Source organism: Mercenaria mercenaria, chromosome 5 (assembly GCF_021730395.1).
Source record: "Mercenaria mercenaria strain notata chromosome 5, MADL_Memer_1, whole genome shotgun sequence".
Classification (NCBI taxonomy): domain Eukaryota; kingdom Metazoa; phylum Mollusca; class Bivalvia; order Venerida; family Veneridae; genus Mercenaria; species Mercenaria mercenaria.
Genome location: NC_069365.1, coordinates 80386699 through 80530877, shown reverse-complemented (window position 1 = coordinate 80530877; position 144179 = coordinate 80386699). Strand labels below are relative to the sequence as shown.

General features: G+C 35.1%; 7 protein-coding genes and 2 long non-coding RNA genes across 13 annotated transcripts; 5 read left to right on the top strand and 4 right to left on the bottom strand.

Moving 5' to 3' along the window:
* The first annotated feature begins 1380 nt into the window (after positions 1 to 1380).
* LOC123559164 (proline-rich transmembrane protein 1-like) lies at positions 1381 to 17982 on the top strand. Its single transcript, XM_053544110.1, has 4 exons — positions 1381 to 1499; positions 11612 to 11781; positions 12816 to 12947; positions 17173 to 17982. Exons 1-4 carry the CDS (start codon positions 1484 to 1486, stop codon positions 17323 to 17325), a joined length of 471 nt encoding a protein of 156 aa, XP_053400085.1. The 5' UTR covers positions 1381 to 1483; the 3' UTR covers positions 17326 to 17982.
* Positions 17983 to 25298: 7316 nt separating this feature from the next.
* Positions 25299 to 41944, top strand: LOC123557750 (proline-rich transmembrane protein 1-like). Its single transcript, XM_045349415.2, has 4 exons — positions 25299 to 25552; positions 28450 to 28604; positions 30056 to 30187; positions 39203 to 41944. Exons 1-4 carry the CDS (start codon positions 25537 to 25539, stop codon positions 39353 to 39355), a joined length of 456 nt encoding a protein of 151 aa, XP_045205350.1. The 5' UTR covers positions 25299 to 25536; the 3' UTR covers positions 39356 to 41944.
* A 7165-nt stretch (positions 41945 to 49109) lies between these two features.
* On the bottom strand, positions 49110 to 50039 carry LOC123554071 (uncharacterized). Its single transcript, XM_053544717.1, has one exon. The coding sequence runs from the start codon at positions 50037 to 50039 to the stop codon at positions 49110 to 49112; it is 930 nt and encodes a 309-aa protein (XP_053400692.1).
* A 298-nt stretch (positions 50040 to 50337) lies between these two features.
* LOC128545950 (uncharacterized) lies at positions 50338 to 53967 on the bottom strand. The gene is made up of 2 exons (XM_053544109.1): positions 53504 to 53967; positions 50338 to 53072 (listed from the first exon to the last, which is right to left on the bottom strand). Exons 1-2 carry the CDS (start codon positions 53790 to 53792, stop codon positions 50344 to 50346), a joined length of 3018 nt encoding a protein of 1005 aa, XP_053400084.1. The 5' UTR covers positions 53793 to 53967; the 3' UTR covers positions 50338 to 50343.
* Positions 53968 to 55674: 1707 nt separating this feature from the next.
* On the top strand, positions 55675 to 68577 carry LOC123557749 (proline-rich transmembrane protein 1-like). The gene is made up of 4 exons (XM_045349414.2): positions 55675 to 55829; positions 60538 to 60713; positions 62343 to 62474; positions 67265 to 68577. The coding sequence occupies exons 1-4, from the start codon at positions 55814 to 55816 to the stop codon at positions 67427 to 67429; spliced, it is 489 nt and encodes a 162-aa protein (XP_045205349.1). The 5' UTR covers positions 55675 to 55813; the 3' UTR covers positions 67430 to 68577.
* LOC128557178 (uncharacterized) lies at positions 56193 to 59036 on the top strand. The gene is made up of 2 exons (XR_008371093.1): positions 56193 to 57808; positions 57842 to 59036. It is a non-coding gene; the product is annotated as an uncharacterized LOC128557178 (long non-coding RNA).
* Positions 68578 to 84247: 15670 nt separating the features above from the next.
* On the bottom strand, positions 84248 to 132983 carry LOC123557748 (trafficking regulator of GLUT4 1-like). 4 transcript variants are annotated; one of them, XM_045349413.2, is made up of 4 exons: positions 103368 to 103474; positions 88652 to 88830; positions 87142 to 87273; positions 84248 to 86220 (listed from the first exon to the last, which is right to left on the bottom strand). In XM_045349413.2, the coding sequence occupies exons 1-4, from the start codon at positions 103381 to 103383 to the stop codon at positions 86062 to 86064; spliced, it is 486 nt and encodes a 161-aa protein (XP_045205348.2). In that variant the 5' UTR covers positions 103384 to 103474; the 3' UTR covers positions 84248 to 86061. The 4 variants fall into 4 exon arrangements, with proteins under 4 accessions (XP_045205348.2, XP_045205346.2, XP_053400083.1 ...); XM_045349411.2 differs by lacking the exon at positions 103368 to 103474 and adding an exon at positions 89449 to 89725; XM_053544108.1 differs by lacking the exons at positions 87142 to 87273; positions 88652 to 88830; positions 103368 to 103474 and adding exons at positions 122960 to 123091; positions 128513 to 128835; positions 132832 to 132983 and having other exon boundaries at positions 85716 to 86220.
* LOC128557177 (uncharacterized) lies at positions 94005 to 100003 on the bottom strand. 2 transcript variants are annotated; one of them, XR_008371092.1, is made up of 2 exons: positions 99791 to 100003; positions 94005 to 94645 (listed from the first exon to the last, which is right to left on the bottom strand). It is a non-coding gene; the product is annotated as an uncharacterized LOC128557177 (long non-coding RNA). The 2 variants fall into 2 exon arrangements; XR_008371091.1 differs by having other exon boundaries at positions 99832 to 100003.
* Positions 132984 to 138072: 5089 nt separating the features above from the next.
* On the top strand, positions 138073 to 141300 carry LOC123557747 (uncharacterized). The gene is made up of 4 exons (XM_045349410.2): positions 138073 to 138167; positions 138766 to 138905; positions 139314 to 139448; positions 139689 to 141300. Exons 1-4 carry the CDS (start codon positions 138152 to 138154, stop codon positions 139818 to 139820), a joined length of 423 nt encoding a protein of 140 aa, XP_045205345.2. The 5' UTR covers positions 138073 to 138151; the 3' UTR covers positions 139821 to 141300.
* The last annotated feature ends 2879 nt before the right edge of the window (positions 141301 to 144179 follow it).

The following is a 144179-nucleotide window of genomic DNA, read 5'->3' as shown; positions in this document are numbered from 1 at the left end:
TGGACATCGGCTCACAAACCACCGCAGACTGCGGATATTTTAGAAAAGTATGGATCCGTGGGCGAATGGCTGAGGTTACTGATATCAACTTCCTTGCCCCTCAACGCCATAGCGCTGCTAGAATCATTACAGAAATACAGTATTTTTACCGAAAACCAGTTAAAAGTAAGACACTACTTAAGGAATCCTAGCAATATGATTGCTGACATGATTGCACACCCACTGCAGGGTCACAAAAACAATAATAGACCAGTGAATGAGACCATAACTAACATGATAGGAAAAATAGTAGGATTTTACCAGTGATTCTTAACAGCTGACACTGACTTAGGAATATTTATATGAGCCACAGCATGAGAAGACCAACATAGTGGCTTTGAGACCAGCATGGATCCGGACCAGCCTATGCACCCGCTGTTCGCTAACGGTTTCTCTAGTTGCAATAGGCTTTGAAAGCGAACAGTATGGATCCTGACCAGACTACACGGATGCGTAGGCCGGTCTGGATCCATGCTGGTCGCAAAGCCACTATGTTGGTTTTCTCATGGCGCGGCTCATATACATGTAAAATTTAGATCAATAGTTTGCGCATCTAGTTATCTGGTGCCATTTAGAAAACTACTGTTATTCCATGCGACTCGTTTATCAGACATTTGATTAATTGGCATTTTTAATATCTTAGCTTATGTTAATTTGTTTAAATGTTGAAAACATAAAACAAATATATCTACAAGAACACAATAAAGTTTGACTTTCTTTTGCAAGCCCCATGTAATTAGGGGAGGTTATCGTTGCATGTAATATATGATTCACCCGGATCAGGAATTGACAAAGATAAATCAGGATAAAACGCTATTGTTCCTATAGCACGTCACATGTTTTATTTTCTTTCACCGAGAAATGGAACTTTCATGATTCTGAGCAAGTTCACTGGGTATCTCGATAAGTAATTCCCCGACTCTTGTATATGATAATGGTTTATTTTCATCTCTGGAAACAAAACGTTTACTTTTGCTATATAACTGAGCTGCTCTGAATATATAGTAAGTATATTCCGGTCTCAGCTAAATATCAACTCATTAAAGTCACCAGACTGCGACATTATCTCTCCGTGCTAAAGCTGCTCATTCTGTTCGTTCCAATCTGCGATGATATTGAATGAACATACCAAACGTCAGTTTAGTTGAACGTAACAGTATTTTCAAAGGTAAATCCATTCCAACTCAGAATGAAAAGTTTCCTTACCTTATTATCAATGATATTGTTATCAAGCATTAGTCAGTAGACAGTATTTATATATATATTCAATAATGCAAGGCTCTCAGAAGGATAAGATATTGTTTATCTGCTATGACGGTCCCTTTTCATTGCGAAATAAACAGTTTTACAGTCTCGTTACAGGATATAAACTGTTGGACATACTTTTAGATTTTATTGCTTGGTGTCGGATATATTCTCTTTTTTATTCTTTTTTAAAATAAAAATGGGAGACGGATCAGGTTTGTTTACTATGTATACACTCATTTGAATTAAAGAATGTTATCAAACATGTAAATTGATTTGACATTTCAACAACGGGTATTCAATAAAATATAAATATAAATAGTATTTAACCAGATATAGAAATATGGTATAAATATTTATAGAAATTCCAAACAGTGTCAGTTTTTGTTAAATATAACGAAACAATAAAATATGAACATGTTATTGATTTCTTAAATTATTTCGGTGCATGCAACATATTTTTCACTAAATATATTTAAACGAAATAACTGAGTTAAATAATATCATGCTGCTAAAGACTGTAATTAGATTTGTGTACTTTTAACTTATCATAATGAAACATCTACGCTTTAAAAAAAATATTCATGTGTGATTTATTCGAATGCCGATAAACATATTGAATTTTCATGTATTCTTTAACATTTCAGTTGGGAAAATGAGTCTTGCGAAAGAAAATATTGAATTATCTAATTTTTAGAAAAAGATCAAAGATCAAATTTAACGTTATAGACAAGAATATATTTTGTTCCTCAGAATCGTTTTTTAAAAAGCTATAACATGTGGGGTTAAGGTTTTGACGTGTACACTCACTTAAGATAAAATTTTGGTTGTAATGATAATAATTTCATAGATCAAGCAAACGTATAGACACAGCCCGTATTGTACCGGCTGACATTATCAGATAACCTAAAAATTTAAGAAAAGATGGGAGTCGCCTGTATAAATATTGAATAGTGTTGGCACAATTCTTTATAAAAGATAGTAGATAAAATAGATATTATTACAGAAACAAGCTTTAATGTAAAGACATAGGAAAACGAAACGGGTTCTCTAATTTCATTACGTTACACATTTTAGTCAAATAGAAAAGCATTCCCATATGTATGACATATTTTTCCAAATATATAAAAAATCAAAGCGCTGAAAGCACGGAAAGGTTGAAACCTTTCAATATGTTGTTGACAACTCATAATCTGAAGAAATACATGGTAATAAGTGTGTGTGTAGCCTTCAATGTCACAGCAGTTTGTATTAAAGGCATGAAGGTAGTTATTCACCAGATATGTAGTACATATCAATATAAAGTGCAATTTTTCCACCTAGTATAGGCCATTTTCATGCGAAATATAAGCTTTATTGATGTTTGGTTGTAAAGAGGTATGTCTGCTGATGGTTTTAAGTTACGTTATATGCTTTGAAAAGTGAGTCGAAGCTTTTTGGTGAAAGTAGGTATATCCTTATGTCTAAAAATATCTCCCCAATATCGATCTGGATTATAAATCAATGAAAACAATAGAGGGTAGGTCAAGGTCTGTGCACCCTGAACAATGAGGACAACTGAGGGACAATGGCACAGATGACGGGCTCGCTTAGGTATGACTTAATCAGTAGCAGACGATGTTTTAAATCATGTTTATTTTATAATTTCATTCAACAGTAACTACAAAAATCATAGTGTACATAAATACAATACGCTCCCGGCGCTCCCAAACTGAGCATATCATATCAAACAAAAGGGTCATTATGGTCCTACTGCTCACCAGGGTATCAGACGCTATTCTCCAAGTGATCAGATCTCCAACAGTTCAACTCCAATATTATTTATGTTTGCTATGTGTCAAGTTTTTTTTTCTACAATTGTAAATTGAAGCATTTTTTCCAAGAATTCCTAAATTTTGGTGATAAATCTGTAACTAGAAAGGATTATCAATCGAAAACTAGAAGGATTTGAAAATAATGTCGTAGAATCAGACGACTACAGGCAATGCACTTCGTACTGTACCAGAATGCACTTACTACATCCAGAAAAGTTCAACTCCAAGAATTCAACACCTCTAATGTTCAACTCCAAGTAATCAGATCTCAGAAAGTTGAACTCCAAAATTATTAATTTGCTCACCTCCAGTATTATCAATGTTTGCAAGGTTTCAATATTTGTTTTTCAACAATTGCAAAATTGTGAGGCTTAATCGGTAAATTAAATGCGGATTATCAACTGTTCTACATGTAGTAAGGTTGGCATATAAGTGGGAAATATTCATATTTCCCAGGACTGTTCTAAAAGGGCTCAGTATTCAAAAACTACATACCGTCTTTGTTCTTTGGATTTTAATAAAAGTAAATTATAACGTTTCGCAAAGTTACGAACAAAAAAAAAGAGCTGCCTCAAGCAAATATTGTTCTCAGCAAATGATATATATCCTTGACGCAATTAATACTACTAAAGATTTGAATTTTACATACTCACCAGTCTATTGTACATATCTGAGTGAATGTTTTCTTGACAAATCGTTATGTATTAAGTATATAAGGCTACTTATTAAGGATAGCCCTTGTGTCGACTTTAACAAAACAAAAACACATCTTTCAGACAAAAGGAATAATGTTTTGACAAATAAGGATCATGGGTCCCTTCTCTTATTCTTAACTAGAAGGTATAATTTTAAAAGTATTTCTATCTAGCTAGGTTGAAAGTATCGAGTAGAATAGAAAAAAAAGCTAAACAAATTATTTTTCAAAATACCAGATGATATCACATATACACCAACCTTCACAATTCTTGGAGCACGGGTTGCATAATTCTACACATTTCTGCGAAATCAGCTTCTAGTTTAGCCGACTCTGGAATTCGAAATGCAATGTATTGATGTTACGACTTAACCCCACTTCTTTAATTCATGGGTTGTTGCCTTTAAACTCTGCCACCTTGATAAAACAGTTTCTACATGTGACAGACCCTGCTAGAAGACAGTGGGGTCCATCAAGCTAGAAACTACTATTAGGTCCTGCTGTTTCGAATTCCACACAGTTTTCAGATAAACAAAGAACTGTGCGCATGAAAACCTTGTTACTGTAGAGCTAAGACAATTAAGGAGCATGGATCACTTCTCTGTTTTTTGGGTTTTTTTTTTTTTTTAGAAGATACATTGTACTTATATAGCTGCAAGTCACTAAGCAAAGCGCTGACGGGGCACACGAATGTAGGGTTGCATTGAGAAAAATGCCCCCCTTGTGATATTCTACGCTATTTTGTTTATATGAAATCAAACAGTTTAACAAGTTAAAGCATAGCAAAAGTTCCTTCTAGGGCATATCTATATAAATATAAAATGACCATCTTGTAAAATTTTGGTTGAAATGTCTGTTTTATACTGCCAAAAAATTTCAAGTAAGTATTTACGCTAGTTATTTAACATAAATTGTTAAATCCAACAACAAATTAAATCTGTTACCACTTTCAGTAGAGTAAATGCGGCAATAAGACATTGACTTGACCCGGTTAATCATTTACGATTCGATGCGTGAATTTGTTGCGCATAATTAGAGGGTCGCAATGGGGTTTGTTTTCATATATTAACTATGCATTTCAAGGTAACGATAATATTTAGTTGTTTACATTTAAATTTGTTGATATATGTCTATCTGGTCGACTGAATGTATGTTGTGTTCCTCAAGAATGGAGGAAATAACATCCTCGGGTTAAGTAATATGTAATCCACGGAACGCGTTCAGTCAGACAGTCGCCTCTATTAGACCTGCTAACGTAAACGTAATTACGAAACGGAATACTGAATCCTTAAAATTTTAGGCTAATTTGTGGTCTATGGGAGACAATTTCATCCAATAGTAATGCAATAGTATCTCCCTTAGACCATTATTTGCAAATAACAATTACGGATTCAGTAATCCGTTTCTGATTTACGTTTACGTTAGAAAGGTCTAGTAGGAAAGAATAGTCTAACGTCAGAGGTTATTTCTAAGGTCACGGAGTTTTATTGGCCAGCTTGTGATGACAACAGTTTTCGGTATCAGTAGCTCAGTCAAGTGTGACTTATTCAACTATAATATTCCTTCTCAAGAGAAGGAATAATTATTCAGGGACATATGTTAGTAGGCCACCCCATCGAGAAACTTCACATCATGAAAACGCCCCCATTTGACATTCTTCATAGCTAATTACTCGTTACTGATTGATCCTAATTTGTTTAACAATCTATTTTTAAAGACTCTATCGTTTTCACGCTGCTATTAAAGTTTCGGCCTTATAGCTTTTATTAAAATGATAAATTTCGAGTAAATGTCTACATCATGGCGTTCTTTCAATTCAACAACAATTGAAATACAAATCTGGAACTTCTGTAACGTTGTTAAACGTCACCGTCCCTCTTAATATCGAAATTTTACGAATCACAGGGAATGTCAGTATTTATCTTGTAAATATTAGAATAGCTCTGTTTAATTTTACATATTGAATGGTAATTATTCGAAACAAATATGTAACATAAATGTATGCAGATGCACGACGAATGCATCTAGATTCAAAATCATCCCATGATTTACACAAAAGTTGGATAAGATATACGTCAGTGTACTGCTACACAAGGGTAATGTAGCAATATATACTACAATTATATTTACAAAAAAAAGATAAATTTAAACAAATACTTTGACTCAATTTTAAATCAATAGTCAAAAAATATTTAAAAAATATTAAATAAAGGCAATAAATAATACGAGATCTATCATTATAAAATCTCTAAAAAAAAGAGAAAAGTTTAAGAATAAAGAGGAGAATTCAGAAAACATTTTTTATATATTAAGTATTAATATATTTTTAGACGGGGACAGGTGGGGAGAATCGCATGTCTATACAAGTACAAAATAATTCAGATTTTATGCTGTCTTATTACTGACGAGTGCAATATGTAATCTTAAAGGTAAATAAGAGAAATCTTTTTAAAACGTTTCGAACTATTTTTATCGGCATTTATTGCATGTACTTCGGTCACATCAGGGTTTTTTTAATGTTTAAGGAATACACCTTCATTTTTCAAATTAGCCATGATGGGTCAACAGACATAAATACATATTTTCCCATGATAAAATGACGCATTCTGTAACCTTATTGTATTTACATGTGTATGAAATATCAACAGAATGTAGAACAAGGTTCAGGGAACAGATTATATCTATAACAAATATCTGTCGATTAGCCTGAAAAAAAAAAAACAAACGATATTTTATACGCTCTCACAAGGCATACTAACGTACACAGAAAAAAATACGGAATCCTGTTAGCTTATTTGAAACTCTCTCCTTAAATATTTACGTTAGCATGTTAAATCACGGTAACTTATAAAGTGATTGATAATATAAATTGCTTGCAGTTTATTCATCTACATTTGTTTTATTTTTGTTATATAAACCTCACTTGAAAGCCACTTCTACATTTTCTGCTCAATGTTTTTATACTTTTACGGGGAAAAACGGTATAGTTTGGATTTTGAGGTCAGGACTCAGACATTTTATTGTCAACTAGAATATCAGGCGCAGATAGCTTGTTGTCAGCTGAAATACCGGGCGAGGATAATTGTGTTTTAAAGTACATTTTGTGTTCATGACAACATTGTTTCATGTCAAAGAGTACGAATGTAAAATATCTGCAATAAAATAAATATCGTAATACCCAATTTTCGAAAGAATATGGTTTCACAATAAAAAATGTCTTCTCGAAAACAGTTTCAAAGAGTTTTCTTTTCCTAGAGAACTGTATAAATATACTCATGGTCAACCAATGTTTCGCCTTACGTGTACTGATCTAAGTTATTAACTTAATACTAAAGCAATAAAATAATAAAAAGATATTTCGCTATCGGTTAAATTATTCTGGAACAGCAAGCTACTTGTTGCGCGATATCGCAAGATTGTACGAACTAATTAATGTAATGTGACTGATTTTGTGGTAACTAAAAAGAAAACAAGACATTAAAATCCGGCAAATGTCTCCTTTTAAACTACATAAATTCATTATTTGCATGAACAGTGATAACATATGTATTGAATTTTATTATATACTCGTTTCTATTCCCGTTAAGTTACACTGGTACCGGAAACGTCAACATTTGTCCATACACTGACGCCTGAATTTCAAATCGGGTGCGTGACGTAATTCAGTGTGTGTTGTTGCACTATTTTTTCCTATTTAGCTCAGTATTGTCAGTCCTATGCAGGCTATTGAACATATTCATGTCATTTTAATTACATAATAATTATACGTGTAGATGCGTATGTAATAAAAAGGTTATTATCTTTGCATCGGGAAATATGCTCTCATTCTTCAGCGGAAGAATATTGCGCTCCTAAATTCGCGCAATATTTCCGCTGAAGAACTCGTGCATATTTCCCGATACAAAGCTAATAACCTATAAATATACTGTATCAAAATAAACTTTTGTGTTTTCTAGTTTTCTGACCCAAAGTTTAACTGAATAATTTAATCATGTTTTATCAACCAGACTGTATGAAAAATAAGTCTTCTTTCGTTTTTTTAATATACAATTGTCATGGTTACTGAAATAGCAACGTAAATCCCTGATGTCATATTTTCTTCATTTTATCGTATTCACGTGCAGACCAGCTCAAGCAGAAAATCCATTTCTGTTTTTCCTCGAAGGGGGAATATTGAAAAGCCAGAAATTATAAGCCGGAACTCCGAGTTAGTAGATTTTTTACGGCTACTCCTGAATTACTGTGTTTATTCTTTTGTGTTAATATGAATTTCTTCTATTGATATGTATGCAAATTTCATGTACTATTTTCTTGTTTTATTTTTGTAACAATAGATCTAGATAAATTCCAGGAGAAGAATCTCAGTCGGACAATTACAAATGAAAAACACTTGCTGTAGTCCAAAATGACCACAACGGAAAAGTGGCACCCAAAAAATAGAATCATGTTTAGTGTCACCTTCACAGCGCAACAGTTACAGAAACTATATAACTTTGAGAATTAAAACAGGTCAACTGACCTGTCAACTGTTAAAGATTCTGCAATATTTATACTTCAAAGATCATTTTCTTCCCGTCATTTTTAATAATGGCTAGATTCTTTACACAGTTAGTAACATTAACAGTAAGGCATCATTCAACCGTTACGTGGCACAACAGGCTGATCCATTTCCAGCTTCGGACTTTACGACGGAAACTTTATCATTGCCATCGGCGCGGTTACTGGTAATTCAATTTCAGTTTTTGTAATATCCGGCTCCAGAGCACCGCTGATATATCATTCGAAATCAAGCAGATCGGAGCTAACTTCCATGTATTTCTCGTTTTTATTCATAATGAGTATTGCAGTATTCGCTACTGAAAATGACCCGGTTCCTAGTGATTACATCACCTGTTCTACATGTATAACGAATTTGAATAAAGCTACCAAAAAAATGACCAGGTTCCTAGTGATTACATCAGCTGTTCTACATGTATAACGAATTTGAATAAAGCTACCAAAAAAAATGACCCGGTTCCTAGTGATTACATCACCTGTTCTACATGTATAACGAATTTGAATAAAGCTACCAAAAAAATGACCCGGTTCCTAGTGATTACATCACCTGTTCTACATGTATAACGAATTTGAATAAAGCTACCAAGAAAATGACCCGGTTCCTAGTGATTACATCACCTGTTCTACATGTATAACGAATTTGAATAAAGCTACCAACGCCTTGGAAGATGGGTGAACCGGACGTTTTAACTAGACACTTAGACTCTACCAGGTAATCAGGTACACAACGCGTACGTCCATAGGCAGAGCTTAAATTTCAATTATTTGTAAACAAAAAAATAATTTCAAACACTAAATGCATAAACATGGGATTAAAATACGTTTCCCATAAAATTGGATAAGCGTGTTGATTTATGTTCATTTGTCAAATCATTTCATTTTATTTACATTGCCGGATTTAATGTATCTATACAAGTGAACAGAAAAAATGACAATTTATTTATGCAGATGTTGATATGTTCGTGCATTAAAGCTACTTTTTCACATAAAGAGTAAACATTTTGTAAAACCTGTTTGTACAAAAACAAAGGCTACTGTTCCTTATTGTTCAGAAGCAGGATTTGCCGTTTTACGCGTAAATTTGTCTTTGAAAAATACTCCAATAGATTTATACATAAAATGTTAACATTTTAAAAAAAAATGAAAGATAATGTTTTTATAATACAATAAACATGTCACTTAAACCATCAGTGGGGCGGGAAATAAGGTACCTTCTGCCCAAATAGTGGAAATGATGATACAAGAATGAAACTTGCAAAACTTCTTCACGGGAGCCTAAAAATGAAAGTGGGCCCAAAAATATATCCCCTCATTCAAGATAGCCACCACATTTCAATATGGCCAAATAAACTAACTCCAAAATTATATATTCAATTGGATAAATTAATCCAGTTGTACTTGAAATTTATAAATTGATCCAGTTGTACTTCAAGTTATAAATAAGTCAAACAGGTTCATTAAAGTATAAAACAACATCAACATGGCTACCATTTTCAAAATGACCAGAATGAAGAATTAAGCTTTATCAGCAGTAATTAACAACAACGGTTGCCTTTCACATAATTAATATAATCAAGTTAACACTGTACCTGTGTCTAAATGTGACTGGTTTGACAACACCTGATAACGAGATTTTAGTATTGTACATTTTAACAGAATAGACTGTTCTTTAAATAAGCAATACTAATCAATAATTCACCTTTTTCAAAATGACCGCATAAAGAAAGATTACATACACAAGGTGCAGCTTTCCAAATAAGCATTGCTGCACTTCAAATTTAGTGGCTTCAGAAAGACGTACTGACAGTATACGATGCTGGAATTAATTCAGCACACGAATTATTTAATGCTTGCATCAGAAAGATTATCATATGAGCCGTGTCATGAGAAAACCAACATAGTGATTTGCGACCAGCAAGGATCCAGACCAGCCTGCGCATCCGCGCAGTCTGGTCAGATTCCATGCTGTTCGCTAACGGTTTCTTTAATTGCTATAGGCTTTTTAAGCGAACAGCATGGATCCTGACCAGACTGCGCGGATGCGCAGGCTGGTCTGGATCCATGCTGGTCGCAAACCCACTATGTTGGTTTTCTCATGGCGCGACTCATATTATGTCTTTATTGTGTATTGTTAACTCTTAGGCAGTATAAATGCTTGGAAAATTCATGTCTATATGTTAAACTTATGTTACACTTATTAAGGAATAAGTTTTATTCATGTAGATTTTGCTGGTTTTGCTTTTAGTTTTCTAAATCTGTAACGCGTATATTTGTTCATTTTAATACGTGTGTTTTTTTGGCAGATGAAACTTTCATGTTTTCTTAACATTTAGATACACTGTACGCAACAGTCCATTATTTGAGATAAAAGACTCTTCCCATTTCAGACTGTTTCAACGTCATATTGAAGGGAAATTGCTGTTCAAAATAATATTTACTTTTGACATGATAAACACTTTCATTTTTACCTGACTTGACTTCTTCTGCAATAATGTACGAAGTATGAATCGCTAAATAATATTGATTAAGACATACAAAATTTAGATATATTTTTGTCAGACCCTTCACGGAAATCTTAGATATGATATTTCTTCTTTTTACAATATTTAGACAAGGCGGAAAAGTTAAAATCTTTAAGTATCAAGAACACATACTATCTATAGCTGCGAAGCAACCCATGCACGTGACAGCCTCGACAAAGACAATGACCATATCCTTTGTTGTACATTTAGCACGTAGACAAATATTTTGAAATAACATAATTAGAAAGTTGTTTGACTTCATGAGATGTGTGAGTTGACAGGATAAGAATTTCAGCCTTGTTGATTAAGGCAAGGCAGTAGTAACTATTGATGTGACTGCTTAACTTTTTCTCTTATAGTGTTACATGTTAACTGCAAATATATCAACTTTTGATTCTTTTCATACGTATCTTACATGTCATTTGAAAGCAAACCTGTTATAAATGAATAACTGTCGCAAACTGATAATTGTATCAGATGACACGTAAGATATGAATACTTACCCGTAGCTATATCTCACCCGAACAAATACTGCGAATATTATTAATATTTCAGTAGTAAGCCCACTTCAAAAACAGTCATGGAAATCTTTGTTTTTAGAATATATTTTGACCCACTTTACTATTGAAGTTTTCAAGATCCGATTAACATGATGAAACATTTCTGAAAGTTTTATCAGCACTGTATTTACCTAATTTCCGCCCCACAAACTGCACGTACATCTTGTGATTTCTCTGTAGGTTACGACCAACACGTGGATCTATACACTGACAAAAATGCCAGTTACTGGATACCCTCTCTCTATCAACCAGGACAACAGCAAACTGGTTATACACCACAACATCCGGCTTATCCACCAGAACAACCAGGTAATGTCCAACAACCCTACAACAATACCAAAACCACCTTGGTAAGTACATTGTGTAATACTTTGTACATTTTTTCTTCGTAAAAGTGGTAAACGATTTATGCAGTAAAATAGATTTACAAAGTACAAAAAAAAACTTATGATAATTTAGAACAAATATGTACGATGATGCAAAAGGTAAATTATCTGCTGAATAAAATAAAGTTGATAGTAAAAAGTGTATGACCTTCGAACGGAACATTCTAAACATTTCTTATTCTTCATTATTGTACAACACTAGTTCTTTTCAAATGACTGATAAGACAAATATTGATCTACAAAAGGCTCATTATAATTTTAGCAGATTTAGCGTTGGTTCAGTGCGAGATATTGTTATTGACAGATGGTCCTGTGTCAGTCGTCCAATAGTTTCACTTCAAAAATTATTTTCAACCTAATCTTAATGAAAACTGGTCCGACTATAATCGTTATTAGCTCAATTAAACAGTTGAAGCTGAGTTATCAGGGCTCAAAACTTAGGTCACTAGGACAAATCATATATAAAACTTCAGAGGCAGCAGTTTTAGCCTTGTTTGCATGAAGCATGATCGAAATGTTTCTATTTTTGGTGTAAAAATCTTGGTATTTAGTTAAATCATAGAAAAAGCTAGCAAACTCTAGAGGTCAAATCTTCCATTCCATCTCCGTTCCATTTCTGTAAGAATGTGTGCCGTTATACATTGTATGTCCCACAGGTTCCTTATTAAACATGATTGTCGATGAAAGCTCCACCCTAGAATGGATGGAACAACTTATTTTCAGTCGAGCACAAATCTCAGCTCCTAATCTAGGAAGATATTGCTGGAAACACCACTAGTTTAAAAATCATAGTTACCTTTCATGAAGCAGAGGTGTGGGGTGCGTTTACATTCATGTTAAACAGTCAAGGTCAGGGCAACCATATTTAGGGCCATCATGGCCCTTTTGTTTTGATTAGACAGTTATAATTCATGGCATTCAAGCAAACTGAATGAATCAAAATTCTAAAATGCAACGATATGTATAAATGAGTTTTGTTTCATGCATAATACTTCTAGGTGGTTAATCAACCTCAGACCGGGAAAGTGATCATTCAGCCACGACCCCCAAATCGCATGGTGGATTCCATACTTGCATGCCTTTGCTGCTTCTTGCCAACAGGCATTTTTGCGATCTACTATGCAAAACAGGTAAGTACATAACGTTTTCATTAGCTAGGAGGGATGATATTAAAAAGTGCTCAGAAAAGTAGGCAATATTATACATGGTATTTCAATCAGGTCGAATTTATCGACAAATTTCCGACTTAATGTACATGTATGTAATACTATGAAATCATTAATATTCATGGAAGAATAATTCTCGATGGATTTCGTGGTTGAGTGAGTCCACGAAATTTAATTCCAAGCTAATTTCCCATTCACTTTATGTTCAAAATGTTATATCCACGAATTAGAATCCCCACGAAAAAGCCGTCTTGGCCAAAACCACATTTCGTGGCCACGTAATGAAAGAAGTTCACAATGTATCCACGAACGATTTTATCAGCCCTTAAGCAAAACCGCAAGAAGTTTATTGTCAGTAAGCGCATTCTTGTGCACTATTGATAAATATGGAACATGTTTTTACCATTAATAAATTACGTGCTTTATACAAGTACTGAGTTGTCAAACAGTTCTAAATATTTCTTTCCTCTCTCGTCTTGTCTAGTATAAAAAGATATGTATTTACAGGAATTCATACTGCTTAGTAATGACATGATGTAAACATTAACTAAAACAAGACAATGCTTTCAAAAAATCGTTAAGATACTAAACTATTACGTATTGTATTTGCCCAGTTAATTACTTGGCACTCATGGTTAATAACAAGGTGATGTGTCGTGTGGAAAAGCCAGACCAATATCTCTAAGGTCAAGCTAAAATTTAAGGTAAGGGTAAAAAGTATTTATTTTTTGCCCAGTCCTTTTACCATAATAAGACGAGATTCCCTGTGCAAAACAAAAGTCAAGCCCCTAGCTCTAACGTGAAGTTTACATTTGACGTCTAGAATTTTTGCATTGTTCATGTCAGGCCTGCAGCTTTTATGAATTGATGGATATTCATTTTCCTTTGCTCTAACATATAAGGCGACGTGACGAGTGCAAGATTCTATCCGAGGTCAAAGATCTTACGACATGTTTTCTGTCCGGTTAGTAACTGTTACACATGGGTAGATATTCAAATAAAGTAGCACAAACGTAACATTCACTATGACAAAACAACACCAATATGTTTAGAGTTATCACCATTTTCACTTAGAATTTCAGGTTCAAAGTGTGATGCACTTTTGTTCTATCTTAGTCATTACTAAATAGTTGTTTCATTACATTTTACCCGCGAGAGATGTCACACGGTGCATCAATTTTGCAGAAATGTTCAATGAATTATGACCCTTTTTATTACTTAATATGTTTAATATATAATGAATCGACATGCCACGTGTAAGAATAAAGAACGTAGGTCAAGGTCACTCCTAGAGGTCAAAGGTTTTACGTCCTTCTTGTTCGTTATGTCATTTACCTTTTCTTCTTACATTAATGGATAATCAAATAACTTGGCAAAAGCTTCACTATAATAAGGCGGTACGACATGCACCCCTAGTCAAAGTTCAAGACCACACTAACGGGTCAATATTTCATATCTTTGTTTTTTTCCAATATAAAACTTTTATATATGGATATATGTTCTATAGACTGAGCACAAAATCAGTAATGAATAACGCATCTTATGGAAATTCACATCTGTTAGAGGATATCATTTTGCTTTTCATCCCATTGCCCCTAAACTAGTAATTAAGTATAGATTTACTTATAAAAAAGCGCAGAATGATCCAGGAAGGTTAATGCAAATTTAGTCAAGGTAACATTTCTTAGCTCTGATGGCCACAGGATATGTTATGATTTACCATACTTTGACAACGAATGTAGTGTATAGTTACACTATAAAGCCTGTACTGGTTCTTCCCAGGACAGACGGCTTCGAGTGTATCGGTGCTATACACCGAGCACGTTAAAGAACCAGACTGCCTATTCGCAAAGAGCTAGGCTAAGTTAGCCGGACATGCCTGTATCTCTCTCTGTGTTCTCTCTGTCTGTTCTGAGGGATTTATCTCACTCTGTCCCTCTGGTCAGATCGCTCTGTGTCTGTACTAGTAGAGGATGGATTTCGCGCCCTGTGTGGCTGCGTTTGCTATATGTAAAGCGCCTTTGAACGTGTTTAACATGAAAAGGGCGCTATATAAATCTGGTATAATAATAATAATAATAACAATATAGTAAACCTTATGCTCTAATTCGTTACTCTCAAACGAGCATAAATCATTTATATAAATTGATCATACACTTTAATACAACATAACACAAGATTGAATTAGCTAGCGGGATCGTTAGCAAACGTTAATTAACCCAACCAACACGTAAATGTAGTGTCAGAATCCATACCGTCAAAATAATACACATGTTTTTGTTCATCAAATTATTAATTGAATTTTTATGAAAACATAATATTGTATATGTAATTTTAGTATATAAAAAGACACATATCAAACAGGGAATGCCACGCACCAAAAACGCAGCCTCCACAAAACTAAACCCACAGCACGTAGACGTGCACACCACTCACAAACACACACACACATACACAGGACAAAACGAACAAACAAAGGAACACAGTGGGGCAACGCCTTGGAACGGTCAGTGGCAAAAACACCACTAGGGAGCTTAAACCGGTATATGGTGCGCACCCAACCTCACCCTTACCCCTACCATGTTCCAAAGATACGGGACAGTGTAAATAAAAGTAATCCCCGCCAGTAAATATTTCTGAGAAAAAAAAATCAGGTGTGCTTCGAGCGGGATACCCAACCCTACTCGCAGTGGGAGTGGGGTGTGAGGAGGGTGGGGGGATGCGTATTTAATGAAAGGGCTCTAGGCGCAAGGCCAGCGGCTCTTTCCGGACTACCTGCCATATACACCCGATTTTATAGCAAAATACAAAGTTTCGTTGATTTCGACGGAAAAAACATGAGCAACAACATAACAAGATTTTTCCCTGGAATAAAAATCGATTTTTTCATTACATATGAAACCATCTTTAGAAGCAAAAACTTTATACATGTATATGTGAAAACCAAACTTATTTTACATGATGAAAACAGAATCCATAATATGTTTCGCAATTGCTACAGTTCCTTTAATGCACGTGTCAAACTGAGAATGTTTTGATTTTATAGCAAATGAACGAAAATATTGAAATACTTTCGAAAATTTCACAACTGGACGGCTTGACTAACAAACGTTGAAAGACAGTTTTTACTACTAGCGGAAAACTCGTGAATTTTTGCCGCCAAATCAAAATTCCCGATTATTCCCTTATAAGGTGATTTCAAGTTACGGTGTACGAGTATGCTCCCGATAATAAATACATATATACATTCATACGATTTTCAGTTTACAGTTCGATTACTATGTCTAACGTGTTTACACGTTTTCAACCCAAAATTTCTCTACTTACAAAATGTCCTTTCTACATTTTGATTATGTTTTGTTTTAGCTTCACATACAAGACACAATACAATATGAAACCCTGAGTTAAGGTTACAAAACGGAATATTTAATGTTTACAAACATGTTGCTTACGAAAACGAGCTGTACTTGAGTCAGTCTGTTGGCTTAAAGGGGCTTGCATCCAAATGTTCATTTCAATAGAAAGGACAGGTAGCATCGTCCATAACATATAAGCAATTCAAGATCAGTATAAGTTAATTGATATGAATATAAAATTAAGCTAATTGCCTTCCATTTGCACCTTATGTCTATTTTACACCCAAAGATCATTGACCTCATCTTCTTTTGTCTTCTCGATGACTGCTTCAAGCATTTCTTATGTTCTAAACCTAAACTGATATAAATTTTGAAAGGCCCGATAGTCTAGTGGAAACATGCTTGACTGTCCAGCCTGAGGTCCGGGGTTTGAATTCCGGTCCAGACACTGGAATTTTCTCCAGTTTCTCCCACAAAACTAAGAGGTCAGTAATGGTTCTTACCAGGAAACACGGTTTTCGCATGTATCGATGCTAAACACCGTGCACTATAACGCGCAACAATGTCAGCTTTCTGTTTGAGCTTTATATCGCATGAACTTTGTCTGTACACATATATTTTACATCTATAGACAAAAATGCATTTAGGACCATGCGAATCAATTTGTTTTAACTTAAGTACTTTCTTACATTCTAAAAAAGCATTGTCATTGCTCTTTAATAAAACATATTTCAATAAACATTCTAACCTAAATCATTTATGAAACGAACTGTTACTGTCTCCAGATGAACATGTGATCAATTTATAAGTATGAAATATGTTTTATCTCTCAGGCTAACCGTCTTGTGAGTGCAGGTGATTACGAGGGAGCGAGATGGATGTCAGACAACGCCCGGAAGTTTATAATTATAAGTGTGTTCCTTGGATTTATTTTGGTCATATTTTGTACTTTTTATGCACGACAGCACTATAGCATGTACAACTAGACAGAAAATCGGGATATATCGTCATTGACCATTGCCGGAATGATGCTAACTTTTAATAGAAACGTTTTCATATGAAGGATGCATAAACACTGTTTGTACGTGTATATAGCATTACACATTTTGTAATACTGATACTGCTGTTTACCATACTAGTGTTATATAGATTATTGCTGTATATAATTGGGAAGTACAATTATTTCTTTTTACTTCAATCGACAATTGACATCTATTTAATTTACGATCAAACACGAACAGAAATGTTCCTATAACGGCCGCCAGTTTTAATTTGCCGCGCCAATATGTGGCAAAAACATCAAGTACTTCTGTACATGCTATCTTGAAATTCTTTCACGACAGTAAAGTACGTTAAGTCCTCATGCACGACATACTTTTCAATTTGATTGTATGCCACTAACAAAGCATCAGTCAACATTTAAAACTTAACTTTCCCATGGGAAATGCCATTTTCCCATAAGAATGCGGTCTTTTCCATAGGAAAATGACTTTCCCATGGGAAAGAAATGTAAATTTTCCCATGGGAAATAAATATATTTTTAAAATGTTAAATCATTATCTTTTTGACTTATTCCACACCCGGGACACCATATTATGTCTTTGTAAAAGGTTAGTTATCATTTTGAAAAAAGTTAGATTTTCCCATGGACGTCCATATTTTGCATGGAAGTTTCCATGAAACATTTATATTGCACAGCTGTCGAACGAACAGCGTTGATATTTACCTTAATATAAAGCGTACGCCACTACAGTGTTTAAGCAATGAAGTAATGATGCTGATTTTTTTTAGAAATATCAATGCTTTCTATTTTTGTTATACAACTTCTATTGGGGTACTTATGATTTTATTTTCTGTTTTAAATTGAACCATATTTGTAAATATTTGTACTGAAAGAGGGTCTCATGGTAGTATCAGCAAAATGAGTCACCCCTTATAAATAAAGAATTTACTCACTTACTAACTTGCTAGTTTACCAAACTCTGATAACACTGTAAACACTGATATAAAATATTTTTACAAAGTGTTACTTAGTTGCTTTATTTATTGTGTTTGGTAACTTCTTGCATACTAATGTTTGTTTTGCAAATGTTTTTGGCAGTAAAGAAAACGTCACTGTCTTAAAAGCCCTTGCTTTTTTTACATCTGGTTAGGTGTTTTAGCATGTGTTTATATAATTATAAGAAAAGACCTTTCGGAGAAATCAATGAAATAAGATTAAGACAGTCAAACATAGAAAATATGTAGATCTACTGCGTTAGACACGCAGAAAATTACGTCTGAAAACCAGTTCGAAATATTTTACATTAAAGCGCAACTTTCTATGTTGTACATATTGAGACATGTCCCCTTAATCTAAGATACAATAGTACAACCTTTACGCATTCCAGAATAGAACGATTCTGTTTGTTTCATCATTTCCTTCCTTTTTATGTTTAGCTACTAGTATCTTTCTATTTCGTCCATGCATAATAAGGTCAAGAAAATGTAGCCCTTTATCATAATGAAATAAATCCGACTAAAAACTAGTAAGTTGACTGTGTTGTTTGTGAACTCCATACTATTATTTGTCATCATTTGATGTTTATGTTAAGCGATAGTACAACGTTGTGAACCTTGACAACAGTGGATTAACAATTACAACATTCTTAAATAAGCGGGAATAAAATGTTGTTCTTACATTACCCTGAAATCCCGAAAATAAGCCGCGGCTTATTTTAATTTTTCGTAAGGATTTGGTGGCTTATTATCGAGACCGGCTTATTTTTGAGTCCGGCGAACTTTTGAGTATATATATTTAGTAACGGTTTAAAAACCGGCGTATTTTCGAGTACCGAAATACTGAAGATAAGGATGTCATATTTTTGCTTTTTAGTAAAAACATCGACGTCGGTAAATACATATACTTCTGACATAACTATCTGGTTTTTTTACAATTTGTTAAAATTTCGTATTGAAAATAATTCGATGCTAACAGATAATTACCCATTAAAAACTTTTGTCTGGCCTAACAAACATTGTACACCTATGTTTTAATCACCCAACAAGTATGATAACTTAATACACAATACGTGATAAACACTGCACTGTGTTATAAAGACTTGTCATTTTAATTCATAGAACTGACGTGACAAAAAAGTGTTTGAGACAGGAATTTTATTTCTTTTAAAGTTTCAATGTGTCCAGGGTTTTAAAAATCAGCACAACTTGCACTGTTTTAAGTTTTTTATTCCAAAGTATGTTTTATTGCTATTACATTTGGAAATAAATCTGCTGTGTATACATTGGTAACTTTTGCTGTCTTTTATGGTGTCCTGACAAAGTCATTGATACTATTACTGATACGGCTTATTTTTCAGTGCGGCTAATTTACGAGCCCTTTTAGCCTGTAGTGAAAAGGTGGCTTATTTTCGAGACCGGCTTATTATCGAAACCGGCTTATTTTCGGGATTTCAGGGTATTTTTCTACAAGGAGGCCTTGACTTCACCGAGAACCATTGATCGAGTATTTGACATAAATAATTTTATATAAATGATGCATCTTTACCGCGACTATTTTTCAAATAGCAGAGCACGATTTTGTTGCTATTCTTTTCAAAAATAGTTCTCATGTAAACGTCACACATGTCTTTGGCAGCATAAGATAGCTGTACAAGACAAGTGACTTAACTCTATAAAATATATATTGTCAAAACTATGCCCCTTTTTAGCTCGGCTATTCAGTCATTCTTCCCATGCCATTGGTGTTACAGCTTTGTTAAGTTTTGCATGCAAACTTATATGTCGTTTACCATTAAATACTTAAAGTTTCAATACAATAAATACAATTTATTTTGTAACTTCTCATTGCTTGATACACATTTTACGTTTTACTTAAATCAAATTATGTGTAAGCTATTATTATTTGCACCGACAGTGAAAAGAAGCCTTTAGCTGAAAAGCCAAATCTTAAATATTTGCAGTACATAACGATTTTAAAAGTCGAAAAATTTCTTGAATGAAATGTATGCAGCACTAAAGAGATTCAGCAAGTCTTGTAACATAACTGTCTGTGTAAACGAGGAGAAAAATGTGCATGTTCTATATATGTGGCAAAGAGTTTCAAACAAATGTAGGTAATATTTTATCTGCCTGATCAGTGCTTTTTAATGTTTTGGAAAGTGGTCTAGTTACTTTATCTTTCTCTTTTGACAACTGTTTTTGAGATGGCTAAAAATGACCCACCACTCAACGCCCTAGTGTTGGTAGAATCTTACATTGCATTACAGAAATGCAGTAATTTCGTGCCGGCACACATACACCTAGGAACTTGAAAGTAAGGGTTTTGCTGTGCTTCTTAACAGCTGATACTGAGTAAGGAATATATGATATACATGATTAAAACTGTGATTAGCACCTAGTTTCCTCGTGTATTTCCATGTCTTTGATCAGAATCAGAAATTTGATAACTTGGTTTTTTTGTGAATTTGTTCAAACATTTTTATTTTTGTATACTTTAAAAAAATGTTAAAAACATACAGAAATATATCTAAAAATGAATTGAATTACTTTTGCAAGTCCCAAGTGATTCATGCTGTGTTAGAACGTTTGTTGCATGCAAGTCATGGTTTACCCTGATCCAGAATGAACAAAGATAACCATTAATGAAACGCTGTCGTTGCTACATGGATGTTTCCATTTATGATTCAGCCAAACATAAATAATTCAATAACTACTACCTGGTCAACTTGACACAATATAAGAATGGCAGTACTTAGGCAGTACAACTTGTCCCAAGATTTTTCAGTTTCAATTTCCATATCATGAGACCAACAACGTTTCCCCTTACATATTGCTTATTGCCTAGCTGAGACCCAAGTACAAATGTACCAAAGTCAAGTAATCTAGAAAATCATGAAACTCATCCATCCCACGTTCGGGAATGGCAGTATTGAAACTGCAACTGTTCCAAATTAACGCAGTCTGTTCAAGCTTTTGTACAGGTATCCAAATGGATTTATTATCATTTATAATAAAGCCAGCATGTAAAGTAATTTTAACAAAATCTGCAACTTTTAAAGCAAGGGTGTAATTTTATTTGATCCCCAAACATATTAACATTTTTGATGTCACTGAAACGCTAATATCAATGTTTCTGTGAAAGTGTAAAGTGCGAAACTCAACCAAAAAGGTATTACAGTGTAGCAGTAATATTTCCCCTTGAAACTTCTGAAGGGCTTAAAATATATCTAGACGATAATAGCCTTTCAGAAGGAAGGTCGAACCGAAAAGATTAAGAACCCTTTTCAAATAGTCGATATCTATTTTCGAGTCTTCAAATGTTATTGTTTCCAAATCAACCTGTTAACCTTACGAAACTCAAAATAAGTTTTATCTATCGCAACTCTCAATCGGTTGAAAACCTGGGGCGTGAAAGGTGTTTCAGCAATATAATTGCATTTTAACATTTCTGTATTGGATTCCTCAACAAAATCAATATTTTATAATGCAGATTTGTTATCAATAGAAATAGAACGTTCTGTTCTGCTCTAAAACGGAGTTCAATAATCACATTTGAGAACATCAATAATTTCGGGATTTGCGCTTTTTTTCTCTTATACTACTGACCTTGTCTTGAGTCGAAAGAGAATTCTCATTTGAAATTGGACTCTGAATTGTTTGACATGGGCGGCAGACGACACGTGTCGAGGTAGCGATCCTTCCTAAAGTGCCTCTTTCGTCCACATGCATAGCAGGTAGCATTGCAACGAGCTTGTTTTGGCAAACGAAATGCATTTCTTCCACGAAAGGGCTGATCTCCTTTGAAGGCAGGTATTGAAACAGTAGCTAAACGCTGATGACCTTGTAAACATTTTTTTAGAATACAAATGCCGGACGTTGCGTGAGAAAAGAATTACGTTTGCAATAAAATATTGAATATTGCTAGTTTCGAGGTTTTTTATAGCACGTGTCTCGGATTGTTTAACTCTTTTCTCTTCCTCGCTGACGGAGTTTCATATACTTTTACTGTGGTCTGATCCCGCAGGGAACTGTCTGTATTTCCGATTGACTTATTTCTATGAAGAGATCATTATCTGGCTCTTCTACACGACCATCTTCAAGGCATGCTACCATATTTAAATCTTCTTCTACTTCCTGATTAAATTAAGATTGAACATTATGTGTCAACGTCTTTTATTGAGGCCTTTTAGGTTTCTCCTTACCACTCGCTTAAGAAAATTCTGTTTTTACGTGTTTTGTTTGTTCTGAGTAATGTAAAATATTCAGAATTCATTGCATCACTCAAATAAATCGCCAGTCCATACTTTGTGTTACTTAGTTTTTGTGACACTTAGTTTTGCTAGACTAAAATTTGAAGAAGAAAAAAGATGAAAATTTATTTCTGAAGTCATGTACTAACAAAAACTTGGGCCCTAGTGCAATAGTTTAGACTATTGACCAGCAGGCCAATATTAGTTACTTTGGTATGAGCAAATGACTTAAACGCAACATTAACAAACCCCGTCGACGACAACGATGATGACAACGATTAAATGTAGACAACAATAAAACTAAACACTGTGAGTACTTCATGCAATGAGCCCTTATATAACCGTGTTTAGCTGATTTGGAACGCCATCTGCCATTCCTTTTCCAGAGACGGTCTTTGGGTCCTGAATTTGCACTAAACGTATCTCCATATAAACGAAATGAACTTTTAATGATCCTGAGCAAGTTCACTGGGTATCTCGATAAATAATTCTCTGATAAAGGCTTATTATGATATTTAATGATATGTTATTTTCCGGCCTCAGCTAAATATCAACTCAATAAAGTCACCAGATATGTGATATTATCTCTCCGTGCCAAAAACTACCTTCTGTTTGTTTCATTATCTTTTCAGTCATAATAGAACGGTAACTGTGTCTTTTCAGTCATAATAGAACAGTAACTGTGTTGAAATTGAATGAACATTACAAACTTAATTTTAAAGCTTCACTTATTCTGAGAAAACCGACAAAAGAAAAGGCATAAAGTGTAATGAAAGCTGCCAACGTATACTTTTCAAAAGTTAATTTCTTTACAAATGTAGATAAACTTTCGGCAGTTACAGGTTCCTTTATAATTAGGGGTTTGGAAATTTTCTTTGAGCAACCTGCTTAACAAAATTTGAGCCATTTGTCAGACCAAGGATTAAAAGAGCACCGTTAAATAAGTGTGCCAAATTCATCGCATTGAATATTTTATTCGGCTTTTCAAGAACAAGCTACAAAGTTACTGAAATAGTTCTTATACTGACGTGCGGTGTTTTCTTACTTGCTTGATAAAACGGCTTCTTTCACGTTTGAAAGCATCTGAGAGAGCAGATTCAGACTACAATACCCCATCGGGGGGGGGGGGGGGGGGGGGGGGGGGGGCTGTTGAGATACCTCTGAGAGAAGAAACTGGACGAGAATGTCTATGTCGGGAACGTTCTTCGTCGAAAGACATGTTAACAGAGCACACAAATCTACCGGAAGCCAAATACCATGCCTCGAGTGAAGTTTTCACTACGGAAATGCAATTAAACGAGATAATCGTTAAATTGGAAAACTAAGACTAGCTTAAAATCAGTTTTATATGGCCGATATTGTATAGAGACGAAATTTTAGACACATAAGTAACGATGAAAACCGTGAATGATTTCATAGAGCAATAATATCTTATGTTACAAGAACATCACAATAAAGTAGAATGTGTGTGTTATGGTTGTCTATATATTAAATACAGTCAAACCTGTCTATAAAGACCACCCTTAGGAGAGCGAAAATGTGGTCTTTATTGGAAGGCGGTCTTAATTCACATGTTAAAATACACTGTAAATGTTAAAATGGGAAATAAAACATGTGCTCTTTAGCGTCAGGTGGTCTCTGTTCAGAGGTGGTCTTTAACACAGGTTTGGCTGTATATCACAATAGCCCACAAAAATAAATACCAACACTGGGCACCGGTTGAATGGCTTCAAAGCTCAAGAACCACTCGGGGTGTTGAATTCTTCATGTGAGGAAACCATCCAGCTGGCATACGGTAGGTCGGAGGCTCTATCCAAGTGCTCGTAATAATATAATGCACGGAGGGGCACGTGGGGTCTTCCTCCACCATCAAGCTAATTACCTATTATATATCCTGTTGTTAAACGTCCACCTGAACAATTTTAGGTCATATGGCGACTTTCCAGCTTTAATGGTGAAGGAAGACCCCAGGTGCCCCTCCGTGCACAATTTCATCACGAGCGGGCACCTGGGTAGAACCACCGACCTTCCGTAAGCCAGCTGGATGGCTTCCTCACGTGAAGAATTCTACGCCCCAAATGAGGTTTCGAACCCACATCGATGAGGGGCAAATGGTTTGAAGTCAACGACTCTAACCACTCGGCCACGGAGGCCCCCTCCTCCACCATCAAAGCTGGAAAGTCACCATATGACCTATACAGTCAAACCTGTCTGTAAAGACCACCATTGGGAGAGCGAAAATGTGGTCTTTATTGGGAGGTGATCTTAATTCACAGGTTAAAATACACTGTAAATGATAGAATGGGAAATAAAACATGTGGTCTTTAGAGTCAGGTGGTCTCTGTTCAGAGGTGGTCTTTAACACAGGTTTTACTGTAACTGTGTGGGTGCCACGTTAAATCAAACAAGCAAACAACAATGCAATTTTTAAATGACTCAGATTGTTCGTGAACGTCAAATTCATAGTCTTTCAAGTCCGGTATTTGAAGAATATACAATTAATGCATACCACCATATGTACTTTCATAAGGGTTACTGGCAAATAGACCTTTCTAACGTAAACGTAAATCAGAAACGGATTACTGAATCCGTAAATGTTATTTGCAAATAATGGTCTAAGGGAGATACTATTGCATTACTATTGGATGAAATTGTCTACAAGTAGACCACAAATTAGCCTAAAATTTTAAGGATCCAGTATTCCGTTTCGTAATTAGGTTACGTTAGAAAGGTCTAGTAAGCGCTAACAGTATAAAATAATAGTATCATACTGTTTTCTATAGAAAGCAAGGGACATTTTTGAATAATTATCGTGTTAACGTCAAGTTTTCAAGTCAGATAGATATCTAATCGAATTACATCCTCGCTTCGCTTAGGTAAATATCAAATAGTAAAAATACACGTACCGAAATTGTGTATTCGGAATTAACATAGCTGTGAAATAAAATGGCGGAAAGAGCAGGTAAATACAGTTGCTTCTTTTTTTTAATCTTCGTTAATATGAATTATTAAGTGTCATTCTGGTGGAGTGATTCGTATTTTCAACATAAAAGTCAAACTTTATTGAATTATTTTCTCAGATTTAACTCAAATAGTTTCGCGTTGTTTACAATAATCTATTATATCTTACGCCTATTTGAGGAATATTAATAAATATGCTCTGTCTTGAGTATTACTGAATTGCTTAATTGCTGTATTATTCTTTTGTGTTAATATGAATTTCATTTATTGATATTTACGCAGATTTCCTTGTACCATTTTCTCTTGTTTTATTTTTGTACCATTTATCAAGTAATACAGCAGCAAATTATGTTTTTAAATTTTATCATTGTATATTATCAAAATAGTTTAATAATGAAGAAGTATTTAGAAATCTTAACCTTTCACAGGGATATAATTCTGAAAATTAACATAGTTTTTTAATGACCCATAAGGCAAAAATATAATAAAATCCACATCGTTTGTATTTCACAGTTTTATGACATTTCTTAAGGCGGTAATCAATGGGTTGGGAAAAAAACCTTCAGATTGAATAAGCATGTACATTAATATCTATTTGTTAAACATTTTATTTTGTTTACAATACCGAGTAGCTTTACGGATATATTGGGTTTTTTGGGGGTTTTTTTCTGATCGTTTACTGATTAGCAAAACAGGACAATTAATTTGTTTATAAGGAAGTTGATATTCTCATGCATTAAAGCTACTTTTTCATGGATTATTCAAAATATCAATATTATATTTCCATAACTGTAGAGAAGTAACAAACACAAAACAAAGAAAATGTTTGTAAAACATTGGAGCCATACTATTAAGGAAAATATTTTGTATGATATAGCAGCCACCCTGCTATAGATAAATGAATCACTTTTGCTTTAACCTTTAGCATGCTAGATAAATTGTCGTCTGCTGGAAATGTCGCCTGCTAAAATTGTAAAGTTCATTCAGTTTGCTCCAAAATTGGAAGAAATATTGTCAGAGTAGCAAACAGCTTGGAACCTGATCAGACGCCGATTTAATCGGCGTCTGATCTGGTTCCAAGCTGTTTGCAAAGGCTGTTAAATTCGCCTGCAGCAGGCTAAGGGTTAAAGCTCTGCTCTAAATGCAGTTTGTAATTGTTTGTATATGATAAAATGGAAACAAAATCAGCAAATTATTTAAATCGGTCATTTAAAAAACAGCCTCGATTTATGTAAAAAATGATATTTTTATCTCTAAGATATTATTTTTTATTATTTTTTCTTATTATAGTTTAATTATTATCAGTCACTTCTAATATAAATAAATGAAGATTTATGAGCAGCGATGGATAAATGGGTATATGTGTTTCATTTTAAACGTTTTTAAAAGTTAATATTCATTTCTTTATACAACAACAACAACAACATTTTATTAGCAAACATCGACAAGAACTTGCCTTTGGCTAATGAACAGAAAAAAGAAAATACTGATACAATAGATATGTAATCATACATGACATGTTATGAATATGTTAGTAGTATGATTATCTATATAATAGCATGTACATATGGCGGCAGCATGAACAGAAAAAGGTAATATTACCTAAACAGTTACAAGTACATATTTACACCTCTGCATTTCTGATACTATATGCTTCTTTAAGGTTTTTACAAATATTCAAAATAGTTTTCCTTTTATTTGAACTCATCAGACAGTTAAATAAATTGACATTTGGCCACGAAATGCGTGGCAAAAATTTGGTACGGATATTAGAATATTTTTGAAAAGTCATTAAAAAGTGATATTCCGACTCAACAACATTGTAATTGCAATTTCGACACACTCTATTTATTCTATCGGTTCCTACGTACCTCCCAGTTTCTATAGCTAGAGAATGAGCTGATAATCTGAAACAAGTGAAGTTTTCTCAAATAATCATTATCAATAAAATCAAGATACTTTTCATATTTAAATTTTATTTATTTTGCCAGATCGGATCTCACGAGGCGCGCAAGCGCCGAGTGTGATCCGACCTTGCAAAATCCACGAGAGCCGAGTTTATAACTTTATCTTAAGAGTTTCTCTGTTTTGGGGGAGAATAAAAATTTGGTACATCTACATAATCTGCCAAGATTAATGTCTTCTATAAAATCTAATGCTTCTCTCGTACGACTGTTTAAATCGTCGCGCAAATACACTTCTCCTAACGCACTGTACCGTAAAATATCATCACTCAAATTATCGAAAAAGTCGTATTCAAATTTATAAAATTTAATTATATGTTAAACGTTTTTAAATTCAGTACGAGACTTACTTCTGCACCACCATTATGTCAATGAATACTTGTAGCCGAGTTGCTTCCATTCATTCAATCTTAATATAGACCTATTGCAGGTTGAATTTAACGATATAAAAATCAATAATTGAAATCTGATACCTCTGCCATACATATAAAATGGATTTTAAATGTAGAGAAGTTATATATGTTTATGTATAATTTGTCTTCATGAGCTATGTAAAAGGTCTTTGAACGTGTTTATTTTGAAAATAGGCAATATTGTATAATGGTATATTATATATTATATACATTTTGAAGAATCTGTTATTCTATAAATACTTTGACTTGTTTTAATTAACAAATTCATTTATCTAATTAATTTTGTCCAAGAGTTTGGTTTACTTTACTTCGTCTGTATGTCAAATGGTCTCTTTATATCAGGCGGCCACAATGAAAATGGTGGCCATCTTGAATAAAAAGAGGTGTTTTTGGACCCACTTTACATTTGCAGTTTTCAAGGTCCGATGAGGCTTTTCTGCAAGTTTCTTACTTGTATCACCACTTTATTTACGTAATATCAGCCCCACTAATTACACGTATATTTTGTGATTCCTCTGTAGGTTACGACCAACCCGGTGATTTCTACACAGACAAAAATACCAGTTACGGGGAAGATGCACCCCCGCCCTATCAACCAGGGCCAAAACAAACTGGTTATCCATCACAACAACCGGGTAATGTCGAACAACCCTACATCAGTGCCAGCACCACCCTGGTAAGTACATTATATGATATTTTTGGTAAACGATTAAAATAGTGAATAAAATTTACAAAGTGAAAAAATATTTTTATGATAATTTCGAATATAATTATATGTCCGCTGACGTAAAAGGCTGCAGAATAGGATAAATTTTGATAGTAAAAATGTACATGGGCTTCGAAATGGACCGTTCTAAACCTTCCTTTTTCTTCATTATTGTACAACACTACTTCTTTTCAAATGACAAATATAAATGAGCCACGCCATGAGAAAACCAGCATAGTGGCTTTTTTGCCAGCATGGATCCAGACCAGCCTGCGCATCCACGCAGTCTGGTCGGGATCCATGCTGTTCACTGACCTTTTCTCTAATTATAATAGGCTTTGAAAGCGAACAGTATGGATCCTGGCCAGACTGCGCGGATAAGCAGGCTGGTCCGGATCCATGCTGGTCGCAAAGCCACTATGTTCGTTTTCTCATGGCGCGGCTCAAATTTCAAAATCGCTAATTATAATTTTAATAACGCATTTTAAGCCTTTAGGGTTCAGAGTGAGTCATTTGTATTGATAGATGGTCCGACGTCAGTCGTCCATTTAGTAATTACACGTTTAAAGTAGATGCCAATCAAATCTTTATGGAAACTGGTCAGCATGTTTATCGTTATTAATATAGTATTTGTTCAAATCACAGAAAAAGCTAAGAAACTCTAGGGGGCTACATTTCCCGTTCTATCTTCATGAAACTTTGTCAAAACGTGTGTCGTTATATAATCTAGACCTAGTTTTAATCTGGGTTATCGTGCGGATCAAAAATTCGGTTTCTTGGTGTACATATCACAGAAAAGCGTTATAAACAATATGTTTACTTGAGATTCAGGAAGGATTGTTGATATGATTGTCTCTATATAATATTATGCAATCAGGTCAAATTCAATACTGGGTCATCTAAGATCTCAAACAAGGTCGCATGGTTTAATCATTCAAAAACCTTATTATTATCACTTAAGAGGTTACATTTCCAACGAGTTGTGCATGTTAAATGTTTGTCTTTATGAAGTTAGTGGCAGTCCATTCGAGACTGAGTCAACTTGACATAAAACAATGTCACTAAAGGAAAAGGTTGCTTATTAATAATGGTTGTTGATTAAAGCCCACTCCTTTAATAGATGGAACAACTTATTTGCAGCCGAACAAATGTCCCAGTTTCTAGTCTAGACAGATATTGCTGGAAACAGAACTAATTAAAGTAAATCATAGTTAACTTTGATGAAGCAGTAGGGCATTATATTAGATGTTTAACAGTCAAGGTATGGACAGCCATATTAAGGGCCATCACGCCCCTTTTGTTTTTATATAGACAGTTATGTTTCATGCCATTTAAGCAAATTGAAGAAAAAAGCAAATTTCTAAAATGCAGCGATATGTAAAAATGATTTTTTGTTTTGTTTTATGTTTATATATTTCTAGCTTGTTAATCAACCGCAGGCCGAGACAGTGATCATTAAGCCACGCCCCCCAGATCGCATGGTGGACTCCATACTTGTATTCCTCTGCTGCTTCTGGCCCACAGGCATTTACGCTATCTATTATGCAAACAAGGTATGTATATAACATTTTCATTGGCTAGGATGGACTGTTTTATACATGGTATTTCAATCAGGTCAAACTTATATACAAAATTCAGACTGAATGCTTGCAATACTGTGAAATTATTACTTTTCATGGAGAACGAATTCTCGTAGATTTCGTGGTTGAGTGCACCCAACGAAATTAAATCCCAACGAATAAGCTAACTTCCCATTTATGTTCAAAATTTAATATTGGCCGCAAAACCCCAACCATTTCGTGCCCACGAAATAAAAGGATTTCACAATGTATCCGCAAACGTTTTTATTATCTCTTAACCTTTACCCTGCCAAGTTTCTAAAATGGACTGGTCCATCATTCAATTTGTGCAATACCACTTATTATTCAGTTGTCTGAAAATCTACTGACTGAAAAGCGAACAGTGCAGTCCATGATCAGACTACACGGATGTGCAGGCTAATCTTGGTCTGCACTGGTCACAAAGGCAGAGCAGGCTCAAGGTTAAGCAAAACAGCAAAAAAGTTTATTGTCAGTTAGCGCATTGTTGCGCACTTGTTATAAATACGAAACAGGTCTTTATCATTAACTAATTACGTCCTTTATGTAATACTGAATTATCAAACAATACTAAATATTTCTTCCCACTGTAGCCTTGTCTGGTGTAAAATATATTAATTCATACTGCTTAATGATAACATGATGTAAACAATAACCAAAAAATGGAAAATGAGGTCCCAAATATAGTTTAGAGATTCTAAACAACTACGTACTTTATTTGACCAGTTAATTACTTTGCATGCATGGTTAATATCTTAACAAAAAGCCTGTCTGAACTGTCGTGTGGAAGAGCCAGATTAGTATCTCTAAGTTCAAGCTCAAATTTAAGGTAAAAGTATTAAAAATGTATTTATTGATTGTCCCGTCTTTTCACCATAAGAAGACTAGTTTCCTAAGGAAAGCAAAAGTCAAGCCCCTTGCTCTAACCTGAAGTTCACATTTGATGTCTACAATTTTTGTATTGTTCTTGTCCGTCCTGTATCTTTTATGCTTTGGTGAATATTCAAAATCCTTTGCTCAAAAATGTAGATCCGAGCACCCTAAAACATAGCAATTGAGCCATTTGTCGAAAAGTGGGCCAACAACAAAAAGGAATCGTAACGGAAAATTATAGCAGAGAACCCCCCCCCCCCCCCCCCCCCAAAAAAAAAAAAAAAAGCAAACGAACAAACAAACAAGCAGGGAAAACCAACACAGTGGGTCTCCGCCCGTGGACGACCGGCGGCCAAAATTATCAAAATTAAGGTAATTATGGTGGCCACCTAACCTCACCCACAGTTATAGGAGAATGGGTGTAAATACAATGGGGGTGGGGAGGAAAGAAACAAAAACAACCAACACCACTATATATGTAACATGAACTATGAAACGGACAAAAACAAGTTGAAAATGCCAACCTAGCACTTACCCTACTTGACTGAGGTTTGAAAAGACAGTAAAAATGAAATAAGTCCCCACTGAGAAGGCTCTAACATTAGTAACAAATACAAGATTAAATAAAGTAAAACATATAAATAGGAACAATCTATGTATACTCAAAAAGCCTGTCTGAAGTGAGAGCACAAAGAACCTAACTTTTAACGGTACGGCAATCAAAGCTGCAAAGTTGTTAGAGGTAATTTTATTTGTCAAATTATGGCGTATGGCTAATTTCCATATATGAGCCGCGCCGTGAGAAAACAAACATAGTGGCTTTGAGACCAGCATGGATCCTGACCAGCTGTGCATCTGGTAAGGATCCATGCAGTTCGCTACCGGTTTCTCTAATTGCAATAGGCTTTGAAAGCGAGCAGTATGGATCCTGACCAGATCGTGCGGATGCACAGGCTGGTCTGGATCAATGCTGGTCGCAAAGCCACAATGTTGGTTTTCTCATGGCGCGGCTCAAATGGCTCAATTGAAACCTTTGAAAATTTTCTCTGGAACAGCTGAGCTGATTTTAAAATAATTTGCTGACAGTTGTTCCATTGTTGAAACTATTTTTATGCTTTAGAAAGGGAAGTTAAGTGAACGCTCTAGTGACATCATTGTCGTCTTGTTTACATACGGATAGATATTCAAATACTGGTAAAGTATCCTTATCATGAATCGGCGAACCACGTGTAAGCCTAAGTCAATGTTTTATATGTATAGCTTTGTACTTTTCCAGTTTCCAATTTTTATATATGTACACTCAACAAAATTCCTAATCGGTCACTTTTATATTGTATTACTATTTTATTAATAAAGCATGTATTCACACGAAATTCCACATACCGACATTTGAATAGGTACTGCAGCAATTATTAATTTACTTTTGGCGACTCGCGGTCAAAGTAACCGCATTAGGCGTTTTGACTAGAATTGCATATTTTGCACGTGCAAGGCATGTGCACCAACATCCACGTGTTCGTTTCCACTTTTGGTATTACTGACGAAAGTCCCACTAGAAAAACACATATAATGGTGAAATTGACACAAGAGCAACGCGATCGACCTGTCGAAATGTTGCCAAACGGGACACATTTACGACACGTGTGTAATTATTTTTGCAATTTCATAAGAATTTTGATATAATTTGTTTGTAGCTGTTAGTTTGAAGGTTATTTCCATTTTTAACCTTATATCTGTTTACAAGAACCTTCAATCGTTGGTTATCAACCATCCGCGCTCTTTTAGTAAAATTTAACCCAAGTACAATTCAATGAAGTGGTCGATTTTGAATTTTGTTGTAAAATCCCGACAGCCCGTGCGCGTTGTTTTTGTGTCAATTTCACGATAATTTGTGTTTTCCTAGTAGGACTTTCGTCAGTAACGCTAAAAGTATTCATTAACACGTGCATATTGGTACACTTGCCCTGCACGTGCACAATATGCTATATTTTTCAAAACCCCTGAAGCGGTTACGTTGGCCGTGAGTCGGCCAAAAATAAATCAATAATTAGCTGCAGTACCTATGTGAAATGTCTTGTAAATACATGCATTATTAACAAAATAGTAATACAATATAAACTGACCGATTAGGAATTTTGTTGAGTGTATTTATATTCTATTGACTGGACACAGAAATGGCAACGAATAACGTACGTTCTGTTAAAACTTAAAAGATAGTATTTTCCTTTTCATTTCATTGCATTTTAACCATTAACATGTATAGTAGTCGCAACTTGACCGCGATGGTTGACCTTAGGCCGATTATTCATATCGGTTATTTCATTGTAGAAATCAAGGGTGCTTAGGGTAGCCGTGTATATTTATATGGAATTAGTTTGTATATAGTGCAGTATCAAAGTATATATACCTACGTTTGATCAGATAAAACTTTCCAATACACTAATTTATATTTACACAAATTTATATTTCCTTTTTCTCGTGCAGCTCGTGTTTTACGTACACTCCTTTTTAACAATAGGTTGTGTTTCATTATGTATTATAATGCAAAGTTCAACCATCGGGGTCAAGTTGCGTCCACTATACCTACATGAAATTCATTTCAAAGAGCTTTCATTGTAAACAAAAATGAGAAACGACACAATGACCCAGGAAGTTTAGTGCAAAATTTAGTCATGGTGTAAACTTTATTGAACTTTCCTTCGCTCTGTTGGTCACGTGATATGTTATAATTTACCTTTACTTCAACACATTGTATTAAAGTACAATTTATTTGACCTGTCAAAACATGGACCCGGCTTTCATTAAATTTTGTTCGAGCCTATAAAAGATTAACATGAAAGCCGGGAACATGTTTTGACAGGTCAATTAAATTGTATTTAGTAAACTATGTTAAGGGGACGCATATTGCTACATTCACAGTTCATACAGAAATGCGGAAGGGGTGCATATTCAAGAAATCGATGGTGGGAAAATAAAATACATATTCCTAAACTGATATAATACTGATGGACACCTGTAATATTCAGTATTTTGTGGATAAGGATGTGGTACTATGAATGTAATAGGAAAACAGAGGTCTTTGTGAAAGTACATTCAACACAAAATATTAAGATTTTTTATAAGGAAAAAACAGGTTTTTTACAATAACAGTGTTCCAAATAATGTTGAAGGGATGAGATTTTCTTTCTAATACACCAGGTTTGCTTAAACATGTAAAAATTTAACGCCACGTCATTTCAGCTCGGGATGGACGCCATATTTCTCATTGATAAAAATGTAAACAAATAAAATCAGATTGGTATTAGCATTGCAAGGGCATAACATGACATTCTACACAATGAATACCTTAGAACAGATATCTAAGATGCTACACAGGTCAGGCGGGTTAAATGCATAATGGCGATCACTTGAAATTCATCTTGAAAAGGTGGTTAATTTTAGTTTATTTACATGGTTTTTAATTTTCCCACGACTTCTCGGCGATTCACTGCAAATGTATTACTGCGCCGGACGAAAGGTAACTTTAATAAACAACGGGAGACAACTTAGGTGTCAGCACGTGTACGATTTTTAAAAAAAACATGTCGATGATTATAATTTCTTATCAAATAATGAATCCTATTCAGATATTCGTCTTTAATATTAGAAAATTATTAATTTCTGTGGACATTTGTCAAAAAATATTACTTACATTGGACTACTTTGCGCATCAAACTGGTTTCCGCTTCAGTTGTGAGGCACTTCCGTTATACTTTTTGACAACAATAACAAAACACAAAATGAATCAATAAAGTCACTTATAAACCGACTGCTATTTAAATCAGTGTAAGTAAAGTTGTTGTTACAACATTATACATGTTCGTTACGTTATGAGATAAAGTTTATCTTGAACTGCATAATCCATTAATTACGTTTAGATGATATTGCATTTACAACTTATTTGACCCCATTTTTTACGTGAATGACAGCATTCTCGTGCAACTCGTGCAAACAGAGTTATGAAAAGTATGGTGGAGAATTCAAGGATAAATTATAAATGACATTAAAGTGAGGATAATTGTATATTCGTCCAGTTTTGATCATTGACATGCCTGCTGTGTATTAGTAACTTTTGTGAACAAGATTATAATGTTACTTTTGCACATATACACATTGATTGGACCTCACAGCCAAATTTCATACCTTATTTTAGGGATTTTTAAGACAATACATTTTCAAAAGTTTGTTGAATGTGTTTTGATATTTAAGTGCATTGTAGTTCATGAATACCAAGTTAAAAATTAATAATGGCAACATTTCTAGGCCCTTATTGTAAGCCACTAGACTTCTGTAACGATAAATGTTTAATGTATTAAGGGGAATATACTCTTTTAGTTTTGGAATGTGGCATTCCTTGACCACCGTATCTTTTCTTATGCACTACTTTGTAAACAAACTAAATAATGTGTTTTAGCTTACATATGCCAAATGAAAAGCAAGACAGTGACCATATTTCACATTCTTTCTTTAAATTAGAATCTGTAGGACATTGATAAATGTTTGGACAAGGTGAAGCACTATTATTTTCGCACCAGTAAGTCTTAATTGTTGACTTTGAATGTACACAATAAGTCTTATGTAATTCAACAGTAACTTTCTGGTTTCAGTTTTTTCATTTTTATTTTAGTGAGCAATCCTTTGTGTACTTATAACAGTTGAAACAGTATCCATTTCATGTACCAAAACCTTGTACTTTTTTGCAGGTAAATTTTATCATACCCCACCCACTTTTTTCTAATTTCAAAGTATGCGTCCCCTTAATTCATACAATTTTCAGAATACTTCAGTCAATATGTATAATATTATGTTATAATTTGAATACAGAAGTTTTAAGATATTAATTTCAATTTTGAGCGAGCGTTGGCAAAGCGAGAAAATATTAATATAATACCTTAAAACGGCTGTATTAAACTTATAACCGTCTAACAGTCCGCCAGAATCTATCAAATCGTAACATTTAACAATTAAATTTAATACATACAGTTGATGTGACAACTGCATGTGAAATAGAATGGCCAGATTTGAATGAAATGGAGTAATTCCATTGGCAGAGCAACAAAGTTATGCTAATATGAGCCGCGCCATGAGAAAACCAACATAATGGCTTTGCGACCAGCATTGATCCAGACCAGCCTGCGCATACGCGCAGTCTGGTCAGGATCCATGCTGTTCGCTACCGGTTTCTCTAATTGCAATAGGCTTTGAAAGCGAACAGCATGGATCCTGACCAGATTGCGCGGATCAATGCTGGTCGCAAAGCCACTATGTTGGTTTTCTCATGGCGTGGCTTATAAGTCTATTTCACATCCAATGACAATAAAGTTTCCTTTTAAAAAGGAAAGGCTCGACTGGTTTTGGCATAGTCTACATAACTGGACAAGTGGGGGTAGGGGTCATTACATAAGATTCTATGCAAAACATGATTGCGATTTTCTACTGCTGTTCCCATGGGAACACCAGTCTTAACTTTAGAGGCAAGGGTATTGAACAATTCTTGGCGTTTTGGGTTTTGAACTACTGGTGTCCAACCTCCATATAAAACTTTAAGACACTAGCGCAAAGCGTTCTATTAATTCGGAGGAAACCAATTTCCTTTACTAGGCCCCTGTGACTTTGACCCAGTGACCGCAAAAATAATAGGGGTTCTCTACTCAATGAGACCAATTATCCTATGAAGTTTGAAGACTATTGGTTAAATGGTTCTATAGTCTATTCCTTACAAAAGGGTGCACGTACGAAAAACAGCCCAGATTTGCCGTGGCATTCACCAGTAATTACAATACAACACAGAAATATAAACACTGATGTACAAATTACGGTGGTATTGTGAAAAAAAAATTGGTTTAATATACTTTGCAGAGCTACTTCCATATTGTTAACTTGTTTTGATAACACCCCTACGACAATAATCGAAACAACCATAATAGTCCTGTCAAAAATTGGCGGCAAAATATCTTTTGAGACACCTTTTGGCAGGTTTCATTCTTTCAGGGGTTTGGGGGGGGGGGGGGGGGTGAGGGTGTTCTCTAACAAATTTCACAACTGCCCGTTAAATCTTTTTAACACTTACTAGAATGGATAAATGTAAACTCAATCATGAATAATGTAAACGTCAAAATTGAGAAGTTGTCAGTTTATCGTACAGACTTTCGTTTTATTGAGTCGGCTAAAGGCTGAAAGCCTTTTGACGAGTCCTTGCTGTTCAGCGATTCTCTAAATGGACCGAATAACACGTGAAGGGATGTAGTTCCATTAGATTTCTCAAACTTCAAACAGTTCACTGCATGAATGAAGTTAAGTTGTGTCAATTCCCTTTGCTATGACCAATATACGATGTAATCTGTCATATTTATGACTTGTAATTGTGCAATACTCGAATGTAACTCATTAAGCATAAATGTGCATTTTAAGAATTGCGCAGGCTTACAAAGCTTGGGTAACATCCAGCGAAAGACAAAAAATAGTTCCACAAGGCTCAAGATAAGATGCGTATTAGCGTAAATTACGTATAGAAATAATGCAAATACGCATGTCTAATAATTTCTAAGCGTATAAAAACGTATATAAAATTACAGAAACGCATGACAATGCTTTTTTAAAAACAAAATCTGAATCGTCTGGATGCGTTAGGTAACATAGCCGATCAGCCTTAATTCTCCCACATTGAACGTAAACACGCATCGTATGATTTCTATAAACTTTGCGTGGGTTGAATTTTGCAGTCAGTAAACGGATAAATTATCGAAAGAAGAAGCTCTTACTGGTTTTGTTTAGTTACTACTGATAATAAAAATGATTTTAATTCTTATTTTTCGAGAAATAAACAAATCGGCGAAACATTAAATTGTATTTTCTTGTAGTTTTTGAAATCGAAAGTAGATCGTCTATGTTTGGCTGCTTTCACGAAACGAAACAACTTTTTTATGAAAAGATTTAAATAAGAGGTAATTTAACCGTAAACTTCAATGTCAGATACTGCCAATTGCTGCTAAATGTCTTCGTATCATCACAATTTGTAAAATATATTGTTGAAAACTGGAGAAAAGTGTAATCGTATCCGGATATAATATTTTGGGTAAATATCGAGCTGTGTTATGAAATTTTAAGAAAAAAAACTAAAAACAAACTGAAACTGGTAGACTATACTGTCAGTACATCAATCATTAGCCGACTCAGGCCCTTCAGGCCTTTGATAGTTATATTCATATTGCTGTACACCCCCATTTTAATAATAGACAAACAAAAGAGCAACTGCAATCGGAAAACTTCCAATATTTCCGCACTGCGCAGCTTACGTCACAGGTCACTTGTTCCTGCAACCAATCACTGAATTCGTAACATATTGATCTCGGTTTGCGGCAGCTTCCCGGCTTTTCGTATCATACTAATACACACTTGAGTACCAAACAAAACAAAAACAATAAAATAGGCTTGGAGCCGTAGCCCCAAGCCAAAAATGCATAGACCTAATCTGGCTTCGACTTTTCGTTCACAGTTATTAGCCTTTCTTATGTTCTAAAACTATTAAAGTGATATAAATCTTGAAAGGCCATATGGTCTAGTGGAAACATGCTTGACTGTCCAGCCAGAGGTCCGGGGTATGAATTCCGGTCCAGACACTGGAATTTTCTTTAGATTCTCTCCTAAAACTAAGAGGTCAGTAATGGTTCTTACCAGGAAACACGGTTTTCGCGTGTATCGGTACTATACTCCTTGCACATTAATGTGCAAAAAGTTAAGTAATGTCAGCCTTCTATTTTAGTTTTCTACCGCGTTAGTATGACAGTATGAACTTTGTCTATATATTCTGCATATAAGGAAAAAAATGTATTTAGAACATTGCGTATCACATTGTTCACAAGTAAATATCTTTCTTACATTCTATAAAAATAACTGACATTAGAAAAAGTGTTCAGTTAAGAATTATATATAAATTACGTTATAAATATAACCTATATTATTTTTGACTGAATTTTCTTTTTATTTTGTACGAACTGTACGTGTCTCAAGATTAAGGTATTGTCAATTTATAAGTTTTAAATATGTTTTATCTCTCAGGCTAACCGTCTTGCGAGAGCAGGTGATTACGAGGGAGCGAGATGGATGTCGGACACCGCCCGGAAGTTTATAATTTTAAGTATGTTCGTCGGATTTACATTGATCATTTTTGGTACTTTTTATGCACGACAGCACTATATCAAGAACAACTAGACAGAGATTCAGGCTATATCGTCATGGACCATTCACAGAATGATGCTAGCTTTGACTTTTTCATATGAAGGATGCATAAACATTGTATGTGTGTGCATATAGCATTACGTGTGTAAATACTGATACTTCTGTCCTAGGGTTATATAGGTAAAAGGGACATTATCAATCAAACAAAGTTGAGATGAGAAATATTGCCATATTGAACATGCCAACCGGTATAAAAACGACTTGTAGTTTTAGTTCATGTATAAAGTTATTGAAAAAAGTGTTCTTCAATATTTGTAACTTTACATTTTATTTTGTTGTTATGAACTAACCTACATCATCTAGAAGAATTGACATGGTATCTTATTTACCTCAGGTGACTCTTTTAATGAGACTGACAAAATGCTTTCAGGACATACACTTAAGGCAATTTTTAAAATGAATAAATATCTTTACAAGTTTACAGATATAGGGCCAAAACATATAAATAGATTGGCTGTTGAGACTGGTAGATGGAGCCGTCCAAATAATATACCTTATGAAAACAGAATTTGTACTAACTGTCACATATTAGAGGATGAGTATCATTTTGTCATTGAATGTCAGGAGTTTGTAGATTTAAGAAATCAGCATATCAGGAAGTATTTCTGGCACCATCCAAGTTATTTTAATTTTTTGCAATTATTTATTAATGAAAATAGTAAAGATACTCGTAATGTATGCTACATTATAGGGTCTAACTGAATTATCAATCACTTAACACTAATGTAATATATGTTTACAAAGTGTTACTAAGATGTTTTATTTTTTTGTGTTTTTGTTAACTTATTGCTTACTAATGTTTATCTTATAAGCCCTTGCTTTTTACATGTGATTAGGTGTGTCAATGTTCAGTATGATTATGAGATAAAATAATTTGGGGAGTTAAATGAAATCGGTATGTTAAAAGACCTGCTCCAGTCCACTGGCGCCAGATCAGAAAGAAATGCCTCTGTACATGTTATACCCTACCCCTAGATATTCTATAAGAACCATGGTCGTGAACGGGAAAATATACTAACCCATTTCAATCGCGTATTTCATATCTAAAACACGCAGTTCAGTAAATGTGTACTATTGATATTAAACAAGTGGTAATTTATCTTCCGTTGTGTACCGGTCACATTTCTTCAATAGTTCTTATCTTAGAAAAACAACGTGTAGTTTACAGTTTTTTCACAGGTACACAAAAAACTTGCTTGAACTTCCCTGGTGAAGTTCCGTTCTAGATTATAGACACACTCTGATTGGCTGATGTGAAAATGTATGTCAGTCGTCATTTTACTACACGTGTACGCTAAAATGTTTATATGTAGCATAAATGTGCAAAATGAATTAAATAAACAGAATTGATGTATAACTTTGTATGATTTCAAATTCAAAACCATATACAACATGAATTTCATTCATCATTTCGAGTCTTTTCGTAAAACTGTGAATATATTGCATTCTGTTTTTGTTTGTTTACATTTCGCTTAACATGTGCATACTGTCGTGACCTCTAGACCGGATGTTCATTAGGGAAGTTCACGCAAGTTTTTTCTGTAACGTTGACTAAAGCATAAACTATACGGAGCATCTCTGCAACATGGAATATTGAGACAAGGTGACTGGTGCACGATTGAAGATAAATTATCGCTTGTTTAATATCAGTAGTACACATTTACTGACCTGCGTGTTTTAGGTATGAAATACGCGATTGAAATGGGTTAGTATATTTTCCCGTTCATGACCATGGTTCTTATAGAATACCTAGGGGTAGGGTGTAACACGTACGGAGGCATTTTCTTTCTGATCTGGTGCCAGTGCTCCAGTCCTACCTTTCAACCTTAAATTGTCACTGAAAAAGCATGAAAATCCTGATTATGAACAGAGTCTATTTTATATAAAATTCTATATAAAATACCTGTGGTTTTGCGTGCTAAAGTGTTGCGCGTGGCCATTAACTGTTACCTATTATAATCATGAGTTGCATATACAAGAGTTACAATAGAATTTGAATAGCCGCGGAGCAAGGCTTTAAGACAGTCAAACTTAAAAATATGTAGATCTACTGCGTTAGTCACGCAGAACCAGTGCAAATAAGCTTTTTACATTTTAGACGCTACTTTCTGTGTGGTGTGTAGAAACATGTCCCTTGAATACAATTGTATTATAGTGCAACCTAAACGCATTCAAAAATGGAACGATTTTATTTTTTCACCATGTCTTTCCTTTTTATGTTTTGCAACTATATACTTGCATTTTATTTGGCCTGGCGGGGCATGGTTTCGCGACGGTCTACTACATTTTAGTGCAGGGTATGTACTATGTAGTACATGTAACCAATGTAGCGTTGAATTTTAATCGTTGGTTACCGAAGATTACGGAGTGAAGCAATTATATTTCTCTACCTATTTTGCTCGTTTTTTGAGATTACCATTATTTGCATATGTCAGAGATTAACTCCGCCCCGCCAGGTCAAATAAAACGGACTATAGTATCTTTCCATTTTTCCATGCATAATTAGGTCAAGAAAATATAGGCCTATATCAAAATATATGAAATAAATGAGATTGTAAATTATCCAGTTTTTTGTGAACATATTTGTCATCATCTGATATTTATATTAAACCCTACTACAACCTTGTGAACTTTAACATTGACTACAGCGGATTAACAATTACAACAAACTTAAACAAGAGCCATGTTACACATGGCTAATCCCCCCACCGGGCATATTATAATTGAAGGCTAAAGTTCCTGGCAAGTTAGTGTCTGAAAGTATTAATTTTGGGGAAAGCTTTGAAGAACCGTTTATTTGTGGTCCGCATCAGGGGTTTTAAGATGTGGAAGAAAGAATAAGTCAGTAGTGAGGTGGTTTACTGCTAAATTATATTAATTTTCATGAACAGTATAGCTATGATGTTTTTCTATATGGCTACTGTAAAAAGAAGGAATGGAAAGCTAACAGGGAACAAGAGTGCCAGAATATCACAATATATGCCCATCAAATTTCTTTACTCTAGCAGCTGTATTTGCAAATGGAATGTTAATTTTATGGTTGTTTAGTAATCATTGTAAGTCTTTTGTTTTTTAAAGTCCACAAAAAAACTCCTTACCAGGTAGAGATACCTTATATATAATAAAATACACCTAAATTGGAGAGTAACATCTATGTTGTACCACAGAAAAGTGGTCTTGTTTTTTCCCTAGGGTCAATTATAAAAATGTTACAATATAAGTTATTTATAGTAACAACTAAGGGAAGTTAATCTTTAAAAAAAAAAAAAAAAAAAAAAAATTGCAAGTCCACACAAAAATCTTTATCAGGTAGAGATTGGTCAAAATACACCTCAAAATTGGATTTAGCATGCTTGTTGTACTACAGAAAAGTGGACTCGATTTTTCCCTACGACTAGTAATGAAAAAGTTACAATAAAAGCTATTTAAAGTAACAACAAAGGGAAGTAATTCTAAAGAAGGGAACTGCACATGACACTTCGTCTCATGATGGTGTATAATTGTGCCAAGTTACATCAAAATCCCTCCATGCATGAAGAAGAAATGCTTCGGACAAAGTCATTCTTGTATCTGACCTTTGGCCTCTAAGTGTGACCTTGACCTTAGGCCTAGTGACCTGGATCTTGCGCATGACACTCTGTCTCGTGGTGATGAACATTTGTGCCAAGTTATATCAAAATCCCTCTATGCATGAAGAAGAAATGCTCCGGACAAGGTTTTTATTCTTGTATCCTTTGACCTCTAAGTGTGACCTTGACCTTAGACCTAGGGACCTGGTTCTTGCGCATGACACTCCGCCTCGTGGTGATAAACATTTGTGCCAAGATATATTAAAATCCCTCCATGCATGAAGAAGATATGCTCCGGACAATTTTTTTAAAGAAAATATGATAAAGGGGAATAACTCAAAAAATAGGCAAGGTAGAGTTATTGCTCATGCACATTGCACTTTCTCCCAATGTGTTCTATCAGTGTATGAAGTTTGAAGAAAATCCCTCCAGTACTTTTGGAGTTATGCTCCGGACAAAATGTTTTAAGAAAATATGATAAAGGGGAATAACTAAAAAAATAGGCAAGGTAGAGTTATTGTTCTTGCACACTGCACTTCCTCCCAATGTGTTCTATCAGTGTATGAAGATTGAAGAAAATCCCTCCAGTACTTTTGGAGTTATGCTCCAGACATTTTTTTTTAAAGAAAATATGATAAAGGGGAATAACTCAAAAAAGAGGCAAGGTAGAGTTATTGTTCTTGCACACTGCACTTCCTCCCAATGTGTTCTATCAGTGTATGAAGTTTGAAGAAAATCCCTCCAGTACTTTTGGAGTTATGCTCCGGACAAAGATCGTTGCGGACGCACGGACGGAAGGACGGATGCACACACGGACGGAGAGCATTTCTAATATCCCCTTCGCCTTTGGCGGGGGGGGGGGGGGGGGTAATAAGCGGGAATATGACGTTGTTCTTAGTTTATTGTTCTACAATAATGCTTAGACTTCACCTAGAGCCATTGAACGAGTATCTATCATCCATAATCTATATAAATGATACATTTTACCTAGACTATTTTTTTTTTCAAATAGTAGAGATTTAGTTTTCATTCTTTTCAAAAATAGTTCGCATGTAAGCGTCACAAATGTCTTTGGCAGCATTATAAGTTGGTTGTACAAGACCAGTTACATCACTCTATTATATATATTGTCAGAACTATGCCCCTTTTCAGCTCGGCTAGTCATCCTTTCTAGGCCATTGACGTTACAGCTTTGTTAATGTTTTGCATGCAAAGTTATAATTGAGCTGCGCCTTGAGAAAACCAACATTGTAGCTTTGCGACCAGCATGGATCCAGACCAGCCTGGGCATCCGCGCAGTCTGGTCAGGATCCATGCTGTTTGTCAGAATAATTTGTATGTTTGATATATTGATAACGTAACGCATTAAGCGCAGATAGTGCTTGATTCCCTTTCCATGCTATCATTGCTATAATTATTGTTGAATTGCGGTTGATAATAGAATTTGGGTCATTTTTTGCTGAATTGGGTTCATTATATGGATGGCTGGGTCCCAGCTTCGCACATTATGTTATATACAAAAGTTAAAGGGAACTAGATATTTGATAGGACAAGCGTTATGTTTAAATTTGAACCAATCAGAAACAAGTTCTAAAAATAGCACGTCTGCTGGGGTATAAATAGGTAGATGTATGACAGAGAGCTCATTCCGGTATCCAGCGGTAGAAGAAGACACATCGAGGATTCAACTAATAATTTATCCCAGTACCTTGATAAGGAGACTATTGCAGTTACCCTGTCAGGGCGGATAAATTATTAAAAAGAATACGTTTGAAGTTCATAGACTAAAGAAGAGCTGCAGAATTTCAACAAGGTTTCGAGCTATAGAGCCCGCGCATAGGAGTTTTACCTTTAAGGTAGTTGAATGCTATAGACTATAGCAAATATAGTCTGCGCATCGGAAAGCTGAGACAGAGACCCAGAGTTTGGTAATCTACTGAGAACAGGAGAGTTCCAGCTTATAGACGGTTCAACGTTATTGGCGAAGTACAGCCAAGGCATCGGGGATATACCTATATGGAAGTTGAATGCTACATATGATAGCATATAGGCACTGAGCATTCCAGGAGTCAGGGCATTCATATAGAGTTGTAACTTCAATTAAGAGGACAGAGGCCGAGCATTTATGCGATAGGACTCGTATGTTGTTGATTCAAAGACATTGTCTGACGGGAACTTCAACAAAAAGACCAGTCAAGTATAGAGTCTCCAGCCTATAGGAGTTTGAGCTATTTAAGATTGTAAGTTTGAAACATTTAGTGATTTGCCTGATCCCTGAAATTATCAAGCTCATAATAGTCCTGAAATTATCAAGCTCATAATAGTAATCATTTACAAATCATTGGTACACGAATCATTTAGGCAAGATAGCCAGAGGAAAATCTTATATACGAGATATTTGGTCTCACCAGCTATACGTTTTAACAAAGGACATTCTATTTCGTTTGTCAGCTAGTCTAAGACATAGTCACCTTAGGGATAGGACCCATTTCATTGTTCAAGATACTAAAGGCGTAGGCACTTCCCTGGGTCTTATAACCAGTATCCTGACACTGTTCGCTTTCATAGCCTATTGCAATTAGAGAAAGCTTTAGCGAACAGCATGGATCCTGGTCTGGATCCATGCTGGTTGCAAAGCCACTACGTTGGTTTTCTCATGGTACGGCTCATATGTCGTTTACCATTGAATACTTTCAAGTTTCAATCCAATACATACACTTTAGTAATTTCTCATTGCTGGATATACATTTTACGTTTTATATCAAATTTTGTGTAAGCTAAGTTATTTGCACGGACAGTAAAAAGGTCCCTTTAGCTAAAAAGCCAAATCTTCTATCTATCTATCTATCTATCTATCTATCTATCTATCTCAATGGCAGAGTTTTAAACAAACAGTTGTTGGGGAAAAGGGCCTATTTACTTTTTCTTTCACTTTTGACTACTAATTTTATGATGACTTTAGTTCATTGGTCAATTCAGAGTTGTTCCCCTTGTATCTCCTAGGGCAGGTACCATCTCTAAATGGTGCCTCCACGGTTGAGCAGACCCTAATTAACTTGAGAGAGAAAGCAGCAGGAGTTTAGCTGAATGCTATTCAACAGCCGACATTGAGTTAACTTCAGATGAAATATCTAATATACATGTATATGTAAACTTAAGGTCTACCTAGTCATCTGCTGATCTCGAGAAACAGAAGTGTGTTTCGTTTGGCAGAAATTCGACTAATAGACATTTTTAATAGCTTGATTTATGTTTAATTTGTTTCAGGTGTTTTGAATATTAAAACATAAAACGTATCTCTAAAGTTTGAATTTCATTGCAAGTCCTTGTGATTTCCATTGTAAGGGGGGTTATCTTTGCATGTAAACTGATTGTTTAATGTCTTAATTAATGGTGTAAATACGCCAAATCAGTATGATTTAACATTTAAACATATATTTAACCTAAATTTCAAGTAATCTATGAAAAAGAAGCGTTTGTGTTTACAAAGAGCACCGTATATTTGGTTTAAAGGGGCTGGGCGCAATATTTTTGCTAGAAAAAAATCATTAAAATTGAAATTTTGGTCATATTATGAACATTATAACATGAGTTGTTTTTTCTACTATCCCAAAAACTGCCGAATAAAAACAATGTCTGAGACGGGAATAGAGCCCTGGTTGCCTCTGCAATAGAATTTAGGTTACTATTTTGACCAGTACACCACGGAAGTTATTCCGTAACAAACGCTTTTCAGGTCTGAATGAATAAAATAGTAAAAACAACTCATTCTGATGTGTTTCCACAATATATAATATGTCGATCAGTAACTAAGTAAGTTTCTTGTCTAAATAATATGACGTTTCGGGACAGCGTGATAAGCCTAATGAGTAAAGCTACTACGTTTCAGTCTTCCAAAGACATATGAGCCGCGCCAAGAGAAAACTAACAGTGCGTTTGCGACCAGCATGGATACAGACCAGCTGCGCAGGATCCATGCTGTTCGCTTTCAAAGCCGATTGCAATTAGAGAAACTGTTAGCGAACAGCATGGATCCTGACCAGACTGCGCGGATGCACGGGCTGGTCTGCGCAGTCTGGTCAGGATCCATGCTGTTCGTTTTCAAAGCCTATTGCAATTAGAGAAACTAGGCTGGTCTGGTTCCATGCTGGTCGCAAACGCACTATGCTAGTTTTCACATGGCGCGGCTCATTATAGACCTTCGGTCTCGGTCACAAACCCGGGCAGATGTTGATACAGAAACAAACGTGTATTATCCCCATATTAAGTCCACGCATACGTCTTTGGTGCGGATAATTTGACTGACTCACAAAATGAACGTGCAAATATACATGAAAAACACAGACCGATGCCTGTCGTTTCCTGCACAAGGAATACATGTAGTATTTAATTCTATAGCATGGTCGTGCATCACAGACAGAGGCCGATCGGTCGGTCATATCAGCGGCATTGTAAAAGAAGTACAACTACAGCTTTTTTCTGTTTTGTCGCAATTGTTTCGCTCTTTTCAGTGAACAAAATTTGTAAAAAGATCCTTTGGAAGCAAAGAATGCAACCAAGAAGAATAATAGCAGACTCGGTTTGACTGAGTCCGTTCATGAAACATTTTTTCTTGGTGCTTTACTTCATTTCGTTATATGAGCCGCGCCATGAGAAAAACAACATAGTGCATTTGCGACCAGCATGGATCCAGACCAGCCTGCGCATCCGGTCTGGTCAGGATCCATGCTGTTCGCTAACGGTTTCGCTAATTGCAATATGCTTTGAAAATGAACAGCATGGATCCGCAGATGCGCAGGCTGGTCTGGATCCAAGCTGGTCCCAAACGCACTATGTTGGTTTTCTCATGGTGCGGCTCATTTATAATAAAACTGTCATTAGTTTAATCTACAAATAATTAGACGCAAGGGAAGTTCTTGATATCGGTAAAACCTAAAGTCCGACCCATTTGCTATTTTCATACGTCGTTTGTATCAGATATGTGTCTATTGTTTATATAATGAAGATGTGCAGTAAAATATGATTAAACTAAAACAACATTCAATAACTTATAGTAAAATCTGAATTTGCCCATTTATTGAAGTTAAAAGAAAACTGAATCAAATCTGCACGTTCCCTTTCCAATTTTTCGAGTAAAGCCCCCATTTCTCCGTCTGTTGGAGAATTTAGAGTCCCTTCTCAGCTTCCTTACAATAACTATTATAACAAAAGACTAAACACTTTTGTGCATGGTGCGAGAATGATTTATTCAGGTCAAGAGTCAGATTCTACAATAACAAATAATTTCAACAATATAATTGCCATTTAATGTCCTCTTGATACAACATAACTATCTTGTTCTTCAAAATAAAACATTTTGTAAGGGAACATTAGAATTTTTACCGTGCCTCTTTCATGTTTGTAAGAATACTGTTTTAAAAGAAAGTCGGGAAACTGCGAGCCGGCTGCCCAACCCCTAACTCCTATTTATATATCTTTTTAACCCTCATCTTTCAATTATCTATTTAAATTTGGAGGGGGAGGGGGGAGGTAGTGATATCCAAATGCTGCAAACAGAAAGGTGTCTCCACCCCCCGACTTTCTTGGTTCATAATTTTCTTTTGTCTGGATTAAAATGAAAAAACATTTTTGCTAAATGTCAAAACAAATATTCAGTTAAGTACACAGATTAACTACAAACTGCTGAATTGCGTGAATGAAATACTTTCATATGCATAGGCTGCATCTATTACATTTTATGCCCACTTATATGCACTATGCCTCTACATGAAGTTCATTTCCTACAAATATAAATATAGTACACGCTTAACAACAATAATATAACAACTTCGATTTTTTGAAAAGTTGAAGGTGACTCCAGAAAAATCTCGCTAGAACTGAATACCCCCCTTATTACTTCTATTTATATAGCATAAAGCCACGCCTTTGGCTATACCAAAACTTGTTCTACATGTTTTGTAATGCAGCTATGACAGGACAACAGTTATCCACTATACGGTGTAACGCGGATAACTGTAAAGTCCCTTCTCAGCTTCCTTACAATAACTATTATAACAAAAGACTAAACACTTTTGTGCATGGTGCGAGAATGATTTATAGACAATACAAAGTATAGAGAATCTTTTCAAAAAATCCAGATAAATCACGTTTCTACTCAATTATAGATTTAAAGATTTTGTAATAAACAGCCTCTTTTCTAAAGAATCGTCAACATAGCCATCTTTGGCTTGGTCCGTTTTCCAACGACCGTGACGCTTTAAACATCTGTCATTCACCCCGGGTGTGTTTGCGGCTGCTGTTGCTCCACTAGCCCTTAAAGTATGTGTTCCTAACTTAAGATCAGGAGCGACAACTCTAAGCTTCTTGACTATACATTCTTTTGCTCGTGTATAACTCAATTTCTTGTTTTTCTTTATAAGTGATGCTTTGCCTTTTGATCTAAAGGCGGGTTTAAACAAAAAATCCTCTGTATTATTTTCTAAACCCGAGATAAGCATGTACCTTTTTAAAAGTGAATACGGACAAGCTACTGATGAACCTTTTGAAATTAAGACTTCCTTTCCTTGTCTATATATATCCGTTTTACTTTTTCTTATTTTTAAGACTAAGTGATCTGTTTTGAATTCTATATCATTGCAGTGTAAATTACTGATTTCATTAAACCTTAAAAACCCTGAATAACCTAACATTATCATACCAAGATCTCTTACATCTACAACATCTGAACTTTCAGCAAAAATTTTACATAAAGTTTGTAACATTTCGCTGCTAACTATATCCTTCTTGTTAACTGGCTTTGAAGCAATTCGTTTTGCAGTGTCATGTAAAGTTTTCACTAGTTTACTTTCTGTAGGGTCATTACAGTCATTTAAATTGTGCGCCCACTTTATACCATATAATGCTGCTGTAACTACATTGTCTGATTTTCCCGTGTCAAGTAGGTGAGTCAGATACATCGCTACACATATAGATTCGGCTGGCATGGAAATAAAGTCGTTTTCCTGACAATAACGCTGGAACTGATTGTATGAGTTTTTATATTTTGTAACTGTACTGTCCGCTCTAGATTGCAGTAAATATCTTGACATCTTGTTAAGAGTAGAATCGTGAGCGTCTGAAGAAATCCCAGCATCCTCGCACTTCCGCTTAAGAACGTTCTTTAAGCCAACACCTGTTGAAAATAATACTGTATGAATGATTACAGTCTATATCTTTTACATGTAAACTAGATGTTATTTGGTTACTTCACATAAATTTACTTTTTCCTTATACATCAATATTTAAGGCAATCATATCAAATGCTAATGGAGAACGTGAAAACAATCCGTGGTTTTCATTCCCCATTTTTACAACATGTGACCTGCTCAGGTTTATATATTGTTTAATAAAACATTAAAAATTTCCTCTGTTGTCTATCAATAATGGCCAATATGGCGCACTTGTCCATTTTGGTAGTATATATGTGCATTTAGCTTTCTCTTCGAGAGTTTTTACTAAACATTTCATAACCAATCTTGGTGGCGGAACTATCCAGTTTATGTCATGTGACCAGTTCTGCGATAAAGCATCAACTGCTTCTGTGCCTGGTACCCACCATCTCGAATTGAATCTCTTGCATTTATTATTCAGGTTAGAAGCAAACCTATCTATGGTGTATCTTCCCCATTTTAGGTCAAAAGTGTGGAAAATATCATCACATATTTCCCAACCATCACTATCTGTACACCGACTTAAAAAATCAGCTCTAGTATTGCTTTCTCGGGGAATCCATTCTTGATTTACTTTTATATTTTCTCTTTGACAAATATTATTGAAATCAATTGAAATTGATTGAATGTTTGCTTTTCTACTACCATTTAACAAAACTGATTTTACATTTTTGTTGTCTGAATATACCGTAACATGTGAATTTTTCAAGGTACTTGCAAATGTTCTCATTGATCTATATACAGCTTCAGACTCTCTCCACGTAGAACTTTTATTTTGTTCTTCAAGCGACCAATCTCCTATTATCTCCCTACATGGAAATTTTAAACATTTTTTGTTAATCGAATCTACCTTCTTTACTGTGTGTGCTTCCGGACAACTATTTTTCTTTACTATGTCCGCTTCCGGGAACATGCGTATTATTTTTCTATCCACTTCCGGTGGAACACAGACTTTCTCTTCCGGGAAAGCTAATATTTCCTTGATTGTAACATTTTCACTGTTACACTTACCTTCTAATTCCACTTCATGGAAACTATTTTTCCTTACTGAGTCCACTTCCGGGGACATACGTATCATTTCTCTCTCCACTTCCGGTGGGACACATACTTTCTCTTCCGGGAAAGCTAATGTTTTCTTGATTGTAACATTTACACTGTTACACTTACCTTCCGATTCCGCTTCCGGGAAACATGTATTGTCATTAACAAAACAGGCATATGAACTAAGGTTATCTTGTTCTAGAAAACTTCCGTACCCCGTGGCACTCGCATCCACGTATAATACGAAATCACTCTTAGGGAAATACTTTAAATCTTTCCCTTTTTCATTAAGTGATCGTGCTTTCTCTTTCCAATACAGCAGTTCTCCTACTGCTTGTTCTGATACCCTTACCGGTGCATTCCAGCTAGCTCTTGCGTTTATACACTTAAACAACTCTCTTGTATATAATCTCACTTTATTACCGATTACACTTTGCATAGAGATTATTTGGCCTGCTACTGAAGCTAAAAATCTGACAGGTACTATTCCGCATTTATCCAATCGTATTTGCAAAACAAGTGATTTTATCTTTATTTCTAAAATCCTTATTCGTTCTTCCGTTATGAATAACAAATTTTTATTCATATCAATTACATGACCTAGCCATACGACATTCCGTGTCGGTTGCCATTGACATTTTTCGTCTGCGAAAAGAAAACCAAATGACTTTATTGTGTTTTGAACACATCTGCTTGACCTAACTGCGGTCTCATAATCTCTATTTCCACCTATACCGTCATCTAAAAACATTACAACTCGGTGACCTTTTTCACGTAATACTGTTACAACTACTTTCAAAAGCTTCGTAAATATATGGCCTGCTGTTCGAATTCCAAATGGCAAGGAATTGAATACATAAAATGTGTTTTCGAATGAAAATCCTAAATATGTTCTATGTTCTTCAAAAATATCAATATGATGGTATGCACCTTTTAGATCATATGTAAATAAGAAAGAACTATTTTCAAAAATGTCTTTAGCCACATTAACATCTTCAAACTTGACTTTAAACAAGTGCAAATGCGGATTAATATGTCTGCAATCTAGAACCAACCTTGGTTTTCCAGATTTACCATATGCTACAGTTAGAGGATTTACTACATGTGGAAGATTTTCTGTTTTTGATATGACACCTTTCTGTAATAAACTCTTAATTTCTGTACGAACAAATTCTGGATTCTCTCTAGCCGATTTATTATTCTTTAACACGACGCTGTTAGGTATTTCTTTAAAAGGTAGTCTGTAACCTTCTTTTACAATATTTTTGATAAAAAGACTGCTAGTTGCGCTTTCCCATTCGGTAAAACATTCTTTCAGCCTACCTACTGGTGATTTTACCTGTTTTTGATCTCTTTCATTTCCGGAATTCTGAAAGTCTTCTGACTTATTATCAAACTTATTTTTCGAAAGATTCTCACCTTTTGTTTCTTGCTCTAAACCTTTGGTGACACCTGAAAAGTTTTCCGAACTTTGCTTACAAATCTTATTGCAAAAATAAGTACTTATCTTATTGTTAGTATTGGTCATTGGGCATTCTTGTGATCCCTTCCAATGACCTGGTTTTCCGCAAGCAAAACATAACCCTGGCAAACGTCTTGAATTTTGCTGACTTTGGTTTTGCTGTCGTGGGCTTTGATCAATTCTGCTAGGCTCGATCCTACGATAAGGTGCTGTCCTAAACTGGGATCGTCTCTTAACCTTTTCCGCTCTAGCTTTACGGTTGGCCCGTGCCTCTGCTTTGTATATACGCTTTTCGTCGTCCGAATCACTGGCTAGAGGGTTTGACTCATATTCATTTACGAGTTTCCATCCTAGCTCGGACGAATCGGCCAATCTTATCAGCTTTTGTCTGTGTGTTATCATGGTCTTCGCTACAAAATAAAACATTTTATGAACTTTTATCATTTTGTCCAATTTTTGTTTATTGTCTAATAAAAACCACCATGATGTTTAGGTTAGAAATTAATCCAGATGTTGCTTTATTTATTTATTTATTTTATAGATGAGAAAAAAAAATATATATATATATATAAGTTTTATTTTCCCTCTCCGGGCTCGAACTCTAGAACTCTAGTTTACTAAGCCAATACACTTACCACTACGGTACGTTGCTCTCTGATTTATAAGATATGTATATCTATACATATTCGATAAATTTCTGCAAATTTCAGTGCAAATGCACCAAATTGTCCTTGATAGTATTTAATATTCTCGACATCGTGCTAACACAAATTTCATGTACAAGATAAAAGAAGCAAAACTTTCAAATGTAAACGTTCTACTATATGAATAAAACAATTACCTTCCGCGATTTTTGAGCGTGCCTCTTGCAAATTGTTGGATTCAGATGCTTCATCTAACTTTAATGAAATACTTTCATTAATTTTAAATTGTTCCTCATTGCTTTTTCTCTTAAATTTTTGTCCAACTGACGACTTCACAATACCAGATATTTTATTTAACTGAGAACTGTTAGAATTTTCACTTATCTTATTGAACATGGATTCCATCTCCGACAACATATCTGTTTTATGCATCGTAAATGCCTGCTGAACTTTATCCTGTATCATATTCTCCATTCTTTCGTCCATGTTGAAAAGTTGAAGGTGACTCCAGAAAAATCTCGCTAGAACTGAATACCCCCCTTATTACTTCTATTTATATAGCATAAAGCCACGCCTTTGGCTATACCAAAACTTGTTCTACATGTTTTGTAATGCAGCTATGACAGGACAACAGTTATCCACTATACGGTGTAACGCGGATAACTGTAAAGACCTTGTAAGCCTTCCTATACACAAGGGAAACAATCTGTTTATACAGTGAAATTTTGAGTGAACACCATTTGTCAATCCATATTATATTATTGCAATAGAAATAGTACCTGTTATAGTCATGCATCTAACATTCCTGAAATTGTTTTCTGTGATATTTTCATATTTCTGGATATTTGTCCCATACTTTGTCACATGTATATTGGCAGCAGAGATCATTCTCTTTCCAGCAACAGCTTTCTTAACATATTTTACCTTGTGATATTCGGTGGGTTTCAACATTGTTTAAAGTCTTTGAAGTCATGAAGCAGGGTTTTTTTCATGCCTAGAGGTAAAAGGTGCATGATTTGCACGCAATACAGTGAATACTAGGTACATAGTCACTTACGCCTACAATAAAGTTTTAGTGGAGTTGTCTCAATTGTTTTCCAAATATGTTACCCAGGATCACTTTTTCCAGCACAAATATCTCTTCTTTTTTTCAGAAAAATATACTTCAATTATTTATTCAGACAGTGAACTGTACTTTGATGCTGTTAACTACACATATATCTAAAATATGTAGTGCCTATACTTGAAATTAACTCCTTAGGGAAAAAAATAGAAAATTTAATGGTGACAGATTAAGATTTAGGTATTCGGCTGTCGGTTGTACGAAGGTTGCGGTACCTCTAAATTCCCCGTACCTACAACAACGATAGATTCTCTCCTTTTTTTTTTTGTCTTGCGTATCGTATTTGCCAAACAAAACATTAAAAACATTATTTTTTTCTAATAGTAGCGTAACAATTCACATAATACTGATAAAAAGAGAGTCACCCTGTGTGGATTTTTAAGGACCGATAAAATCAGCGGAAATGCAAGAAAATACCTCAACTTTCCCCTACCTCCCCCTACCGGCTCCGCACCCTCTTCCTGAATTACACAAGAATCTGCTAACATGCCTACTTTAAATAATATAGATAGATAGATAGATAGATAGATAGTTTATTAAAACAAAAGATTACAAACCCATGAGTTAACATATAGCATATTATCACATAACATTTGAATAGTAATGTCAATGGCGATGTAAAAGAATAAGTGATTTTACATAATATTACACACATAAACTCAGATGTAAATCTATGCAATTTGACATATTTTTTTAACAATTATTTTGATAAGAATTAATTAGCATTTAATCCATTTAATTAATCAATTAACATGTAACTTACTGAACATATCAACTACATACTAAACTCGTTTAATATTAAATGGGAAACTACATAAACATGTTATTATCTGGATAAAATGTCAGAGGAGAATAGTTTTACGAAGTTCAAAAGGTGGACAGTTTTTTCAAGGTCGAAATGTTTTCAGTCGATAACAGTTCTTTTAATTTTGGTATGTTTTTTTTTTCCAGTAATATTTATGCATTTATGTTCTAAGGTCTTTAAATAATTTACATTCTAATAAAAAGTGAAATTCGTCCTCTTGTATATTACATATAACACATTTCCTTTCATATTTTGGAATTTTGTTCGGCTTGTGCCATTTGCCTGTTTCTATCAATAACTTATGCGCTGTCAATCTAAGTCCTAAATTGCATTTAATATGTAAACATTATCTAAATAAGACTTAAAACCGAAGGTTGAAAACAGTTTATAATATAAATCTACGGGCGATTTGCTTTAAATCTCATGCTGTGTAATCGTACAAAATGTAGTCACTTTTTCGCATTAGTCATCGAATGCAGACGGTATTTTATCTTCCGCGTCTTAAATGTTCACATACCGAAATTGTGCAGCAGTGCGTAAAAAAAACAAGAACTATTCATAACATAGTTGTGCAACAAAATGGCGGAAAGAGCAGGTAAACTACTTTTGATTCTTCTTTTTATCTTATCATCGCTAATTTTCATTACTAGATATCATTCATATTTTCAACATAAAAAAATAAAACTTGATTATATCAGTGTCGATTATTTCTCAGTTTTAATTTAACTGCTAAGTGTGTTGTTAACGTAAATTAGTTAATCGTCTGCTTCAGTATTGCTATATAAATATATATAGACATTTAGACTTATTTGGAGTTTGTCTGTCCTTTTTTTGTTTTTGTTTATTTTAATATATAGAATTTATTCATAAAGAGATCAGTGGTTTATTTATGATTTTAAAAATGCGGAATGGTTTGTTACGATGTTGTTGCATTTGTCCAAATTGTAGACAGGGACAGGGGCATAGCTTGTCCGAACCCCAAGTATCTGCGTTTCTTTTTCTGATTATTTCCTTTTTTACTAAGACACAATATTTTCAGCGATGTTGATTTTCGAGACTGATTAGTTTCCTTTTTTCTAACAATAGTGTATTCTGTAAAGGAAATAAAACCTTTTCTGAAACATAATGTGTGATAATGTTCAATCATTTGTGTGTTTATCATTGAAAAAGTTACAATAATGTGATGAAAGTGAAAGTAGTCCTGTAAAAGTTACCAAAGAAAAAACCTGCTATATTTAAAGACATTCATCTAAGTAAATATGTTTTTATTTACCACAGTACTTAGATAAATATCTTAGACACACAAGTAGCACAAAGTTAGAGAGAAATGTTTCCTTGATAGATTTTTTTTTTTTAGTTTTTCTTTACAATTTGAAGACGGACAGTTTTTCTTTACAAATAGAAGACGGGCATATTTTGCTTAAATTAGAAGACGGGCAGGGCAGTTTTTCTTTAAATTAGAAGACGGACAGTTTTTCTTTACAATTAGAAGACGGGCAGATTTTCTTTACAAATTATAGAAGACGGACAGTCGAATCATTAGGACACCTGTGACCTGATACATTTATTTTTATACACTCTTGCAAGGCATACTTACGTTTCTGACAATACAGAAAATAACAGCTTTTTCCGGAAGTTTCTAAAATGAAAATACACGGACTAAACTTGAAATGGATGTCGCATTTTTAAGGTACAATAGTACTAAATAAGTAATCAAACAGCACTTCCGAGCTTCAGATAATGGCAGAAAGAAAAAATCTGATAATGGCGGAAAGAAAAATTCCTCAACTTTTCTCTCGTATAAAATGGACTTTTTATTGGCATTTTCGTGTTTTATGTAAGCCTGTTTCTGTTGTTATTTCATTGTGGACCTAAACATGACACTGTAGTAGCATTTTCAAAAAGATTTTTTTTGCATTTAAAGAAATGTAAATAAACCTCATTACACATGTGTTCATACCGACATTCTAGCAATCAGTTTTGAAGATGTTCCATTGTGTTGACCTGTCAGACAAAACATTTCTCATAGAAGATACATTAACCCTACTTTTCTTGTTTTTTGTGGTTTATAGGTCATTTATGAACACAAGGTTAGTACTTAAAAAAATGGGCCTGACTAAGTGTGACAACTCTTTTGAATGGAACATATAGCAAATTTATTTTCTACTGTGTTACCTAAAGGTCTACATCCAGGGTCAAACTGTCTAAAATATAACCGTGGAAATTTTTAGTCAATTTTTTGCCCGGTGCTCTTTCTTACGATTTGAAAAATAGCCCGGGTTTTTTATATATGAAGTATTTTTTACACACTGAACAGAGAACCATAACGGGACAAGTGTGTGTTTCAAATCCCGTCAAAATGTTATTAAACTAAAAGCCGTTTCAATGCTGTCTAAAAGTGTCAGTATATGATTCAGGTGTCAGTATATGATTCAGGTGTCAGGTACCTGATACTGATTCAGGTGTCAGTATATGATTCAGGTGTCAGTATATGAGGTGTCAGGTATATGATTCAGGTGTCAGTATATGATTCAGGTGTCAGTATATGATTCAGGTGTCAGGTATATGATTCAGGTGTCTGATTCAGGTGTCAGGTATATGATTCAGGTGTCAGTATATGATTCAGGTGTCAGGTATATGATTCAGGTGTCAGTATATGATTCAGGTGTCAGTATATGATTCAGGTGTCAGGTATATGATTCAGATGTCAGGTATATGATTCAGGTGTCAGTATATGATTCATGTGTCAGATATATGATTCAGGTGTCAGTATATGATTCAGGTGTCAGTATATGAGTCAGGTGTCAGGTATATGATTCAGGTGTCAGTATATGATTCAGGTGTCAGGTATATGATTCAGGTGTCAGTATATGATTCAGGTGTCAGGTATATGATTCAGGTGTCAGTATATGATTCAGGTGTCAGGTATATGATTCAGGTGTCAGTATATGATTCAGGTGTCAGGTATATGATTCAGGTGTCAGTATATGATTCAGGTGTCAGATGTTTCTGTATTTAAAAAGCTGCTGACCTAGACATTGCAGCCATATTTTCAAAATGGCTTTTGTATAATAATTTGTTGATTCTACGGATGCGTGTAGGTGCCATCAGTCGCTAATACGTTTTTACGTTATAGATACAGAAAGGATATAAGACAAACTGTTTGTTGTTCCAAAGCTACTTCTACTTTTTCTGAACAAATTTTATACTTTTTTTAAAAGAAAAAAAATGGTATAGTTTGGGTTTTGAGGTCAGGACACGGACATTATGTTGTCAACTAGAATACCCGTTGCGGATATCTTGACAGCTAGAATACCGGACGTGGATATTGTGTGGTACGTTTACGACAATATCATAAATATCGCAGTATGGTTTCACAATAAACGTTTGTCAGAAAACGGTTTCAAGGAAATGTCATGTCCCAGAGAACTGTATAGATCTACATACTTGTTGAGGAATATAGTCTCAATGTCAACCAGTGTTTCGACTTTCGTAAAATTTTCAGTGTTATTTAATAAATATTAAAGAAATTGAATATGAGCTAGATAAGTTTGATAAGAGAAAAAGTAGAGGTTCCACACCAGTAAGCTACTTGCTGTGTGATAATGTAAGGGTGTCCGAATTTTATTACATGAAGGTAAATATATAACCTATTCACGTAGTATGTGAACTTAAACATTTTGATTGATTTCAACACGTTACAAAATATTGAATCTAAAAGAAAAAAAAATTGATAAGACATAAATTTTAAATGAATTATTAATCACATGAACTGCGATCAGAAATTTGGGATTTTACAAAATCCAAAGAAAAAGACAGAATTCATCTTAAATTTTGTGAGGAATTTTGCTAAATATTAAAGTTAATCCAAATACCCCTTATGCCGGTGTTTATTGTTAACTTGCCCGATACCTTTTGTATATTTTACGATATGTTTGCTTGATAAAATACTGATGTAAAGTAAAAGATTACAATATTTTGATTAAGACAATATACGCTCAGGGTTTGTTTGATTGTACTAAAGGTAGCAAAAACTGGCTACCGCATATCGAAACGTCACTAAATAAATATGGATTTGGGTGATATTTTGATTGTCCCCCGATATTTTTGACATTTAGATGTTTTCACTTATTTTGAAAGAGCTGTAGACAATTGTGTACAAGCATGGCAGGTTCGGTAGAAAGAAATTCAGTTCTTTTAAATCACAATCAACATAAGCCGCAATTGTGTTAATAAAAGAATTTAGATATACTACTTCGTTAATCCTTGTATTATTTTAGCTTTCTAGGACTTTCAGTTCATTTTTGAAAAATGTTTACTTGGTTTATCTTTGGCGTATGTTCTTATTATATCCCGTTTTATGCTCATGGTAAGTCACAGTTCAGTAATATATCATCGTGACTATGTCAAGTTGTTACATCGTGACTATGTCACAGTCTAGTGGTCATATTGTGAATATGTCAAGTTGTTACATCGTTACTGTATCTAGTTGTCACATCGTGATTATGCCAAGTTGTTACAGCGTATTTATGTCTAGTTGTCACATTGTGACTATGTCACATCGTCACATCGTGATTATGCCAAGTTGTCACATCGTGACTGTGTCAAGTTATATCATCGTGATTATGTCAAGCGGCTAAACCGATTATATGTCAAATTGTTACACCGTTACTACGTCAAATTGTTACATCGTTACTATGTCAAGTTGTTAGTATAAATGTGTATGTCTCTGACAATGTCATATGAATATGTCGGAAATAAATATCTGTTCTGTTCTGATTATTTGAATCGTTTTATCGGGTTTTGCCACGTAGGATGTATGAATTACACATCTTATATTACTAGAGGATTGTCATGGTTACAGAAATAGCAACGCAAATCAGTCAATTAATCTACCTGATATCATATTTTACGAATCTCCGATATTTGAAAAGACTTTGTAATGTATTCATATAAATCATAAACGCATTTAAAATGATGGTTTTAAATAACAAGTTTAATACGTCAACAAAGGTGTTGGTATTTTCATGCATTAAAGCTATTTTTTCACAGAAAGAGTAAAGATATCAATATTAGAGAAATAACAAAAAAGCAGATAAAAAGAAACATACGCTTGTAAAAATCTTCCTGTAAAAAACTGGTTATTTTATTGTACAACAGAAGTTTATATCATTTTACGCATATATTTGTCTTCAATAGATTTATGTAAAAATGTTAGCTTTTAAAAGTAATTTAAGGGATAATGTTTCAGTTAAAAACATATCACTTGAAGCATACACGTATATTTCGTAATTTCTCTTTAGGTTATGACCAACCCGGGGATCCATACATAGACAAAAATGCCGGTTACGGGGTAGATGCGCCCCCGCCGTATCAACCAGGACCAAAGCAGACTGCGTATCCACCGCAACAACCTGGTTATCCACCACAGCAACCAGGTTATGTCCAGCAGCCCTACACCAGTACCAACACAACCGTGGTAAGAATAATATTTAGTATATTATTTCATAGATTTGTATAATTATTATATTATACAATTATTGCCTTTTGGTGGAGTCGATAAATCCACATATCGACCGAACTTGAAAGGCAACATTTGTTTTATTATTAAATCCAGCGCACTCATTAAGTATAAACATTAAATACAAATATCTGCAGCCTTTGGTCATTTTTCGCGTAAAATTGTGTACGACGTCGCATTGTTTTGACGTCAAACCGTGATGACGTCACAGCTGGCGGTCAGTGTGTGTTTTTGACTCCGTCTTCGAATCATAATGAATATTAGTTCAACGATCTATGTTGTGAAATAGTATTACAAAGTAAAAGCAAAACAACATTGCATTAATGCCTGTTGGCGTTAAAGGTAAATTCGCGTATTAAAATAAATTATTTTTCATTATTGTATTACACTAGTTATTTTCAAATGACAAGCACGACATATATTTTTTAACACAGCCGCTTTAGTTTTGGTTAATATTGACAGACTGTTCGGTTTCAGTAGTTATATTTTAATGATATTGTCTAGCCAATCCTTATGAAACATATGAACCCAGGTCAGAATGTTTGTTGTTATTAAAGTCTATGAAACATTTGAAGATTTGAAATAAAAACTAGTTTTTCTGTCAAGTGCTAGAAAAACCTTGCCAACTGTTTTTTGCGTGATATGCATTAAACATGGTCAAAACCTTTCTGTTTATATATTTTAGGACAGATTTGGAGTTTAAAAAAATAATATTTTAAATTATTGAAAAACCTTGCATTCTCTAGAGGCCACATTTTCCGTTCCATCTTCATGAATCTTGGTTAGAATAAGTGTCGGTATATAATCTTGACCCAGTTTTAAACTGGATTATCTTGAATCAAAGATTTGCTTACTTGATGGATATATCACAGAAAAACCATATAAACCATATTTTTTGCAACTGCTTGTCATTCATGAAAGATGGTTGAAATGTTTGTTTCTGTGAAATCTAGGTCAAATACAAATTTGCATCATCTGGAATCTAAAACTAGGTCACATGGTTTAAACATCCAGAAGTCATATTATCGCTGAAAATGTTACATTTTCAACGTGTGTTCATGTAAATTATGTTTGTCTTTATGAAATATAGTGCGAATCAATTGCTAAACTGCGTCAACTTGACATAACTATAGGTCCATGGATAATCGATGCAAGTCCCCTTCTGGAATTATTTTCAATCGAGCCCATGACACGTGTCATGTTTACCCCTCCAGCTCCTCGTCCAGACTGACACCGCTGGAAGCAACACACACCAGTTTAGTAAATCGATAAGCACTGAACACTAAATGGGACTTCAGCCGCGAACGGGAATCGAGCCCGTATCGCTGGCTTTTAGTCCAACCTGCCAATTACTGCGATACTGACTTCCTCACTATGTGAGATCGTTGAAGAAAAAAGTCTAAAATGGTATTTGATTAGCACAGCTGTTTCTTTTCATTGCACAGTGTGTCATGTTATTCATTATTAAACTGTCAGAGTCAGCTGAGCGATTTTAGAGCCATCCTTGCCATTTTGTTATAAATTCAGACAAGTCTAAAATGCAGAGTTATGTAAACATGAATTATATTTTATGTTTAATTTTTCTAGGTTGTTAATCAACCTCAGACCGGGACAGTGATCATTCAGACACGCCCCCCAGATTACATGGTTGCCTCCATATTTGCATGCCTTTGCTGCTTCTGGCCCACAGGACTTTGTGCCATCTACTATGCAAACGAGGTATGTACATTATTTTCGTAGGCTAGGAGGGATGATAAAAAAAGTGGTCAGAAAAGTAGTCTGTTTTATACTTTGAACTTCAATGGGATAAAATTTCGGACTGAATGCTTACATAACAGTTACTGTAAAAACCGTTATTAACTTTCGAGGATTTCGTGATTGAGTTAATCATCGAAAATGATTCCGTACAAGTAAGCTAAATTCCAATTCATTTTATATTTAAAAATTGATATCTACAATTTTTAATCCCCGCGAAAAAAAGCCATTTTGACAGAAACCACATTTAACAGCATTTGATTTGTTTCTGTTAACGTTTCTATCATCCCTTGAGCAAAACCGCAAAAGCGTATTGACAATACACGCACTGTCGCACCCTATCTATAAATATAGAACTAATAGATTACGTGCATTATTACATGACTGTATTCTATTGTTTCTCTGATTGACTGAAAACGGTTGAGAAGTAATGAGTACATATCATATCAACTTATCTTGGGTTATAAACAGTACTAAAATAAAAATAGATCGAAGTAGGTGCTTGGAAAACCAATATCAACCTGATTTGGTCTAAATTTATTCCTTATTTCTTTATTAGCCCACCATCATCAGATGGTGGTCTATTAAAATCACTCTGCGTCCGTGGTCCGTCCGTCCGTCATTCCGTCCGTCCGTCCGTCCGTTAACAATTTCTCGTTATCGCATCTACTCAGAAACTACTGGGGGGATTTTGACCAAACTTTGTCAGAATGATGTATTGGTACCCTAGTTGTGTCCCCCTGAAAATCAGACTGGTTCAACAATTTATGAGTGAGTTATGGCCCTTTGTTTATTTCTATAATTTACATAGATTTATATAGGGAAAAACTTTGAAAACCTTCTTGTCCAAAACCACAGAGCCTAGGGCTTTGATATTTGGTATGAAGTATTATCTATTGGTCCTCTACCAAGATGATTCAAATTATTTCTCTGGGGTCAAATATGGCCCCGCCATGGGGGTCACATGGTTTATATAGACTTGTATAGAGAAAAACTTTGAAAAACCTCTTGTCCAAAACTACAGGGCCTAGGGCTTTGATATTTTGTATGTGACATCATCTAGTGGTCTTCAACTAAGATTATTCAAATTATACCCCTAGGGTCAAATATGGCCCCACCCTGGGGGTCATATGGTTTACATAGACTTACATAGGGAAAAACTTTGAAAATCTTCTTGTCAAACCACAAAGCCACAAAGGGCTTTGATACTTGTAATGTAGCATCATCTAGTGGTTCTCTACCAAGTTTGTTCAAATTATCCCCCTAGGGTCAAATATGGCCCCGCCCCGGGGGTCACATGGTTCATATAGACTTATATAGGGAAAAGCTTTTAAAATCTTCTTGTCAATAACTACAACATTCAAATTTGGACATGTATATTTTTGAGTGGCAAGATGAACCTTGACATGAGTTGACCTTGATTTTGACCTAGTGACCTACTTTCACATTTCTGTAGCTACAGCCTTCAAATTTGGACCACATGCATAGTTTTGTGCACTTGAAAAAACTTTGACCTTGATTTTGACCTAGTGACCTACTTTCACATTTTTGAAGGTACAGGTATCAAATTTGGACCATATGCATAGTTCCGTGTTTCAAAATGAAATTTGACATTGATTTTGACCTAGTGACCTACTTTCACATTTTTGAAGGTACAGTCTTCAGATTTGGACCACATGCATAGTTTTGTGTTCCGAAATGAAATTTGACCTTGATTTTGACCCAGTGACCTACTTTCTCATTTCTCAAGCTACAGCCTTCAAATTTGGACCACATGCATGGTTTTATGTACCGAAACAAACTTTGACCTTTACATTGACCTAGTGACCTACTTTCACATTTTTGAAGGTACAAGCTTCAAATTTGGACCACATGCATAGTTCTGTATTCTGAAATAAAATTTGACCTTGATTTTGACCTAGTGACCTACTTTCACATTTCTCAAGCTACAGCCTTCAAATTCGGACCACATGCATAGTTTTGTGTACCGAAATGAACTTTGACCTTAAGATTGACCTAGTGACCTACTTTCACATTTCTGTAGCTACAGGCTTCAAATTTAGACCACATGCATAGGATTGTGTACCGAAACAAACTTTGACCTTGACATTGACCTAGTGACCTACTTTCACATTTTTGAAGGTACAGGCTTCAGATTTGGACCACATGCATAGATTTGTGTTCTGAAGTGAAATTTGACCCTTGATTTTGACCTAGTGACCTACTTACACATTTCTCAAGCTAAGCCTTCAAATTTGGACCACTTGCATAGTTTTTTGTACCAAATTAAACTTTGACCTTAAGATTGATTTAGTGACCTACTTTCACATTTCTCAAGCTACAGCTTTCGAATTTGGACCACATGCACAGTGTTGTGTACGGAAATGAAATTTGACCTTGAGCTAGTCAGTAAGTCTTGAAATTTGGAACACTCCAAAATGGCACATTGGTGGGCGCCAAGATCACTCTGTGATCTCTTGTTAAAGATACAGTTGTAATAACAAGACTGACAATACATTTATTCATGTAATAAAACAATTATTGACCTTTTCATAGGTTGATATCAGGATTTATCAACCCTCAAAAAGTTATATTCACCTCGCCTTTGGCTCGGTGAATATAACTCTTTTCGGGTTGATAAATCCCGATAACAACCTATGAAAAAGTCGATAATTGTATAGTAATGAGTGTTTTTTTTTCCATTTTCTTTTAAACTATTATGTGAGCCGCGCCATGGGAAAACCAACATAGTGGCTTTGCGACCAGCATGGATCCAGACCAGCCTGCGCATCCGCGCAGTCTGGTCAGGATCCATGCTGTTCGCTAACAGTTTCTCCAATTCCAATAGACTTTAAAAGCGAACAGCATGGAGCCTGACCAGACTGCGCGGATGCGCAGGCTGGTCTGGATCCATGCTGGTCGCAAACCCACTATGTTGGTTTTCTCATGGCACGGCTCATGTATTGATGATATTTACCTTGACTCGAAAATTCATGAGGCGCTTGTAACACTTATGCCATTTTTCTTGTCTGGTCAGTAATTTTGCTCGCATTGTTAAATATTTTGAAACATTTATAATATCAAGATGCGATGCGAGGTTTCCTGTGCAAGGCAAATGTCAAACCCGTATCCTCGAAGGTCAATGTCACATTTGATGCCAAATGAAGAATTCTACGCCGTAATGGAGCCCCCAACGCACACCGATGAGGGGCAAGTGATTTGAAGTCAGCCTTAACCACTCGACAGTGGAGGCCCCTAAATTAGTAACGAATAATGAGTTTAATACAAATTTATATCTGTTGGAGGATATTTTCGCTGTATTCATTGCCTTTAACCTCACCCTGCTAAAATTCTATTAAAATGAATTTGTCTTTCTTTTAATTTGGACATTACTATTGACTCTTTGAAGGTCTGTTTACCAAAACGATACTAACTAAATAGCAAACACCGCAGATCTTGATCAGACTGCACAGATCGCTAAGGCAGAATTAATCGCGTCCTGCATGAGAATGTTTAAACCAATACTGAGCACATCCTGTTACCTGAAAATAGTTTCTGCTTAAAATGTATTTGAAAAAGGTAAACAGTGTGACCCAGGATGTTAAGTGCAGAATTTAGATAAGTTGTAAATTCTATTGCTCTATTGATCACAGGATATATCAGATTTTGAGCCGCGCAATGAGAAAACCAACATAGTGCTTTTGCGAACAGCATGGATCCAGACCAGCCTGCGCATCCGCGCAGTATGGTCAGGATCCATGCTGTTCGCTAACGGTTTCTCTTATTGCAATAGGCTTTAAAAGCGAACAACATGGATCCTGACCAGAATGTGCAGATGCGTTGGCTGGTCTGGATCCATGCTGGTCGCAAACGAACTATGTTGATTTTCTCATGGCGCGACACTTTGTAACGTGCTGTAAACAATATCAATTTACAATTTTCAGTATACTTCAGTCAATAATACAGGTTTAAAGCGGCTTGCCCGCAAATGTTCGTGATATGTGGCAAATTTCATAAAATATCACAAGAATTAGATCAGTATGTCTGAAGTTGATATTTTGTTAATTGAACTAAATGCCTTCTGGTTGTATTTTATACCTACTTTACATGCAGTGGCAGACATACACAGAGGTCCGGGGTTCCAATCCTGGCCCCGTGTTTCACAAAACATTTTTCGATCTCAGCTGAGTTTGAGTTTGAAATTTTAGTATCAATTTTACGAAATCTTTTAGGTTAAATTCCAACTGAAACTGACCATAAATACTAAGTAGCCACTTGAAAATAGTTATTAACTTGAAATTCTGTTTTAAACATGCCATTTGGATAGAAATGACATATTAAGTTTCATAATCAAACACAGCTAAGATTGAAGATGTTTTGTGAACATGAGGCCTGTTCCAGACACAGGAAATTACATTGACCCTCGTTCATGTCTTTTAACTTAGAGGTCACTTCTTGTTCTTTGCGTGTGTTTGTGCTATGCATCATACACGTTAAAGAAACAGATTTTCCATTCGCGAAGAGCTAGGTTAAGTTAGTCTTTTCATTGTACATTCTACCGCGTTAGTATCACATTATAAATTTGTTCTTCTACATATTTTACATTTAAGGACAAAAAACTATATATGTGACATCTGAACCGAAATTATTTACGCTGGATTTTTTGTTTATATAAACATTCTGTTACTTGATCATGTCTGCAAATTAACGTATATACAATTTTAGATAAGTTTGAAACATGTTTTATCATTCAGGCAAACAATCTTGCGGGTGTTGGTGATTACGAAGGAGCGAGAAGGATGGCAGACAACGCACGGAAGTTAATGATTACGAGTGTGATCGTGGGAGTTATTGTGATCACTCTTTCGATAGTGCTACGCGTTGTGTTGTACGATAACAACGAGTACAACGGGTACTAGACAGAGATGCAGGCTATATCGCCGTGAACCATTCACAGAATAATACTAACTTTTCACAGAAACATTTTCATATGAATTAACATTGTTTGTACGTGTATATTGTAGCATTACGCATTTTGTAATGTTGATACCGTTTTTCACCATGTAATTTTTAAATAGTTACAAAAGACATTTTCAAATCAATCAAAGCTGAGATAAAAAATATTGTCATCATTTTTTTTCGACTCCATTTAAACACGCCAATATGCATTAGTACAGGTATAAAGTTGTAAAACTGTATCCCCCAATATTCGTAACTGTTCATTGTATTTTGTTATTTCGAAGAAAATATTATGAACTAACCTATTGGAAGTTTTGACTAGCAGGACATTCTATATACTATTACATGACATTTGCTCTCCGATCTTTATATCGTCACGCTTTCGCTTTCATGAGGTCGATTAACACATTAACTCTTTTTTTGGTAAGGCGCAGTTCATTTCTGAATGAAAACAATATTTTTTTCAAGTTTTAGATTTACAGATAAATTGAATTTTCAATTAAAATATGTGAAAAACTAAACATATGATCTCTTAAAAACATTAAAGTTTTCCTTGTAGGGTACTATTTTTATTATCAACCAGTTAACACTAATCTAAATTATATTTCGAAGTGTTATTAATTTTGTTTTTCAGTTTTTTTTGTGTGTGTGTGTTTTTTTCTTGCGAACTTGTCTAGGAAATACTCTTATCAGCTCTATATCTTCTATTTTAAGAATTATTGTTCAAATACTGAAAACACCACTATCTTAAATGCCATTACCTTTTTTACAATTGAAGGGCTGTTTTCTTGTATAAATACGATTATCTTGAAGCATAAAACAGTTAATTCGACGAGTTCAACGAAATATGTTGGACAAGATAGTAAAAACATTTTAAATATCTGCACTGCGTTAGTCACGCAGAAAATTATATCATTTTTTTTTACAGATGATGCTTTTTTGTTTTGTACGTTTACATGCATCTTTGATACTATCTTTACACATTCCAAAATAAACTTTTCTTTTTTTTTCATGTTCATCTAGCTTTCCATTATTTACAAGCATAATATAAAAGTCAAGAATATGTAGACCCGGATATCTTTGTGTTATAAAACAGAATTGAAAAATTCCCAGTTGTTTGTATTTTTTGTGAACATATTTTCCATCATCTGATATCTAAACTTAACCATACTACAACGTTTTACAACAAACTTACTTAAGCGGGAGTTAGATGTTGTATAAAAAAGGAATATTTCACAGTTTGATGTTGCTTAGACGTGACATTGAACATGTAATTGACCGTTTTAATCTATGACATTGATACATTTTAACCACACGACTATTTTTAAATAGTAGAGTTTTTGTTGTCACCCTTCCGTCGGCGGCCGCGTCACAAACGCTTTGCATGGAAACAGATTTATCGGAAACTAGCGTATCGAATGCTTTCAAACTTCATACTTGCTTTTTGACAGCATGAGGTGACCTATCAAGGCAAGTTGCATAACTCTAGCTTACACAGTGTCAAAACTTTAACGCTTTTAAGCTCGACTGTTCAAAGCTTTTCATTCATCTAGTAAGACAACTTAGTTAAAATCTTGCCTGCAAGGTCATATCACGTAAGGCGAAGCAGTGACTGGTAAATACTATCTGTATTGGATTGAAAATTCGAACAAGTTTAGTTTAGTCTTATTTTAGCTCCACTATAGGGAGAAGAGGGGTAGTTTTCTACTTGCACCGGCGTCGGCGTCAGCGTCAGCTTTCTTGGTTAAAGGTTTTCGGCAACCTTTGTTTTTATGTCATATCTTTGTCACTATTGCTGTAACTTCACATAAACATTGTCCAGCATACAAACAAAGTATGTGCAGGGGCTGGGCCCATTGTACCCGAGGTCAAGATCACCAAGGTGTTATACTTTACCATCATCATCTGCTTGTGGTAACAAGCCTCATAACTCTGATTTGTAGTTTTGACCAAATTATGCCGCTTTTATACTTATATACAAAGTAAAGAATGTCAGTACCCATTCCATACTTGACCTTTAATACCTCTGAGTATTGGGGTCTTTTCATATCTTGATGTATCTTCCTCTCCTGTTGAGACATAACTTCATTTTACTCTCAAATCGCTGAAAAGTGGAGCGCACTGTCTTGCTGACAGCTCTTGTTATTTTAATTAAAACAAAAGTTGTAGCAAGTTGATGTACACCAAGAATTGATTTTACAGAAATTTATCACAATGAATCGATAAATTCATACCAACGGTACATGAATACAATTGTAACACATGAAAACGATTTAAGTATTTTTAGTGCAACAAAACGTAAACATTATGTATAAGACTGACTTCACTTCCGGTCAGCGAACGTATTTATTTGCATAACCAGTTTAGATTATTGTTGGTTGAATTTAATGATTAAGGTAAATGTTAGCACTTTCTGACATAGAAAATGTGTTAAGTCTAAGCTGTCTCTCTGTAACAAGTGCATTTGTATATATATTGGACTGAAACATTACATACTGTTACCCAGCCATCAACCAAGTTAGATAACTCCCGTTTGAATTTAATGTAAATGAGTCCCTTTTTGAGATAGAAATTTCAGTTGAAGTTTTTCGTGCAACTAACCAGGGTTGGCGACTGCCCAACCAGGGCTGGTAAACCCACCCGGGTTGGGCAATACTCCTAAAAATGAATGACGTGGGCAATACTAGGCAATAAGAAGTTTTTCTAATTCTTTTTCTTTTACCAAAACAATTGAGTTTTTATGTTATAAAATGTGAGCTAATTCTTACATTAAGTTTTCCGTTTCCATTTTTGAAGTGATAGGTAGCTGACAGAACAGTTTCATAACAGAATTATGGTTTATTTACACAATAAAATACTATTATGTGAAAGTAAACACCTTTCAACATTTATAGTTAGATCTCGCTAGGTCACAACTAGATTTTGCTTAACATATGATAGTCTTTCTAAAAATCTATTTCTGAAAATACAGTCTACAGTCTAGTTCTTCTTTATCATAAAGCATTCTGTAACTGAACACAACAAGTTTTGCAGATTTTTCGAGCCAAGTCTGTTTCTGAGTTTTGTCTGAATAATACCAAAATATGGAAACACCCTTTCAATTGACTAACATAGTCTATGAACTTTCAGACTGTCGATTTTGACAACAACCTCAGTGTCATCTTCTTTTAATCGGTAACATTAAAACATTTCTACACAGGGTCCTTAGTTTTTTTTTTGTTATATGATAGAAACGACAGAGTGATCTAAACTGATTTTCATGATTGCTCAATCATCATATCATGATAATGTCCATTCAATAGATTTTTATAAATATTATAGCACTAGGTATGCAGGTGTCACTGCTATCACTGTATGGGTTGTTAGTCAACTAGAGTGTTGAAATATGTATTGAAGTTTGAACTGAAATATCATATTGCCCAGTATTGACCACTATTGCCCAGTAAAATCCGGGTTTTTGTTGTTCCACAAAGAAGTTGTCAAAAGGTCAAATGCGATGTCTTCTGGACAGCTCTGGGCAATGATTATCTGGCTCCCTGGCTGCTTGGTTATTTTTTTAAAATAAGCAAACCATTTACAATTAAGCCTCTAAAATAGCACATGTTATCTGATGGCTAAAGAAAATGGTCAAGAAACAAACAACCTGCTGGAGTTACTTCCACTGTTAGAGGAGGACATTTATATATGAGAAATATGACAGAACAAACTTGGGGACAGAAGTCCGTTTAGGCCATGATGTATGAAAAGGATACATTTTTATCTCTGCTAGTTTTTCAAAAAAACAGAGCCTCTGTTGTTACCCTTTCGATGGCAGCGGCTACTGTGTCACAGACGTCTTGCTTGTAAGCGTAAGCAGGTTTCTCAGAAATTACTTCGCCGAATTCTTTCACACGCCAAAATTCATTGGCATCACGTGATAACCTAACAAGAAAAATTACATTAGTCAAGTTATGTCAAAATTATTCCCCCTTTAAACATAGTAGCAGGACTCTAAATAAATATTTGACTGATCTTCAGACTAATCGGGTCTTTGGTGTCATAAGATAATCTCTCGGTGCAACTTCCAGAACTCGGGCATACATTATATAAAAGGTATGCCCACCTTTTACAGGGTCATTTTGTGATTGTTTCTCTAAAGTTTTCGAACTCCACACACATATTTAGAGTCATGAGATTACCAAATTTGACAGATTTCATTACTCTGACATATTTTGCAAATTATTCCCCATTTATATTTTTTTTAAGTTTTGAATGTAAGCAGATTTCTTAGGAGCTGCCATGATGATACAAACTTTTTAAAAAATCTTCGGCATCTCTGAACCAGCTTTCATAGCTCCGACTCACTGTCTGCAAAATTATGGTAAAGTTTTCATATATGAAAGAGTTTCGAATAGTCGAACGCTCAGTCATTAGACAACTCGTTTTAATAGTTATATTGGAAACGAAGCGCAGCTAAAGAAAATATGTCAACGTTTTTTTTCTTTCATCTGTTAATGTTGAAAAAGGTAGGGGTCAGATACACTGGTAAAACCAACAGAAACAGAAAAAGGAAAAGGTATTTGCCTCTCTTCTAGCTCGTTCATAAAACGTGTTTGTTTCCGTCCTTATCTTCTCCAACACCTGCTCGTGACCCTATCATCCGCACAAGGGCAACACATTTTCCTCGCATACTGCAGCACCATATATGTAAATGTGTCGCAAGGACTTTAAAGATGTTGGTCGGTATGTAGACTATTCGGTTTACGATTAAAAGGTACAGACCGCTTATACTTTATAGGATAATTAAATCTGGTCAATAAACCCCTGTTGTCTTGGGGGTCAGTATGTTAAAGGCTGAGGTTATAGTGACTTTGAGACTTAAAACTGTTACAGCTTTATAATCGGATAATATAAAAATGGGCTTTAACTGGTCAAACTTCATAGGATGATTACCTATGTTCAGTATAGTTCAACGTCAATTAGTGAGGCGTAACTTATCCGCTATCCTCGGCGTTTACCGCAGTATTGTTATTAGCTAAAAGTGCAGGCACGCCTCGATGCATAAAGTTGATCTATAAATGACCACTGTTTTGGAGGTTTTAGGATTGATGCTGAAGACGGCTTCTGCTTAATGATCGGAACCCGATATGGCCGAGGGTAGTCAATTGCCTGTGTTAAGTAAGGTGGCCTCTGTTGGTTTGGAGATTATTAGGTCAGAGATCACAATCACAAACAAATGTTTCGCTAACTAACTGGTAAACGGTTTTGCCTGCAGCGGTCAAACATCATGAGGTTATGGCCAAGCTGGTCAATAGATTATCCCGTTATATTAGGGTCAGTAGGCAAACAATTGTAATCGTACTGACCTCGAGGCCGAAAAAATGCAGAAGGTTCGTTGATAGAGATACTTATGTGTATAATGTCGACAGGCGTTTAAGGACGATTTTTCAACAAATATTTGAAAAAGTCGCTTTAAATCTCATCATGATAAAAATGAAATGAGGTTTGTTTGGTTTTTAGCTCACCTGAGCACAAAGTGCTCAGGGTGAGGTATTGTGATCGCTCACCGTCCGGCGTCCGTCCGTCCGTCCGTCCGTCTGTCCGTCCGTCCGTCCGTCCGTCGTCCGTCCACACTTTCCTTTAAACAACATCTCCTCCTAAACCAAAAGGCCAATTTTGATGAAACTTCACAGGAATGTTCCTTGGATGGCCCCCTTTCAAAATTGTTCAAAGAATTGAATTCCATGCAGAACACTGGTTGCCATGGCAACCGAAAGGAAAAACTTTAAAAATCTTCTTCTCAAAAACCAGAAGCCCTAGAGCTTAGATATTTGGTGTGAAGCATTGCCTAGTGGACCTCTACCAAGTTTGTTCAAATCATGACCCCGGGGTCAAAATTGACCCCGCCCCAGGGGTCACTTGATTTTACATAAGAAAATCTTAAAAAATTTCTAAAAATAAACTAGAAGGCCTAGAGACTAGATATTTGACATGTAGCATTGCCTAGTGGACCTCTACAAAATTTGTTCAAACCTTGTCCCCCGGGTCAAAATTGACTCCGCCCTAGGAGTCACTTGATTTTACATAGGAAAATCTTAAAAAAAAATTCTAAAAATAAACCAGAAGGCCTAGATCTTAGATATTTGACATGTAGCATTGCCTAGTAGACTTTTACAAAGTTTATTCAAATCATGACCCCTGGGGTCAAATTGACCCTGCCCCATGGGGTTACTTGATTGTACATAGAAAAATCTTCAAAATTTTCTAAAAATAAACCAGAAGAGCTTAGATATTTGACATGTAGCATTGCCTAGTGGACCTCTACAAAAAGTTTTCAAATCTTGTTTTTAAAGTTACTTAAAGAAAATTTCAACTATATTTTCTCATAATTCTTTTCATTGATTTCTATTATGATCTTTTGACCTTGAAGACTTGTCCTTAAGTGCAATGATAACAGGTGAGCGATATAGGGCCATCATGGCCCTCTTGTTCGTTAATGTATGCTCTCAGCTGAAATTTGACAATAAATTGCAACTGTTCTTAATATTGCTAATATGTTTTCCGTTTCCTGAAATCTGACTATACAAGCTTAGCAAAAACAATGGAACAAAGCGGAAAACGTTTTGAAGACAACAGAAGAAAGAGCTTATATAACACAATTATTCACGAGTGTTTTAATCTATGCTTTTAAAAACTTGACTCAAGATTTTGAAGATTACTCACATCACATTCCGTCACTTGCAGATTCCTCACATCGTCATTCCGTCACTTGCAGATTCCTCACATCGTCATTCCGTCACTTCATGCAGAATGCTCAGAGAGACATTCCGTTACTTCATAAAGATTACTCTTAGTGACATTCCGTAACTTCATGTAGATTACACACAGTGACATTCCGTCACTTCATGCAAACTGCATGCACTGACATTCCGTCATCACCTGACAGTAAATCTATTAAAAAAAATCACACAAATTGACATTTCATTTCAACTTCAAATTTTATACATAATGCTAAAAAGTACACGAATTGTAATGCTCAATTTTCATTTCTCTATTTGATGTCTCTATACGAACACTTTTGTTTTGAAACAGATAAAAATGCCATGAAATAACAATATATTATTAAATTTCCCTTTACATAACGCTCATACTGTGTGTAATAGTCTATATTTAATCAAAGACCGATACATTTATTTAAAGACAATGACAAACAGCCTTTAAAGCTGTCCTTTACATACACATCCCTTGCCGCGAAGGACTTCCAACTGCTGTGTCTCTGCAATAACCTCTCAGAGGTTTGTTATTAGCTGAAGTTCTGTCACCTCCACAACAGAAACTATGAAGGCTGTAACAAGAAGCATCTAAACCAAACGAGCTCATCATGTTTTTGAAACTTTCACGAACACTGAAACAGGATAAAGGTTGGATTAATGCCAGCTTGTAACAAATACCTCTCGAGAAGTGTGACAGTTCAAAAGAAGTTGCCAGTCAAATTCCTTCTCTTAACACATCTGTCTTTGAATGTTTAACATGAAGTTCACAATGAGTATTGAGAAATTTAATGTCTGACCTTTTTGTATGTAACAATTCATTTATACGAAAGAAATCAGCAATTACCAAAACAAATAAACAAATAAGTCGTAAAATTCCCAAAGAACTGTCCTCAGCAGCAGAGTGTTGCACTATTTTTATGTATATCTGAAGTAACCGGTTCCTTCATGTTGACAGGTTTTAAATTAGCTATTATGTTTTTCCCTTCATGCACACTTGTTGCACTGCTAAGAACAGATCTGGATTCAAATGACTGGCTTGAATTTTGACATCATTCCATCTGTCTGTTTCAAACAGATCTGTAAAACCATGAGAAATTATATAATACATTGTAACTGTAAGGAAACTAGCATTTTATGATACAGCAGAGCAGTCTAATTTCAATACCAAAACTTTGTTGGTGATTTTTTCTAAGCCGAAAATAGTGTTTTTGTTACGATCTTGCATGTTAATATGTTTGGGTCATTAAATAAAAACATGTCAGAAATATATTGCTTAAAGACCGACTGTCCACTAACTTCCTAAGACAAAAAGGGACTGGATGGCTAATATGGTGCTAAAGAATACCTTTCGCTTTGCAAAATAACATAAACTTGAGCGCTTTGGGCAATAAATACACCGGCGGTACAAACCAAATGTTACCATAAGTCCAACTGACAGAGAAAGCGTATAATGCCTAGTAATCTGTGGTCAAGAAAAAGTAATTATAACGAGGGTACTTTGTATTGTATTCATTGGCAAACCGATCAACATCATGAGGCTCGAACATACTGCCTATGAATTGGAATAGCTGTGTTGTAACACGGTAATCATCGTAATCTATTAATCTGCTGAGCTCATCAGCTGTAACATTCTTATCTCTAGTTATCCAGGTTGGTCCAGTAATGCGCGGGTATTTCTCCGTAGTCCCTGACACTATATAGTTCTTTTTTCGGGGGTAAAAAAAAGGCATATATATATATGGATGTTGGTAATATGCAGTTTAAAGATGTTGCTTATTGACAGCTGAGGATGCTGGGAAAGTTTGCGGAAGAATACATTGTTTACAATAGTGATGTCATTCATAATTAGCCGGTGCTCTTGCATTATGGTCGACATATTGCTTTTTTCTGTGTTTTCAATAGCATTTGGATTATTTTATACAAGAAACATTGTCTGGCAACAAGTGAAAGAATGGAAAAGTAAAATAAAACACTGTAGACTTTGACAATTTAATATGACTCAAGGACGAAATGTTTTAATACCGTCATACCAATACCATTGTGGGCATATACGTTAAAAACTTCGTAAGCCATATTCTGCAGATTTGCATTCATGCTGCTCTTATTAATTATTATCAGTGTTCCAAATGATTCTTTTTCCACGTAACTGATTTTTAAATGAACTCAGTGAAAAAATTTTACTTAAAGTTCTCTAACAGTAGAACTTTGATTTTTCTTGAAATCTGTCCAAATCTTTTGCACAATTTCACCCATGCCACTGCCGAATCGTCTGAATAAACTTTCTCTACGGGAAGATAATCTTCAGTTACAGTTTTCCAAAATTTCAGGCAACTAAATAGATGTGTAATATCTATATTTTTGTCCAAACTTACTTTTGCCTGTATGAACATATAAAACGGCTATATTTGCAACAGACAAATATTACCTAGGACGGGAGCCATGGATATGATTTTACCAGATAGCCGAGCGAGCTCCCTGGCAGACGAAAACGGGAAGTGTTTTAATATTTTCTCTAGGTATTCTCTTATGTTTTCTATTCTCCTAGTAAGGATACGCAGACAGCCCCTTTTAGATCCCGGACATAGCCTAACCATTCTAAGTATAGAACTGGAAGTAAAATGGACTTTTCTTAACTTAATAAAAATCCCGCCTTTTTTTATAGTGTCGAAAACAAAATCAGCATCTGATTTAGCCAATTCATAGGAGCCATTAGTACCCCAACAATCGTTCAGAAACAGTATTATCCTCATGCCAAATAGACGCCAGTACTAAACAAGGGAACGTAACCATTTTGTGAAAATGAAATGGGCGGAAAATAATCTGAATGGTAACACAGAAAAAAGAAAATACTTGATTTTACCTTCCATTTGCCATGAAAAACCCAGATAGGTATGATGTATAGGTTTTATTAAAAAATGATGGTAAACTGAACCGAGGTCGAACATGAAACCATGATGAACCAGAAATTCCATGGCTTCTTTGAAATCTTCGAATTTTAGTTTCTATGTTTTAACATAGGTATTCAAAACGCTCAGATCAAACGCTTTTTATTGACGCTATTAATAGCAACCGATAAAGGATAAACATTATGAGGTAAGAAGGGTACCTGATAGACGCAGTTCTTATCCAAGGGTTTTGAAATTTCAGACTGTAAAAGCTCAGAATTGTCTAAAGCAGAGCGATTGCTCTTAAAACAAAGGAAGATTGATTGACAGCGAAGGCTATCGTATATCCATGGTCAGTAACAGATAAGATGTCTGTGTTTGCTTGAATAGTATCCTTCCAAAACGGAAGAGCAGCTTGAAGTCTCTTTTTAACAGGAAAGAAGACGTCAATTGTCTCTAAAATACTTCATTGAAATCTAAATCAGGACGAAATTCTGACCAGTCAGTTAAAAGCCAAACCTTATCGTCTTTACAATGACAATCTGGATCTTTATTTTTCTTTGTCTCTGGCTTGATTTTCTTCATGTGCCTAGAAGGTGAATGCAAACCTGTATTTTGTGAAGATTGCTCGCTTATCCGCGTATCGAGCTAAGTATCCGACATATTCAGTGTACAGTTTTGCTTTTTGTGTGTACTTCTATGTTGTGGTAGCTTCAGTGATTCAGTGGGTTGCATCCAGTGATATTGTTGATAATTTTCTTCAAGAATTTTCATCAAACATTACTTGTCGTTCACCTGTAAAGTATACCTACACTAGAGATCAATTATTGGATATTTGATCTTCGGTATCGAACAATAGCTGATTAGGAAAACTAGACCCTGCTGCATATAGAATCATAAACTTACAGAATTTATCCTGTAAAAAGAAAGCGCATATAAGTAAACGAGGCGGTAAAAGTAAAGTATTTCCTAAGCGAAATAGTGTCAACTTTTTTATATACTCTTAAGAACTGCGATCTATACAAAATATACGCGAACACGTATCTCACATTACTCTGAACTGTAGATCTGTTGAGAACAAAGATTATTGTGTGGGCCAATACCTCAGACATGAGGGAATAGATTTCGCTCTTTTGATTAAAACTTGGTACTCGGATGAGAAATAGCATCACTTTGAAACTTCTGACCAAAATGAATATAAATTAAGCGTAACTAATGGAAAGAATGAAAACGGCGGTGCTGCTGCGATTACTTGTAGACACACGACAAATATGCGAAGGTTAACTCACGGCACTGTTCGAAGCTTTTAATACGGTATTTGAAAACTCGTTTTCAAACATTTAACAATACACGTAGTGGGTGTGTATAGATCCCCAGCTCTATCGACTGGTAACCAGTAAGTTGCTGATTTTTTTTCATCGAACAAATTTTACCACATTATGACAATTTACTTATAATAGGAGATTTTAACTTTTAAGCATATAAACGATGACAACAGTTCTATTACAAACTTCAAGGACTCCCTAGTATTTCAGTACTCATACAGGAGGATATAGCCTGTATCTAGTCATAACTGTGTCACTTAATGGTGTTCGTGTAGAGAAATGTGAGCCTGGACCATTTTTATCTGATCATTGTGTTGTAAATGTTCTCTTAGATGTTAAAAAGAGACTATTACTAGTAGAAGTGTGGCATTTAGAAACTTTAAAAAATTGAACGGATCAGAATTTTCCAGCGACCTAAGTTCAATAAACGTTGATTTTCTGAATATAGACAAGTTTGTGAAAGAGTTTGAATAGGAAATAGAGGATATTCTGAATAAGTACGCTCCCTTAAAAGAAAAAAAAACTATAATTCAGAGAGTACCTAAATCGTGCTTCAATGAAAAAAAAATACAGCATCTAAAACAACTAATTAAAAAGTCCAAGCATACATGGAGGCGTTATGGTAAAATTGATCAGTTTGAGTCGCATAAACAAGTAAAAAATGAATACAATTTTGAAATCAAACGTCAAAAGAGAAACCCACTCAGTTAAAAGATAGAGAACGCTAAAGGTGGTTCCAGGACTCTGTATGGATTGACATCTAAATTAACTGGTACCATATCTAAAAGCCCCCTGCCTCAAGGAGAGTCTAATAATTCATTGGCCGGAAAGTTTGTTGACCTTTTCTTGGCAAAACTCTCAAAAATACGTCAATCCCTAAGTGAATAGCAAAACCTTGAACCTCAAGTAAAGGATATATAAAATTTAAACAATTTACTGATTGCCTCAAAATGAAGTGAAAAATCTCATCAATGAATTGAATACTACGTCTTCAGAGTTAGATATTTTATCAACACGTATTCTGAATTCACATGTAGCGTACAGGGCTTTTTCAGGGGTTTGGGGGAAAATGGCCCCTTCCATAAGTGGGGTTTTTTTACGCAGTAAATAGTCAAAATTGGGAAAATAATGTATCGGCAAATTAATCCAATTGGGAATATTCAACATGTTATTATTCTGTTTTACAGCTTAATTGTCTTGCTTTGCTGTCTCTTAAGTTATTACAGAGCGCTTCAAGAGTTTGTTCAGACAGCTCTACAGGCCCTTCGATAAAAATACTCATCAAATTTGAGAGTCTGGCCTGACCAAGGGAGCTTCTCAGAGAAGTACGCAAGTGCATGGTGCTGAACCCTCTCTCCTTTATAGCTGCTGTGCTTGATGGAATAATGGTCATCATCTGGAGAAGTTTGTAAATTTTATTATACACCTACTTACCTTACACGATGAAGATATGCAACATGAAACTTACTAGTAGATAGAAAGTAGATAGAAAGTAGTGGCTTCACCAAATAATTATTCACTGAACTCGAACAGAGATGAACAGGAAATAAACAATTAAAAATGCAACAAAATGTTACAATATCTTGTAAAGTGTTCCTCGTTTTCGTTTTAATTTATTATACAGAACTTCAATTCATACATAACTGAAACCTCGCCACTCATAACGTTTGCACCATCTATACGAACAATATTTTCTGATATTTATTCCATTTTCTGTACAGAAATCCTGAATAGCATTGAGCAATATTACTGCATTTGCCCATTTTAAATTCACAAGTCCATGAAGTGACATGTAGTGTTTGACTTTATTGGCCATTTTATGAAGATGCTAATTTGCTTTCTATTTTCTCGTCAGTGCTTTCATCTGCGAGAAGTGCAAACATGCTTGATTTTCGGAGAGATGTAAGTAAATTTTTCTGGATTTCTTTCCTAATCATATTTATCAATTCACTAATTGTACTGTCTGACAGTTATGTAGCATAGTTAGGAGCATCCCTTATATGGGTAGATAGATCTTCAAAACCTAATGATACTCCAGATTTAGTGACATCCTCAAAATTTGTTTGTGCCTAATATTTTCTAACAATAGAGTACACTACTCTAGTATCACTAAATTGGTGAATCCCTCCTTATAACAAGGTGTTATCCCTGTGAAATACAAACAAGCAGTTGTTAGACCTCTGCTAAAAACAGCAGGTCATGAACTAGAGCTTTCCAGTTATCGTACTGTGAGTAAGTAATCATTTCTATCAAACTTTATTAAGAAAGCTGTTCTTAACAGATTAAACAAACATGTAAATCAAAACAGTCTTTTGCCTAAGAACCAGTCTGCATATAGAAAATACCACTCATGTGAATCTGCGCTACTTCGGAGAAGAAGGAAGTCACGCCTCTTATTGCGATTGACTTAAAAGCACAATATGGCGTCTGTGATACAGCCCTTCAATGGGTATACTCCTATTGTAGGCCTCGTACTTGTAAGATAAATATCAACAATGTATATTCATCAGACCGCCATCTTCAATGCAGTGTGCCCCAGTGCAGTTGCCCTGTTCCATGGCTGTATCTCACCTATGCTGGAATTCTTTTTAATGTCATTACAAAATCCATATCGGTCCAGTCTACGGTTTTGCTGATGATCATATAGCAAATAAAAGCTGTTTCCATAGAATCACCAGCGATCGGAGACTTTGGAAGGAGCGCAGTTATAATCAATGACTGGATGAACAGAAACAAACTGAAAATGAACACTTCCAAAACTTAACTTATCATGTTTGGTAGCAGACCTAAATTGAACAAATGTTTTATAAATTCCATTAACATCGCTGGTGATGATGTCACGTATACTTCGTAATTTCTCTGAAGGTTACAACAACCCGGGGATCCATACACAGACAAACATGCCAGTTACGGGATATGTGCACATCCTCCCTATCAGCAAGGACCAAAACAAACTAATTATCCACCACAACATTAAGTCTGAGGGTATCCATCACATCAAGTAGATAATATTCAACAACCCTGTACCAATACCAACACCACCCTGGTAAGTACATTGTATAAAATTTTGTACATTTATTTTTGAAGATGTAGTAAACGGTTAATATAGTGAAATAAAATTACAAAATCAGACAAAACTTTTGATAATTTCGAACATATATGAGCCGTGCCATGGGAAAACCAACATAGTGGCTTTGCGACCAGCATGGATCCAGACCAGCCTGCGCATCCGCGCAGTCTGGTCAGGATCCATGCTGTTCGCTTTTAAAGCCTATTGGTATTGGAGAAACTGTTAGCGAACAGCATGGATCCTGACCAGACTGCGCGGATGCGCAGGCTGGTCTGGATCCATGCTGGTCGCAAAGCCACTATGTTGGTTTTCTCATGGCACGGCTCAAATGTCCGTTGACAAAAAAGGTCGATTTGCTGCTGAATAAAATAGATGTTGATGGTAAAAATGTGTATAACCTTTGAACTTGAACGCTCTTTACCTTCCTTATTCTTCATCATTGTACAACACTAGTTCTCTTTCAAATGACTGATAAGACAAATATTGATCTACAAAAAGCTAATTATAATTTCTAATGCATCAATTTTAGCTTTGGTTTAGGGTGAGTTATTAGTATTGACAGATGATCCGGTGTCAGACGTCCATTATTCGTAATTCTACTTAAACCATTTTCAACCCCATTTTAATGAAACCTGGTCAGAATGTTTATCGTTATGTTAGAAACGGAGTTATCAGGCCTCAAAAAATCAAGTGTAAGTTAACACTTCAGAGGCATCTGTGTTAGCCTAATTGCATGTAGCATTGTCTAATTGTTTCTAGACTGCCTCGGTAACCTAGTGGTAGAGCGTCCGCTTTGAGTGCGGGAGGTCGTGGATTCGATCTTCGGCCGCGTCATACCAAAAACGTAAAAAATGGTACTAGTAGCTTCCTCGCTTGGCGCTCAGCATTAAGAGGATAGCGCTAGGACTAGTCAGCCCGGTGTCAGTATAATTTGACTGGGTGGGGTATCATGCCAAGTGTCTACGGCGTGATACTCCAGTGAGGCAGCACTATAAAGTATTTGGGCATTGTGCTCACTGCTACAAGGAGACACCGTCGTTTATATGACTGAAAAATTGTTGAAAAAGACGTTAAACCGGAACATACACACACACTAATTGTTTCTCTTCACATATATTCTAAGCCAGATCTGGTGTATCTTGGTATTAAGTTAAACCATTGTAAAAGCTAGCCATCTCTAGAGACCACATTTTCCGTTCAGTCTCCGTAGGAATGTGTGCCATTATACAATGTATGTCCCCAACGTTGCTTATTAAGCATGATCATCGATGAAAAGTTGATTAACTTATTTTCAGCCAACTCCCACCCTAGTCTGGGTACCATATTCTTTAAATATGTTTAACAGAACACTAAAAAGCGTAAGGAAAGTCTGAAAACAAGTTAATTTTATATGGAAGCCATCATCAAGTCTTTCATAACGCTGAAAAAATTGAACTCTGAACAGTGGTAAATTAGACGATAAACCACTCGAAGGCCTTGATTATTTGTTAAGCAAATAACCTTTTAAAAGACTAAGTTTTATGTTTCTTGAGTATAAGGTGTAAAACATGATAAATTCTTTCATTATAAATGTAAAAAGTAGAGAAATTGTTTTATAGTAATAAGTAAAATGCAGTTCAAATGTGTATCTAAAAAAATGATAAATCCGCTATTTTGATTTTTGTTTCCATGGCAACAAAATGGCGGCCAATTTAACCAAATATTTACATGTCCATATCTTTCTCATTTTACTCCTATTTTGAAAATTCTTTCACTTCTTTAAATGATTTAAGAAAACCCAGCTGACAAAATTAACATCAGAACAACGTTGCCTTTATCTTTAAGTCAGGTAAAAAAAACAACATTAGGTTAGTCTTAGTGTTCTTCTTTACGATATTTTTATGCATCCTATAAAGATTCTGAAATTGTTTGGGAAAGAAAATAATAACATATGCCCGGTTTTCGGACATAAACATCGCTTAATATATGGCTACACACCTTGCAGTTCTTTTCGAACGTTCAATAATATTTCTGTGCCTCTGTTTTAAATGTGGACCATGCACGCGTAAATTTGATAAATTAACATTTTCTGGCATTCTAAACTTTTATAGGCTGCTTCTTTATCCGTCCTTTGTTTGATGGAAAAAAAGGGTAAAAACTTGATCATAATAATTTTTATTATATGAATATTTGTATAGACCTACACAGGTATTAGCTTAGAAAGGTGGAGACGGTCAACATGAACACCAATATATTCACTGTCGTCATGATGTCATATTACTCTTTCAATTGCCCTTACGCCATCCGCTTTTCCTTGTTTGTTAAATAAAGTGACAAATCAGGTCATAGTAAAGCATATTTATTTTTTATCCCCATTCTACTCAAATAATCGTGCTAGTTCAACATAGTGTTATGCTATCTATTTTTATGGTGGTGAATTTCTACAATAATATGTTTTAAAATATGTAGATTTCGACATATGCCCTTTCTGTTCTCCTAACAATAAGTCAGTCAAGAACAACATAACCACGTAAACTAATTTTAGATTTGATAACGTCAGGAGAATCAAAACAGAAGTATCAATTTCCGTTTAATGTACAAGGCGGATAATTAAGCCATTAATAAGGTCAAATATTACACTTTTGACTTTTTTGTCACTCAACCAAAAAAAAAAAATACAATATACTGTTTTTGTTGTTGTTTGTTTTGTTGTTGTTGTTGTTGTTTTTGTTTTTTGTTGTTGTTTTTTTTGTGGGGGGGGGGGGGGCGTGGGAGGGTGTATTTTTGTTGTTGTTGTTGTTTGTATCACTTTTGTTCACGCAAACAAAATTGTATTGAATTTAAAGTCATGAAATTATTTAGATATTTCTTAAGAAGGCTTTGAAACTTATTTACTGACTGATTACACATAATCGAAACACATAACATTTAGTTGTTTTTTTTACTTTTCCATTCAAAATTGAAAAAAAAAGTTTGTAATGGGGCAAAGGAGGAAATTTGTTTTAATTTTAAATTAACAGGTTGTCCGTTTTTATTGGTCGAGCGTAGGAAAGAAACAAAATCTCGGGTTTCTTTTAGCATATATTAAAACACTTGTGAATTAGTTTTGCTTTTTCCTCTATTGTATTCAAAACGCTTTCCTGCTTTGTTCCATTCTATTTTGCTAAACTTGCATTGTTAGATTTCAGGAAACGGAAGATCCAATTCCAGCTGAGTGCATACATCGACGAAAAACAAACCTCATGACGAGATTTAAAGCAACTTCTTCGAATATTTGTTGTAAAATCGTTTTTAGTTTAGTTTGCTGAAATGCCTAATTGGCATTATACACAGTATAATCTCTATTTGCGAACCTTCTGCATTTTTTCTGTCTCAAGTTCACTACAATCATGATTGTTTGCCTACTAACCCATATTTAACGGGATAATCTGTTGACCATTGGAAATCACCTCATGCTGTTTGATCACTGTAGGCTAAACCGTTCTCCAGTTAGTTAGCGAAAAAGTTCTTTGCGATCGCGATCTCTGTCCTACTGATTTCTAAACCAACCGAGGTCATCTACTAACCCTTACCTTGCTTAACACGAATGATATTGCCTTTGCGACCAGTGTAGATCATGATCAGCCTGCACATCCGTGTAGTTTGATCATGATCTGCACTGTTCGCCATTCAGTCGGTATCTTTTTGGTAAGCACCACATTTAACAGTTAATGCTTCTGTCCAAATTGAAAAATGGACAAGTTCAATATAGAAATTAAGCAGGGTAAGGGCTAAACAAAGGCAATCATATAAAGCAGTTTGACAACCAAAGGCCATATCAGGCTCTTTCAGCGGAGGCCATCTTCAGCCTCAAGCCAAAGTCCGTGTCCTACTGACCTTCAAAACAGTGGTCATTTACTGACCATAGGCGATCATCCTTCGATGTTTGACCAATTAAGGCCCAAGTGTCATCCGGTTCAACAGCGGTAACAGTTTTAAGTCTCAAGGTCACTATAGCCTCAACCTCTCAAGGTCACTATAGCCTCAACCTTTAACATTCTGACCCCCAAAACAATAGGGATTTTCTGACCACATTCGATTATCCTACAAAGTGTCGGCGGTCTGTACTTCTTCATCGGAAACCGAATGGTCGACCGGGCAGCAGACATACCGACCAACCTACCGACTGAAATCGCAGGGTCCTTGTGACACATTTACATGTATGTATATATGTTGCTGCAATATGCGGGGAATGCTGACCCTTTTTCCTTAGCTGCGCTTCGTTTCCACTATAACTAAAAGAGTTGTCTAATGACAGAGCGTTCGACTGTTTGAAACCCTTTCATATATGAAAACTTTACCATAAGTCGGAGCTATGTTTGAACGGAGTCGAAAAACTGGCAATACTTTGATTGATTTGATAATGTCCTTTGTAACTATATAACTCTAGTATGGTGAAAAGCAGTATCAGTATTACAAAACAATTTGTAATGCTATATACACGTACAAACAATGTTTATTCATCCTTCATATGAAAATTTTTCTGTTAAAAGTTAGCATCATTCTGTGAATGGTCTACGACGAAATAGCCTGCATCTCTGTCTAGTACTCGCACTTGTTCTTGAACAAGACAATGCGTAGCACCACCGAAAGAGTGATCGCAATAATTCCCAGGATCACACTCGTAATCACTAACTTCCGGGCGTTGTCTGACATTCTTCTCGATCCCTCGTAATCACCAACACCCGCAAGATTGTTAGCCTGAATGACAAAACATGTTTCAAACTTCTAATTTGAATGTACGTTAATTTGTAGACAGGAAGAAGTCATAGAATTTTTTTCCACTATAATAGAAACAAAAATTCAATTGCAAATAATTTCGGTATTATAATAAATGTCATTTATATATACTTACCAGAACAATTTTTCTTAAAGAGCTATGTTTGTTTTTAAAGGAACCGGACAATTAAAAAAATAAATACATTTTACCTCTAAATATGACCTTGACATCAGTGGGGCATAGCCCTTGCACACGACACATCGCCTTCATATTGTAAATGTTTCAAAATATTTAACAATGCGAGCAAATTTACTGACCCGACAAGAAAAATGGCCTAAGTGTTAAGTGTCTCATGAATTTTCGAGTCACGGTAAATATTTATGCAATGTGCTCATTATGAATATCATTCAATACATTCTTAAGACTAGCCCAAAAATGGAAAGAAATACTTTTTACTGTTCCATAATTCAGATCGTACTTAAAGCATGTTATCTATTAGGTAAAAATGCGCGTATTGTCAATAAACTTGTGCGGTTTCGCTCAAGAGATAATAAAAACGTTTACGGAAAAAAAATCAATACTGTTAAACCATTCAGTTTTGTGAGCACAAAAAGAAGTGGTTTTGTTAAAGCGGTTTTTTCGTGAGGATGAGAAATCGTGGATATCAATTTTCAAACATAAAATTAATTGGAATTTAGCATGATTATTCGTTCGGATTCATTTTCGTGGAGTGACTCATGATTGATCAAAAACGATATAAACGAAAATAAGCGCCCCACCCCCTCGAAATTGAATAATTTCACAGTTATATATGCAATCAGTCCGAAATTTGATCCCATTGACTATTTTTCTGAGCACTTTTTTATCACCCCTCCTAGCTTCTGAAAATACCATGTACATACCTCGTTTGCATAGTAGATAGCACAAATGCCTGTTGGCCAGAAGCAGCAAAGACATGCAAATATTGACGCCGACAGGTAATCTTTGTGGCGTGCCTTAATGATCACCTTCCCTGTCTGAGGTTGATTAACAACCTAGAAAAATTTAACATAAAAACTTCATTTTAACACACCTTTGCATTTTAGAATTTTGCTTATTTCAACTTGACTGAATTTATAACAAAATGGCAAGGATGGCTCTAAAATCGCTCAGCTGACCCTGATAGTTTACATTAATATTGTTTTAGCTCGATTGTGGTGAAAGCTTTCAGCTTATTGTAACCACTCTCGAGTCCGCTTCCTGGAAAAAACAGTACTTTTTCTTCCACGATCTGACATAGTGAGGAAGTCAGTATGGCTGAACTAAAAACAAGCAATACGGGCTCGATTCCCGGTCACAGCTTATGCCCCATTTAGTTTTCAGCGATTTACTAAATTGGTATTTGTTGCTTCCACCAGTGTCTGTCTGGGTTAGGAGCTTGAGATGTTAACATGACACGTGGGCTCGGCTGAAAATAATTTGTTCCATCCATTCCAGAAGGGGACTTTCATCGATTATCCACGGAACTATAGTTTCGTCAAGTCGACTCAGATGCAAATTTGTATTTGACATAGATTTCATAGAAACAAACATTGTAACCGTCTTTCATGAATGTCAAGCTTTTGCAAAAATATGGTTTATAACGTTTATCTGTGATATGTCCATCAAGAAAGCTAATCTTTTATTCAATATAACCCAGTTTAACACTGGGTCAAGATTATATAACGACACATATTCTAACTAAGTTTGATGAAGATGGAACAAAAAATGTGGTCTCTAGATATTGCAAGTTATTTCAATGATTTGACGAAATATCTTTTTTTTTAACTCCGAAGATGTCCTAAGATATATAAAGAGAAAGGTTTTGACCAAGGTTTTCAATGCATATCAGCCAAGAACAGCTGGCAAGGTTTTCCTACATTGTAGCACTTGACCCAGTAACCTAGTTTTTTAAGCCTTGATAAGCCAGTGTCAAACTTTTCACAGACTTAATACCAATAAACAGTCTGACAAGGTTTCATATGTTTCATTAAGATTGGATAGACAATAACGTTAAAATTATAACGACTGAAACCGAACAAGCTGCTTATATTGATACACTCAGTGCAAACCAAAACTAAAACGGCTGCGTTGAAAAAATACTAGTATAATTAATCAGTTTGTGTCGTACTTTTCATTTGAAAAAAAAAAATCTTGTGTAATACAATGATGAAACATATGGATCATAAAGAACGTTCCAGTTCTAATTCCATACACTTATTTCACTATTATCATTTCTTCTATTACGCGGATTTACCTCTTACGTCAACAGGCATTAATGTAATATTGTTTTTTGTTACTATGTTATACTATTTCACTACATTAATCGTTGAAATAATATTCATTAATATAATATACAAATCTTTGAAAAAATATACTTAATATTATTCTTACCACGGTTGTGCTGGTGTTGGTGTAGGGCAACTGGACATATCCAGGTTGCTGTAGTGGATATCCAGGTTGTTGTGATAGACCACAACCAGTTTGCTTTGGTCCTGATTGATACGTCAGGGGCGCATCTACCCCGTAACCGGTATTTTTGTCTGTGTATAGATCCCCGGGTTGGTCATTACCTAAAGAGAAGTTACGAAATATACGTGTATGGCTCAAGTGATATGTTGTTAACTGAAAAATTATCTCTTAAATTTCTTTATAAAAGCTAACATTTTTACATAAATCTATTGTTATAAGTTACTTTAAGACAAATCTATACGTAAAACGACATACACTGCTGTTGAACAATAAAGTAACATTTGTTGTTACATGAACATTTGTACAAACATTTATTTATTTTTATTTTTTGTATTTTGTTATTTCTCTAAAGTTAGAGAAATAAAATATTAAGGTATCCGATCCACAAATAGGTAACATTTTAGCCTGGGGACCCCATGTTGTTGTTTTTTGTTTTTGTATTTTTTTTTTTTTTTTTTTTTTAAGTATTATTTGAAAGGATTGTGTCTGCTAAACATGACCTGGTAAATAAGATTCACATAAATAATATGCAAGAATAATTAGTCATGTTTTTTTACTGCAAAATGATAAAGCTTGCGCTGTAATAATTGGATTTCTGTTGAAATTTCATTGAAGACATTAGAGTAAAACAATCTATAACGTATTTTTGTTTTGTTTTTATATTTTCTTTTTGTGTAGGCAAAAAACTTTCAAATGATATCAGAATAATATGAGCTTACCAGGCATCCATTTTTTATATATCTGAATAGCACTGTTATACATGATGTATAGAATTTGCTTCATGGTTGATCGGATACCTTAATATCTTTACTCTTTCTGTGACAAAAACAGCTTTAACACATGAAAATATCAACACCTTTGTTGACGTATCAAACTTGTTTTTTAAAACCAGCATTTAAATGCGTATATGATTATATGAATACATTACAAAGTCTTTTCAAATATCGGAGATACGTAAAATATGATATCAGGTAGATTAATTGACTGATTTGCGTTGCTATTTCAGTAACAATGACAATCCTCTAGTCATATAAGATGTGTATTTCATACATCCTATGTGGCAAATCCGATAAAACAATTCAAATAATCAGACCAGAACAGATATTTATTTCCGGCATGTTCATAGGACATTGTCATATTCATAAAACTAGACTAACAATTTGACATAGTTACAATGTAACAACTTGGCATAGAAACGATGTAACAACTTGATATAGTCACGATGCGACAACTTGACATAATCACGATGTGACAGCTTTACATAATTACGATGTGACAACTTTGACATAGTCACGATGTGACAACTTGGCATAATCACGATGTGACAACTTGACATAATTACGATGTGACAACTTGACATAGTAACGATGTAACAACTTGACATAGTCACGATCTGACAACTTGACATAATCACGATGGTATTTTTCATTTTACACAGGCTTTATAACACATTTCATTCGTTTATATAATAATTATATATAAAGTATAGATGCGTATGTAAGAAAACAAATCCGTTCTTTCGCGGAATAATATTGCGCTCCTAAAGTCGCGTAAATTTTCTGCTGTAGAACTCATGTATATTTCTCGATACAAATCTAATAACCTATAATAATTTTAAAAAACTGAATTTCTTTTTGCTGAACCATGCCATTCTTTTACAAAATTGTCTATAACTCTTTAAAAATTAAAAATAAGTGGAATTATCTTAATGTCAAAATTATCACCCAAATTCATATTCATTTAGTGACATTTTGATATGCGATACCCCGTTTTTGCTACCTTTGATACAAACAAACACACCCTGAGCGTATATATCAAAGATCATTTTGTTTATTTAAGTTGATATATAAGGTCAGAAAGTACATTAGCATTGACATGTGATTAGTAGACACGCCAGTACACATTTGATACATTGTTGATGCACTTGTTTGTCAACACGTTTTATGTCAATACGTCAGAAAATGCACCAGCTTATGTTAGGGTATGGATATATATTGTTAGATATTTAGTACATTCAGAAAAGCGGCTAGGGCAGTCCGAGTGTGGACCGGGAGTCCTAGTGAGAGACCTAGGAAATGGGTCTCGTAAATATTAAAATATTGAGAGACACTGAAGAAGATTAAGTTAAGGTTTTAGATGGGAAGCTTGTTAAGATAAGACTTAAGAAGTTACAAAATTGTTTACTACAGTTATGTACGAAATGCTCTACTGTGTGAATAAACGTCAAAAACTATCAGACTTATGTTGTGTTACGTTGCATACTGTCTTAATCAAAATATTAGTATAATTGTAATTATTTACTTTGCATCAGTATTTCATCATCCAATCATATCGTAAAATATGCAAAAGATATCGGGCAAATTTTAACATAAACACCGGCATAAAGTGTATTTGGATTAACTTTTAGCAATTCCTCAAAATATTTAAGATGAATTCTGTCTATTTCTTTGGATTTTGTAAAATCCCAAATATCTGCTGCGGTCTAACAAAACGCAGTTCATGTAATTAATAATTTATGTCTAGTAAAAGCGGATTTTTTTGTCCTTTTTCATTATCTTTTTTTTTTTTTTTCTTTTTAGTTCAATATTTTGTTATGTAACGTGTTGAAATCAATCAAAATGTTTAAGTTCATATACTACGTGAATAGGTTATATTTTTACCTTCATGTAATAAAATAAGCACAGCCTCACATGATCACACAGCAAGTAGCTTACTCAAATGAGCCGCGCCATGAGAAAAACAACATATAGTGCGTTTGCGACCAGCATAGATCCAGACCAGCATGCTGTTCGCTAATGGTTTCTCTAATTCCAACAGGCTTTGAAAGCGAATAGCATGAATCCTTTGTTGGTTTTCTCATGGCGCGGCTCAAATTACTGTTCCTGTCTAGGTACTCCGGTAAATGAAGGTATATCTACTTAGATGAATATCTTTAAATACAGCAGGTTTTTGTAACGTTGACAGAACTATAGCTATTATTGTAACTTTTTTAATGCCCGGACTACAAAGATAAACACACAAATGATTGAACATTACGACATATGTTTCAGAAAAGGATTTATTTCCTTCACGAAATACACTATTGTTAGAAGAAAGGGAGGTACACATTTCCAACTAATCAGTCTCGAAGATCAACATCGCTGAAGATAGATAGATAGATAGATAGATAGATAGATAGGTAGGTAGGATAGGATAGGATAGATATTTATTTTAGTCTCATCTTCATGTACATCATTACATATAACAAAAACATATATGCATAAATTTACATACACTATATATAACATGGTACACAGATGCCACTCATTAATGAGTTATAAGAGACAAAACACGAATATCACAGATGCTATACAAATACAACACAAAAATCTTAAAAACAATTTTTAAAACATAGGAATACAATGATAGTTATCACTAGTGAATGACGAGTTGTTGTATGAGTGGGTGGAGATGAGTGAAAGACTTCTTGGTGGTTATTTATATAAGTGTGTGACTGAATTAAGGATTACGGTTCTGCTTTAATGCTTACCTGGCAAATGATAGGAAAACACAAATATTGTTCTTGATAATTATGATGTATGAGTAATCTATCACATTTACTACTATCTATTCACGTAGTAAGACTAAGGAGCAGTTGCCAATCACTCATAAAATTAGATTAAAATGATGCATCTTAAACAAAACTAAAGGGAACACATAGAATATAACTTGCGCATTAATAAGAATGCTATTTCGTTTATTTGGAAATTGGAAATCCCCTGTCGGTAAAATCCTGCTGTAAATGAATTGATTAGCTACTACTCCTTATACCCCAGTCACACATACGGCGCGGATAGCTACGTCTAACCACGGATAGAAACGTAGTAATCCGTATCGATCCGTACCTGAGCCGTACGGATTGGTAAGAATTGATACAGATTACTACATTAAGGTACGGCTCAGTTACGGATCGATACGGATTACTGCGTTTCTATCCGTGGCTAAACGTAGCTATCCGCGCCGTATGTGTGACTGTGGTATTAGATCAAAGTAAGACAATATAGTAGTGAGAGCCGTCTATATAGGGAGTCTGATTTCTTCTTTATCTATATAAGCAACCATTTTGTTTTTTTTAGGAGTCGGGCGTGACTTTATAGGTGTATTTACATATCTATTCTGTAGCAGACGATTACCTTACAATAGGGAGCCGCACCCTAAGGTGAGTCATCAAGAAACAATACGGGGGAAGCTTAAACGTGTTCGGTCACACTCGTAAAGAACAATAGAGCCCCTTTATCATAAATAATAGGGCGGGTTCTATATCAAGGATCCGCGCTCAGTTTCACTTTATATTGCTACTATCTATTCAATTTAACCCCAAAATAAAGAACGTTAAATAAGTGAATTAGGGTCAATTTTTGACGTTCTGGGTATGTAACATTTTTGGTAAGCCCGAGTGGTGTACATTTCAAAAATCAGAATCCCGACCGGAAATGACATCATCAAAATTCAAAGTAGATGCTCTGGACCTGCATCATTGGAAAGGTCTTGTTCAGTAAGTTCAGAAAATAATTATATACTTTTATGAGTCTTTCACGTATGATTTTCGAGATATCGGGGTTTAAAACGAAACCATTCATGCGTTACAACCCGGTTTTTCTCCTTGTTATTGTGTTATTGGACATAACCTAGCCATGTAGGGTATTTAATGAAATGTCTCGATGAGCGCTTTCTACTTTGAGAGTCAAATCGAGGTTAAAATCACTCTTGCGCAAAAACCACGTTGGAACCAAATGTTAGGTTCGAACCTAGTGAATCGTGAAGCCGTTATTAAGGTCTCGTCAAGTAGGTTCAGAAAATATATACTTTTATGGGTCTATCTGGTACCTAAATATAGGTATTTTAAGCGAAATCATGCATGCGGTACAGCCAGCAGCAGCAGCAGCAGCCACCATAGCAGCAGCAGCCACCACCACCACCGCAGCAGCCACAACCACCACCACTGCAGCAGCCACCACAACCACCACCACTGGGTGTGTGGGAGGAGAGGGATTAGAAGGAGGAGAAGAGGAGGAGGAGGAGGGAAGATGACGCTCATTGCGCTCCCAAATGCGCTCATTGCGCTCCCAAAATGCGCTCTTTGCGCTCACAAATGCACTCCTTGCGCTCCCAAAATGCGCTCCAAAATGCAGCAGCAGCATTTCTTTTTTTTTTTTTTTTTCGTTGTTCTTGTTCTAAAGTGTTAGATAGTTTTCGAATATATACAGTTATAGTAAGAAACAACATAAGCATAGTATACGTACAACACCTTTATTCTTGTTTTTTTTTATTGTAACATTACACTGGATTACATAACAGATAGAGGCTACACCGTAACCATATGTTAGTGTGACTGCTTTCACAATTACTCAAACAGGAGTCAGTACATAGTTTTATTTTATTTACATTTTAAATGTTCGTATTACTTCTTTGTTCCCATGTTATGTTTTCGACTATGTGATTTCTCAAAGAAAAAAATAGACAGTGCTTTAAGTGAAGTGTTATGTGTAAGGGTTCTTTCAAGTTTGAAGCAGAACTACCGTCTTCTTGCTCTATGTACAACTGGAATTGTGTCAAATCTTTTTTCCTCGGGGGTAGATAGTAAGGATTGTCGTATATGTCGTCTCATTTGTTTTCTCCACTCGCCTTAGCAGCGAACTTCTTCCCCTTTTCACTACACTTTCTCGGCAAATGTCAGAATGTAAAGTGGGTTCATTGGTTTAGTTCTGGACTTAGGATCTTCTGAGGCATGAAACTCCTTGACCGCCACTTTCCTATTGCCTTCTAAATACAACGGTAGCTTCGACTGTATTATGCGTTTATAAGCCGTGTTATCAATGAAGTAATCGTTGCTTTCGTCACTTCTAATGTTAATGTATTGATCCATTTAGTCACGTCCTGTATTATAGAAATAGCTCAATGTCAAATAAACTTTAAATGATTCATTTTTACAACTAGTATCAATGTATTAACCTTTAGACTGCTGGCGGCAAGTGATTCTGCCTTTGCGACCAGTGCAGACCAAGATCAGCCTGCACATCCGTGCAGTCTGATCATGGTCTGCACTGTTCGCTATTCAGTCAGTAAATTTGCAGCAAACACCCCTTCAAATAATAAATAGTATTGCCCAAATTGAATGATGGACCAGTCCATTTTAGAAATTTAGCAGGCTAAGGGTTAAAAGGTAAATAAAAGGCACGCTATCAGTCAATAAGTGTAAGCTTCAATCCTCGGGCCGCTGGTCTTTAATATATTCTTAAATGATATCCTCTATTTCGTACATAGGTCAACTCTTTACAATTATGCAGATGGCAATACCCTTTCTTTCCAACACAAGGATCTAGGTGTATTCAAAGAAACTCTAGAATCTGAAAGTCAAATCCTTATTGATTGGTTCGGTATAAACCAAATGCAAGCTAATCCAGAAAAAATCCAGTTCATTTGCATAGGAAATAAAACTAATAAAGCAGTCATATCCTTTAACATAGGTCAAAATGAAATAATATGTGAAGACGAGGTTAAACTACTAGGAGTCAATATTGATTTCCAGCTAAATTTTGATTCCCAGGTTACCAATCTCTGCAAAAAGGCCGCCAAACAACTTAACGTCTTACAGAAACTAAGCAAATTTCTCAATGAAAATACAAGATTAATTATTTTTAAATCCTTTATTAGATCAAATTTTAATTACTGTCCTCTCATTTGGCACTTTTGTTCAAAAACTAACACTAAGAAACTTGAAAAAAATTACAATTTAGAGCCCTTAAGATTGTCTATAATGACTTTACCTCTTCATATGAAACTCTCTTAAACAAAGTAAAACTAACAACATTACATCTAAACAGACTACGAACCATTGCCATCGAAACTTTTAAATGTATACATCATCTTTCGCCTGAATATCTGCAAAATATTGTAAAATTAAAACCTTTTAATTATGAGTTCAGGTATGAAAATATTCTAGAAGTGCCACAAGCAAGGACAACAAGGTATGGAAGAAGCTCATTTTGATTTGTGTTTTATAGTTCATATCCTTTGTTCAAACTATGTTTTATTCTTTTATTTCTCTGCTTGTTTTAAAAATGCTGCTGCTATCATATATTATATAAACATGACTCTCTTAGTTCGTCTTAGTTTAGTTAATTTTATGAATATTTGTACTGAAAGCTGTTGTGTTTTTAATTTTTTAACTTGCTTGCTTCATTTTTCCTCGTCTGGTATAGCTTCAGCGCGTATGGAGTGGCCGTACCGCTGGCGAAGCCAGTCGAGGTAAATAAAAAAAAGTAAATTTCTATTATAAATGTGATATATAGAGGACAGATGTGGGTTTGGTGAAGTGTATAACCCCTCCAGGCCCTTTTCCCAAATCTATACCTTCCTTCGGTAGTTTTTGGGACACTTACTTTGATAGGGTTTTTGTCTTACACTTGCCACAATAATACCCATATGTCATCTACTTATTTGTAATAAACTGAGTTTTACTATGCTTATTTTGTATGCATCTTTTCTGCATGTATGATTAATCTTAATTTGCTTCGAAGGGGAGTAACAAAGTCAGTAATGTATATGTACTGTTACAGGGTTACTTCCCTTGCTCTTTTATGACTGTGCTTTTCCTTTACAGCTGTTTTATTCTATTTTGGTATTATTGTCGTGAAATAGCTTTAAGCTAATATTAATTGTTAAATTCATATCCGACGTTAAATAAAGTTTCTTGTATCTTGTATCTAGTGCCGTCTGAGTGTAGGGTCATATTAAGTATAAACCGCTTTATCTTTTTGGTAATAATAGAGAGTTTGAGATTTCAACCTTCGCCTTCCCCTTCAACGTCTCTTGCGAAGTTAACGTATGAAGTTGAAGTTCGATTAAAATTTCTTGAGATTTCAAACATTAGAATGAACCTTACTTCTTTTAATCCGCCCATTCAATTTATCCGTAATTATGATCGTTTTTTTTTTTTTTCGTGCATTTTGATACCAATTGTCCGAAAGGGCAGGAATTTTACAAGAGGTTTTAAAAATGAAAAAATGAAAATTGAATAAAAAAAAAACATTTCAATTAATATAATCATCGCATGGATATTAGAGCGATTAAAAAGAAAAATAAAATAGATCAGTATAGTCAGTATACAATGCACGATTGTAAATCATACATGAGAGGAAATAAAAATGATTATTACATACCTAAAATTATTTTCCATTGGGTTTAAATGGACCGCGATCGTGCAATATTTTTCTATATCATGACGTTGAACGCTTTCATATCGGACTAGTACCAATCCGTGACTCTAGTTACCTCCCCTGACGGTCCGTCCATTGCGGATCTCGTTTCTTTAGTATTTTGTTGCTATTGTGTGTTTGTTTAATTTGTAATTTATGCAACATTTTGTTTACTTTTACACTTTGATTAATCTGACCTGATACTGGCACGTAGTAATTTATCAGACTGAAATGAAATGATTACGTCATGAGTTGGACTAATATAGGACGTGGAATGTTTTCTTAACATTGTAATGGAAAGAATCGCACGACGTCCATGGCGCCCACGCGCACGTTGCGACAACAAGTTGACGTCATTTTCGCGGAAAATATTTATGCGCATCAGTTTGATTTGTTTATTGCGTTTTCGGAGAATTTTTTTCCGTACTTTTTCCTGTCTGTCGTGACAGAACGATAATTTAGATATAAATTAATCATTTGATAGTGGATATGTAATAAAAAGGTTATGAACTTTGTATGTGGATATATGCACTCGTTCTTTCGCGGACAATATTGCGCTCTTAAAGTCGCGGCAGAACTCGTGCATATATCCACATACAAAGTTAATAACCTATAATGATCATATCAACGTGATAATGACACTCTGTATGAGTCTGTATAATGCCAAACTCTCAGTCAGCACAATATGATTTTAATATACTTTTTTTATAAGTAAAGCATCTGCGGATCCAGGAATTTTGGTTAGAGGGACACCAACATTAAAGAGGGGGTTACCCATTTAGGGGGGACGGGGTAGGGGTAGGGTAGGGTCACACCGAGTTTCAAGACCGACTTTCTTTGTAAAATGTAAGAATCAAAGAGGGAATTAACCCACAATGTCCCTCTGTCAGGCTCTGGTTCGTGCATTTAAAAATGGAGTTATCCCATACGGCTAACAGGAAACGTCTCTCATCATGATATCATAGATATGAAATTGTCTGATACTTCAGATGAATTTTCCGTCTTACTAGTACCATTTTATGTTTATAATTAAAACGCAATCGTAGTATTAAGTGTCGGACAGAAACAGATAGAGTTTATTTGGATGTGAAAATAAAATGTTCCACCAAATGATAATCGCGCGTAATAATTTATTTTTCAAGTAAAATGACTGTCATGCCATGTGCCTCCATCCAGATTTCAGTCTTTGATGCCGAGTATGTGGACAGAGTAAATGTAAAAAGAATGAAGTTTCGACTTTCGTGATATCACATCTTCGGACGTTCAAAACTTCACTTCATACGACAAAAAGGTCCATCTGGTATAATCGATACCGCCTGGGGACACAAATATGCCGTAGAAGTTAAAGTTTGAACAAAATCTCAAAGTTTATCAAAATCAGTTGATAACTTCATACTTCCAGGTTCAATTCAATGTATTTAGTTAAAATCATTAGCCATACAAAACTTCATTATTCTTATACCTATTGATAGTGTTTCGCATCTAATTATATATATGGATAATCAAATAACTTAATACGCAGAAATCCTGAAACTAAGCTTTTTATTTCGCATAATAATAAAGAGAAGTCTTAGGCTTACGTGATATTACATGGAAAACTTTAGTAGCAACGTGTGATATAAATAAAATACACGCATATCGGTGACGTTTTATCCAAAATATATATTAGAGACGTTGAAGGGGAAGGCGAAGTTTGAAATCTCAAACTCTCTATTATCTATAAATATGATAACCTTTAATGGAAATATTCTTGTTGATATTGGGCGTCCTATCTCTTGACTGTCTGCATCTACAATATGATAAATTATCTGCTGAAATTGCTGTATTTGCATGCGGGTGTGGAAATAATTTAAATATGCCACAAAAATGTCTCTTACTATAACCATAGTGAGGACAGACTAATCCGTTTACGGTCGTATTAATAACAAAGCAAGTTGTCGGTACAACTTCACGCCAGATGATTATGTAATAGAAAGAGCATTGAAACTCGAGGGTAAACGATTCGTACGAGGGGGCGTAGCCCCCCGAGTATAAATCGTTTACCCGAGAGTTGTAATGTTCTTTCTGTTTTGTATCATAGCCATCCATATATGTTAGTTCAGTAGGCGTTCAAGATTACCATATACTGCAGTTCAGTGAGTACTTAAAATCCTTGCTTTACAAATGTGTAAAGCCCAGGTAAAATAATCCAAAGCGAGAGCAGAAAATCAATTAAATAGACTTGTATCATAGCTCAGTGTTTTTTCTTAACAAATTTGGTGCAGGTAATTCGTATACTCTGAGTACAGATTGCGGTAACTAAAAGTGTGCAGGTATTTAATACCCGCTTTGCTAGTTATCGCACTGTTGGATAGGAAAATATGCCAGCGTGTCTGGAACAGTAGACAGCGAGGTGTATTTTATTGATTTTCTGCTCTAGCATTGGTTTATTTTACCTGGGCTTTACACATTTGTAAAGCAAGGATTTTAAGTACTCACTGAACGCCTACAACTACCATATATGGATGGCTATGATACAAAACAGAAAGAACATTAAAACTCTCGGGTAAACGATTTATACTCGGGGGCTACGCCCCCTCGTACAAATCGTTTACCCTCAAGTTTCAATGCTCTTTCTATTACTTCACTGTCTGCTGTTCCAGATACGCTGACATACTTTCCTATCCAATAGTGTGGTAACTAGCGTGCGGCTATTTAATACCTGCACACTTTTAGTTACCGCACCCTGCACTCAGTGTATGTGACTTACCTGCACCAAACTTGTTAAGAAAAAAAGCGAGCTATGATACAAGAAGTGTATAAAGTACAAAAATTTAAACCTTACGCAAAGTAGAATGATTCGTCTGCTTTAATAAAGTCTTATACATTGTATCGAATTACACCTCCTTTTCGTCTGCTTGAAGTTATAACGATGTGTACTCGTCATCTGTCTGCGTTAAAATGATAAAATATGAGACCTATTATTGATTTTAATGTTACTGTGCGATTTGATTGGTTGAATGGATATAAACATGTCTGTGCATGTAGTAGAAAAAAAGCTTACTGTGCGATTTCAGAATATTTATGTTAAACAACAATATCAAATACTTTAAACCTCAAAGCCGAGAAAAAAAATACCGTTTGCTGTAGTAAACACATATGGCCTTTACATGATAAAATTTGTCTGCTCAAAGTGGTTTAACGAATAGATAGTAGCAGTATAAAGTGAAACTGGGCGCGGATCTTTGAAATAGAATCCGTCCTATTGTTTATGATAAAGGGGCTCTATTGTTCTCCACGAGCGTGTCCGAACACGTTTAAGCTTCCCCCGTATTGTTTCTCGATGACTCACCTTAGGGTGCGGCTCCCTATTGTTAGGTAATCGTCTGCTACAGGATAGATATGTAAATACACCGATAAAGTCACGCCCGACCGACTTCAAAAATTGACTCCTCAAAAAAAAATGGCGGTTTATATAAATAAAGAAGAAATCAGACTCCAGACTCACAATATAGACGGCTCTCACTACTCAATATGTTAGCTAAAGGGTATTATTGACCATTATTTACATACTAAAATTCATGTTCTACGGTACCTTTCAAGTAAAATATAAAAGGAGGTTTTGGCAGATGTATGTTCAAAGTTTTCATCACTGAAAATTGTAATCATTTTCTCATCATCAGGCATATACATATTCTGATTATTGTCTGACAAATTATTAATTGCAGTGACTAACTCTTTCCTTATATAAATATCATTATATACTGGGCGATAAAAAGTACGTATTTTTCATCTTCTACAGTATCATGACAATTAAAACATGTTCTGTTTACAACATCAGTATTATCAGTATTATCAGATCTACCCGTTTCTAATCTTAGTGGTGCTACACCACATCTGAAGTTTGTGAAGGCCGATATGTAATGAAACGGCAGTTTACACATCAGGTATTTCTCAGTATAAAATTGAGACTTAAACTTCCTGTACGTTATTACGACCATTTCCTCTTAGCATTTTCTCTATCCAACAATAAAGTCCATTTATTTATTTCAATATCCATCAAAATAGATTCTAGCATTGAAATAGTAGGTTTTGCATGTCTAATACTATCATCTAATAAATGTACATGATTGATATTTGATAAAAGTTTCTTCATTCTAAAAAATCCATTTTTAACATGACTTGTTTTAGACCAAACACCAATGCAGTGATCTCCCTTGCCGCTTCGCTCATTGATCACTGCCAACACAATGTTTTTAGCTAAAATTCAGCTAAGTGGACTTCTTTTAATTATATATTTATTTAATTAATTTTACTCCAATGTTTTCGAAGTTTACACTTCTTTTAGCACAGGCGAATGTTCCATAATAAAAAAAAATAACGATTATGAATGAAAATTGGTAATTATTTACACGACCGTTTAGTATCCTGAAACGAAACGTAAAGTAAACAAACGAGTATGCCAACGTTTATCTTTGATGCCGTTCACGATACTTATGCTGCCATTGACCCCAAGCCGAAACAGATAGAGCGTTTTGAATATTTTCCTGCTGGCCAAGATATGTTATTTTCAAAAGTTTGGTAGATTTCTGTATTATATCAACGTATAAGTTTATTTTAAACCCGATCATCACGTGATGAACGATGGTCACGTGAATGTTGTGTTGACAGTGATCAGTAAGCGAAGCGGCAAGGGAGATCACTGCGTTGGAGTTTGGTTTTAGACCACATATATATAGATTTATTAATTCTATAGTCATTCATATTCATAATTCTAAAAATTTGTCTAAATTTGACCCCCATTGTTTAACAATTGGTGGTTTCCACCCCATCTCTCCACTTACTGCCACATTCAGAGTATATTTTATAACACCCAAATAATAACGCATGAGTCTATGATGCATTCCATTAATGCACGAGTAAGATATGTCACTCCAAATTGGAGCACTGTAGTTAATAATGGGCCAAACCACGGAATCATATAGTTTAGTAAATGTAGAGTAGCGGAAGACACTAAATGCTTTACTTTTAGAGAGTAAAAGACCAAGAACTCTTGATGCAGATATTGATACCCTCTTCGCAATTTCATTATAATCCATGAATTCGTTTACTAGTAAAACCAATCAAAACCATTCAGCCTTACACAACATTTGACATCTTTAAATAAGGATGAGATTTCTTGCATGAGTCTACCCCTTAGTCCCACCTGTTAGCGTAATTTCTGCCACAGATAACTACGGTCTATTAGATCGTATGTCTACTTGAAGTCTACAAAAGCTGTAACTTTTGGTAACTTTTTTAAGTTAAGGTGTTTCAAATATTGTTTAAGTTACTGCCCTTAATTAATTGTGCTATACCTTTATAAAACCATTTTGCTCATCACAAATTATACTATTTCTTTCATTCCACTTAGTCAATCTATTATATAAAACAGCATAATAGATTTTGTACATTGAAGGTGCTAGTGTTATGCCTCTACGATTTGATGTTGAACATTTTGGTATTGGTGTAATTGTACTTTTCGACCATGCAGTGGGAATTGTACAACTATTAAAGCACCTGTTAAAAAGACTATGTATCAAAGCTAACGCAGAATCATTTTTAATAGTTCACAGGGTATATTATCATAGCCAGGTGCTTTACAAGACTTGACATGTAAAATAGATTTCAAGACTTCGTCAATAATTATCATACTATCAAGATGGTCATTCTCAGGTACATCCATACTATTACCATTATGCAGATCTACATTATCTATACCAGCATCACTACCAAGTTAATTTGATGTAGTGTTCCCAGAGTTTAGAAGACCTTCAAAATCAGAGCCCCATTTTTTAGAACAATTTCCGGATCAGTACTAATGGAACCATCGGTCATTTTTACTTCGAAAGGAATACGCTTTAAACGCTTATTTCCAATATCAACATTTCCAATGTTTTTTCAACACATTCTTGAATTTGCTAATACTGCAGCCTCAAGTCCGGACTGGGCTTGATACGGCCTCTTATGTGTCTTGTAAAAAAAACACAGATACTTGGAGTTTGAACAAGCTATGCCCCTGTCTACAATTTAGACAATTAATGATTAACAGCTCCCAGTCAAAACCAATCCGCATTTTTTGTAAAATCATAAATAAACCACTGATCTCTTTGTTCATAAATTCTATAATGTTGTTTTTATTTTAAAGGACAGATCAACCCCAAATATCTGTGACATAGATTAATTGTAATAAGATGTAATAAAATAATGTTTCTAAATGTCTATATATAACAACAGCAATACAGAAACAAACGATATTAACAACATTTACATAAACAACGCACACAGCAGTTAAGTTAAAACCACCCCACCAGAACGACATCTAATAAATTTAATTGATATAAGCGGAGATAAGATAAAAAGAAGAAACAAAAGTATATTACCTTCACTTTTCGCCATTTTGTTACCCAACTTACATGGACTTCATATGTTTAGTTATCTTTTTTGTTTCGCACTGTATGTGAACATTTAAAACCCGGAGATAAAATACAGTCTGCATTCGATGAATAATGCGAATCGCCGTCTTTGACAGTCCTGATAACGTGCGTATAGTCGCATATCAACGCTACAGGGGTAGAAAATATAACACCTATAGTCGCATATCAACGCTACAGGGGTAGAAAATATAACACCTATAGTCGCATTTCGGCCTCAGGGAGTTAAGATTGACCAGCAATTATATTTTGTTTACCTTTTTAATGGCCTTATGTTTAAATTTATTACTGCCATGTTTCAAATTAAAATCAAAGTTTTAAATCATTATCATAAGGCCACCATGTCCCCTTTTAATGCCATACTTCAAACATGAAGCTGCGACAGCACCTATTTGCTGCCGTAAGCTAATTTACATATCTGTCCAGTTTTGTAAATGTTGTTTTATGAGCCGCTGAAATAGAACTTACTTAATGTATTGATATCTTGGCTCTCGGAATAAAGAGGATATTCTAGGACTAGTCAGCCCGGTATCAGTGTAATGTTACAGAGTGGGGTATCATATTACTTGTCTACAGACTGATATTCCAGTCAAGAATCATTATAATATAATCTATAAGAAGATCCCTTTGAAACATAGAATGCAACCAAGCAAATTAAAGTTGGGCATTATACCCACTGCTACAAATAGACACCGTCTTTTATATAACTCAAAAATTGTTGAAAAAGAAGCTTATAAACAAAATACCGATGATTATTTATCTTTTTACATAAAACAGCATAAATGCACTCCTCTTTGCTTTAAAGACGCGTTTAGTTTGCCTTAAGTTTAACGTTTTTCAAATTACAATTGTCCATTATATCAAATGAATAGAATAATAGAGTGAATGTAATCATGCGGAAGTGAAATAGTTTCTAAATATTTGAACTTTAAAGTATAGGTAATGTATCACTTGCAGCCATATTTAGAGCCGCACCATAAGAAAAGCAACATAGTGTATTTGCGACCAGCATGGATCCATACTGTTAGTTTTCAAATCTTATTGCAATTAGATGAACCGTTAGCGGACAGTATAGATCCTGACCAGATTGTGCGAATGCGCAGGCTGGCCTGGGTCCATGCTGGCCGCAAATGTACAGTGTTGGCTTTCTAATGGTACGGTTTAATTATTAAACTTAAGTTACACTCAGGTAAAAATGGTTAACGATCCGATGAGGTTTTTTCAAATAGGGTATTTGGTAAATATCATACATATACGAGTAAAATTCAAATGCTGAGTATTTATTTTGAAGTATAATTAAAATATTGAATATTTATTTTTGAATTACTTAATGAGTCATTCACACTACATCGTATATTGCGTTAACGGACGTCCAACGTATAACAAAATTTTGAATCCGTTCGTGTCCGTTCGCATGCGTTTGATTTCCGTTTCTCGTGTGGCGCCTGCGCTCTTTGTCTGGCGATGTTCGTTTTGAACATCTTCAAAATTTGGAACGTACACCACCGGACAAAATTAAATGTACGGTAGCAATGTCTGGTATGCGTTTTGTTCTTAACGCGTGCGTTCCTTATTCTGTACTTGTCCTGTTCGCATCCGTTCGGTGGACCTGATTCACGGCCGGACTATTACCGGACATGCAACGGATGTAACGTAAGTTCAACGGTCGATAACTGACGAGAACATTTTGTCAGTTTCTCATGCGTTGTGCTTATGTTTTTACACGGTACAAGTCCGTTACTAGTACGGTGATATCCGTTTACTGAACACTCTTCGACCTGTATATATGCGTTGATCTTGCAGTCATTCTGCGTTTTGTCCGTTTTATGTGCCCCATACACCGATCGCGAGAGCACCGAGCAGCAGCGGGAGATGCCTTTCGTCACCGGATAATTTTCTGCCGCAATTTTTCTATGCGTTGGGCGTCTGTTAACACTATACGATGTAGTGTGACTGACCCATTAGTGACATAGCCCATCCGCTCATCTCAAGAGTGCACATGTACGGTTCGCGAGATCGTGAGTTCGATCCCCGGGCGAGGCATGTGTTTTCCGTCACGATTTGATAAAAACATTGTTTCTGTAATCATTCGTCCTTCACCTGAGATTCATACATGTCACGAAGTTGGCAGTTGCTTGCAGATAACAGGTTTTTACTAGTATAGTACCAAGGAACACTCGGCAGGTTACCTGCCAACCGTTAAATAACTGAAATACTGTTGAAAAACGGAATAAACAAAAAAACAACATTCTCGGAAGGACGGAAGGACGGACGGACAAGGGCAAATCTATATCCCCCCCCCCCCAAACTGGGGGCATAAAAATGCAAAGTAGAGTTAAGCGACCTGCACAGTGCATGTCAGTGAACAAGTGTATGAAGTTTCAATCCATTCCCATTAGTAGGTACTCTTAAACTTAAAGTCAGTCTCACCAGGGTTTCATTATTTAACCTGAACATTGCACTATTTCAGTTTCCGCCTTATTTCATAAAAATTAATTTTGAGATATCATTTTCAGTATTTGAAAGCATGTCTATAATATAAAATCCATATATAGCCTGTTTGATATAACATGTTTTTTTTACAAATCTATATGATGTTAAAATTTCATCTTACATATATGAAAAATAATCTGTTTTGAAAAAAACAACATCCTCTAAAAAGCGCTCATGAAAATTTCGGTTTAGCAATTATAATTACGTACCTAGAACTTCCCTAAGAAATGGTCAAGATCTATCTCAATACAATAAGCGTAAAAAAGGATAACTCAGCCAAACTAAATACAATAGTTACTGTCACATGCTTTTACGACTCATTATACTATATCATATCAACATATGGAACTAGATTTCAACTGCTTCACATTGCGTGAGTAGCCACTATCTGTTTCACAGGGGCGGTACCAGATAATACTAGGAATGGTTGAAAGACGAGCGAAATATGATTGGGCCGCACCATGAGAAAACCAACATAGTGTATTTGCGATCAGCATGGATACTCACCAGCCTGCGCATCCGCGCAGTCTGGTCAGGATCCATACTGTTCGCTAACGGTTTCTCTAATTGCAATAGGCTTTGAAAGCGAATAGCGTGGATCCTGACTTTACTGCGCGTATGCTGGCCGCAAACGCACTATGTTGGTTTTCTTATGGCATGGATCATTTATGTTTCATGTCAATGAATGTCTCGGACGGTGGGTATTAATTTCCTGAGTTTGATTTGATTAGCCATGTTTTATATACTTTATTTTCAACACAAACTCTCTTTTTTCATGTGAAATGTTCAACTTCATTAGTGTAGAAATGGTCTTTTGTGATATTAAAGAGACTGGACTACGGATATTTTCTAGACTGATCTTTCTTTAAAACTGAAGTTGGGTCATGTTATGAACATCAGCACGTAAGTTTTTGTTTCTTAACTATCTTAAAAAGTGCGAAATAAAGAAAACAAAAAAGGAACCTTCCTGCCTTCTTGACCGATGCAGCACGGAGAAATTTGTACTATATAAAGCTTTATAATTGAGCCAGTTAAGCTCTAGTAGCCAGCCACAAACACTTTCAATTTTGAATGGAAAATTAGTAAAAAGTATTAAATTTTATGTGTTTCTATAACATATAATCTGTCAGTATCTTCGGTTCAAAGACGTCTTATGTTATATGGCAATTATAATTTCCTGATATCTAAATGTTTTCTGTTGTCGTACAATTTGGAGGTCAGTGCCTTTTACAGAACATCTCTGGACCGATTCGATCTTGTGCACTGACGTAGTGATTTGGCTATCTCAACATACCACATCCTCTTCACAGATAACTTCAAATATATGCTCGGTGCATCTAGAAACGCAACGTTTTTACCATCGATTTTTTTATACTTTTCTTGTACATGTATATTTGAACTTTGTGTAGTAGTATTGTAAAATCGCTAGAAACCTGATCATCATCCAAAACCAAAACCAAAAAAAAAAAAAAAAGTCAGGTAAGTGCAGTTTTCTTGTCAATTATCAGGTTTAAATAACGTGATACCTAGTATCGCACATGCGTCTTCTGTGTATAAAGCTACATTTAAATTTCTCTTCCCTGTACATAACCATTTATTATTTTGTATGACATTGTGAGCAAAGTAAACAGGGAAGATTAACCGGACAAAAATGGCGGATCGAGCAGGTACATAACATTAATCTTATATGATAGTAAAATAGTTATTAAATTTCGATGATCATTTTGGCATTTTATGTAATTGTTTTTCAATTTTTAAAAGGTTTAAAACTTTAATAAAGCCTTTTTACTTTTACAAGCGTTATACACTGTCGCAGTAAGACAACTTCCCTGTTATAGTTTATCCCTTCTTTATTACCTCTTGCCACTCCCTTGAGCATCGACGGCTCAGGCAACCGGGCTTACTCGAGCACACACGGCTCAGGCAACCGGTCTTACTCGAGCATCGACGGCTCAAGCAACCGGGCTTACTCGAGCATTGACGGCTCAGGCAACCGGGATCACTCGAGCATCAATGGCCCAGGCAACCGGGCTCACTCGATAATCGACGATTGAGCACCCGGGCTTAACTGAGTGGTTCATGCGGTTCTATCCTGTTTACCTTGTATTCTCTATATTTGGATAGCTGAAAATCATTTATAACTCGATTTTTCTTCTGATTTGCGATATCGAGCGATCTGTGATTGACAGTACATTAATGTTAATTATATTTCAGTAAAGTAACTGTTGTTTTTCTGCACAAGACCAGTAAAAATGTATTATATTAAAATATTGTTTAAAGTCTCGAACTTTAATTAGTAAGTTACAAGGTTAGCTTTTTCGATCGTTTTCTTTTCTGATGTCCAATAATTTTATTGAAATATCTACAGGTTACGACCAACCAGAGAATAAACACATTAGCAACTACCCCACGTCTAGAGAAGGTACTTTGCCATCCTACCAGGTTATAGGAACACAACAACAGACAGGCTTTTTCCAGCCCTCAGTACCTTATCAGTCGGCTCATGTGGTCAGTTTAAACATTTTTTATGTTCTGTATAAATACGTGTCATTTTAAGACCTGTTTTCTACACTTAAAATGTATAGACATAAGATATCGGTCGTAAGATGATTTAGCCGCAAAAAGATTAATCAAATTGTTGTTAAAGTCCTTTCAAGATTCTTGGGCTTTGAAATGAATTAGGTCAAGGGCCAATTACGTCTGTCATGCACTCCCACTAAACACTTTTTCATAGGTATTAGATTGTTTGGCAGGGCTAGCTGTGTGATATTAAAATGTATCCCCTTGAAAAACTGTTTTGAACTTTATATGATTTCACTGTTTCCGTTGCAACCGTTCATTTTTGGATATGACTACCATATAGATGATATCCCACCATGTATTAGCCTGGCATCTTCAATATTGGCCTGTCTCTGTTGTTTCTGGCCTACAGGCCTGTTTGCAATCTACAATGCAAGTCAGGTACGTATCTTCTACTCTTCGTTCAAAATAAAATGGCATGTCTACAGAAGTACAACACCTTATTAATATTTATAAAACTGTTGGCAACCTTGATGAAAACAAAATAAAACGCAATAAAACGCAATAAATATCAGTAATAATTAAAGTGATTCAGATGAGTTTTGTAAATGCAACTTTCTCAGTAGTCATTTTCATTTTAAAACTCTTCATTGAATCAATTTAAAAATTGAGTATTGTGATTTTCTCAGGCCAACATTCTGGCAGATGAAGGACATTACGAGGAAGCAAGAATGATGTCAAATATCGCCAGGAACCTATTGATCATCAGTATTGTCCTCGGATGCGTTTGCATCATTACTGTGGCAGCTATACAGCTTTAATGACAGCGACTGTAGATCTGTCCCTATTGCAATGGGCACACTTATATTATCGCAAACTACTAGACTAAGTACTAATGCCAAATTGTGTTTTTTTCAAATGTATTAAAAAATCTAAAAAGTAAGTCTGATATTGATAAGAGATGAGTAAAGTTGTAACCATTATAAAGCAGGGGAAATATACATTTGGAACTTCCGATTAAGACATTAAGGTTGTAAATTACATACCGTGAAATAATGTGAGCATACAGTGTAGTCTAAATTAGATAAAGTTATCAACGGCTATGCTTACATCGTGCAATGCTTGAACATCCCGTTGTTTTTATTGTATCTGATAATGTCAGGGCGAATAAACGACAACACAAAAACTAGCTCTTTTTCCTGCTGTCGAGTTGGCGTCAGGCAGGCGAGAACGCGACGACGCGACAGAAAAGAGCGCAAACACGACATGTCTTTATCTGGCAGTCCGTCAGGTCGACAAATTATCGGCCACGTTAGTATCCTCTGAATGTGCTTTCGGGTAATATCTGAAAGCTTTGTAATTATCAGCCGGAGACCGACAATAACTTCCAATCGTGTTTCGTTATTCGTACAAATAATTTTCGCAGTTTGTACTACAACGGTCCTCAATTTCTTTAATTAGAATGTTTAGGACCTCTTGTGTGGTACTGCAATATACATTTATAGGGAAAAAAAAAGATGAATCAAGATGCCTTTAATTTTTTACATGTCTAATAATTCTAATCCAAGTAAATTGTAAAATTAGTGTAACTCAACCGGTTTCACTCGCTTACGGGATCTTCAGGAGAAATACTGTACTGTTGACTTTAGTAACGTCGCTTGGTAACGGCGTCGTTTTATTGGAACAAGTATATAATCTATGAAAATAAAATCAATTCATTTACTGCTAAAAACTGCAACTTAACATTGTTTTGTGAAATGTACTAATAAAGAATTATATAGAAAGCGAAAATTCGTTATATATTTCTGTTAGTGGTAGGGTACACTGGGTTTAGAATCAATACAAGACCTATGGGGAGAATGGATGTATCTGAGAAATAATATGAAGTAACAGGAGTAAGTGAAATATACTTTTCATGGTGGTGAAATAGATGTAGGAAGTAGGTAAACAAAAGGGGTATGTATTGGGGACACTAAAAAACAATATGAATTAACATAAAAATACCATTAACCCCTCTCCGCTCAACAGTTAAAAGCAAATCATTTTCTTAGCTACTCGTTTAGTATCCCTGTTAGAATCCATCGAAAGTTACCGGATACGCTTCACCAATAATTTATTTTTCACGTTCTTATGTGTCCATGTATTATTTCATGTTCCTTCCAACCTTATATTTTCTATTCTAAGCTGGATTAGACGTCCATATGGACAAAAATGCCCTTGAATTGCAGTGAAGGTGAGCCAATTACTATCAAAAAAACCTTTTCGATATTCAAGTGACTATCGGGTGGCAGAAGTTGGGAATAATAGACACTTATTTCCTGCAGGTAATATGATACTTTTCTACTTACCAGATAAAAACTGGTTACATTTAGTTTAGAAATTTGTCTAAATAAATAAGTGGATACTAGTATATGGTCGGCGGAAATATGCATCTATCACTTTTGTGTGAAACACGACTGTTAACGAGACCTTTGAGAATATGTTTTATCGTTCCAATTAACACGCAAAAGATTCGATTTTTATCAGGACTGAAACTGCTCGATCACCTTTAAACTCAGTTTAATGGTCGACACGAAGTCATTGTGTTATAACATTAGTACATTTCATTTATTTGGTATTATTCGTCAAAACTAGTTCACACCGTAACTGAAATAATACCTTAAGTTTGTATTCAAGTATTCATTCATCCTTTGTTTCACATTTAACTTCCTTGACTTAAATTTGTGTGTACAAAAATATACCTCTGTATCATATCGTCTCACTTGTATGGTTTTATTTCATTCCCATACTGTATGTGCACTATAAAGCATATTGGAATAGTAAGGAATGTGTTGCATATTTTAAGTAATCAATTGATGAATTATAAAGCTTAAATTAAAGAAGTTTAGAATTTTTTGTCACAATCCCCACATACAGGTATTTAATGCTCACCAGATTTTACGTTGAAAATACGTATGTAACAGTACCTGCATGTATATAACATAAAAGTTGCTATAATTTGTAACCGCATAAGTTCGATTAGGTTATCCTTCATGTTTCATTACATGGTAATATCAAAAAACAACAAACATTCGGTCTTCAATATTCAAACCCTTTGCGACATATATCATTTCTACCTATTGCAAACATGGCGTAAAATTTACCACACACTACACATCACAAAGATTAATTGGCAACAATAAATACGTGCAAAAAGGAATAATGTCTGTCTCATGTCTGTCTCATGAAATAAAATACATGTTCTAAATTTGGATAATAAGATACGATGTAGCTCATTGCAGAGCTGGAACGGTCTTCTGCGCATGCCCGGAAGTGATTACCAATTGGAGTGCACGGCAAAAAAGTGAAAATTATTGCATGTTCACACTCATTTAGTGTAAATATATATGATATACTGGCTAAAGGTTAGGTTCAGTATCACCATGATTACAAAATACATACATTCAAAGTACTTTTATTTCAAATTGCTTGAAACCGGTATATACCGGAGTCTGTAATTTATACGGGTGCTCCAAGTCTGCATTGAGTCACAGTCAATAAAATAAATCAATCATTATTATCATTGTTGACAGAGTTATCAAACATTCATGTTTCATTTGAAAATATAATATTAATGCAACATAATTCGTGTTATTACAAGTGATAAACTGCAAAAAACTATTGTAGCAAGAGAAAAAATTTTAAAACACGCAGAGATATTAGTTTAAAGTGATTTCCATATGTATGCAGCTTTATTCCAGGTAGTTATTTTTAAGTTTATCAACAGAAAGATTCTTATGTTCGAATAAAATTAGGCTATATCAAGCATTATTACATACCTAAAATTATTTTCCGTTGGGTTTTAATGGACCGTGATCGGTCAATATTTTTCCATATTGACGTGGAACGCTTTCATATCGGACGTGAAATGTTTTTGTTAACGTTGTAATGCAAAGAATCGCGTGACGTCCATGACGTCCACGCGCACGTTGCTACAACAAGCTGACGTCATTTTCGCGGAAAATATTAATGCGCGTCAGTTTGATTTGTTTATTATATTTTCGGAGAAATTCTTTTTGTATATTTCCTGTCTTTCGTTACAGAACGATAATTTAAACATAAAAAATAGTTATTTGATATTGGGTATGTAATAAAGTCGCGCAATATTACCGCTGCAGAACTCGTGCATATATCCACATACAAAGTTAATAACCTATAATTATGAGCAAATTATACACTTTAATTTTAAAAGAAGAAATAACTAACATTGGTTCTTTCCTATATTTTAAGTTTCAAACCATGTCATTATCTTATATTGTACTAAAGTTATCTCCAGAAAGCGAAGATTGCCAAAAAATCTTTAAAGTGTGAAAGGAGCATAATTCTGTAAAAAATGCAATTAAGAGTTATGGAGATTGTAACAAAACATGCAGATGATGAGTATAAAGAAATAATTTTATTTCAAATCATTTTCCTTTAAAGTACCAAAGATATGTTTATTCATTTCGAATTATAGCTATTATTACTTTGAAAATTACGTTTACATATTTCCCAAGCATCTAATTATCAAAACAGAGAAAAGTGGAAGCTTCACAGGTCGCCCAACACGACACAAACGAAAATGTTGCAGGCTCGGTTTGATTGAGCCTGTTCATGGACGGTAGTGGAAATGCATGCTACCGTCCACGCCCTCTAGCCCCGGGTTGAGCAGAACTCAACATTTACACATGCTAAAAGTACAAAAATCAATTTAGAGACATCCGCAGATGTATAAGCCGTATCTCATATTTTGAAACTTTACCGGAGACCACCCTTCTCAGCAAACGGAAGTATACGAACAAAGTTTAGAGGGTTCTTGGCAGTTATGGCCCTTTATTGACGCAGAAAATTTGGTTAATGTTTTGCATGCAACTCTTAATAATTTTTATAATAAAATCGTAATTTGTAATAACTTGAAATGAGATAAACAAGTTACCGAGTACTGCCAAGTGATGACAGTTGTTCGACAAAGAAGTTGTCAAAAGGTCGAAAGCGATGACTTCTGGACAGCTCTTGGCCATGATTAGCCTGGCTCCCTCGCTGCATGATTTTTTTTAAATACAGCAAATCTTTTAATAGTTAATTTCAAGCCTCCAAAATAGCACATGTTATCTGATGGCTAAAGGAGTCAGGGGCAATAAAATGTCAATACAGAAACAACCTGCTTTAGTTACTTCCAATGTTAGAAAAGGAAATTTATATTTGAGAAATATAACAGAACAAACATAGGGATAGGAGCGAGTTAAGCCATGATGTATAAAAACGATACATTTTTATCAAGAAATAGAGCTTCTGTTGTTACCCTTTCGATGGCGGCGGCGTCTGCGTCACAGAAGTTTTCATAAATCTTCGGCATTTCTGAACCAGCTTTCATAGCTCCGACTCAATGTCTGCAAAATTATGATAAAGTTTTCATATATGAAAGAGTTTCAAATAGTCGAACGCTATTTCAATAGACATCTCTTTTGAGTAATATTGGAAACGGAGCGCGGCTGAAGACAAAGGGCCAACTTTTTCTTTCGTCTGCCGTCAACGTTGAAAAAGGTAGGGGTCAGATACACTGGTAATACCAACAGAAACAGGACAAGCATTTACCTCTCTTCTAGCTCATTTCAATCTTTCTTCATGAAACGATTTTGTTTCCGTCTTTTTCTTCTCCAATACCTACTCGTGACCCTACCACTCTCGCAAAGCCAACCAGCTTTCCTTGCATACTGCAGCAACATATATATGCATACATGTTCATGTGTCACACGGATTCTGCGATTTCAGTCGGTAGGTTGGTTTGTAGTATGTCTGATGCCCGGTAGACCATTCGGATTCCGATGAATAAGTACAGACCGCCGATACTTTATAGGATAATTAAAAGTGGTCATTAAACCCCTATTGTTTTGGGGGTCAGTAGGTTAAAGGTTGGGGGTCATGGTGGCCTTGAGACTTAAAGCTGTTACCGCTGTTGAACCGGATGACACTTGGGGCTTGATTAGTCCAACGTCGTAGGATGATTGCCTATGGTCAGTGAATGACCACAATTTTTGAGGTCAGTAGGACAAAGACTTTGGATTGAGGCTGAAAAACCGGAGCCCGATTTGGCCTAGGGTAGTAAAACTTCTTTGCATGGTTGCCTTTGTTTATCCCTTACCCTGCTTAATTTCTATATTGAATTTGTCCATCTTTCAATTTGGACAGAACCATTAACTGTAAAAGGGGTGCTTACCAAAAAGATACCGACTGAATGGCAAATAGTGCAGATCATGATCGGACTGCAAGGATGTGCAGGCTGGTAATAATATACACCGGTCGCAAAGGCAATATCATTTGTGTTCAGCATTGTGAGGCTCAGTAGATAACCTCTGCTGGTTTGGAGATCAGTAGGACAGAGATCACGATCACAACAACAACTTTTTCGCTAAATAACTGGAGAACGGTTTAGCCTTCAGTGGTCAAACAGCATCAGGTGATTGCCACTGGTAAATAGATTATGCCGTTATATATGGGCCAGTAGGCAAACGATCGTGATCGTTGTGAACTCGAGTCAGAAAAAATGCAGAAGGTTCGTAAATAGAGATCATACTGTGTATTAAGTCAACAGGCATTTCAACAAACTAAACTTACAACTATTTTACAACAAATATTCGAAGAAGTCGCTTTAAATCTCGTCATGAGTTTGTTTTTTCGTCGATGTATGCATTCAGCTGGAACTTGATCTTCCGTTTCCTGAAATCTAACAATGCAAGCTTAGCAAAATAAAATGGAGCAAAGCGGAAAACGTTTTGAAAACAATAGAGGAGAAAACAGGTATAATTACAATTATTCACCAGTGTTTTAATCTACTCTTATGGAAACCTGACTCCAGAACATTAGAACATGGAGTTTTTGTTTCTTTCCAACACTCGACCAATAAACAACTGACAACCCGTTAAATATAAAGCTTTAAAATTAAAAGTTTTCCCTTTGCCCCATCACAAACGCTTCTTCAATTTTGAATGGAAAAGTTAGCAAATACAACTAAATCTTTTCTTTTTCGATAACATTTATTATAAATCAGTAAAAAACCTTCTTGAGAAATATCACAATAATTTCAAAAAATCTAAAACGATATTTTATTGTCGTACGATTTTAAAGTCAGTGCCTTAAATTCCATAGAACTTTGACTGCATGAACAAGAGTGATACAAAAAAAAACATTATACGGTATCAAAGGTTTTTTCCGCTGAGTAACAACAAAAACTCAGAAATGTAATATTTGACCTAATTAATGGCTTAATCATCCTTGTTGTACATTAAACGGAAATGGATCCTTATGTTTTGATTCTCATGATGTCACCAAATCTAAAATTATAGTTCATGCGGTTATATTGTTCTTGACTAACTTATTGTTAGGATATCACAAACGACACAGATGTTCGAAGCGGCATTGTAGATATCACTCATACCACCATAAAAATAAATGGCATGACACTATGTTGGACTAGCACGCTTATTTGAGTAGAATGAAAATGCTTTACCGTGATCTGATTTGTCGTTTTGTTAAACAAAGAAGGAAAACTGGATGACGCACAAATCATTGACTATAAAGAATAGAATAGGATATTATGACATCAGTTATGAGAATGCCACATTACGACAATTAATCTATTGGTGGTCATGTTGACCATCTCCACTTTTGGGAAGGACTGGTTCTAAGCTAATTTCTGTGTAGGTCTATACAAATACGAAGTATTATGATTAGTGTTTAACCGGTATTTCCATCAAACAAAGGACAGATAAAACAGCTTCCTATAAAAGTTTAAAAATGCCAGAATTTTTTAATTTATGAAATTGACGTGTGCCTGACCCCTATTGCAAACAGAAATATTAATGAACGTTTGAAATGAATTGCATAGTGTATAGCTCTACATAAAGCAATAATTATGTCCAAAAACCGGTCATATTTTTTATTCTTTTATTCTTTTGTTATTTCAGAATCTTTATAGGATTTATGAAAAAATATCGGAAAGAAGAAGACCTGAATGGAGGCGGTCATAAACAGTATCCAACGAGAACCCGACCTAGAAAAGGCAAAAGGGATAGCCACCTTGAACATGCTAAGCGTATGATCTGAAGACAGCCGATGATGGGTCACGTTCAAACAACCTTACCCAAAGCCTGTCAAAGTATTACTTTCTATAATCTATGTTCATTTGAAATTTCAGGGAAAACATAACCAAGGACAAAAGCCCGACATTTTATCGCATGCATCACACCTCAAACTGGACATTAAATGTGAACAGATTAAATATGAAATCACAAATGAGACACGAATAAAGAAAAAAGTTTTAAAAGTCCAATTAAGTTATAGCTAATGAGCCAACACATTAATTTTCAGGAAGTAAATTAAACTATCGGACTGGGTTTAAGCGGTCGTTTCATAGATAAGTCGCTCAGTAATACATGTTCGACGTTGACTGTATTAGTAAACTTAATTTTTCTTTTTTAACATTCATAAAAAGTATTAAAATATACATTTCCAGAAGGGGTTTAACTGTATATAATGGGTCTTTTTGAAACTTAGTTACTGACAGATTATTTTATGAAAACACATGATAATTAGTTGTATAAACTAATGTATTCATTAAAATGGGAAAGCGTTTGTCACGGAGTACCGAAGGTACACTGCCTTAACTATAAAGTTTTATATGGAAGTTCGTGCGGTACAAATTCCTCCGTGGTGTATTGGTGAAGATGAAATTTAGCATTGTTTTAATAGGTAAGAAACAAAAACTCATGTTCTATCTACTTTTCACTTATAAGACCAAACTTCAATTCCAAAGGAAGATTATTTTTGGCCAAAACCTGCAGTCCAGTCTCTATAAAATTGTATAACACACTGTCTGTGGAGATGTATAGCGTTATACTTAACATTGCAGTCAACATATCCGAATAAGACGGGGGTGGGTGGTGGAGGGATGAGGGCGTGGGGAGCCTGACATTAGAGACACAGTCCGGAAGTGAAGAATGTTTTGACGTTTGAACTTTTTTCTTGATGTGGGTTTTTGGTCAACAAGGTGGTCTTTCTCCCTCTCACCCCTCCCCGCTCCCCTACCAACAAATAAAAGTTCTATAGATCCAAATATAAGCTTGTGCACCTGTGATAGATTACAGACTACGGCATAAAATTATACCGGATTCAAGCCATTTAAACGAAAGGTTTCTTAAATATATATAATTTGTAACCTTGGTGATACTAACCCTAACCTACCTTTAGTCAGTGCATTATACATATTATACACTAAATGCTTGCGGACATGCAGAAACTTGCGTATTTTGTCAAACGCTCCAATTTAAAATCCCTTCCAGGCATGCGCAGATCTATAATGAGAAACATCCATTACTTTCATATGATTTTTCAAAATGCGAATATACCACTGCCAGCATTTAGGTGAAGAAAGTAATCGGTTGACAGATATTTTTGTTAAGTTCTGTTAGTTATTATTAAAACTGTGTGATCATTTGCCTCAGTCATTTCCTCTTATATTTAAGGTCACATTCTTAGACCTGTTCTACAAACGTCTTATTTACGTGGGTTCAGTATATTGTAATTTTCAATATGATATTGCCTAGCTGAGCTGAAAATATCTTAATCATTCGTTGGCTGTACATAACTCCTCTGTTTAAATCATTTACTTCGGCTACTTTTGTTGTCCCTGTACATTTTCTGTGTTTAAAAGACCCACCACCTAGTTACTTCCTTTTTCCTCCCATATGAACTTTTTGTAAATCATGCTGGAAATACTTGTATAATACAGCTATTCGTTGATAATTTAGGCCCTTCCTGAATAAATGTGTTTTCACAACTCCGTCTGCAAATTAATTCAGCGAATATCTTTTCCGTATTTTAATAATTATATGACACTGCAGAAATAAACGCGCATGACATTTTTAACACCTTATGGGCGTATGAAGGTTTTACATCAGCTCAGTGATCTTTCTGTAAATTTTAAGAAGTAATATAATCTAGAAGAAATTAATTTTCACGTAATGTTTTCATTTTACCTTTAATATATTGCTTCGCTATTTAAATCTTATATGTTTTAAACGTGCAAATAATGTTTTTATTTAAAAAACGCAAGCATCGTATTTATTCATATATTTTATTACCCGGAAGAGGTGCGGTAGCCTATAGCCACGATGATGACAACGGGCAACCAGAAATTCCATTCCTTGCCACAAATGGTATAGCAAGGACCTGCAGCCTCGGTGTTGATAATGTTCTTAGGCTAGTATAACAACAAATGCCTTTTATTGCTCGAGAGTGGTGCTGAAATCTACAGCCTCCGGAATGACAACGCTGCATAGGTTATATAACCAGAAATACCTTATCTTGCCAAAATGGAAGGAGGCTCGCGGAGCCTTGGTGTTAACATCCTTCCGTGGCTAGGATAACCACAAATAGATTTACTTCCCAACAGAGGGGCAGGGCACTAGAACGAAGCTCCTTGATGATAATGTTCTGCGGCTAGTTTAACCACAAATACCTTTTATTGGCCGTGAGAGAAGGACTCACAAACTTCGCTAACGACAACGTTCCCTGTGGCTAGTGTAACTACAAAAACCTGTTATTATCCAAGAGGGAAGCAACATTTTGAAGATTCACTGAAAACAATACATCGTGGATAGTATAGCCACCAATATCTTTTCATATTACATACCATTTTCAGACAAACTCATTCGAGGGGTCGAAAGGGTGCACGCGCGGGTCCGAAAAAGCCATATTGACCTGCAGAAGTGATAATAACTCTTGTCATATCATTTTCTTTTAGATGTATGAAATATGGGCAAATGAGTGCATTTTAGAAGGGCATAAAATATTACAATTATAGACTCTGAATCCTCAGTGATGACCCCGTTCTATGGTTTGTATTTTATTGCTGGTGAGTGAAGCAGGACTCTTGAAACTCGATGGTGAAAACATTCTATGGCTAGTATTTTATTCATTGTGAGAGAAGCAGGACTCTGAATCCCCAGTGACGACCTCGTTCTATGGGTATAATTTATACAGGAATCTGAAGCATTGTTGATGACAACGTTCCAAAGCTAGTACGTTAATGGTTCCAAGAGGGTTAGGAACCTGAAACCTCGATAATGACATTGTTTCATGACTAGTATTTTATTGCTTCCGAGAGGATCAGGAACCTGAAGCCTCGGTAATGAGAATGTTAAATACTAGTATTTTATTGCTTCCGAGAGGATCAGGAACCTGAAGCCTCGGTAATGACAATGTTTAATACTAGTATTTTATTGCTTCCGAGAGGATCAGGAACCTGACGCCTCGGTAATGACAGTGCTCCATGACAAGTATGTTATTGCTTCCGAGAGGATCAGGGGCCTGAAGCCTCGGTAATGACAATGCTCCATGACTAGTATTTTATTGCTTCCGGGAGGATCAGGAACCTGAAGCCTCGGTAATGACAATGTTTCATGACTAGTATTTTATTGCTTCCGAGAGGATCAGAACCTGAAGGTTATTTTATGATATTTTCTTCCTAATAACAAAACACAATGAATATTTACGAATATTGGCCAATGGGGGATAAAATTGTGTAACTTTAAACCTGTACTTATGTAGGTTGGTGTATTTAAACGGAGTCAAAAAAATGACATTATTTCTTATCTCAAATTTGATTAATTTTTTATAATGTCCTTTGTAACTATATAACACTAGTATGGTGGAAAGCAGTTTTGGTATTACAAATCAATTTGTAATGCAATATACATGTACACGTACAAACAATGTTTATTTATGCTTCACACGAAACGTTTCTATTAAAAGTAAGTATCACTCTGTGAATGGTCCACGACGATATAGCCTGCATCTCTGTCTAGTACTCGTACCCGTCGTTAGTACTCGTACCCGCCAACACAACGCGTAACACTACCGAAAGAGTGATCACAATAATTCCCACGATCACACTCGTGATAATTAAATGCCGGGCGTTGTCTGCCATCCTTCTCGCTCCCACGTAATCACCAACATCCGCAAGATTCTTAGCCTGAATAAGAAAACATGTTTCAAACTTATAAATTGAATATTCGTTAATTTGCAGACAGGACCAAGTCATAGAATGTTTTTTTCTCTGTAATAGAAACGAGAATTCAATCGCAAATAATTACGGTTCGAACGTCATTTATATATACTAACATGGACACTTTTTCTTAATGAGCAATATTTTTTTTTCAGATGTGAGAAAGTACTTAACTTTTGAATAATATGTTAAAGCAAAGTGCTTCGCAGAGTTCTATATGAGTTTTTGTCCTTAAATCTAAATGTAGAAAAATTTCATACTGTGATACTAACGCAGTAGAACTTACAAACAAAATACTGAATAAACGCAGCTCTTCGCGAATGGACAGTGTGTTTCTTTAACGGGTCCGATGCATAGCACCATGGCCAATACACGCAAAGACTTATTTCCCGGTAAAAACAGTACAGACCTCTTAGGTAAAAGACACTATCGAGGGCCAATGTAATTTACAGTGTCTCCGGACCTCTGGATGGGCAGCCAAGAATATTATGTATGGATGATAGGGTCACCTATCAATATTGCTTTTAGGACGTAACAAAGTGCTTCAACGTGTAAACGAGAGTTAAGAACAAAATGATCAACAGTGTTCCATGTATGTCTGCCATTGGATGTAAAGTAGACTTAAAGTACAACCAGAAGACACTTAGCCCAATTCACAAAATATCAACTTTTAAATTAATCATATTGATCTAATTCTTTGATTATTTTTATGGACGTTGCCGCTTATCACGTCTAATGAAAATAATGAAAGAAAACATCTGCAGGCAAGCCGCTTTAAACCACCAGTATTATTGACTGAAATATACTGAAAATTGTAAATTGATATTGTTTACTGCATATTACAAAGTACAGGTAAAATTCTGATATATCCTGTGATCAAAAGAGCAAAGAAATATTCAATAAAATTTTCACCTTAACTAAATTAGGCACTTAACGCCCTGGGTCAAATTGTTTGATTCTTACATTTTTCGAAAACATTTTAAACAAAAACTATTTTCAGGTAACAGAATGTGCTAAGTACTTGTTTGACACTTACCATGCTGGACACGATTGGTTCTGCCTTATGGATCTGCGCAGATCATGATGCATTCTGATCAAGATCTGCAGTGTTTGCTATTTTGTCAGTATCTTTTTTGGTTAACACCCTTTTAAAAAGTTCATGGTACTGTTGAATTAACAGACAGCTTCATTATAAATTTTAGCAGGGTAAGGTTAAAGGCAATGAAAAAAATAAAGAAAATAATATCGTCCAACAAACTTAAATGTGTATAAAGTTCATTATTCATTACTAATTTAGGCGCCTCCACTGCCGATTGGTTAAGGCAGCTGACTTCAAATCACAAGCCCTTCATCGGTATGGGTTTGAGCCTCCTTTACGGTGTAGAACTCTTCATTAGACATCAAATGTGACCTTGACATTTGAGCTATAGGGTTGACTTTTGCTATGCACGGGAAACCTGATCCTGGTATGATGAAAAGACCGGGCAAGAAGCGTTTTCAAAATATTTCACAATGCGAGCAAAAGGTACTCACCGGGCAAGCAAAATGGTGTTTAGTATTTCATGAATTTTCGAGTCAGGCGTAAACAATTGTTTCAGGTATCCAGATCTACCCTAAATTTTTGGCCCGACCTTAATTTTTTTTCGGTCTTGTAGAATACATTTTTCAACCTTTCAACAAAAATTACAAAACTGCACTTTTTATGTTTTAAACATGTTCAGTGATGTTAAAAATCAACTTACCGATGCTCTAAAGGTTACCCCCTTATACAATTTTTGACACAAAAATAATTTTCGAAAACGTCTCTTGAATTAAAAAAAAAATCTCAAAAAAAAAATCCGACATACTTACCCTAATGTAGGAAAATAATACGTTTTTTGGCCTGATGGTAAATATTTATGTCATGTGATCATTTTGAATATCTATCAATACATATTATTTAGACCAGCCAAAAGAATGGTAATATAATTATACTTATCCATAATTCATGATACTTCATACTTAAAGCATGTTATCTATAAAGAATAGTGTCATGTGCAACAATGCGCTTATTGTCAATAAACTTGTGCAGTTTTGCAAATGGGGTGTTAAAACGTTAAAGGAAATAGGTTAAATACTGTCAAATAATACAAATTTGTGAGCACAAAAAGACGTGGTTTTGTTAAGCCGGCTTTTTCGTGGGGATTAGAAATCGTGGCTAGCAATTTTCAAACATAAAATTAACTGGAATTTAGCACATACGTTCGGATTCCTTTTCGCGGATTGACTCAATCATGATATCTGTGAACAAAAATAAGTTTCCCTCGAAAATTAACGGTTTTTACAGTTTCTATACCGGTAAGCATTCAATCCGAAAGTTTATCCCACGGAAGTTCAAGGCATAAATTAGACTTTCTTAGCACTTTTTTATCATTCCTTCTAGCCTATGATAATGTTATGTACATACCTCGTTTGCATAGTAGATGGCACAAATGCCTGTGGGCCAGAAGCAGCAAAGACATGCTAATATTGAGGAAACCATGTAATCTGGGGTCCGCGGCTGAACTATCGCCGTCCCTGCTAGTGGCTGATTAACAACCTAGCAAAAAATGAAACATAAAACAAAATTCATTTCAACACATCTTTGCATTTTAGAATTTTATTTACTTCAACATTTTTTTTGGACTTTCATTTATTCAAATATCTAAAATCGCTCAGCTAACCTTGACTTTTGAAAATTGAATATCATGACACACTGTTCAATAACAACTATGCTGGTTAAAATTCAAATTTTAGCGTTAATGTCTTTCACGATCTGACTTAGTAAGTGCGTCAGTATAGCAGTGAGTAGCAGCTATGACTACAACGCCAGCGATCCGGTCTCGAATATCAAAGTCTTAGAGCTTTGATTTACTTCAATTGTTGCTGTTTCCAGTAGTATCTTTTAGACTAGGAACTGGAGAGGAAGTTATAACACTTTATGTGGGCTCAATTGGAAATAAGTTGTTTCATCAATTCCGTCGTGGGGAGGGGTGGAGGGGCGTGGGGGTGAGGCTTCCGTCGGTTATCCACGCTTAATGGGCAATCTTTACATTTAGTGACCTAGATTTATGTCAGATTGACTCAATTGAGCGTTCAACTCTCACTGATTCGTAAAGATCGGCATTTTTGTACATGTAAAAGTTGTTAAAAATGTAACCTGTTGAGTGGTTATCAGATGTTTGGATGTTTAAAGCACGATCCCAGATGTGGCCTCTAGCGATTTCAAGGGTTTTCAATGGTATGACTACCATTCTTATACTCAAAATCTGTCATGAATACATAAACAGAAAGGGCCTAAATTATCCGCGACCACATTTCAGGAATATTAGACTAAAGCGATAGCTTGCAAGGTTTCCCTAGCATGCACTTTACTTTTTTTCAAGCCCTGATATGTCAGTTTCAAAATTTCCACAGGCTTTAATAACAATAAACAGTCTAACAAGGTTTCGAATGTTTCATTAAGATTGGATAATGGTGTTAAATACGGAACATTCTGTCAGATAAATACTGATAACTCACTGAAAACCAACACTAAAACGGCTGCGTTGAAAAATAATAATTAAAATGTTTAATTTCCTTTTTCTTTGAAAATCTTATTTATACTTTTGACAGTATCCGTCGTACTTGCCATTTGAATATAACAAGTGCAATTTAATAATAAACTAGATGCATTCAGTAATACCACAAGGAACATAAATTATATGCTCATTGTTAACAAAAGTTCTACTGTTCTGGTTCAACCTGACCTTGACCTTTAACCTGTTGATCTAAAAGTCAACAGGGGTCAGCTGCTGGTCATGATCAATCACCCTATTAAGTTTCGTGATCCTAGGCCCAAGCATTCTCAAGGTATCGTCCGGAAAGTGTTTAACATTTCCGGGTCAATGTAACCTTCACCTTTAGCCTACTGACCTCAAAATCTACAGGGGTAATCTACAGGTCATGAGCAACCATCCTATCAAGTTTCATGATCTCAGGCCCAAGCATTCTCAAATAATTGTCTGGAAACGGTTTAAATGTTCCGGGTCACTGTAACCTTGACCTTTGACCTACTGACCAAAAATTTTTAGGAGTCATCTGCTGGTCATGATAAACCTCTATCATCTTTCATGACCCTTGGCCTAAGCGGTCTCAAGTTATCATCATCCAGAAACCGTTTAACTGTTTCTGGCCAATGTGACCTTGAACTTAGACTTGTGACCTCAAAATCAATAGGAGTCATGACTAATATCCCTATCAATTTTTCTAATCCTAGGTCAAAGCGATCTTGAGTTATCGCCCGAAAAAATGTTCACTGTGACCTTGACCTTTAACCTACTGATCTCAAAACCAATAGGGGTCATCTGCTGGTCATGACCAACCTCCCTATTAACTTTCACGATCCTTGGCCCGCCCAAGCAATCTTGCATTGAAAACCTTGGTCTAAACCTTTCTCTTTATATATAACTTAGGGAGTAAAAAAAAGATATTTCGTCAAATCATTGAAATAACTAGACCACATTTCCCGTTCATTTTTTATCAAACTTAGTTAGAATCTGTGTCGTTATATATACATTTTGAGACGATGCTCCGACGAAACCGTCGGCGTTAAAATTATACAAGTTACATATCCGTTTTGACAATCATGCAACTATTGACGCCGGCATGTAATCTGGGTGTCGTGGCTTAGTGATCACCGTCCCTGTCAGGGGTTGATTAACAATCTAGACAAATTTAACATAAAGCATTCATTTTAACACATCTTTGCATTTTAGAAGTTTGCTTATTTCATCTTGACTGAATTAATAACAAAATGACAAGAATGGCTCTAAATTCGCTCAGCTGACAGTTTAATATTGAATAACATGACAAACTGTGCAATGAAAGGTAACAGCAACTGTCTTAATCAAAAGACCATTTTTAGAGTTATTTTCTTAATATGGCTATACTAAAAGCCAGCGATAGGGCTCGATTCCCGGTCGCGGCTGATATAGTGTTCAGTGCTTAGCGCTTACTTAATTGGTGTTTGTTGCTTCAAGCACTGTCAGTCTGGGCTAGGAGCTGCAGAGGTAAGCATGACATGTGTCATGGGCTCGGTTGAAAATTACTGCTCCATCAATTCCTTAAAGGGGCTTACATCAATTATCCACGGACCTATAGTTTTGTCAAGTTGACTCAGACGCAAATTTGTATTTGACATATATTTCATAGAAATAATCATTTTAACCATTTTTCATGAATATCAAGCCATTGCAAAAATATGGTTTATATCGTTTCCCTGTTATATATCCATCAATTCAGCTAATTTTTGATTCAATATAACCCAGATTAAAACTGGGTCAAGATAATATAACGACACAGATTCTAATTAAGTTTGATGAAAATAGAACGGAAAATGTGGTCTAGTTATTTCAATGATTTGACGAAATCTCTTTTTTTTTAACCCAAAGCTGCCCTAAGTTATAAAAAGAGAAAGGTTTTGACCAAGGTTTTAATGCATATCAGCAAGGTTTTCCTTGCACTTGTATCACTTGATTCATTAACCTAGTTTTTAAGCCTTGATAAGCCAATGTCAAACGTTTTATAGAGTTGATGACAACAAGTAAATGAAGTATTGTCATGCAACACAAAGTCTCCTACTGGAAGGCACCTAATTTTTTCTACTGCAGTATAACATAACGAACTTATATCCTCTCAATGATGTATAAACAGTATTGTACTATATATTCAATATGTTGTAACAAAACACTTGGATTAATATTTGAATATATAAAAAAAACTACGGTTGTTTTCATGATTATGGAATTTTTTGGCCGATTATAAAAAAATATCATATAAGTTATTTATAGCAAAAACTAAGGGAAATTAATCCTAAAACATTCTATATAATGTAAGTCCACAAGAAACTCTTTACCAGGTAGAGAGGTCAAAATACACCTAAAAATTAGATGTAACATGCATGTTATACCAAAGAAAAATGGTCTCGATTTTTCCCTACGGCCAAAAAAAAGTTATAATATAATCTATTTATAGTTAAAAACGTTATTCTGAAAACCAGGGTGCCTCGTGGTGGTGAACATTTGTGCCAAGTTCCATTAAAATCCGTCCATGCATGAAGAAAAAATGCTCCGAACAAAGTCATTATTAAATCAAACAATTGACCTTTAAGTATGACCTTGACCTTGGGTCCAGTTTCTTGCGCATGACATTTGTCTCATGGTGGTGAACATTTGTGCCAAGTAACATCACAATCCCTCCATGCATGAAGAAGAAATGCTCCGGACAAAGCCATTCTTGAATTTGACTTTTGCCTTCTAAGTATGACCTTGACCTTAGACCTAGGGCCGGGTTTTACACAAGACATGTTGTCTCACCAAGGAGAATATTTTTGTCAACTGATATTTAAACCCTGCTTTGCATGACTGGACAGGAAAAAATTCCTGTTGACATTTGATCTCAAAGTGTGACCTTGATCTTTAAGTTAGGGTTCTGGGTGTTGCGCATGACATGTCGTAGCATCCTAGGGAACATTTTTGCCAAATAATATTGTAATCCCTTAAGGGATGACAGTTCTTGACCGGACAGGAAAACAGCCCTATTGTCCTTTGACCTCCAAGTTTGACCTGGAGTTTTGAGCTAGGGGTCCGGGTTTTGCGCATGACATGTTGACTCAACATAGAGAACGTTTGTGCCAAGTAATATCAAAATCCCTCCATGCAAGACAGAGTTATGGACCGGACAGGAAAAAAAAGCACTGTTGACCTTTGACCCCAAATTGTGACCTTGACCTTTAAGCAAGGGGTGGTCCGGTTTTTGCGTATAATACGCCGTCTTATCATGGGAAACATGTGTGCCAAGTGATATCAAAATTCCTTCATGACAGAGTTATGGACCGGAAAATAAGCACTGTTGAATTTGACCCCAAACTGTGACCTTGACCTTTAAGCAATGGGTCTGGAATTTGCGTATAACACGTCTTCCCATCATGGGAAACATTTGTGCCAAGTAATATCAAAATCATTTTATGGATGGCAAAGTTATGGACCGAACAGGAAGAAAGTCCTGTTGATCTTTGACGCCCAATTGTGACCTTGACCTTTAAGCAAGGGGTCCGGGATTTACGCATGACACGTTGTCTCATCATGGAGAACATTTGTGCCAAGTGAAAATAAAATACCTTAATTAATGACAGAGCTATGGACCGGACACAAAACAGACCATGCCATGTTAACATTTGACTTCTAAGTGTGACCTTGACTTTTTAGCTAGGGGTCTGAAAGTTATGCATGACACAACGTCTTATTATGAGGTACGTTTGTGCCAAGTGATACTAAAATCCCTTCATGGACGGGAGAGTTATGGACCGGACAGCTTTGACTTCTTCTTGTGACCTTGATCTTTGAGCTAGGGGTCCGAGTTTTGCGCATGATGCGTTGTCTCATCATGGGAAACATCTGTGCAAAGTAATATTAAAATCCCTTTATGGATGACAGATTTGTGGACCGGACCGGACTTAATGACAGAATGACGGAAAGGCGCATTCCTATAGTCCCCGAAACTGGTTTTCAACCAGTAGGGGATTAATAAACAGTCTGACAAGGTTTCATATGTTTCATTAAGATTGGATCGACAATAATGTTAAAAGTATAACGACTGAAACCGAACAATCTACTGATATTAATACACTCTCTTCAAACCAAAACTAAAATGGCTGCGTTGAATTAAGCAGTGTGTGTCGTACATTTGAACAAAAATACTGGTGAATTACAATGAGGAAAAATATGAATCATAACGAAGGTTCCAGTTCTAATTCCATACACTTATTTCACTGTTATCATTTATTTTATTACGCAGATTTACGTCTTACGTCAAAAAGGCATTAATGTAATGTTGTTTATTTTTCACTTTGTAATACTTTTTCACTGCATAAATCGTTGAACTAATATTCATGAATATAATACACAAATCTTTGAAAATATATACTTAAGATTATTCTTACCACGGCTGTGTTGGTATTAGTGTAGGGCAACTGGACAAAACCAGTTTGTTGTAGTAGATAACCAGGTTGTTGTAGTAGATAACCAGGTTGTTGTGGTGGATAACCAGGTTGATGTGGTGGATAACCAGGCTGTTGCGGTGGATAACCAGGTTGATGTGGTGGATAACCAGGCTGTTGTTGTGGATAACCAGATTGCTGTAGTGGATGATCAGTTTGTTGTGTTGGATAACCAGTTTGCTTTGGTCCTGGGTGATATCGCTGGGGGGCATCTACCCCGTAACCGGGCGTTTCGACTGTGTATAGATCCCCGGGTTGGTCGTTATCTAAAGAGAAGTTACGAAATATACTTGTATGGCTCAAGTGATATGTTTTAAACTGAAAAGAATTATCTCTTAAATTCCTTTTAAAAGCTAATATTTTTACATAAATCTAGTGTTATAAATTACTTTAAGAAAAATCTACGTGTAAAACGACATACGTTGCTGTTGAACAATAAAGTAACATTTGTTGTTATATGAAGATTTGTACAAACTTTTATTTATTCTTATTTTTTGCATTCTTGTTATTTCTCTAAAGTTATAGTACGTTTATTTGACCTGGCTGGGCGGAGTTTATGTCTGGCTAATGCAAATAATGTTAATCTCAAGAAACGAGCAAAATAGGTAGAGTAATGAACAGTGGTTACAGTGTAAGGTAAATGGCCAATGAATAACAAATCAGGTTGCCGAATGTGCTATATATCCTGCACAATAATGCAGTGGACCATCGCAAAACCATGCCCCGCCAGGTCGATTAAAATAGACCTTATAGAGAAATAGAATATAAAGGTATCCGATCCACAAACATTTTGATGCCGGGAACCCCATGGTTTTTTAGTATCATTTGAAACAGATATGTCTGCTGAACATGAATTGGTAAATAAGATGTATATAGATAATATGCAAGAATAATAAGTCATGTTTTTCACTGCAAAATGATAAATTGTACACTGTAATAATTGGATTTCTGTTGGAACTTCATTGAAGATTATAGAGTTAAACAAAATCTATAACGTACATTTGTTTTGTATTTATATTGTCTTTTTCTGTTGCCAATAAACTGTCAAATGATACCAAAATTGTATGGGCTTACCAGGCATCTATTTTTGATATATTTGAACTGAACTGTTATAAATGATGTATAGAATTTGCTTATTTGTTGATCGGTTACCTTAATATCTTTTATTATTCTTTCTGTGAAAAATAGCTTTGATACATGAAAATACCAACACCTTTGTTGATGTATTAAACTTTTTTTTAAAAAAAAATCAGCATTTTAAATGAGTGTAAAATTATATGAATACATTACAAAGTATTTTCAAACATCGGATATACGTTAAGTATGATATCCTGTAGATGAAATGACTGATTTTCGTTGCTATTTTAGTAACCATGACAATTCTCTCGTAATATAAGATGTGTAATTCATACATCCTACGTAACAAAACACGATAAAACAATTCAAGAGATCAGACCAGAACAGACATTTATTTCCGGCATGTTGAAAGGACATTGTCATATTTATAAAAACTATTACAATGTAACTACTTGACATAGAAACGATTGAACAACTTGATGTAGGCACGATGCGACAACTTGATATAATCACGATGTGACAACTTGACATAGTCATGATGTAACAACTTGACATAATCACGATGTGACAATTTGACATAACTACGATGTGAAGACTTGACATAGTCAAGTTGTGACAATTTCACATAATTACGATGTGACAACTTGACATAATTAGGATGTGACAACTTGACATAATTACGATGCGACAACTTGACAAAGTCACGATGTAACAACTTGACATAGTCACGATGTGACAACTTGACATAATTACGAAGTGAGGACTTGACATAGTCACGTTGAGACAATTCGACATATTTACGATGTGACAACTTGACATAATTACGTTGTGCAACTTGACATAATCACGATGTGACAACTTCACATAATTAGGATGCGGCAACTTGACATAGTCACGATGTAACATCGTGACATAAAGTCGCGCAATATTACCGCTTCAGAACTCGTGAGTATATCCACATACAAGGTAAATAATCTATAAGTATTACATACTCATTTAAAAACTCCGTAAAATTTCAGTATAACCTGAAACGTCAATAAATTTCTATATTGACGTTCAAACTTCATATCGTTTTGTTTTATATCCTTTCCGTATCTATAAGTTAACGTAAAAACGTATTACCGATTGATTGCCTTTTCACGCATCCGTACAATCAACATTTATTTCACAAAAGCCGCTGCAATGTCTATGTCAGCTGCCTTTTAAATACAGAACCATTGACACCTCAGGCATACTAGTATACTGACACTTTGCGCGTGGACCTTTAGTTATTACAATAGTAAATACATGTGCTGTATATTCCATATAAAATTAACCTTCTTCAAAGAACTGTCAGATTTAGTCAGGTCCATTAAAAAAGTAATTACTAGCTTTATGTTCATAAATGACATATATACCACACAAAAACACCAAGAAAAGCACGTTTCATGTATCTTTTATGAGAAATTTTTGTCTGACATGTTAACACTATGAAACATATTCTAAACGGATTGCTAGAATGTCGGTATGAACACATATGTAATGAGTTTTAATTACATTTCGTTAAATGCAAAAAGAATTGGACATGCTACCACAATGTCATGTATAGATCCACAATGTAATAGAAATAAAAACAGGCTTACATAAAACACAAAAATGCCACTTTAACTAAGAGGGAAGTTGAGGAATTTTTGTGTCCGTCATTATTAAATCTTTTTTCTTTCCACCATTATCTGAAGCCCGGAAGTGTTGTTTGATTACCTATTTTATCATAGTACTGTTGTAGCTTTTAAAAAAAGCAGGTGTATTTTCATTTTCGTAACTTCCGGAAAAATCTGTTATCATCTGTACTGTCAGAAACGTAAGTAGACCTCGAGAGAGTAATAAAGATAAATGTATCAGGTCACAGGTGTCCTAAGGATTCCGTTGTCCGGCTAAAGAAAAACTGTCCATCTGCTTTTTGTAAAGAAAAACTGTCCATCTTCTTTGTAAAGAAAAACTGTCCGTCAAAATACTGTCTGTCTTCTATTTGTAAAGAAGATCTGTCTGTCTTCTACTTGTAAAGGAAACATTTCTCTATCACTTTGTACTTAGTCTACTTGTGTGTCTAGGATATTTATCTAGGTACTCAGGTAAATGAAGATATATCTACTTAGTTGAATATCTTTGAATATCGCAGGTTTTTGTAAATTGACATGACTACTTTCACTTTCATCATATTACTGTAACTATTTCAATGCCCGGGCTACTTAGATGAACACATGAATAATTGAACATTATCACATGTTATGTTTCAGAAAAGGTTTTATTTCCATTATGAAAAACACTTTTGTTAGAAGGAGGGAAAGTATACATTTCTAATCTCGAAGATCAACGTCGCTGAAAATATTGTGATAGACAGATGGATATTTATTTTAGTCGACATTGTATTAAGAGACCGCCCAAGGGATTGATAAAAGTGGTCTCTTAATGGAATGATCTCTTAATGAATTTCAGTCTGATGAAGAGAAGAGTAATTTTAGGAAGTGTCTAGTGGTACGGATCCGTACCTCTAGAACGTTCATTTGATGTAGTGTTCCCTGAGTTTGGAAGACCTGCAAAATCAGAGCCCCATTTGTAGGACAATTTCCGGATCAGTTCTAATGGAACCATTGGTCATTTTTACTTCAAAATGTATATGCTTTAAACGCTCATTTCCAACATCAATATTTCCAATGCTTTTTCCAACATATTCTTGAATTTGCTGATACTGCAGCCTCAAGTCCGGTCTGGGCATGTTAAACATACGGCCTCTTATGTGTCTTTACAAAATAAAAAAAATAAAGAAACACGGATACTTGGGGTTTGAACAAGCTATGCCTCTTTCCCTGTCTACATTTTAGACAATTAATGATCTCAACTCCCTGTCTACATTTTCCGACAATTTGCTAAATCATAAATAAACCGCTGATCTCTTTGTTCACAAACTCTTTTTTTTAAGAATTAAAATAAGGTTTCTAAATGTCTATATATCATAACAGCAATACAGTAGCAAACGACATTAACAAAATTTACATAAACAACACGCGCAGCAGTTTAGCTAAAACTTAAACAATAATCGACAGTGATTGAATTAAGGTTGAAAATACGAACCACTACATCAGAATGACATCTAGTCATTAATATTAGCGGAGATAAGATAAAATGAAGAAACAAAAGTGTATTACCTGCTCTTTCTGCCATTTTGTTAAACTACTATGTTATACGATTATGGACTCAATATGATTAGTTATCGTTTTTTGCACTGTTTCATGTTGATAAACGCGGAAGATAAAATTCCGTCTGCATCCGATGACTAGTGCGAAACATTGACTTCTTTTTGTATGACTAATAGTTTAGTGTTTCTTATATCAAAATAAATGGCATAATGCAAACGTTTTAGACAGTAGCCATCACTTTGCAATTTGTCTCTACTTGAGCTTGAGGAAATACCATAAATTATACAAAATTTATAAAAAAGAATAAGTCTGTCACTATTGGTGACAAATGCCCCCGAAGTAGGCCCAAGAATGCCACGGCTGTATGCGCAAAAATCACGTATCATTTTGTGACCTTAACCTTGACCTTAGAGGCCTCGGTCATAAACGTGACACATCTTCTCAATATGGTTAACACTTGTGTCAAGTTATTTTCAAATCCCTTGATAAATGGCAGAGTTATGGACCAGACAAGTAACAATTTTGACTTCTAAGTGTGACCTTGACCTTAGAGCTAGGGGTCTAGATCTTGCTCATGACAGGTCGTCTCATTATGAGGAAAATTTATGCCAAGTGATTTCCAAATCCTTTGATGAATGGCAGAGTTGTGAACCGGACATGAAACAGACCATTATAACATTTGACCTCTAAGTGTGACCTTGACCTTGGAGCTAGGGGTCTGGGTCTTGCGCCTGACACGTCGTCTTGTTATGGTGAATATTTATGCCAACTTATTTCAAAATCCCTTCATGAATGGCAGAGTTATGGACCGGGCATGAAACAGACCATGATAAAATTTGACCTCTAAGCGTGACCTTGACCTTGGGGCTAGGGATGTGGGTCATGCACATTACACGTCATGTTGTTATGGTGAATATTTATGCCAACTTATTTCAAAATCCCTTGATGAATGACAGAGTTATGGACCGGACACGAAACAGACTATGATAACGTTTGACCTCTAGGTGTGACCTTGACCTTAGAGCTAGGGGTCTGGGTTTTGCGCTTGACAGGTCGTCTCCTTATGGTTAACATTTATGCCAAGTGATTTTAAAATCCCTTTAGGGATGGAAGAGTTGCAGCCCGGACAAGAATTAACCGGACACACGTTCGCACGGACGGACAGTGCGATATAATATGCCCACCTTCGGGGGCATAAAAATAACGGCACGGTAAAAATTGTTTAAAATTTGTAACACTATTCAAAACACAGTCAATTTTAACAATATGCCTAGCAAATACCATTTATAAACATCTTATATCTAAATAATAGCATGACAAAATGCCAAGGCAGTTACTAAACCACTCAACGTGTTTGATTAAATATTGAAAACAATGCTTACGTAAACTTTCAACCAAACAATTTATATCTTAACAAAATCATCGGAATTGCTGAACGTTTAACAGATTATTAACCATTAAAAATGCCGACATAAATATGAAGTAATATTTGATTTAATCAGTGTTGTTATAACGAATTGTATCTAAAATGAAACATATCAGGTTTTCTGAGAAATGTATAATTCATACGATAAAATTTGGTCATTAATTAATAAATAAATGCAGGATTAACTGGTATAGAAAGCTGAAATAAAATTCAAAAGAAGATAAAACAAAATGAAAGCTTTCAATAACAATTATTTTTGTGACGGTTGCAGTCATCTTCAGTTGTAGCTCCAGTAAGTGTATGAATTTTCTGGTAGTCTTTGGTTGATCAAAGTGTAATTGAACTTCATAGTGATTGCAGTATCTTGAATCAAACAATTAATAATGCGTATTTGACTCGCACCATGAGAAAACCAACATAGCGAATTACGACCAGCATGAATCCTGACCAGCCTGCGTATCCACGCAGTCTGGTCAGGATCCATGCTGTTCGCTTTCAAAACCTGTTGCAATGAGAGAAATCGAAATCGTTAGCGAACAGTATGGATCCTGACCAGACTGGTCTAAATCCATGCTGGTTGCAATTGCGGTATGTTGGTTTTCTCATGGTGCGGCTCATTTATTAATTCTTTGCTAAAATGTAGAAATATTTTGTTAAAAATTCTCCGTCAAATCTGATATTTTTCATTTAAGATTGACCAGCAATTAGATTTCATTTCACTTTTTAATGGACTTCTGTTTAAATTTATTACTGCCATGTTTCAAATTAAAATCAAAGTTTTAAGTCGTTATTATAAGGTCACCATGTCCCCTTTTAATGTCATACTTCAAATATGAAGCTCTGACTGCACCTTTTTGCAGCCGTTTTTTTCAGCTAATTTACATAGCTGTCAAGTTTTGTAAATGTTTCATGAGCTGCTGAAATAAAACTAACTTAATGTACTGATATATTGGCTCTCGGAATAAAGAGGATATCCCAGGACTAGTCAGCCTGGTATCAGTGTAATGTTACAGAGTGGGGTGTCATATTACTTGTCTACAGATTGATATTCCAGTCAGAAATCATTATAATATAATCTATATGAATATCCTTTTGAAGCATAGAATACAACCACACAAATTAAAGTACCGCTGCAAAAAGAGACCGTCTATTATATTACTCAAAAATTGTTGAAAAAGACGCTTATAAACAAAATACCGATGATTATTTATCTTTTCACATAAAACAGCATAAATGCACTTTTCTTTGCTTTAAAGGCGCGTTTAGTTTGCCTTAAGTTTAACCTTTTACAAATTACAATAGTCCATTGTATTGAATGAATAAAATCATAGAGTGAATGTAATCATGCGGAAGCAAAATAGTTTCTAAATATTTGAACTTTAAACTATAGGTAATGAATCACTTGAAACCATATTAAGAGCGGCTCCAAAAAGGAAACCAACATAGTGCATTTGCGACCAGCATTGATCCATACTGTTAGCTTATAAAACTATTTGCAATTAGAGGAACCGTTAGCGAACAGTATAGATCATGACCAGATTGTGCGAATGCGCAGGCCGGTCTGGGTCGATGCTGGTCGCAAATGCACAGTGATGGTTTTCTAATGGTGCGGTTTAATTATCAAACTTAAGTTACACTCAGGTAAAAATGGTTAACGATTCGATGAGTTTTTTTTTCAAATAGGGTATTTGGTAAATATCATACATATATGAGTAACATTCAAATGCTGAGTATTTATTTTGAAGTATAATTCAAATATTAAAGATTTATTTTTTGATAGCTTAATGAGTTATTCACACTACACTGCATATAGCGTTAACGGAAATTTTCAATCCGTTCGTATGCGTTTGATTTCCGTTTCTCATGCGGCTCCTGCGCTCTTTGTCCGTCGATGTTCGTTTTGAACATGTTCAAAATTTGGAAAGTACACCACCGGACAAAGTTTAAATGTACGGTAGCAATGTCTGGTATACGTTTTGTTCTTTACGCGTGCGGTCTTTATTCTGTACTTGTCCTGTTCGCATCCGTTCTTGTCCGGTGGACCTGATTCACGGCCGGACTACTACCGGACATGCAACGGATGTAACTTAAGTTCAACGGTCGATAACTCACAAGAACGTTTTGTCAGTTTCTCATGCGTTGTGATTATGTTTTACGCGGTACAAGTCCGTTACTAGTATGGTGATATCCGTTTACTGAACAGGGGGGGATGCCTTTCGTCCCCGGACACATTTCTGCCGCAATTTTTCTATGCGTTGGGCGTCCGTTAATGCTATACGGTGTAGTGTGACTGACCCATAAGTGACATAGCCCGCCCGTTCAACTCAAGAGCGCACATTTACGGTTCGCGGGGTCGTGAGTTCGATCCCCGAGCGAGGCATATGTTCTCCGTCACGATTTGATAAAAGACATTGTTTCTGAAATCATTCGTCCTTCACCTCAGATTTATACATGTCATTAAGTTGGCAGTTTTTTGCGGATAACAGGTGTTTACTTGTACAGTACCAATTAAGGAACACTGGTTAGGTTCCCTGACTGAAATATTGTTGTAAAACGGCGCGAACCTCAAACAAATAAATAAACTTAAGTGACGTAGTAAATCTTTAATGCTTTTGTGTGTACATGTCATACTGCAGAATGTAGTATTTTACTTTTATATTCTTGTATTGATAATCACATATTTAGTGATTAATTCAATTCATATTTTTTTCCTCAGCTTAAGGTCGGTCTCACCAGGGTTTCATTATTTAACCTTAACATTGTACTTTTTGAGTTTCATCCTTATTTCGTAAAAATAATTGTCAGATATCATTTTGTTCGTTTGGTCGCAGTTTTCTTATGGCATGGCTCATTTATGTGTCATGTCAATGAATGTCTCGGACTTGTACGATTTGTAACGGGTGGAATTAATTTCCTGAACACTGAAAATGGTTTGATTTGATTTACCGTGTTTTATATATTTTATTTTCAATACAAACTACCTTCCTTTTCTTCATGTCAAAGGTTCAACTTCTTTAGTGTAGAAATGGATTTTGTGATATTAAAGAGACTGGACTCCAGACATTTGCTAGACTGATCATTCTTTAAAACTTATGTTGGGTCATGTTATGAACTTTTTGTTTCTTAACTACCTTAAAACGTGCGAAATCAAGAAAACAGAAATAGGAACCTTCCTGCCTTCTTGACCGATGCAGCATGGAGGAATTCGTACTATATAAAGCCTTTATATAAGCCAGTTAATCTCCGGTAGCCCGCTACAAACAATTTTCAATTTTACATGGAAAATTAGTAAAAACAATTAAATTTTGTTTCCATAACAAATAATTTGTCAGTTACTAAGTTTAACTAAGTTTCAAGACCGTTTTTAGATATATAACAGTAGTAATTTCCTGATATCTAAATGTTTTTTTAAGTCAGTACCTTTTACAGAATATGAATATCTCTGGACTAATTCGATCGTGTCAACTGGCGTAGTACATTTGCTATCTCAACATATCATCTGTTCTTCACAGATAACTTCGAATATATGTATATAACATTATTTTCATCCATTACGAATGTGTTTGTTAACTCGTTATAGTTTAATAAAATCAGTTTGGTTTTCAAACACAGCTTTATTAAAGATGTTTTGATCCAGTTGATAACCTTTTGTCTTCTAATCACTACAGATACCCATCTCAGCCAGTGACTCACGTTTATCGACATTAAACTGACACTTTACTTGTTTTCCTACCGTTCCTCGTAATACCTAGTATCGCCCATGTGCCTTTTGTGTAAAAAGCTATATTTAAATTCCTCTTCCCTGTATATACATGAAACTAACACTTTGCATCCGGTTTTAACTTTCATGTGACTGAAATAAACAGGTAGCTGTAGAAAACAGATTTAATCAACCGGACAAAAATGGCGGATCGAGCAGGTACACAACATTAATTCTATTTGATAGTAAAATAGTTATCAAATTTCGATGATAATTTTGACATTTTATATAACAGTATTTTCAATTTTAAAAGGCTTAAAGTTTTCATCAGCCTTTTCACTTTAAATTTGCAAGCGTTATATACTGTCGCAGTGAGATAACTTCCCTATTACAGTTTATTCCTTTTTTTATTACATTCCTCCGCTCCCTTCAGCATCGACGGCTAAGGCAGCCGGGCTTACTCGAGCATCGACGGCTCAGGAAACCGGGCTCACTCGAGCATCGGCGGCTCAGGCAACCGGGCCCATTCGAGCAGCGACGGCTTAGGCAACCGGGCTCACTCGAGCATCCGCGGCTCAGGCAACCGGGATAACTCGATTTTTCTTCTCATTTGCGACATCGAGCGATCTGTGATTGACAATACCTTAATGTTAATGATATTTCAGCATAGTAGATGTTTTTTCTGCACAAAAAGACCAGTAAAATATGTTATATAAAAATATTGTTTCAGGTTGGACCTTAATCTGTAAGTTACAAGGTTAGCTTTTTCTTTCGTTTTCTTTTCCGAAGTCCAATAATTTTATTGAAATTTCTACAGGTTACGACCAACCAGAGAATAAACACATTAGCAACTACCCCACGTCTAGAGAAGGTACTTTGCCCTCTTACCAGGCTATTGGAACACAACAGCAGACAGGCTTTGTCCAGCCCTCAGTACCCTATCAGTCGACTCATGTGGTCAGTTTAAACACATATTTTATGTTCTGTATAAATTCGTGTCATCTTAAGATCTGTTTTCTAAACTTAGAATATATAGACATAACACAATATCTTTCATTTAAAAAGATTGATCAAGTTATTGTTAAATTCTCTCAAGATTCTTAGTGGCAAAAGTGCGAGCAATGAAATTATTTAGATCGAGGTCCAATTTTGTCTATCATGCATCCCACTAGACACTTTTGCGTAGATATTAGATTGTTTGACAGGACCAGCTGTGTGAAATTAAAATGTATCCTCTTGAAAAACTGTTTTGAACTGTATATGATTTCACTGTTTCCATTACAAAAGTTCATATTTGGAAATGACAACCATATAGATGATATTCCATCATGTATTAATCTGCTAAACAGTCTATATCTTTTGAAGGTTTCTCATCAGCCACACCCAGTTAGGACTGTGGTTATACAAACTCGACCACCTGACTACCTGGTATCTTCAGTATGGGCCTGTCTCTTTTGTTTTTTCCCTACAGGTCTGTTTGCAATCTACTATGCAAGTCGGGTACGTATCTTCTACTCTTCGTTAAAAATAAAATGGCATGTCTACATAAGTACGCCAACTTATTCATATTTATAAAACAGTTTGCAACCTTGATGAAAAAAAAAAATAAAACGCAATAAATATCAGTAAAGATAAAAGTGGTTCAGATGAGTTTTGTAAATGCAACTTTCTCAGTGGTCATTTTCATTTTCAAACTCTTCATTGAATCAATTTAAAAATTGAGTTTTGTGATTTTCTCAGGCCAACACTCTGGCAAATGAAGGACATTACGAGGAAGCAAGAAGGAAGTCAATTATCGCCAGGAACCTGTTGATCAGCAGTTTTGTCCTCGGATGCATTTGCATCATTACTGTGACAGCTATACTGCTTTAAAGATATTGACTGTAGATCTGTTTCTATTGCAATGGACACACTTATATAATCGCAAACTACCAGTCTTGATGCTAAACTGTGTTTTTTCAAATGTATTACAAAAATTGAAAAAGTAAGTCGTGTGATATTGATAAGTGATGAGTAAAGTTGTAACCATTATAAAGCAGGGGAAATATACATTTGGAACTTCCCGATTAAGACATTAAGGTTGGAAATGACATACCGTGCAATAATGTGAGCAGATAGTGTAGTCTAAATTAGATAAAGTTATCAGCGGCTATGCTTACATCGTGCATTTCTTTTTAATTTCGGCTACCGAGATAGCCCATTTATTGTCCCCGTCATAGATGTGCGGGGGTCGGGGATCCATCCCCATCACATCTTACAAATAGTAACATGATTCCTATTACAACTAAAATTTAATCATATTAGCTAATGAACTGTTGTAACGAAATTCTCGGGGATTTTTTTTTTTTTTTTTTTTTTTTTTTGATAATAGGGACTAATACCTTCTTAATATACAATATAAGTGAATCTTTATTTAACAACTAAACTGTACAAAAATGCATTTACTTAATCTGTTTAATTATGCACTTCATAAAAAGAATATATTCATAATATTAGTTAATTAGACAAATTATTTTCGTAGATAAAAAATATTAAATAACAATTATAATGGTTAATTTTTAAATACTGTCTTCCGTTGTCTAGCGATTTAATTTAGACATCTTTGCGTAGGATAATTTTCCACTTAAAATATAAAGAGACAAAATCTGCATTTCGAAGATAAAAAGGCCTTAAGTTCGAAACAAAAACGTTTACTTTCTATGTGATTGTAAATATTTTATGTAAAACAAAAACCAAAACGTTTCGGGCGAAGAAGAGTGAAAAATGAAAAACCTGGGTTGGTCTGGACACGTAGATGGGGCATCTTATATGTGATACAAAAGAAACATATTGTCAACAGTAAAAGCTTACAAGTATATTCTTTCATATATATTCTATATCGTTTTATAGTTTTTTGGAAGTTATTGAAGTTATTTAACCTTGTATTGCACTGAAAAACGCAGTGTTGCATTTTCCATTACTGCTCATGAACAGACTCAATCAAACCGAGTCTGCAATTTTCACTGTTCGCCTTGTTCTCGATGCTTCCGAGGGATCTACTTTTCAGATTTTATTCAATGTATTGCTCTTGAAAACGATCTTTATATTTTCCCCATAGAGTTTCAAATTTGACAATATATCTTTCCGTTTTGTAGTAAGAGATCATTTTTCTTTTAAATACATCGATTGATGGCATCTGACCTTGTATTTTGTTATTATATCAGAAGTGTTTGGCCTGCAACAGAATAATGTTAATAGGTACATCGAACTTTCTATTACCGAACAAAATATCTGAAGGATTCCATTCTGCTAAATCAATGTTACATTTATTTCTTATATAATTTAATAGTTGGGTCCAACAAAGCTTAGTTATCTCACAGTTCCAGAATAAATGTATTATGGTTTCTTGGAAATTGTTACAAAAAGTACAGCTATCATTACCAGTTATATTCATTTTCTTTAATAAATAGTTTGTGGCTAAAATTCTATGGTTTATCCTATACTGAAACCAAGTTAATTTTGGGTCTTTAGTAATTCTAAAAACGATGTCGTATATTGAATAATTAGGTATATTATTAACTTGTAAATTGAGTAACTCATTTTCCCTTTTAGAAATGATTTTGGGTACTCTCCCTTTTTATTTATCTGCTTATAGATTGATCTGCAACCTTTATTATCTTTCTTTAACAAAGTAAGACTTATTGGTATAAGCGGATTGTAGCTTTTTACAGGTAATTATCTAATACCCTTAGCGTCGAGGAAACGTCTGACGGATGCCAAAAGGCCATTTTACTCTAGAAAATTAGTCCTAATGTTATAACTGGAAATAAAGTGGTAATATGTGAAAAAACTTCTTTCGGCATTAATGAGATAGCCTAAAAGTACACCCTTTGCGAGCCATCTTCTATAACATATACTTGAACCTCCGACCTTAATACCTGGGTTGTACCACAGATTAACCGCGCTAAATTGGCTACTGCACGTGGGATTTATATTTAACATTAGACAAAGATAACTAGATAACACATCTTTCAAAAAAGATTTTGCTCTTGAAGCATCTTTCTTTTTGTATAGTTTGAGCCATATTTATAAATGTTGTAAAGCCGGACAAATATATTCAACCAAGTGACTGAATTTATTATTCATGTCTAACAAACGTATTAACCAAGTGGCTTTTAAACTATGAACAAAAGTCTTAATATCAATCATTTTAAGGCCACCGTATTTGTATTCCTGTGTAACTGTGCTTCGTTTTACTTTATCTTTAGAATTATTCCAAAGAAAGTTGAAAAATAACCTTTGCATTATATTAAGTTTTTCTTGTGAAGAATTAGGTATTGCTAAGATTAAATGGTTTAGTTTGGCGAGAGCCAATATCTTTATCACAACAAGTTTTCCTAACGGTGAGATCGCTCTTTTTGACCAGCAAGAGAAAAGATTTTTGATTTCCTCAATTTTAGCATTATAATTAATATGTACCATATCTGTCAGATTAACAGAGAATTTCACCCAAAGCACGGTTAAAACAGTGTTTTCCCAAGATAAGTTATATTCTGGGCAGAGAACCATTGGACTATACTTTCGTGCTCCAAACCATATAACTTTTGTTTTATTTGTATTTATATTAAGGCCGGAGATTCTGCCATAGAATTTTAAAACTGACATTGTGTTTATAAAGGATTCTCGGGAGCCATCTAAAGTAAGACTTGTGTCATCAGCATACTGAGATATAATATATTCTTTACCGTGTATTTTTATACCTTTTATATTTGAGTTATTTCTTAGTAAAACTGCAAGAATTTCTGCACAAATAATGAATAGGTAGGGCGACAAAGCATCACCTTTACGACAGCCTCTTTGCAAAAAGAACCAGTCTGACATATGATCATTAATTATTACACATGATTCAATATTAGTATAAAATAACGAAATTCATTCTGACTGATGGACCAGAATTGAAACATTCGAGATCTTTCGCCATAAAACTCCACGATACTGTAACCAAAGCTGCTGTAAAGTCTATTAGTAGTAGAGGACCAGGATTACATCGTGCATTGCTTGAACATCCCGTTGTTTTATTGTGTCCGAAAATGTCAGGGCGAATAAACGACAACAAAAATTAGCTCTTTTTCCTGCTGTCGAGTTGGCGTCAGGCGGGGGAGAACGCGACGACGTGACAGAAAAGAGCACAGACACAACATGTCTTAATTTGGCACACCGTCAGGTCGACAAATTATTGGCCACGTTAATATCCTGTGAATGTGTTTTCGGGTAATATCTGTCGAGTTTTTGTCTGTTCCTCTTCTAGCCACGCCAACACGACACGGCAGAAATCAGCAACATTTGTAATTATCAGTCGGAGACCGATAATAACTTCCAATCGTGTTTCGTTATTCGTACAAACATTTTTCGTAGTTTGTACTACAACGGTCCTCAATTTCTTTAATTAGAATGATTAGGACCTCTTGTGTGGTACTGCAATATACGTATATAGGGGAAAAAAGATGTATCAATATGCCTTTAATTTTTACATGTCTAATAATTCTAATCCAAGTTAATTGCAAAATTAGTGTAACTCAACCGGTTTCACTCGCTTACGGGATCTTCAGGAGAAATACTGTACTGTTGACTTTAGTAACGTCGCTTGGTAACGCCGTCGTTTTATTGGAACAAGTATATAATCTATGAAAATAAAATCAATTCATTTACTGCTATAAACTGCAAACTGTGCAAATGTTCTAATAAAGAATTATATAGAAAGCGAAAATTCGTTATATATTTCTGTTAGTGGTAGGGTACACTGGGTTTAGAATCAATACAAGACCTATGGGGAGAATGGATGTATCTAAGAAATAATAATATTATGAAGTAACAGGAGTAAGTGAAATATACTTTTCTTGCTGGTGAAAAAGGTGTAGGAAGTAGGTAAACAAAATGGGTATGTGTTGGGGACACTAAAAAGCTGTGTAAATTAACATAAAAATACCATTAACCCCTATCCACTCAACTGTTAAAAGCAAATCAATTTCCTAGCTACTCGTTTAGTATCCCTGTTGAAATCCATCGAAAGTTTCCGGATACGCTTCACCGATCATTTATTTTTTACCTTCTTATGTGTCCCTGTATCACTTCATGTTCCTTTCAGCCTTATAGTTTCTATTCTAAGCTGGATTAGAAGGTCATATGGGCAAAAATGCCCATTAATTGCAGTGAAAGTGAGCCAATTACTATAAAAAACCTTATTCAGGAAGG

What these genes read in the sequence shown, in the direction of transcription:
- LOC128545950 (XM_053544109.1), bottom strand. Translation starts at nt 53,792, where the DNA reads ATGGACGAAAGAATGGAGAATATGATACAGGATAAAGTTCAGCAGGCA. An exon ending in ACGCTCAAAAATCGCGGAAG is followed by an intron (nt 53,073 to 53,503) that starts GTAATTGTTTTA and finishes TTTATTTTGTAG; the next exon opens with CGAAGACCATGATAACACAC.
- LOC123557749 (XM_045349414.2), top strand. An exon ending in CCAGTACCAACACAACCGTG is followed by an intron (nt 60,714 to 62,342) that starts GTAAGAATAATA and finishes TAATTTTTCTAG; the next exon opens with GTTGTTAATCAACCTCAGAC. An exon ending in CCATCTACTATGCAAACGAG is followed by an intron (nt 62,475 to 67,264) that starts GTATGTACATTA and finishes TTTATCATTCAG; the next exon opens with GCAAACAATCTTGCGGGTGT.
- LOC123554071 (XM_053544717.1), bottom strand. Translation starts at nt 50,039, where the DNA reads ATGTCAAGATATTTACTGCAATCTAGAGCGGACAGTACAGTTACAAAA.
- LOC123557750 (XM_045349415.2), top strand. An exon ending in TCAGTGCCAGCACCACCCTG is followed by an intron (nt 28,605 to 30,055) that starts GTAAGTACATTA and finishes ATATATTTCTAG; the next exon opens with CTTGTTAATCAACCGCAGGC. An exon ending in CTATCTATTATGCAAACAAG is followed by an intron (nt 30,188 to 39,202) that starts GTATGTATATAA and finishes TTTATCTCTCAG; the next exon opens with GCTAACCGTCTTGCGAGAGC.
- LOC123557747 (XM_045349410.2), top strand. An exon ending in CCTATCAGTCGACTCATGTG is followed by an intron (nt 138,906 to 139,313) that starts GTCAGTTTAAAC and finishes TATCTTTTGAAG; the next exon opens with GTTTCTCATCAGCCACACCC. An exon ending in CAATCTACTATGCAAGTCGG is followed by an intron (nt 139,449 to 139,688) that starts GTACGTATCTTC and finishes TGATTTTCTCAG; the next exon opens with GCCAACACTCTGGCAAATGA.
- LOC123557748 (XM_045349408.2), bottom strand. An exon ending in CTAATACCAACACAGCCGTG is followed by an intron (nt 123,092 to 128,512) that starts GTAAGAATAATC and finishes ATTTTTTGCTAG; the next exon opens with GTTGTTAATCAGCCACTAGC. An exon ending in CCATCTACTATGCAAACGAG is followed by an intron (nt 120,481 to 122,959) that starts GTATGTACATAA and finishes TTTCTTATTCAG; the next exon opens with GCTAAGAATCTTGCGGATGT.
- LOC123559164 (XM_053544110.1), top strand. An exon ending in ACAATACCAAAACCACCTTG is followed by an intron (nt 11,782 to 12,815) that starts GTAAGTACATTG and finishes TAATACTTCTAG; the next exon opens with GTGGTTAATCAACCTCAGAC. An exon ending in CGATCTACTATGCAAAACAG is followed by an intron (nt 12,948 to 17,172) that starts GTAAGTACATAA and finishes TTTATCTCTCAG; the next exon opens with GCTAACCGTCTTGTGAGTGC.